Below are 141662 nucleotides of genomic sequence, written 5' to 3'. Positions count from 1 at the left end.
CCTCAGCTGAGCATCTACTCTGACCTGTTGGCACTGGGCCCTCTTGCCGGAAGGACAAGGAGAGCAGCTGTCAGTGACATGCCATATTCTAACTGGTGGCAGGGGTGCCCTCAACAGTTAAAGGATCACCTCTGGGTGGAGTACTTCTTGGGACTGTCCCACCAAACCCAAGAAGCTGGGGTGTGTACTCAACAGTCCTCTCCCCATTGATTGCAGGCTGCCCCGAGGGCGCTGGCTCTGCGGCCCTTTGACCTATCCTGTGCATGAGCAGCGAATGTCCTCAGACAGTCCGAGAATTGCAGGCGGCCATTGACGTGTGTGGGACTGTGTGTCTCTGACCTTCAGGTGTACTCCGCCTGTCTCGCCCAGCATGCCCACTGGAAAGGGGTTCAGCTGCCCACGGTGGTAAACCGCTCATGGATGAATCCTTTATTGCCTTTCCTGCTTCCCTGTCTCACTCCCAACAGATCACCTGCACAAGTCCATGGCTTATGCACCGCTTCAGAGAGGTCTAAACTAAGACAAGGCTGAACCCAGAGCCTTTAGGAGCAAAAGCTCTGCATCCTGCAGTCCAATCTGCATGCAACTTTCCTCTCAGATTTTAGAAACGTGACTTTGGGCTGTGAAATCGCTTAATCACATTTCTTCATTTGTAAAATGGTTACACTAATGGTACCTCTCTCCCAGTGTTGACCTCAGGATTGACTGAGCCTGAAAATAGAAAGGGCTTAGAGCATGTGTATCCAGGAACCGAGCAGCATGCACAGGGCAGCTACTATTTTTTGTGCACTTAGCCAGTCAAAGCCTCAGTTTGCACATTCGTTAAATAGAATAATTAGTGACAAGTGCCAACACAACACGCTGAGAACCCACACAGAGGAGGAGCTCAATAAATATAAGTTGTTGTTATAAGAATGCTAGCTGAGCCCTGGCCGGGTGGCTCAGTTGATTGGAGCATTGTCCCATACACCAAAAGACCTTGAGTTTGATTCCCAGTCAGGGCACATGCCTGGGTTGCGGGTTCAGTCCCTGGCTGAGCTGCGTACAAGAGGTGACCAATTGATGTTTGTTTCTCTCTCTCTCTCTCCCCACTTCCCTTCCCTTCTCTCTAAAAATCAGTATGTCCACAGTTGAAGATTTTTATAAAAATGCTTATTGATAGTAACATTAATCTTTGTATCATGCATGACTGACATCCAGAAATGGCCTGTAATGCTGCTGAAGAACAGCAAACCATGGAGCCGAGCAGCGGCGGCCCAGAGCCTGCACAGATTTCCTGCTTCCTCTGTTCCAAGGCAGTGAGTCTTTGCAGCGAGCCTCACTCCCAAGTGCCCCATTAGTGCAGGGGCTGTGGCCAAATTGCTCAGGGAACCTGGACGTGATGCTCTTCAAGTATTCCTCTGCTCTGGCCCTTTCTATATTTGCCCTCTTGCCTCCTGGGCATCAGCTCAGAGAGCTTTGGGCCAAGATGGAGTCATTTGCTGCTGCTTTGCAATGAACCCGAGGCAGCCGTGGGTCCGGAGTGGGTGAGACCCCTGGCAGAGGCCACACTGAGAAGGGGTGATGAGAGTTTCCCCACCTGGGGACACAGGCTATAAGGAAGAGGGCACACTCAACAATGAAACCCCCCCCTACAGGGGACACAGGCAGGGCCCATGATCCACGTCTTATTGCATCAGTCCTGCCAAAGAGACCCCCTTCTCTGTTGGGCCGCTGCCCCGGGAACCCACGGTCCTGGCATTGCCCACTTCACCAACCCAGAGCCCTCACTCCTCTCCTCTGTCAGGAAGACAAACCCACTTTAGGTACTTCCTACAGGGAGAGTTGAATGGTGGGGTTTGGTTGCAGAACTGATAAGAGCTGAGACACCACAGAGGGGCTATGAGCAGCCTAGACGTCAGGAGCAGGCAGCAGTGACCACCACTGGGGCAGGGGTTCCTCTGCCCAGAGCCAGGGCATCCAGTCAGAGCAAGGACCTTAATGTGTCAGCCAGCAGGAGCAGGAGTGTGGAGGAAGGGGCTGGAAGCGCAGCGGAGGCTCCCATGGGGGAAGTGAGATGGAGAGAGAGCCTCTTCCACTGCCCACCTGCCTCTCCAGTGCCGGCCGGGGAACCGTTGGGTAAAGGTATGGTAGCACCCAGGTGCAAGGACCCCCGGAGAGGTCTTCAGAGGGGAGCAGGGAGGAACCGGGGCTGGCTCTGAGGACAGCCACATCCTCTCCTCCCAGGTGTTGCCCAGCACCATGCCCTCCTGCCAAAAATGACTTCTCTTTTCTCCCAGCGTAGCTGGGGGTCTTTCTGGACACCTTCCCCTCACCGTCCCTTTCTGGGGAAGATTCCTCTGCCCCTCCTCACCCCGCAGCAAAGGTGGCAACTTCCTTCTCTAGAAGCTGAAGGGAAATTCCAGACCACGTGGTAAAACACCTGATTATTTCCTCCTGATTAGTCTTACTATTTCCTACTAAGCCACTCCCTCCTTCCATAATGTTCAGCCACTTACCAGAAGGATGAATAAGACTGCTTCAAGCCACAGGAAAACCTGTTCAGTAATCCCGCAGTCCCCCAGATCGTGCTGCAAAGACCACGCACCCAGAAGGCGCGGGTGAGCCATCAGCGACGGGACAAGGCCACCACGCAGCGCAGCACTCGCTCCGCCGGGCCCAAAACTCCATCTCTTCTTCCCCAGCCCGCTCCCCCCTCCTTGCATAGCTTGGGATCAGACTTCCCTGGATGGGGTTCAAACATCTATACATTTTTATCAGCTTTTTAAAAATGGAAGTCAAAAGTCTAATGGGATTGCTGAGTAGAGATTGAACGGTTCCAGGGGAGGAAGTAATATGGGATAAAAAGGGGGTGTTCAGTTTCAAAGGCTTCTAATGGAACGTTGGAGAAGGCTTGCATAGAAAGCACTTGTCTCAGAGTGCCAGATTTTATTATGGATATCTGGTCAGAAAAAGAAGTGAAAATGTCAAGTAGAACAAGAAATTAGGGTGACCGAGGACTTTCATGGTGGGAGGAAATGTTTAACTAAGTGCATTATTCATTTTTCATTGACTTAAATGCCAGGGGCTTTAGCTCATAGTGTGGGGCTGGCAATAAGGTCCAGGCCCGACAAAGCTATGCAGTTACACTGTTTTTCCCTTTTGTAATCTCAGTTAAAGAGTGCTGGTCTTGAGGGGTCTTTTGGCTGCGGGCAAATATCCTGTCTCCTCTAGAGAAACTCTGCCTTTTTGCTTGACAGAAAAATGGAAATGGTAACCTAATAGAACTTGCGTTTCTCTGGTTACCAGGATTTAGGGAGCCTTTAATCTCCATTGAATTACCCAGTCCCCTGGGATTGGGTGGGAGGTCTTTGAGTCAGTGAAAAGTTCACTGTGGTTTTGACGTGGGCCTGCTATTTCTTGTGTCTCCATTGGGGACTCGGTGAGTGAGCCATTCTTGAAATCAGACAGAAATGCCTTCCTTTTTCTTTCTGACCGTGACATACAACAGCGATTTCTCCTTCTTATCTGATAGGTTTCAAATGCTGTAGCTGCTGCAAACTATTTCCCTAATTGATCCGGAATGCAGACTAATTCCCATGCCCTGAATTGGTGGTTTATGTGTCCCAAATTTGAAAATTGTTTAATACATTTAAGGCTAGTCTTGTGAGGACTGCAATTAGAGTTGTTTTTAACAAACAGATCCCCTCCTTAAAAGAAAAAAGTAGAGGAAGACAATGAGCTCTGACTCAATTATAAATGTGTTTTTGAAATCCTACAAACATTGCAGTAATAATCATGACAATGACCAAAAAAAAAAGTAGAAGCAAACATTTATTGAGACAGTACCTGCCGGGGACCATACTGAGTATCTTACATACAGAAGGCATTGGATTTTCCTAATCATTTCTGTGAGAGGCGCAGATAAGTTCACAGAGGTGTACAGAAGGGACACAGCTTATTCAAGTGAACACAGACGATAAGAGGTAGACCCAGGACAAAGTTATTTTTGGCTGGAATTTCACCGTCCACTCTGGGTAGAGAAATTATGGGTATCCATCCAAAGGCCCCCTCTCATGCAATAACTGATGCTGCAGCTTTGTCATACCAAAACCTTCAGTGAAGAGTAAAGAATCAGCACCCAATTTCATCTTCCCACTTATGCATCCCAGAGAGCTGTTCCTTGACTTCCTTTAGACATTAGACACACCACTTTCATTCATATCCCATTGGCCAGAAGTTAGTCACATGACCATGTATGAGAAGCTGGGAAATGTAGTTCTTAGCTGGGCAACCATGTACCCTGCTTACAACACTAGGATTCTACTATTAAGGAAAAGGGGCAAGTGAATATGAGATGACACTTAGCTGTGTCTGCCACCATCTTCTTCATCAGTGTGTCCCCAGCATCTATCCCAATCTCTAGTACGTAAGTCCAGAATAAATAAACTCACCTCTCACAGGTTGCCAACCTCTGATAAGAACCCCAACCATTATTCCAAGGTTGTGGAAGTCCCAGCATTAAATGGAAAAATTCTTTTATTAGAATAAGGCAAATGTTGGTATCCCCATTTAGAGTTGAGGCTATAACATCCATGCTCCCCTACTTCCTTATCTATAAGACCCTAAGTTTGGCTATTATTCTTCCTTACAGAAGAATTCTAAGTAATGTATATAAGTGCTCTCCACTCTAGAAAGTGGAGCTTAATACTGCCTTGAGTATGAGCTGAGCTTAGTGCCTTCTAATGAACAGAGAATAATAGGAACCTCAGTGGCGAACCCCAGCAGACACTGTGTTAACCAGGTGCTCAAGTTCAACATCCCTGGTGATAAGTCATGTGGATATGAGCCTTCCTGCCCCAATACCATGTAAGGAAAAAGGCACTTCATCTCTGCTATTTTCCCCCAAACACATAACTCTAATCATGAGAAAAATCCAAGTTGACAGACAAACCCAAGTCAAGGGATATTCTACAAAACTTCTGACCAGTCCTCTTAGGAACCATCAAGATCACAAAAAAACAAGAAAGTTTGAGAAGTTGTCACAGTTCAGAAGAGGCTAAGGACATATAAAGACTAACTTCAATATGTGGCCCTGGGACAAAAAGGGACTTCTGTACCAGGGACAACTGGTGAAATCCAAATATTCTAGAGAAACAGTAATGTACTAATGCTGATTTCTTTTGAAAATGTGCCGTGGTTATAGATGATAGCAACATAAAGGGAGACTGGGTGAAGGGTATACAGGAACATTCTGTACTATCTCTGCAACTTTTCTGTAAATCTAAAATTATTCCAAAGTAAAACATCTATTAAAATTAAAACTACCCAGCATCCCTTGCAGTTAGGAGTGGCCAAATGACCCTTTACTGGCCGGGAAAATGGAACCAAGACCTCTCTCCACAGAGCTGGTTTCTGGGAAAGCTATGGCATGTGTGCATGGTGCTTTTATTTTTTAAAATAAAATCTCGACGCAGCCCTCTTTTCCTTTCTCCTATCACCTCCTCCATGTCTGAAATGCAGGCTTAACGCATGTGCTAAAGATGGGAGGGCAGCAAGCCAAAAGCAGACCCAGTTCTTAACAAGTTCCTTCAGCAACTACAAGGTGTCCACCTTCAGAATTCTCGCCACATAAGGAAATCAAGCCTCATGACTTGACCTCATTTGGTCCAGCACTGGGTCAAGTTCCTATGATATGCAGCCACATTCACCCCTGATTTATATTCAGGGGAACTATAGGGAGTTGCCAATATTTGATTGTTTTGGCCTACAAAATATGGCAATTTTGCAAAGTTCAACCTACCATGAGCAATTTTTCTGTGAAATGTCATTGAACCATCTTCATTGACCATAAATGTAAATAATTAGCAAACTGACCCCCTCCAACATTTTTTCTGGAGTGAGGATTTTGCTTCTTAAGAACCATGGTAATAGGTTTCAACTATTGTTTCATCTGGTGTTCTATCACTTCTTGATGCTTTAAGTGACTTAGTAAAAGAGATTCTCAGCTCCTCACTAGTGTATGCATTCAATGGCATTGAAAAACACAGTATTAGTGGTTGTAAAAATTCCTTATTTTCCCAGCAACATCACTCCTGGGTATATATCCAAAAGAATTAAAAACAGGGACTCAAACAAATACTTGTACATGAATATTCATGGCAGCTCTATTCATAATAGACAAAAAGTAGAAACAACTCAAATGTCCAGAAACTGATGATGGATATACCAAAGGGTATCTATCCTTACAATGGAACATTACTCAGCCATGAAAAGGAATGAAGTACTGGCACACGCTGCAATAGGGGTGAACCCTTAGAACATCGTGCTAAGTGAAAGAAGCCACACACAAAAGACCAGGTAAGTATGATTCCATTGTATGAAATGTTCAGGATAGGTGAACCAATCAGGAACAGCGCAGACTGATGGCTGCCGGGAGCTGGAGATGGGGGGAATGGGAAACAACTGCTAAATGAATACAGAGTTTTCTTTTGGAGTGATGAAAATATTTTGGAACTTGATAAAGGTAGTGATTACACAACATTGTGAAACTACTAAATTCCACTGAATTGTACACTCTAAAATGATTAATTTTATGTTTTGTGAATTTCACCCATGATTAAAAAAACTTTTCTTCAATATTGAAAAATACATGATAAAAGCAAAATAATTATCCTACAAAATAACTTATAACTGAGATAAAAGAGAATAAGATCAAGCTAGCCAAGGGGTAAAGCCCTGCATGCATAGCGTTTGCATCTCAGTGTCCCAGTTATGTCTTGTTACATAAGAAAGCACTCCAAAATGCAGTGACTGAAAATAATGATGACATTTATTTGCTGGCAAAGCTGTACCTTGTGCATGGTTCAGCATGTTTCATCTCTGCTCCATTCGGCATCATCAAGGGCTCCTCAAGGTGGAGTCTGGAAACATCTAAAGGTCCTCTGGCACCTGGCTAGTGGTCAGCATGGGTGGGGACCTCAGTAGAGGCTGTGGTCAGGACACCTACACATGGCCTTTCCACGCAGCCACTTGGCTTCCTCACAATATGGCACCTGGGTTCCAAAGGTGGGCATCCCCAGAGGTCCAGGTGGACACTGCATCACCTTCCACAACTTAGCCTCAGCTGTCACATAGCATGTCTGACTCCACAGCCACAGGCCTCAGCAGATGCAAGAGGTGGGAGGGGCATCAGCGTAAGAGGAGCGGGTGCAGCCATTCGGTAAGTGCTATCTGCCACATCCATCACGTTATAGGGCTTTATACTCTTGCACAAGAAGGACTGAAATGGGAAATACTAGGAAGAAGCCTAGTTAATGATGTGTAACTAGAAAGCTCACGGTAGTTTGGGGTTGGTGATGGAGGCGGTCTCTGGGTTTTCACCATAGGACTTAGCAGTCACTTCTCTGCACCCTTGCTGATGTTAGAGGATCGTGGGGAAACAGCCAGCAAATGTCGCATGCCACTGAACCCCATCGTTCGAATGCTAAACTCTCTCACCAGCAGCCTCTCATTTACAGCTGTAATGAACAACCTCCAGGCTCATTTTCGCCCAAAGATATTTAGTTCACTCCACATACACTGCAAACTGACTTAAAACATTAAGCACATCTGTGTTTATCCAATCAATAACTTTTCTCTTCCAAAAAAGAGAGAGGAAAAAGAAGAAAAAAAATCCAAACCAAAGTTGTTTGGGTTAAATGCCAGCGTTTTCATCTTAGGGATGAAAACCACTTCCTCCTAAGGCCAGACTTCCTTAAAACACGCCCTTAAAGTCAGCTGGTAAATGTTTAGGGAGCAGAGAAACCCCCACTGCTCAGTCGCACCCCATAATTCAACATCCTCCTGAGGCACCCCAATGCATAAGGTGGGCTTATTCTTCCCTCAGGATCCCCCCAGATTTCTGTAACCTCCTGAGTGAGACCCCACAAATCACAGGGAGCCTAGATGAGAGAGGAGGTGGAGGACTGTCAGCAATTCTCCTTGAGCTGCAAATGCAGAGTAGTTCCCATGATGCCCAGAGCCAGCGGCCCTCCCGTCCCATCTGCTCCTCTAGCCTCCTCTCTCTTTGAACTTAAGTGTGTGCATTTTTCACAGAAAGCAGTGGAAGGCTGATGTAGGTATGAGAAGAGAGAAGTCAAAGCCTATTGCTCTCAGTACCCATTAAGGACAACATGATCCACTTTGTACTATTTGGTGGAGAGGTGAGAGGTCAAACAGGGCTGTGACCCACAGTGAACCCTCTCCAGCCCACCCCCACCTTGTAGTGCAGAAAATACGAAGCAAAGATCTCTCAGATGTAAACCAAGCTCCTGACAAAATCAGAATTGTAAGTCCTATGTGTTGCGTGTTTCTAGTTACGACATAAAGACTTATGACTCTCATTCTGTTGGTGTTATCATCATGCTAGTCCCTAACCTTTATCGGACAGGCATTTTCAAATCTGTGAGAACAAACCTCTTGAAAGATTAAAGGGCTGACATAATGAAGCGGCCTGTGTCTGTGCGTAGCCTCACGCGGCCCCACCAAGCAGGGCTGGCTGCGGGTTGCGTGGAAGGCCTCGTAGGAGACAGGCAAGCTACTTGGCACGTAAAAGCATGTTGCTCGGTGCCTTCATCCCCTTCTCACTTCAGTGGGGTGACGTGTCCCCCAGCCCCACCTGGAATGACTGTACTTCCTGTGGGAGGTATGTGCCCGGAGTCTGGCGGCCGGCTCTGGGATGGGCCCCTACTGCAGAAGAGAAAGGGAACACAGGCTCCCGAGTCCACCGCGTGGTGCCTCCCACTGGAGGGGCCGCCCTTTAACCTGCCCCACACTGCGATCTGGGTTAATTCTCAATGTTTGCATCAGCCTTCCTCACTAGCTCCTGGGTTATTTCTCACCTGCACCTTTACTTCCCAGGTTGGAGGTTGGAGGGGCTGCAGCTAACTCAGGCCACTGGGTTCTGGGCCGCTGAGCCCCCAACTCTGTCATCTGCTCAGTCCCAAGTCTGTCCTGAACACTGACATGCCAATGCTGAGCTCAGCACGCAATGGAGAAAGGTGAGCGAGGCAGATGCTGTCCTGGACTCCAGAGTCCATGACCTAGCGAGTACCAGCCACGCAGAGATTCATTCAGGAGCGGATGACTGAGCAGGGGCCTGACCAGCCACGGCAAGGCCTGGGTGCTGCAGGCCGAGAAAACGGTCACGGAAACGTGGATCTCTTGAAGTCCTTGCGCTAGCTTCCTCACTTGGAAAACGGAGAATGTAGTCACCTGGTTGCACTCCTCCCACCTGAGCCCCGCATGCTCTGCTCGCCACACATGTGCTAGGCTGGTTCTTTTACACCTGAGTCAGATGTTCCTCTGCTCAAAAGCCTCCAGTGGCTTCCCACGTCTCTCTGAATTAATAGCCTTTGCAAGAGCCACAGACCCTGGCTCCTCTCACCCACCTCTCCAGCCCCCTCCCTCTTCTCCGCACCCCCACTCTGCCCTTGCTGCTGCAATCACACACAGCCATTGCTGTTCGCAAACAAAGACACCTGCCTCGGGGCACTTGTGCTGGCTGTTCCACTCCCTCCGCCAGGAAGTTTTCCCCACACACCCTCCTTTCACACACCCCTCAGACCTCTTTTAAGAGGCCGCAGCTGATCTGAGAGATACAAACTCTTTTCCAAAATATTGTTACATATATCGGGGTGCATAGGTTCAAGGTCATGACTAACTTCACATTTGTACATGACTAATGTTTAGCTGTAACGTTTAAGCCTTCTGTTTGGTTATAATACGTGTTTCATAAGGGTGTGTCTCTTTCAGATACACAGGGCCTACGTCATAATTTTTTTGACCACGACCTCCATAGAGGTAAACGACCTCTTCTGAGAGGCTGTCCCTATACCCCTGTGTGACATCACTCTCCCCTTTCCCCTGTCCTTCTGTATTCCTGGACGGGGCTTTATTTGCCTTGGAAGCACTTTCTGCCACTTGATAAAATGTATCTTTTTCTCTTCAGTGTTGGTCCTCCTTTAGTTTGTTCATGGCTGTATCCCCACACCTAGTCCAGTGCCTGGCGCATAGAAAGGGCTTCCAAGATGGCCCTGAGTGGCCTATGCCATGTCTGGCCCTCAGGGAAATGGGGCTGGTCCTAAGTGACCAATAGGCTACCAGGAGGTGATGCAGGTAACTTCTGAGACTAAGCCACAAAAGGGCCTCACGGCTTCCGCTGTGAGCGCTCAGCACATCTGACCTGGATCCCTGAGCTTCCCAGTACAAAATCCAGAGCGACCCAGTGCAGGGTCTACGTGAAGAGAGAGAGATGCCTGTTCCACCCCTCCAGGCATCCAGATAAGGCCTCTGACAACAGTGGGCGTAGACAATGGGTCCCTGTGAGCCCTGTCCAAATTGCAGAATCATATGCAAAAGAAAAGATTACTGTTGTTTTGGAGTCATTTGTTACAAAGCAACGGATAACCAGAATGTCTGCCAGATAAATCCTTATCACAGGGTCGGCTCCTGGGGGACCCCACCCCAACTAGCTGTGAGCGTCAACGGAACAAGCGTGCATAGCGTCTGCCCTCCTACACACCCGCCAGTGGCTCACCGTCTGTGCTGTATGTTAGCCGCCCTGGGAAGCTTTACAGACACGCGCACAACGCTTTAGTTCAGTGCTCCGCACGGCGTCTGTATGGGCCAGAGGAGTGGAGACGTTGGCAGCTCGGAGGGCGTGGGGTGAGTAGGGAGAGTGGCTTGAACCAGGCCTTTGCAAGATGCTTGGTATTTCTCTTGGACCAGAGTCAGTAATTAAAATGTAACCAGAGGTACATATTACTCACATGAAATGATGCTTTGTACAAGGTCACAGAAAATTGAAATCACCTGGCAGGAGGACCCTGGGGCTCGGGAAAGGTGCCTGTGCCGAGGGACTGCGGATGGCTCGGCCCCCCACCCTGGCAGCAGGGCCTCTATAGAAGTGAGCTGCAGGTGTGGGGGGTAGGGGGTCCAAACCTTTAAGAGAGGCCAAAAGTCAGGATTCCAACCCCGAATGGACAGACACACAGCAGGGGAGCTGCCAGGATGGAGAGTGATTAGGTTTTTTAACAGGAGGCTCTGGAGGAGACAGCGAGATCAAAAGAGGCCCCTCGGTCAGAGGCCTGGGATCGCCCTCCAGGCCGGGCTGCTGTCTCAGGCCTCCAGGGCAGCCCGGGAACTGGGATTTTCCTGCCCCGTCACTGACTCTTCTCAGACCCCTTGGGAGGTCGGGACAGCATTCCCCATCATGGAAAGGTTGCAGTCACAGGAGGCTTATGCTGTGCGCCCCGGACTCCACGCTCAGCATTTCCTATGAATCATCTCTTTTTTAAAAAAGATTTTATTTACTTCTTTTTAGAGAGAGGGGGAGGAAGGGAGAAACAGAAGAAGAGGAACATCGATGTGTGAGAGAAACATCGATTGGCCATCTCTGACGCTGCCTCTCTGCCAACTGGGGAGAGAACCCGCAACCCAGGCACGTGCCCTGACCAGGAATCAAACCAGCGACCCTTCGTTGTTCAGTACAGCACCCAACCAACTGAGCCACACAGGTCAGGGCTGAATCATCTCACTTAATCCCCACCACACCCTTAGCGTCCCCGTGCTCCAGAGGGGCAAACCGAGCCCGAGAGGGTCAGCCAATTGCTCAAGGTTCGTCACTAACAGAGGGAGCTCTGAACTCACACCCAGGTCTGTCTGCCACCAGAGCCCATTTCTTGAAATCAAATTTTTTGAGATGTTATTGACATATAACAAAAGGCACATGTTTGATGTGTACAGCTTGATAAATTTTGACATGGAGACCATCAGGTAACCACCGTCCCGACTGAGCTAGAGAACATTCCCATCATTCCAGTGAATCTTAGTGCCCTTTGCCATTCGCTCACACCCCTCCGCATTCCTGGCCCCAGGCGTTCATTGGTTACTCTCGCTTTTTCTAGAATCATAGCATAGTACGTACCCTTGTGTCTATACCACTCAGTGCAGTATTTTCATGGGACACCCTCTTTGTTATGTGCATTGACACTAACTGCTGTCCCCTCGTGTCGTGTGGATATATGTAATTCATTTATCCATTCAACCATGGTGGGCATTAGGGTTTTTTCCAAGGTGGGCTGTTGGGAACAAACCTGCCGTGAACATTTTAATTCGAGTCTTTGTGTGATTTTAAGTCTCCATTCCCCTTGGGTAAATATCAGGAGTAAAATGGCTGGATTAACTTCATGAGAGATTTTCATACTGTTTCCCAAAGGGGCTGAGCCATGTTACACTCTAAAGTCTATGTGTCTAATTACTGTGCCATCGGGCCATTCTCAGAGACCAGGACCTTCGCCCTTCCTCTGCCACGACCTTAGGCTAATGACTGATTTCTTGGGATGGGGTTTCCTTCCCCTGGGAACCCATGATTGAATCCATCTCAAACAAACTGAGTGTGGGTTCTGGGGCTCCAGAGGTGCCCCACATTTCCCTGATGCTCCGCAGTTGACCTGATGTGCCTGAGTCAAGGCTGAGAGCCACTCCTTCCATTGTACAAGCACATTCACAAACACCTGCCTGTCAATCCCAGCTCCAGCACCAGAGTCCCACAGCTGTGGAGCCTTGGATGAGTCCCTTCATCCTATGTGCCTCAGTTTTCCTATCTGTAAAGTGGGGATGGTGTGTGTGTGTGTCGTGGGGGCCTTCGCTGGGATTCAGACTTGGCCAAGTGGTCTCGTGGGCAAGTGGCCACCAGCGTCTAGTCCCCTGGGTTAAGATGCGAGGGGAGCAGCCCGAAAAGATGCAGTTCTTACAGCACTTGGAGTGCAGATTAGAGTGAGAGGGGGGACTCAGTGACACAGAGGTCCATTCCCAGCCCGGTCTTGTGCAGAGGGTCTTTTTCTCATAGCATGGGGAAGGGGGGCTGCCAGGATCTGCCCCCCAGCTCTGCACTTCCCCTACTCCTGGGTGCCCCAGGGCCTTGCCATCTAGGAAGAAAATGGGTCTGTTGAACAATTAGTTCTTTCAAAGCTTTGGAATCAAAAGACTTAAACTCAACCCCAGACCCGCTATGTAACTTAGGTCAAGTGACTTAACCTTTCTGGGCTCCCTTCTTCATCTGCGTAAAATAAGAATGATAAGGGACCCTCTAAGGATATTGTGAGGATAAAAAGAGGCATTAGATGCACCCAATAAATATCATTATCTTAAATTGCAGTGGTTTTAGGGAAATATATGTTAAGGAACAGGTAGAATTTTGACGGAAGGTTAGAAAATTTTAAAAAATCAAAAGGAAAAAGAGCTTCAGCTTTTCAGAAAACACCCAGATGCTCTCAGTGGAAATCTATTTTCCAGCTGCGACAGCACCACCCCCGGTCTTCCGGTCTCAGTGGGAAAGGGTTGCAATGAACCCTGAAAGCTGCATCCAGGGCTGTCAGTGCAGAGATGGGCTCCCAGCCTCCAGGGAGGCGGGTTCCATCCAGTCTGAGCAGACCTGCGGTGTTTTCCTGAGTGCTCAGGATTGTCTAGACGTGGCCTGGCCGTGTCCAAGCATGTGAAACTCTATCGTGGGGCCTGACAGCTCCGTTTGGCAACAGGCTGGGCTGAGTGATTGGCGCCAGGGCTGCGAGGATGACGAAGTGCTGAAATCTCCCTGAGACGGTGTCATATCAGATTGTGCGGCTGCCAGCTCCAGGCCCCATGCTCAGCAAGCGCATCCTCAGCAACCGATGGAGAGATAGGAGGGCCTATAATGACAGGAATCAGCCCGAGGAGCTGGCCAGGAGGGTCCTCGGGGCTGGGTGAGTTGCCCCTCCCCAGGGGAGCCAGCGTGGGTGGTAGGAAGGAGCCCTGGAATGGGAGGAAGGCTTTATGTGGCTGACAAGGGGATGGGAGAACCAGCTGAGCGATGAAGAGTGAAAGCCCTGGTGTCATATGTACTGTGTGGACCTTGCCTGTGTCCTGACTTGGATGGAGATAGATACGTAGATAGATAGATAAATAGATCACATGGACAGATAGATAAGAGAGAAAGAATGGAGATAGCGAGATACACGTGGATGTGTAGATAGATAACACATGGGGATGGGTAGATATAGATAATAGATGATATAAATATAAAGATATAGATATGGATAATATAGATGGATATATAGAAACTTTTAAATTTGAGCAATAACTGGATAGTTGACTATTTCGAAAAATTACTGCTTAATTTTTAGGTGTGAAAATGGTACTATATGGAAAATACGCCTGGCCAATCAAAATCTTCATGAATTTAATGAGCATTTGATGAGGAGAGGTTTCTACTTACCTCTTGGATCCCTTGGACCCCACAAGTAGCAGGAAAGTGAGAAATAAATAAGATCACCATTTAGTGTGGGTTTGTTGTCTGCTAGGCACTCACCTTGGCGTGGGGAAGCAGAGGCAAACGAGGCAGGGCTCAGGTCCCACTGTCCCAAACAGAGCCCATCAGCCACAGGCAGCTATTTAAATTTGTCATTAAAAGATGATGAAATTAAAAATTCAGTTTTTCAGTCACACCAGCCACCCTTTCAAGTGCTCTAATAGCCACATGTGGCAACCACCTGGGACAGCACAGTTCTAGAACATTCCATAGTTGCACAAAGTTCTCCTGGACAGTGCTGGTCTAAAGAGTCATTGTCTGAGAATAAACACAGCATTATCAGGGCAATGAGCCAACAGGTGTTGCAAGGCAAGATGGGAGTGAGGACGATGAGCACTGTGTGCGTGGCAGCGGTGGTGGAGACAAGACTCAGGCTTGCGTTTGGGGAGCCTCCCTATTCTATTCCCCTCAGAACTTATGTCTAATGTAGAAAGCAGGCATTAACCAGCTAACCTATGATACTCATTTACGCATGAAGGTAGCTTCTTGTTCACCAGCCACTAGCGGCTTACCATTTACTAACTTCCCAAGTTAGGGTCACCGTGTTATAGGGAGGCTCTGGGTCTGCATCTGCACTTCCTCTTCGATGCGTGTTTCTATGTGCGTCCCATTGCCTCTCCCCAAGTCTCCATTCCCAGATGCCCACTTAGTTATACCCAGCATGCAAAGCAGGCCAGCAATGCCACCAATGTCCCTCTGGTGGCTGACAACCACAAATAGCCTGAGCCTACAGCCCAATTACGGCTCACCACTAACAACGCCAGACCCTTCCACCCACAAGCCCAGACCCGAGCCCTGCCACCCCAACATCTGCCTTCTATCCATGACTCCATTCCCAAGTGACCTAGATCTAAACCATGGCCTTTCATCGTTTCAGTATTTGCTGGTGACAGGCAGAAACCAAGGATGGCCTTCTCTACAAAGAACCACGGTGACACTGTGTCTCCTTCTAGGAGGAAGGGAATTTTTGCTCAGCATGGACTGAATGCCCACATCCTGGGTTTTAGATCAACCTCAAATCCTTTGAGATTTAAAGCGGTTTTCCATTTTGGCTACACGTTTATTCTAGATTTGATGGAAATTGATGCTTAAAATGAATTTTAATGTGTCTAGGCTCCAAATGGCTGTTGGTAAAAATTTATTGGGAATGTGGTACAGTTTTGGATAACCCAGACTTTTGGTGACTCAGTTTCTCCACTCACCTGGTTGGCGTGGGTCTGAAAGAGGTGACGTACATGTTGACCCCAAACCTAACAAGGTGAAAGGAGAGAAGGATTGGGTTTGCTGGCTCTGGGAGCTGTTGGTGAAATAAATCAAATAGAGCTCCTAGGAAGGTCAGTTGGGGTGGGAGTTGAAGGGACAGAATGACCTCCAGTGGCTAGATGTTTGGTGGTGCAGGTGCAGCTGCGGAGCCTGAGGGCATGGTGCTGGGCAGCAGGTGGAGGTCGGGAACCAGGAGCTCCAGCCGGTGGGCAGCGTTCAGCCCAGGAATGAGGGCAGCCGCCAGAGGCACTGAGGTTTGGGTTTACTTCTCAGGGCCTTCCATGATGCCAGATTCAGGGACAGGAGTCCAGATCCTGGAAGGACTGAGAAAAATCAGACAGGGCGCCAAGCGTTGAAGAGATGGAGAAGCAGGCAAGGGCATGGGCCCACAGTGACAAGGCAGAAAGACACACGCTGAGACTGGAACCCTGGCGGACCTGTGGTCATGAGGAAAAAGCTAACAGCCCAATGCTGGAAATTATTTGCACCAGAAATGAATTTAATGTACATATTTGCCCCAGAAAAACTCTGAAATGACTGTGGATTCTACTTGAAGCTCCATGTGTGCCAGGCCCTTTACAAAGCAAGACCTGGCCTGTTCCACACCCCTGTGGGGCCGACACTTCCCCATAATAACACCGGGTGGACCATAATTGCTCTGCTCAATGACTCTTCCCACACTCAAAGCTCCATGGGTGAGGCCTGGCCGGTCTTGTTTTCTGAGGTGCATTCAGGCATTTGGGATCGGCAGCAGGTACCCAGTAAGGGTCTGTGGAGAGAGAGTGAAAAGGGAGGCATGAAAGGAGGGAGAGCTAGAAGGAGAGAGGGAGGGAAGCAGGAAGGAGAGATGGAGAGAGAGTGGGAGAAAGAGAAGGTATGAAGGGAAGGAAGAAAATGAGGAAGGAGGGAGGGAGGCGAAAGGAAAGGGAGGTTCTAATCCTGAAGACAATCTCAGCCATCTGTGCCACTGCGACCTATCTGATCCTTCTCTGGCCAGGGGGGCCGAGGGGGGCCGGGAGGGGCCAGGAATGTGCACATGCTGGCACATTCAGGAGCCGCTGGGAAAAGTACAGAGCATTTAAAAAGAGTAGATGCCCTGACTGGTGTGGCTCAGTTGCTTGGAGGGTAGTCCTGGCGCACTGAAAGTTTGCCTTGTTCGATTCCCAGTCAGGGCACGTACTTAGGCTGCAGGTTTGATCTCCAGGCAGGACGCAGGTGAGAAGCAACCAGTCGACGTCTCTCTCTCTCTCTCATGTTGGTAGGTTTTTTTTGTCCCCCCCCCCCAACTTTCTTTCTCTCCAAAAGGGATGAAAAAAGTGTCCTCAAGTGAGGATTAAAAAAAAAATTTTTTTTAAATAAAGCGAGTAGAGAAACGAGAGTCAGATAGGACTTTTACCCACATCACACCATCACGCCCACCCTTGGAAACGCTTCTTTCCCTCTGTGTTTCTCAGAGCTTCAGTTTTTTCTGATAATAGAGTTTGGACAATTCGGCAGTTCTAGAACACCAAGGAAGAAAATGAGGCACGCCCTTAAAGCCCACCACACTCTCTTCTCACAGTCCAGATAAAGAAAGTGCTTTTCTAGGGTCTTACTGTTTCATTATTTTAAAATGAGACCGTGTTTGTCCCCAGAGTTACATAGGAAAAGGGACTCCTGAGTTCCCAATAGCCGTGCAAACAGGAGAGGTCAAGGAGCCTTCTGCTTCTATTTGTAGCACGGGAAGCCCCGCGAGGCCGAGGCCCGTCGGCATCACGCTCTGGTTACAAGGTTGGGAGGAATGGTGCAATCCGGAGACACGCTACGCAGCGTGTGCTACGGCAAGCTCTGAATGAGGAGCGCGTATTAAAAGGGCTGTTGCTATATTTGTTTAATAATGACAACACCACCTAAAGTTAACTAGACACAGCCAAAAATTCTGTGTTAAAAACAATTAGAAAACTATGAGTCTTGACACCTGTAAAAGCATAGTAGGGTAGACAGGGAGAGGAATAAAGAAATCCATTTGGGGGCGCCAACCGGTTGAAACAACTTTTGTGAAGGGCGTCATGGTTACAGCCAGTAAAATATTTTTTAAGTACTTATCTTTTGACTTAAAGTAATTCTTTGAGAAACGTATCCTGAGAAACATGTTTATAAATGTGCCAGAATAACTGTATAAGGATTGTCACTGTAGCACCATTTGTCATAGCAAATCATTAGAAACAACCCAAACTTTCACCAATAAGGGATTGGTTAGATAAACTACTACCCAACAGACAACCACCCAGCCATTCAAGAGTAAAAGAGCCACATGTATAAGCAGGGAGAAAATGCCCAAAGTCTAGTGCAAAAGGAAAAAGAAGTAATAAAACAGAAAGTAAGGTTCAATGCCATTTTTACCAAAAATAAATAACAGTAATGTATGCTGGGTGGACATGTGACTGTGCTCCACAGTCTCTAAATGTGGTTCTCCTGAGAGCGAGAACTGACACTTTCTACATTATACCTTTAATGTTATTTGAATTTAAAAAATAACTATGTCACTTGATTGGTTAAGAACATGGTAAATAAAATACAAGTGGACAAAAATAATTACTCTAAAATTACAGTTTAAAATGCCAAAGAGTTGAATAAAATTTTTAAAATGTAAAATCTGCTATGCATCTGTGATGTTTGCATTTTTTTTTTCAATATATGTGAATTTTGCTGGGGAAGAGGGAGTTCTTTAAATAAAGTAAACTACCCAAATTTTTTTTAGAACTCAGCTGCTAGTCCTTTTGTAAACCTTTGAAAGTTTATTTTATTCTTATTCTCCTGGATGCAGTCTCTCTCTCTGCTAACAATAAGGCATGGTAAATATTTGCATTCTCTTCACTCTGGAGAGAGCAAAATGGACATTCCAGATGCCCTCTTTAAGTGCTTTGAGTCTCATGTAAGTAAAGAAGTGCACCACATATTATCAGAGTTGATAACCTATGTGCTACTTTGCGTTCTAATTATTTTTATGAAAAACGATTAAGCCAGTTCTGGTAGGACGCTCTTCCGGGCTCTTAACACGTGGGAAGATGGCCGCCTTCCCACTGTGTCCTCACAGGGTCAAAGGAGCCAGGGCTCGCTCTGGGCTCTTCCATAAGGGCACGTATCCCGTTCATGGGGGTTTTGTCCTCATGTTCCAATCACCTCCCACAGTCCCCCCCTTCTAATGTCATCACGTTGGGGGGTGGGATTTCAACATATGAATTTTGGGAGGACACAACATTCAGACCATAACACCATCATTTAACTCTGCTTTTCTCTCTGTTTGATCTACCCTCCGGCAGGAAATGCCCTGATGGAGGCAGGACGGCTGCCTGAGCACCAGCCTTGCATTCTATCTCTCTGAGCTCCCCAGCCTAACAGAGAAGTTCCTTTCCCAATAGCCCATGACTATTGTGTCTCTTGGATTTTTATGGGTCCCATATCTGTCCCTGACCCCAGCACTGTGGCAGGGGAGGATGTGGTCAGCCTGAATCCCCAGGCCATTCTGGACATAGAAGTAAAGTACTTCCACCAAAACCAGATGGACTGAGTGTGGAGGAGGGGTGGTGCCCATGGAAGTCATAGTGTTGTAGTCAGGAGGCGAAAACACATACTAAGTAGGCAAAACAACAGATTTCAGTCTTGCCCTTGAGGTAGGACCACACCACATTGTACTCCCAGATCTCCGAGTATATGGAGGTGGGCACTTGCTCACCCTTCTATGGTATTAGAAGCATTTGCTAGATATTTTATTTGGCAGCGTGGGGGGGGGGGGCATCAACATTTATTTCCACCTCTTGTATCACAGGACTAGAAGACAGAGAACTACATCTCCCCCAGACCCCTGGCCGTTCTCCATGCATTGATTACATGGAAGAGAAACTTTCATGCAATGTCTGGTGGGCAGAAACCACTCTTGTTTCTCTGGCATCCGTAGAGGATGTGTGGGCTTTGGCAAATGTAAGTTTTTGTAGCCGCTGCTGTGTTTCCTTGCCAGCCACCCAGCCCGAGACTGCAAGGCAGCCCTGTCAGCAGTGGTTTCCCGCAATTTTCTGCCCTATGGGCAATAGCACCAACTCACTGAGTCTTTGAATGACACTTAGAGTGACAAACATGAGAGCCGGAGATAGCCTGTCCTGGCTTTGCTCCCATAGGTCTTCTGAAGATTTTGTAAACAAGCTAATTCCCTACATCCAGCCCTTTTCCTTTGAAATACCTAGCGTGGTTTGTTTTCCTAACTGGACCCTGACTGTAATATTGTACTTTGGTGGAAAATTTTAAGAAGCTCTAATCCATCCAAACTTCTTTTCTGATGAGAAAACTGGGGCCCAGTGGTAAAAACAACCTGCCCTGTTCATCAGTCTGCAGAATTTCCCCTAAACCTCCGCTGGCTGATACCGTAGCCACCAGCCACATCGGGCTGCTGGAATTTAAATGAATTAAATCTAAATCAAATTTAAAGCTCATGATCTCAGTTGTCCTCGCCACAATTCAAGTACTCAGTCCCCCGCGTGGCCAGTGACCACGGTCTGGAAGAGCACGCACCTGCCACCTTATAGAAATTTTCCATTGTCACAGAGTGTTCTGTTCAATAGTGCTGTTCCAAGCAATCATAGTATCAATCTCTGCCCCTTCTGACACTGAGTTTCTCCTTAATAAATAATAGCACTAGAAGGATGACTTGTCCAAAACCTTTGTGTTACAAAGGGAGAAGCTGAGACCTAGCGTCAAACAGTGACTCAAGTTGACCCGGTAGCCCAGCAAGGCCGTATCTCCCCTAATATGAGTTGTCTAGTAGTTCAGGTCAACACTGTAGATATCTGTGTCAAGTACAACACTAATCTTTAAAAGAATAGTAAAAAATATATGTAAAAAGCAAACAAGTAGATTTTCTTGTAACTAACCCATTAATGTTGATTTTTCAATGGATTCAGCTGACTGCTTTTTAAACAATAGGGTGATTTTTTTTCATTCCCCAAATACACCACGCTTTGTGTCTGACTCTGATTCCAAGGTTCTAGGTAGAACCGTGAATGCAATCTGCAGTGACACGTTCTCCAAGAGCCAAGGGGCCGAGCCAGACAGAGCTCATCCTGCGAGCCACAGAGCGTGCCTGTTTTCTACGAGCTGGCCGCTGGGGGAGGAGCCCCCTTCCAATAAAAGGACTTCACTGAGAAGACTGCTCAAGCCACTGTGGGAATGTGTTTTCTTACAAGGAACCGTGAGTGTTTTAGAGGCAGAAATAATCATTTCTTAGAAGGCTTTTTCCTCTTTATGGCTTCTTGGAAAGAATGCCCCAGCTCTGAACACCTGGGCGTCCAGGACGCCGCACGTGGAGGCAGTGAAGAATCCCATGGGACACAGTGTCCGCAGTCTCCGAAATGAGAGGGCGAATAGAACGATGAAGGAAAGCAATGTGCTTTTCTTCAACATAAGGTTTCCTCCCCCCAAACAACATCAGGGACTGTCGGAAGCTGGGCGTCATTCCAAAGGGTAGAGGCAGGGCCAAAACATATCATTTTAGCCTTTTCAGATGGTCATTTCTGTCTCTGAAATGTTAAATACTGTCTCACCACAGCTGCAAAAGTCCATCCCTCAAAACAGAGCCTGGCGGCAGAACATGTGCCATCGACTTGGCACCCCAAGCTGTAATGTCCCCACTTCTTAACGGGCTTCCATGACCGGGTCCAGCCCTCCTCTCCAAGCTTGTATCAAACAAACTCTTCCTGCCTCAAAATGGCCAGCAACTCTAGCAGGTTGTTTGAAATTGCAAAGCTCATTCCTCCTAACAACCCTAGGGGGCAAGGTTTATGATTCCCAATTTTCAAATGAGAGGGAAAGGCTCCAGGAGGTTGGGTGACTTGCCCAGGGTCACACAGCTGGGAAGTGACAGACCAGCAGCACCAACCTGGGTCTCCTGGCTGCAGATCCAGCACTCCGCTACTCTGTCAAAACACCGCAGGGAGACCAGCCCTGAAATCTCGTGAGCCTTGTCACCGTGACCTACAACATATGGCAGTGACTGAGTCAGGAGACAAAGAATTTATCTATATTTGTCCTACAGTCAAGTCAGCTGCCTCATCCTAGGGCCGTGGCTATACCATCAGAGTAGACACAACAAACTTTTAATAACTCTGTGCAGCTCGAAACCAGTATATTTTTACTCTTGTGAGTCACCCATTTATTTGTCAATAGAGGCCAGTAAAGGGAAAGGCCCCATTTATAAACAGACGGTAGCCCTGGAGACATCCCCGGGGAAGCCAAACTATTTAGGAATGCTCTCATCCCGGAAAACAATGCCCAGAGAAGATGGGCTGCTGAGGGCTGTCTGGGAAATGGGCTGCCGGGGAGTGCCACAGGCAGAGAGAGGCCGCTCGGAGGTGGAAAGGGTAGGATGGAGCACAAGGGCTTTGGGCAGATCCGCAGCCCAGCTCCACCACGTGGGAACCTTGAGAGCAAAGTGACTCACTCCTCTGAGCCTCAGCCTCATCATCTGTGAAGTGGGCATGACGATGCCAGCCTTGTGGGGCTTTGCACAGATTAGAGGAGATTCGTTATGTGATGAACGGTGCTCAGATGCCATCTGTGCTGGTGAGGAGGATGCTGGCCGGACTGTGAGGACGGTGTGCTGGGAAGAGGGACTTGTTTGGTATTCAGTCTCCAAAAATGAACTGCATTAGCTGAACATGAACTATGTGCCAGGTGCTGACCAGGCGCTGAGAGAAGGGGGAGAAAATATGTGTAAATGTAGCCTCTCTGAAAAGAGTAAATGGAGGAACAGCAACTCTACCTCACCAGGAAACTATCTGGCAAGATCTACCAAAGCTTAAAATGCATCCACCCTTTCCACCCTATGACCAGAAAGCATGTGCAAGAATGCACATAGCAACTTGACTCTTCATATTCAAGAACTGCAAACAACCCAAGCTTCTGTCAACAGTAGAATGAATAGATTGTGGTCTATTCATAGAGGGGAATATTATACTGTGATGAAAAATGAATGAATCACTGCCACACACAGTCACATGGGTGAGTATCACACCATAATGCTGGGGAAAAGAAGACAGATACAGGAGAGCACATACTGCATGATTCCATTCATATGACTGCCCAGAGAAATGAACTAGCCTATGGCAATAGAAGTCAAGGTAGGGTGGGGAAGGGCACAAAGGAATTTCCTGGGGTGCTGAAAATGTCCCACATCATAATCTGAGAGGTGATCAAAAGAGTATACACACGTGTAAAATTTTACGTATGTTGTCCCTATGTATTTTTTTAAATAGGAAGAGACAGTCATAGAACTGTCAAGACTGGAAAGTATCTAAGAGCTGAGATTACTTTGTGACCCAGGGGTTGCAAAACTCCAAAGTCTGCAGGGACCAGGAAGATAGTCAGAGTGGCAGGCCTGGACCAGGTGTAAGGACGCTCAGATTGCTAGCAAGGGTAAGATCTCCAAGACACAATGTGCTTTCAAGTTTGTGTTGTTGAACCAGTGGAAACAGCCAAGGCTGCAAGTCTGTGCTCTCTGTACTGAATGTTCGTTTCCCAGTTGGGTGACACAAAGGGACCCGCCCAAGCTGGCACAGTGACAAGAAGCAAACTAAGAGGAGCATCCCGGAGTGCGCTCTGTTCAGACACTGCTGAAGAGGCAGCAGGCTGCGGTGGGACGCCCTGGGCTGGGCAGTTAAAAGAAATGGTGATGGAAGGGGACTTGGCTTAGGATGCTGAACACACAATACAATGAACAGATGATGTAGTAAAGATTGAATTCCTGAAACCTATATAATTTTATTAACCAATGTCACCCCAGTAAGTTCAATAAAGATTAAAATAAAAAATAAAAAGATACGGCCCCACAGTGATGAGAGCTCGGCCTCAGGCTGGCTTCCCGCAGCAACAGAGGTGATGCCCCTGGCCACCAAAGCAGCCACATGCCCGTCGGAGTTATCCTGACCTTTTCAATCAGTGGCACCAAATCAGCCACTTATGTTCTTTCAATTGTAGCATTCCTTCAAATAAAGAAATTTGGTACCCCCTCCTCCTCAAAAAAGATATTGTCTTACTCCTGCTTCCACCTGAAAGCCATACGACTCCAGGGTTAAGTCACTTAACCTCTTTTGGCGCCTCAGTTTCTTTATCAAATAGGTAATGATTCTGGAATATCGCCTACTTGCATATAGAAACTCCAACTTACTTACATCTTTGCCATCCCTCCAAGGTGCCCCACTCATGGAAGCTACTCAGCAAATGTCGCTTGGTCAAATGAGTTAATCAATTAATCATTCTTGATACTATCAAAAAGTTGCTCTGAGAAAGAAATGGTAAATGCGAAAGCACTTAGGAGGGTTATCCAAATGCTAGGTGCTAGATGGAACAGTTTGTCACAGGAAGCCAGAGTAGGGACGCAGCTTCTCTCTCCAGAGCACTGCAGGTCAACCATTTTGCAATTTAGCGAGGCCCTCCTAATATCTCCTTACAGCCCTGTCTGGTGTAGCTCAGTGGACTGAGTACCGGCCTGCAAATCAAAAGGTTGCTGGTTCGATTCTCAGCCAGCACACGTGCCTGGATTGCGGGCCAGGTCGCCAGCTGGTGGCGTGCGATAAGCAACCAATTGATATATCGCTCACACATCGATGTTTCTCTCGCTCTCTCCCTCCTTTCTCTTCTCTCTAAAAATAAATAAATAAAATTAAAAAATAATATCTGTTTGCAGACATCCTGTTTTCTAGAAAGCAAACTGTCCAAAATGTGCTTTTAAATGTGATTTTTAACAGGTGTCGTTCATCAGAACTCTTTTGGTTGAAGGTGACAAAATACAAAACATTCTGGCTTAAGTAAACTGGCTTAAGAATTTATTGGCTCCTTTAATCGAGTATCAGGAGCAGAGTGAGCCTCAGAGATTCAAATGCTCTCTCGATCTCTCTCCTGCTCTTTTTTCTTCCAAGAAAAAAGAAACCACCAACCTGCAACTCGAAAAAGGGAAAACCTTCTCACTGGGTGACTCTCAGGTCAGCAGCACGTCAACTCCAACCACCCCACCCACTGGCTGGGTCCACAGTCACAGGCTTTTCCATCCTTTGTCAGACAAAGAGTAGTTACCTACCGGCTCCAGTGAGAGAAATCCTGCCTGGGACTCTGGCCCCATAGGAATCACATGTCTGAAGCTGGGCTAATCACTCTGGCCCAGGGGTCGAGTCTGATACAGAGGTAACTACTGGAGGAATCTCTGGGCAGCCTGCTTAAACTGTTTTTGGTTCCTCAAACAAAGATTTGTGGTTTTCCTTTTGGTCTCTACTCAACTGCTTGCCTTATGTCCTTTTATAGTTCCAGAAAGTTGTTGAGTGAGCGGGACAATGAAGAAGAGAGTGTAAAGACTATTTGAAGGAGCAGGAAGAAACAAAAAATGGTGGCTGGAGGAGTGCAAAGGAGATGCTGCCTTTTGACCCAGTGATCCCACTTCTGGAAACACATCCAAAGGGACCCGAAACACTAATTTAAAAGAACACGAGCACCCCTGCGTTCAATGCAGCATCATTTATAATCACCAAGATATGGACGTGGCCGAAGTGTCCATCAGTAGATGAGTGGATAAAACAACTATGGGACATTTACACAATGGAATACCACTCAGCCATAAAATATAAGAAAACTTTGCCCTTTGCGACAGTACGGATGGACCCGGAGAACATCATGCTAAGTGAAATAAGCCAGTCAGAGAAAGACAAATGCCATTACGATTTCACTCATATGTGGACTCTGATGAACAAACTGAATTAACAAGCAAAATAGAGCCAGACTCATAGATGGAGAGCAGGACGACAGCTATGGAGCGGGGAGAGGATAAGGGGTGGAGGGATTGAGCAAAAAGGAAGAAGAATTCATGGACATGGACAACAGTATGGTGACCGCAGGTGGGGGGTCCAAGGGGATGAAAAAATACAATTAAAAACCTCATAAAAAAAGAAGAGAGCATAAAGTCCATTTGAAGGAGATGGAGAGAAGAAATGGTGGCTGGAGGAATACAGAGGAGATGATTAAATTGTGCACAATAATTACTGTTGACAGACCTTCTTACATGCCACGTCTTTTTGTTCTTCAACTGAACGCCTGGGAGGCGAGGTGGGGGTTCAGGGCAGGAGATACCTTCCAAACTCTCCAAGGGAGACACACATTGCAGGGTGGCGAAGTGACTCCGCCTGCATTTACTTGCTAGATTACGAAGAGGAAGAAAAAGGCCCAAAGATGCTCACTATCCTCCGAGCCCTCCTGCCTCCCCTGCAGTGCCTCCCAAACATCAGCCTGAATGTGGCATTTCCATAGTACGGACCCCTGTTCCACTATTTGGTGAATGTTTTCCTTTAAGTCGACTCCTACTTTTAATAAAAAGTAGAAGTTATAGGATTGTGTCAGTGTAAAATAAGTATCTGTCCACAAGTGGACTGTAATGGGAAATGAATGCAATAAAAGCAAAGCACCATCGTTCAACTCTAGCTGGACATTGTAACCTGTTCAAGCCTCCATGCGAGGCCCTGATTGGTCTTCCTTGAATGAGAAGATTAGCAGGTGTTAGAGAGAAGTTAATATCTATAGCTCCTTGATATAATCAGATGGTGTGGAAGAGAATGGAAAAGGGAAAAGCTATTCTCACTGGGTGACTCAATATGGAATGCGCATCTGAGTACCACCTAAGGACGAAACAGGAAAAAAACCTTTTTTATTTTAGCTGTATGTTCAGTTTCTGGAAATCTCTGATTTTTCCTGCCCCTCATTCTTGTCAGGTATTAGTACACGGTGGAACAGGGCACATTTGATGTCTTGTAATTGTGGGTCCAAATAAATAAATAAAAATGGGTATACGTGTGTTATGCCCAAAGAATGGAGTTATATGCAGGGCCAAACTGTATATTTCAAGGTAGAAGAAAGGAAATATTAAGCTACCAAAATGTGAAGTAAATTGTTCTGATAGGATTAACTGTATAAATTATTTTTACACATAAAACCTAAAATCCATATTTTCTAAGTGAACCCAATTTTTAAAAATATGAAAAATAGAGGATAATGAATCACTGACAGGATACTGTATGACATTTGGGAATTTATTGTCAATTTGTGATCAGGGTACTGTGAGGATTTTGAGTCCTTCCTTATATTTTAGAGAGACATGCTGAACTATTAAAGAATGAAATGCGGTGAAGTCCAGGATTCATGTCAAAATCAAGATTGGTACTGAGCTGATAATTGCTGAAGCTGAGTGAGTAGTACTCCTATAGGTCTTAAAATTTTCATCATAAAAAGCTTCAAATAATTCAGACTTTATAAAGAAATCAGAAGTCCCCTTTAAGTTTTGTTGCCCTAAAATGTGGCAAACCAGTCCTCATGCCTTCCAAGCTGTCCTTCGCTGGGCAGACCCCAGGTGGTAAACCTTCAGCAAATGGTTCCATTATTCTTGCTGCTCGCTGCGCCAGTGACAAGGCTCCTGGACACAAAGGCTGTGGGACACCGGTGCTGGATTTGGGGGAGGGGTCCTGACAGGCCTTCAAAACAGGCAGGTTTTGCCCTTTTCACAGCCCACTGAGAATTCACAGTTCTGTAACAGTGAACCAAACATGAACTTTTTTCGACTTGGGAGCTCATTTATGCTTGGCAAAAGGCAACATCTCATTTCAAAGCTGGGAAGGGAAGACTTTAAAAGACTTAAAATCCAACTCCAAAAGCTCCTCGCACATCAAATAGCTTTTCTGAAATAAGGTTTTGATGAGTTAAGAGCAAATGAATCAGAAACATATGGATTAAATTCTCCTTCAAATCCACAGGGGCTTAAAAATGAAGGGGAAGGGGGCTTGGCAAATATCTTTTCAGTTTTATCAAACCCCCAAGCATTTTACAGTGTGAGATGGTCGGCAAATCTAGATGCAGCTGAATTTGTCCAATGCTGATAGCAAAGTTAAGGAAAGGATCCCGCCAAACAAGTTGGAAATACAAGTATGAGCTTCCCCTCCATCCAAGAAGCACAGGTCCCCTCTTTCACGCCAGAAAAGCTGGGAGCTGAAAACTTCAGCCAACAGAGCTATAAAGTGGTTCTGGTCTGTGCAGTCCCTTTGTTCTTCTTGATAACTACATTAAAGGAAATTGCAAAAGTCAGCATTTCCATATTGTTCTGGCCCTGACGCTCCAAAATTCACCCTGCAGCCATCTACAGGGAATGAGAAAGGCTCCCATCGGAGGAAAGTAATGTGAGCACTGCTCTGTGTGCTCGATGGGCTCCTGCCTCGGGCTCTGAATGAAAACAAAGCACATGTTCTTTGAGAATCAGAGTCTAGAATCTAGAAGTAGATTCTGTGGTCAGGTATATATGACAGGGGCCCTTCTGAGTTTGAAATGAGAGAGATTGAACAGTCCTTAGCCATTGCTTGAGTCAAGCCCCTTTTAATATGGGTGAGTAAACTGAGTCCAGCCCTGACTGGGGTGGCCCAATGGGTTGGGTGTCATCCCACAAACCGAAAAGTCGCCGGTTTTATTGCCATTCAGGGTCAGAATACCTGCCTGGGTTGCCGGCCAGGTCCCCAGGTAAGGGCATGTAAGAGGAAACTGATGAGTGTCTCTCTCACACATCGATATTTCTCTCCTTCTTTTTCTCCCTCCCTTCCACTCTCTAAAAATAAATTTAAAAAGAAAAAGCAAAAAAGAAACTGAGTCCAGAGAGCCCAGAGCCCTGCTGGGGGTCACCTGTCAAAATACACAGCAGCAATGCCAGTGAGGGGATCCAAATTTCCTGATTCCCAGGCCACACATAGGCTGCATTGCAGTATCAGGTGCTGCACAACTTGAAAAAAACATTCTAGAGCCTAACTTTGAGAACCTTGTGAATGGTGTCACTGGAGTAGTACAAATAAAAATGCCCTGGTGGCCAACACATTTCCATAGGAAGTGCTGACTCTGTTTGCCATGTCAGTGCTAACTAAAGGGTAACGCCCATTCCATGGGTATTCACTGAGAACCAGTCAAGGTGATGGCTGAGTATGGCGGTAAGAGAATGAATTCTGGAGCAGAACTGCCTGGGTTTGCCTCCCGGCTCTACCCCTCAGAGCTGCTGTGTGATGTTGGGCAAGCTACGTAGCCTCTGTTTGCCCAGGTGCCTCATCTGTAAAGAGAGGGTAATAAAAGTTTCCATCTCGAAGCGTTGTTGGAAGAATTGCATGAGTTTCTGCGTGTGAGGCTGTTGGTGTCGGTCTGGCCCAGGGTAACTGCTCCATCAGTGCTCACCCTGGTGATTATTACGCCTGTGCCAGTCACTGCAGATAAATGACCTCATCCCATTTAATCCTCACCACCCTCTTGATGTTATTACCCATTTGTGGGATGAGAAATCTGAGGTTTCCAAGAGGCTGAACAACTCGCAAACAAGTAGCAAAGCCAGATCTCCAGTCCAGATAGGGCTGGTTTCTAGGCCACCTGGAACCCAGGAGGCGTCTCTTCTCCAAGATGCACAACTTGACAAGCAGAGGACAGGCTGAATTTCAGCCTCAGCTCAGCCTCTTGGCCAGTCCTGTGCAATGAAAAAGCTATGCAACCAATTACCGTGACCCTGCTCCACCTGAATCCAGGGTCTCCCCTCCCTGAGCAGGTAGAGAGATAAAGGAGGAGAGACGCTACTCCAGCGCAGTGTCTAAAGTCCTGTTCTGAGCACCAGTGCCAGCCATGCCACTTCCAGCAGGGCAACCTGGTTAATTCGGCAAGTTAATTCCCTGAGCCTTAATCCCCTCATCTGTAAAATGGGCCTGATATTAGCACTTACATCACAGAGCTGGGAAAAATAGATGACAGACACCTATAACGTGTTCACTTGGCAGGGGTCCCAGCATATGCTAATTGCCCGATAATTCTGAACCCACTCATGACTATGTTGTCATTGCCAACGAGACGCTCCACCCTCCGCCTCCAGAAATACGAATGTCTCCACCACAGTGTCCCTCAGATGCTGTTTCCTGTCTACAACTCACCTCCATGGCATACCTACGTGTGCCTAGCATCACGCCTACCAGAACCTGCCCAGGATAAAGGCACAGAAATGCAAAGAAGCACCAGGGCTCCCACTGTCTGCATGTCTCCACTGACATTCTGGGGGTCGTCTTCATGGGCGAGCCAGGTATTTGCTGATTGTTTTGTCCACAAACATGCAAATGACTACATCTAGTCACACTTCAAGATCAGTTACCAAATGAGAAATCTGGGGCTGAATAACTTGGAAACCAGTGGCAAAGCCAGATTTCCAGTCCAGATAAGGCTGGTTCCTTGGCCACCTGGAACCCAGAAGGTGCCTCTCTCTTCTCCAAGGTGTACACCTTGTCAAGCAGAGGGTGGGCTGATTTTCAGCCCCAGCTCAGCCTCTTTGCTACAATTCTAAGATGTTGCCAAAAATAGAGGTATGTAAATAGGTCATGTTTTCCATCCAGCATGGTGGATACAGACTGAACTTCCCTCAATTTTAGCTTTTTCATGTGCAAAACAGAACTGTCAATATCTGCTTCTAAAGGGTGGTACCAAGGACATAGTAAGTGCTCAATAAATGGTATTCCCACTGCTGGAGGCTTTACTCCCATCCCCAATCCAGCTTCACACTAAAAGCCAAGAAAACTATAGGTCAACCCATAAGCAACAAGCGAAGTGATGAGCCCATCCCTGGGGCTCACTGAAGATGAAAAGACTTGTTTTGCTATGTCAAGATCACAAACCTATTACACTTTTAAAACCCAAAGAGGAGGCCCAGGCCCTTTGAAGCCAACGTAAATACAACTGTTTAACAGCTTATGTTAACTATCCAATGGGAACTGACTTGCTTAGATGGATTCACGTTGCCAGCAATCTCTTTTAGAGACATGGTATTTGTTGGAAATCAGGATTTTACTAAATGTCCTGCGGTCGCCTCCGCTTTGTTTCTTAACAGGGCTGTCTTTATGTGAGTTTTCTTTGGCTTCCCAATAGAAGAGTACCAGATTCCTTTTGAAGTTTTTTATTGATGAATGAGCCGCTATAAATAACCCTTCATGGCAGCCACCCGATCTCTGAAGTTTATTCTGGAATAATAGTAGCAGTGGGAATGAAGGGCAATTTACGGCAGCGTGTCACGAAATAGTTTAATGGGCTTCATACTGTTTAACTTAATCTTTACAGATGTAAAAACAGAAATACAATTATTTTAACAACTATTATTACATATTGCTTTGCTAATGAAAACAAAGGCGTGGGCAGCCCTCTGAGACAATGCGGGGATCTCATGAAACTGAGAGGAGGGGCGAATGTTGGATGCTGGCTGGATCCCCCTCCATGCGGGGATAGATGAAGAGCCATTGATGGAGATTCTTGATCCCCTCAAAAAGCCTCTTTCTGCCTCTTAATGTTGCCACACGCACACAACCACACACACACACACGTACGTCATCATCATGTGTTCACACTGAGGGCAGCTTCTCTGCGGTATGAATTATGGGGCCCATGGAGAATTTCTGTTGCTGGGAAAGACAACCGCTTTCTCTTAATGGAGCTTGAAGGACTTTTCCTGTTTCTCACAGTCCCTGGCTGCCACCCCGCCTCCTTGTTCCTATCCCATCCCCCCATCTTCACAACTCCAGCTTCCAGGGAGCATCCTACTCGCCAGAGGGGACAGGGACATAGCTCACTCAAAACCCTATAAACCCAGAGGTTGAGTCCGCAGGTTGAACATTCTCCCTGCCCCTCCGGGAAGTCTCAGAGATTAAAAACGGAACCCCTGGGTCTTGTCCACAGTGATGTAAAGATTGCCCTCCTCTTTGATTCTGCAGGGAGATCCTTGCCTACGGAGGCGGTCCAGAGCCCAGGAACGCTATTCCGGTTAGCATTTTTCTCATAAGCTGCCGCCTAAACCCTCTGCACTCCAGACTGGGAGCTGGGAGCCCCCACGCGACCCTTGGCTATTTAATTTTGTGCCTTGGGGAGTTCACGTCTCTCTGCCCCTCAGTGGGGTTCTCACCAGTAAAACTAGGAGATTGCCTGAATGCTGCGCCCTTTGGAAAATGACAAGAGTGGGCAGGGAGAAGTCAAAACATTTATTTTAAAGGCTCATTTGGAGACTGTGGCTTATATTCGTGGTGAACAAAAGACTTGCTCACCAGTCAGTAGCAGCTCAAGACCACCACAGCCTCCTACCTCATAGGTGGGATAGAGAGTGGGCAGACCCTGAGAACAAAATAGCATACATACTTCTGGAGGCCCGCTCGCTCCCAGGGAATAAAGAGCCAGGCTGGGTCCCTGGATACCCAGTTACCTCCACCTATGTTTCCCCATCAGATAAGTCCCACTGCTTCCTCCCCACCCCCTGGATGAGTCTAGGGGTGGAGAACAACCCTACATGGAAGGAAACATGAGGAGTAGGGGACAGTGCTTTCATAAGATGGTGCATCCAGTCTACAAATACTCACCGTCTGTTATGTACCAGGCACTTGTTTATAATAAGCCTAGGGATGTTCACTCTAACAGGAGAATCAGGCATGAAGGAAAATGTAATCTTGTAACATTCTGTGGATGCCTGTGATGTGGCTTAGTCACTCCCCAAGGCCTGGGGAAGCCTGTGTAATCCCTCTTGGTGAGATGTTGACCCCAAAGAATGGAGCTAATGGCATAAGCTACATTTCTATCATCTTTTCATCTCCCTGAGATTTCAAGATAAAGTATCTCTTAATCACAGGTGCCTTATTTTGATCTTTAGACCTGTGAGCCAAAAAGAGTAATTTAACCATTTTTAGTAGCCACATTTTTAAAAATTCAAAAGAAACACTTATGGGACCCTGGAAAGTGACTAAGCTTGTGAAACCTGCCACCTCACCTATAAACAAATGAATGGAAGTTAGAGTCCTTCCCTCAGAGGGGGAAAATTAAATGAGTAATAGTACAGGTAAAGTACTTATAACAGTCCCCAGCAGAGACCGAGTACTCAGCAAATGTTAAAATGATTATTAGTCCCTCCTAGATCTTATCACTTTTATCAGCTTACGTTTTTACTGCAAACTCTCCTTCCTTTACACAGAAAGTGTTTGCACATGGCTCCCAGAATCTTTGTAGCATAGGCTGAAAAATGGATTCTAGGTTGAGCTTCCAGCAGTGACGGCCCTGCAGGATCCTGCAGAGCTGACCACCCATGTAACCACGCCACCTCTGGGGTCTGTCTCTAGGATCAGAAGCCTTCCAATCCAAGTCACAGTCAGGCTTCAGGCTGATGGTCTACAGCATCAAAGCCACACCACACCCTCCTCTATGCCCACCTGGCTTCAAGGTTCACACTTCTCCATCTGGGGGTGGACCCCTGACTAACACACAGAGACAAGTGGGGATTTCTTTATTTTTATGTTATATCAGGAATACCAGTTGAAAGTACAGGAATCTATCAGGAAGTGGAGAGCGTTTAAAAGATTTCTGAATAACCATAAATGTACAAAGTGTACTGTATTTGCTGGTGCATGTCTTTTTGCTTCTCTAGTTTTCTCTACCTGCATCTAAGCCCCTCAAGGGCGGGACCTGGGTCTGGTTTATCTATAAATTCCTAGGGCATGTCCCAGGCCTGGCAGTTAATGAACATTCACTATTTGTTAGATGAAGAATGACAAACTATTCTGATTACAAAGGCCACTTGGTACAAGTCACATTCTTGACTATGGAAAAATATAAACCCTCTTCCTCCTTTATGCCTATTCCTAAATGCATGGGCTTCCTTTATCCTGAGCTGAAACACGTGTTTACATTTATGAAACACTAGTGTGTGCAGCATTGGAGATGGTGTGAAAGAGAATGGGAGCTTTAGGAACAACGGGCCCTAATTTTTGACCCAGGTTCTTCCCAGTGATGCGCCATTAGTCAAGGCCCCTTACCCCAACCTTGATTTCTCTCTATCAAGTGGGAAGACTCTACGCAACCTCATAGGATTGTTGAAATGATTAAATGAGATGATGTGTGCCAAAGATTATGTGTTCGATACCTTCTCCCAAGAGCGCAAGGAGTGGTGAAGACACAATTCTTGCGTAATGTTAACAGCTGGTCTGCTTCATTCGGCCCCGAACCTACTTTCTTGTTTCTTCATGCCAAGTTGTTTTTCTGAATAATCCGGGCACTTGACCTCAAGTCTTCCCTTACTTATATGGAAACCACTGGTTCCTGGGCTCAGCTACACATGAGAATCATTTGAGAAGGTTTGTAAAATACCATCTGCGGTTGTGACACAGCCATCAGTGTTTCTTTAAGACCCCCTGGTGACCCCAGTGCTTATCCAGGTAGAGATCCCCCAGGATAAACACACAAGGAGAGTTGAGTTTCGAACCGGTAGCCATTTCTGCATCTTCCGGAAGAAAGGAAACCAACATAAAAATGGAACTTAGGGTCCTGCTTGGCTTAGATAGAGAAGCTGGCATGGCTTCCCTGAGACAATGAGGGAGGGGACAGTGAAGTTGCTGATTGGACATGTCAACCAGTGGTTACTTGGTGGGGTTCTGCCCTCATTTCCTGGTGCCAGACATCAGGGCAGAGGGTCAGAAAAAACCACAGTGCTGGGAGCATGCTCCAAGACTAATTCTTAAACTGACTGGCCATGTGCCTTAGGGACATGTATGTGTGTGTGTGAATGGAGATTATGGTAACACCTACCTCATATGAGGGTGGTTGAAATTAAATGAGAAAATGAATATGAAAATTTGCATAGTAAGTCTCTTTCGCCTTCCTATACAATTCTTTGCACCTTCTAACCTTGTAATAATTCCAAAATTTAAAAAGTTTGTCAATCCAGCAGTTGTTTCCACTCATCTCTCTATGTCGCCAGGCTGTGAGCCACTGAAGTAGAAGAATTGTACCTTACAGGGGACAGCACAGGGGACGTGGGGAAACTCTTTGGTGGTGGTGATGATGATGATGATGATGAAGGTAGTGGTGGTGGTAGCACTGATGAAGTAAAAAACTATATATATATTTAAAAAACTATATATAGTTATATATAAATTTACATATTTTAAAAACTATATATATTTAAAAAACTATATATCTCTCTCTCTATATATATATCAAAAAATATCAAAATGTATTGGAAATACCAGCCATAATGTCTTGGAAGTAGGATTATTACACACAATCACGGGATTAAGTTTTGTTCTCTTTTTAATACTTTTCTAAATACTCTGCATTTCTTTCGTGAACACGTATAACTTCCGTAGTGGAGGGCAAATCTACCCAGAGTAGAGGAGGGTGACAGAGGCCCTGGAGAGAAGCTGAGAGTCTATTGTATGCAAACATGGAGAGAGAAAAGAGAGGCTAAAAGATGAACAGACCACTTTACACCATTCCTTTGAGCCCAACAGATCCACCCGGGAGAGATGGGACCTCACTGGTACGGCTCTGGCTGCAGAACTGACTCCCCTGAGGAGCCTCTAGAAACACACCAGTTGGTCCCACCGCAGGCAGATTGAACGGGAGCCCCTGGGGATAGGACATGGGCACTGAGGGGAGAGGGGGCGAGAGCTCCAGGCCATCCTCTAGCAGAGGCTTGGGCACCAGGGCCTTCTGAGTGTGGTCTCATCTCATGTGTAAGTCCAGTAGATGCTAGAACAAACAGCAAAGACAAGAAATAAAGTGCACTGAAAATAGATTTATTTCTCTTTAACCCCCACTTCCTATGTCACTGAGTGGCCCTTATTCAGAACAGACACTGGACTGTCCCTAACCCGACAGTGCCTCCCACCCCCACCCCATCCCTGTCCTATAACCCCAAACCCAGTGATGCAAAGGAGCGGTCACTTCCAGTGCACTCAGGGCACCAGCGAGAGGCCAACATTAATTATTCATCACCCCCCCGCATCATGCTCTCAAGATGAAGCCCCCAGTGCCGGCTGAAAGTCCAAAAATGTGGGAAAGTTTATTTATTTCTCCAAAACATTCCTGATTTGTAATGTGCTTTCTAAAAATGCTCTAACTGACCAAGCCCCTGCTATATTTAGCCACAGCATTTAAAGAAATGTTCCTTACACTTTATAAGGAGGGCTTTGAAAAACTGCTCCCCAGTCTGGTCCTTGCCTCCCCAGGAGCAGGGTGGAGCTTCTCCCTGGCCTACAGGAATGGCCTTGGTGCTGGGGTCAGAAATAAGGAGTTTTATTCATTCCCAAAGCCCTTGCGTTCACAATGGCTGGACTGCCAGCCTCGGGGGCCCTTTCTACGCTCCCAGGCATAGCAAGGAAACACCAAAGGGACTTTGCACTCCACAGCCTGTGAAAATCGACTCTCCTGTGGTTTTCCTAGGCTCCCCTGCCATGCGGAGCTGCTTATTTTGCTTTTGGTTTCATGTTCAAATGGTTGGATCATCTCAAGAGATGTAACACTGCCATGAAGAGATGGAAATGGACCCCAGCCCACCTGGCTGGGAGAACCGGAGAAGTCAGCCCCAGGAGTCTCCCGTTACCTCCAGAATTGAACAAGGGTTGTTGGTTCATGATTTTGTTACCGAACTCAGAAGTCACAATGGGATTGTAAAACAAATGTATTTAGACTAGAGGCTACCTCTGTATACAGTGATAAGACCTCCCATTACTGAACGCTTTCTGTGTACCGGGTATTTCATACATATTAACTAATTTAATTCTGACAGTGATCCTATGCAGGAGGAGTTAGGATTATTCCCATTTTGCAGATGAGAACTGGGGCAGGTGTTGGCCTTGAAATTTATACCCCTCATTTAATTTACTCCTCCCGACAGCTTGATGAGGCAGTTACTAATAACTATCCTCGTTTGTACAGATGAGAAAGTTGAGGCCCAGAAGAGCATAGTTACTTTACCCTTAAGTTACTGAGGTCACACAGCAAGTAGAGGCAGAGCTGGGTCATTAGCCCCTGTCTGGTGGGCTCCAAGGCCACACACACAACAAGGTCATTGTAGCTCTCCCCAAGCCCACTTGAGTATCAAATTGCTGCGTGGTAACAAATCAATAAGACATTAATGAGAGGGATATGCCTACAGAGACCCAGAAAAGTATAGAGTAGGAGGTGGTAACCAGCTACCTGGGACAGAGGTGTGATGCCCAGATGCTGGACAGACATGTTTATATTTTACATTGCACATCATAAGGGTCTGAATCACACTTTAAAATTCCTGTTGTCCAAGGTGACATGATCTTGTGAACACCAGGATGTTTTCCCTCCACCCTTCCCAGAGGGCGTGACCTAGACATTGCCTGGGGTGGAGACACTTCATTTGCGCCCTGTTTCCTCTGGACTTGGGCAGGAAGACACCTTCGCCAGTGTGTGGCTCACGTGTTCTGGAAGGGTGAGATAGCATCAGGCCACCACCCAGTAAGGGATAACTTTGTTTTAGGTTCTCAACAAACTGATAACAAATCCACGTGCAATCATTCCCAGCCGCTAGCAACTCAACAAGACTTTTCCAGGCTCAGAGCAGTGAAGGCCAAGTCTGCAGGTTCTGGGGAGTGAAGTTCAGGCCCAGAAACTGCCCACTGAAGAGGGTCCCAGATTGGAGTCTGGAGCCACCTTTTCTTGGAAGCTTGACAGATGAGAGAATCCAATCTCCTAGAAGGCCAGATGCAGCCACCAGCATTATGGGGGACATCCTGGTCCTGGCTCTTGGCTATCAAAGTGTGGTCAGGGAAGCTGCAAGCACTGGCCCCAGAAGAAAGTCCTCTGCTGTGCTGGCCATCTCTGCTTGGCCCTCCCCCAGCTGGGCGCATTCTCAGCCTTTGCTCTGCCCCTGCAGGCTGAGCCCTATGGACTACAGCATCCTGGCTTCCGGTAGGCTGGACTTCGAGAGGGGCTCAGCCAATCAGAGAGAGCAGCATGAGGAGGGTGAGAGGGGAGAGAGGTGGAGTGTTTCTTCTGCCTCTTCTGTACAGGAGCGTCTCCTTCCTGTGCTGTGGCTGCATCCACGCTCCCCTGTGCTCACGGTGGGCCGGGCCAGTTTCTTCTCTTGTCCCCATCCCCTGTAATTAGTCTCCTCACCATCTTCTTTCCCAGTGGCCCATCTAAGTGAGTTTCTGTTTCCTACTGGAATCCTGATTCTTGTGTCTGATGGCAAAGGACACTGGGACTGAATCTTTGCCCCACCGCTTCCCCTTTGCCCTCCTTCCTCACAACCAGGGTCATTAAAGACATCTGACTTGACTATGTTCCCTCAAGGCTTATGACAGGTCCTCCTGCTCCCTTCCCCCAGCCACCTCCCAGGGGAGAACCAAATGTTATGCTCCATGTCATCTGCCCACCATGGTGTAGACCCTGGGCTTGAATCCACATCTGGCCAGTAAACCCAGTGCAACTGGCATTTGGATGCCATTGGCAGAGACAGGACCACCCTGCCCCACTTCAGCCCAGGCCCCACTGCACACATCTACGGTATCTGCCCGACTCTGAGAACCCTGCATTTGGGGCCTCTGGGTAAGGACATGTATAGTAGTAAAGAACTTGCCCTTTGGCTATTTAGACATTTTGTAAAAACTGCCTGAAATGGGGATCTAAACACTTAGCCTTCCAACAAACTGATGCTCTCTAATTTTAATAATAAACTGCTTATTATTGTATATTTTTGACTCTATAAAACAACCCCCACTTTGTGGATGCTGAATTCCAGCCACCACGCACATGAGAGGCCCACCAAGTCCTGACTCTCACTCCAGCTTTTTCCTGGAAATGCCACCCACTCTCGTGATGCCAACATTAGCCTCTCAGTGTCTGGGCAGACAGGCCCTGGCCTCCAGCTGTAACAATATCATCACGTGTGGCTAATTCTTTAACCCACACGTGGATATACACCGACCACTTTACATGAAGTGGTAGAGACCACATGTGGCCTCCCTTTCAGAGACACAATTATATGTGAAAATGGTTAATCACATCTTGTTCAGGTTCTAGGAAACCTTACGGGGCGTATGAGACCCAGGAGGCTAATAGCCTCTAAAAGAGTCAGCAAATATCTAAGTCCAGACAAAGCGAAGGTCTGTACAAAGTTCTCTTATCCTTGTCAAAGTCATGGAGGTGAAGTCTCAAGTGGGTACATCTTCCAAGAGCCTTTCCTAAAGTCTTTGTTAGTGTCACTATAATATAAAAACTAAGTTATTCCAGGCTTGGGCCATATAGAAAAACAAAATCTTTCTAAAATTATCAATATTTGGATTATTTTGAAAGGATTCAGCACTAGATTTGAGACTATCTGTCCCACCTATGTGCAAAAAAGATGAATTCCTCAGCATCTGTATGTAGCAAACATATATATACACAAATATACACATACATGCATGAGTGTATACTTACATGCATACATACATACGCATCATTTATCATTGTATATATACCTGCCATATCCCCCATATGATGATCAGTGTACGCACATGTGTACATGTGTGAGAGAGAGAGATGAGGGCTTGAACCAAAGATCATTTACAGAAAGCAAAACACGCACCCCTAATTTTGGAAAGATTTTGTTTAGATGCGTGCACAGAAGCATGCCTTCCGAGTGCCTAAGAGGATGGTTACTTCTGGCTTACCCTCAATATTTTAATTAAGGGTAGAATCCATTTCTTGGTCTCACTGGTCCATAATTTGCAGCCCATCATTAAATCTGGAACATTAGAAAAGATATGCAGACCACTAAGACATGAAGCTCCTCTTTCTCTTCAATAGGAAGATATATACATATGATTGGAGAGAATCCACAGACACTGACCCCCTGTCCATTTCTCTTGGCTTTCCTAAACCAGATGGATGTGGGGATGAAATAACAGAATTTCTCTTTATCTATGGATAAACCCCCTTACAAAGCAGACATACGCTTCTTCCTTTTTTTTTCTGTGACTTAAAAATAATGTTTATATTATAGTTTTGGAACTGTAACTCTAAAATATCATCCTTTTAAAATGACAGTATTAGGTTATTGGCTTCTCCAGAAAAGAGCCCTCATAAGTGAACAAAAGACACAAGATACCCAATGAAACACACACACACGCGCGCGCGCACACACACACACACACACACACACACACCCCCTGAAGCATATCCAACCTATACAGTGGAATTTTCACCTTACTTTTTGACGTTCGGGCAGTATCTACTGGTCCCGGAGTTTTCTGCTCAGGTCCTTGACATGTTGACTGGGTTCCCAAACAGAATCCCAGCCTCCTCTTCCCTAGCACACTGTTTGTTTATTCCCCCCAGTAATCCACTGAGCCAGTCATTGAGAGGTTAACGAACAAAACAGCTTTATTCACAGAGGCTGGGTCTTTGGGATAACAAGATAGCCGATGGCAGCCCTTCCACCACATTTTAGACTCATCACAGTGCGCCTAGATCTCAACAATGAAATCTCATCAAAGTTCTTCCAGTCAAGGACACCCTGCAGCTGGCTCACCGAGGCGCTTCTGCCAGCCTGGGTAGAATACCGTCGGTCAGGGAAACATGTAGGAGTTAGTAGGACATGGCTTTAAGGATGGATTCTCAGAAAGTCAACTCTGTGCCCACTAATTATGATATTATTATGATTGTCCTAAATGTCCTTTCCAGCATATTAGCCAACAGGCTCTATTGATGTAAAGTTCGTGATCAGTTTCATATAAGTCCTGGAAACTATTTAAAAGTTAGTTTGAAGCCCTATCTCAACCCGCCTCCAAAACTCACGACTTATTGTGCCTTTCCCACATCACATAAAATTAAAGTAACTGGGAGGTTCAGAAATCAAGTTTCAAAGCCCCTGAGACAACCCAAAGACAGATCATGAGACTTCAGATGCATTTTCTGAAAGTTCCAAGCTGAACTAAACTGTGAAAATTTCAATTTTCTTAACCAGACCTTTGCGGCAGACCCCTGCCTTGCGACCGGCCCCTCCCACCAGACTACTAGTCACCTCCATAATGGATTTATTTAGCTGCAGGCTCTGGGTCTGCTTGGTAGGGGCTGGAGGGAGGAGCAGGGGTCAGGTTGCAGACCGGGATGCTGTCGGCTGGGAATGTCTAAAAGAATCCTCCCACTGTGCCTTATGTTCCTTAGGGTCCAGAGAGCCCAGAGAGCAGCCTCCAGCAGATTCCCTAATTCCTCCTGCCCCTAACACATCTCTCCTTCTACATGCTTTTCATGTGTTTGTTTCACCCAGCTCTTTTGATGCCTAGTAGTCTTTCGCAACACAATTCTGGAAAATGTAAAAACAATCAAACCTAGATCTTGGGGAAAAAAAATAAAACATGGAAATCAGAAATCTTATGTTGTCTGAGACATCTTCCCTCCCCTTCACACACTTCCGGTCTCCCCTGAAATCTTTGATCCCTTCAAAACAAAAGCAAAGAGACAGGATGACTGCTATTGTTGGAAACATGCGTGGCAGAGCAAGTGCATTGGCTAATGACTAGTGCTATATTACATAGAGTGCGCTTTCTTAAAGGTTGTTAGCATAAATGTTTTCACAGGGCAATTGTTAGAGTAAAAATAATCAAGTACTTAGCCAAAGAATAGAGCTTTTTTTTTTTTAACTGTCTAGAAAGAAAAAAAAGAAAATTGATCTATTTAACGTAAAAATGTGGTTTCTCATCTTCCACCTGGACATGGGTTGTGAATCCCCACCAGGCCTTGGATCTGCCAAAGCACCCGGAAAGCAGGGTAACCCTCGGCATCCCCACAAATGCACTTCAGGGACAAACCCAGCTGTGAACACCCATCTTCCCGGGGCCTGAGTCTCGGCGACAGCAGAGCAGGGGGTTGGCAAGCCGGTAGTCCGGAGCTCTCAGACAGAAAGGACCACGCTTCTTCCCTCTGTCCTGCCTGCGGGTTGTTTGGGCCTGCACGTGCCACACACACACAGGACCTGCGGTGAGTGGGTGAAGATCACACCTTTAAACTGACCTGAGGTCAAGGAATTCTCCTGCTCACGCGGTGGGAGGTCTAAGATGCCCAACTCCCACGGGACAGGATCTTTTAAATATCCTAAGACGTCAGGGGTTCGGAAAGGTCCCCTCCAAGAATGTCCCCCCCACCTGCGCGCATAAATTGGAAACACTTTCCAAGGTCCACACCTCGGCCAAGGAAAAGATCTTAAAAAGAAAGGAAAAAAAAAGTGAATCCTTCCCCCTGCGGTGGAAGCCGTGGTGGCTCACAAGAAGCTCAGCCCCGGGCAGGGGAAAGAACGGATCCACTGTTCGCTTTACTGGAAATGAAGCACGGTGTCGGGGAGCTGCAGAGGGAAGTAGGAGAGGAAAGGGATCCCGAGCTGGTAAAAGCCACCCTGGACATGCGGGTCGAGCATTAAGGAAGCGTTGAAAGGCGGACGGAGGTTAGTGGGGGTGGCAAGAAGCGAGGTCCCCAGACAGCCGCCGGGTCCCTGCTTGGCAACTCCCAGGAGCTCGGCCCCTGCATTTGGCTTCTGGTCCTGCCGTCCCGCCAGGATACTGTCTATGCTGAAGCTCTTGGACTTGTCGGAGCTCTTCGGAGAGGCGGGGCGCGGAGGGGACCCCGGACCATCCATCGTGCGCTCTTGCTGGCCCACCGCCACTGCCGCTGCAACCTGGACGTCGTCGCCCGCATCCTGCCCTGGGGGCTCGGGCCCGGGGCAGAGGAGAGGCGCTGGCGTAGAGGAGCCCCTCCGGAGGGGCCAGGGACGCGCGGGCGCTCCCTCGTGGCTGGGGGTCGCGGGGCCAGGGCGTCTTTCCTGGCTCTCGGCGTCTGGCTGCGTCCCTACGCCGCGCTCGTGCGTCTGGGCATGAGACCGCTTGGCCTCCGGGGCCCCGGAGACCGGCTTGGGCTTCCTCTTCCGGCGACGGTAGTTGCCATTCTCGAACATATCCAGGCAGCGAGGGTCCAGTGTCCAGTAGCTGCCCTTGCCCGGTCGCCCTTTCTCGCGGGGCACCTTGACGAAGCAGTCGTTGAGCGAGAGGTTGTGGCGGATGCTGTTCTGCCAGCCCTGCCTGTTGTCGTGGTAGAAGGGAAAGCGGTCCATGATGAACTGGTAGATGCCGTTGAGCGTGACCCTCTGCTCGGGCGCGTCCTGGATTGCCATGGCTATGAGCGCGATGTAGCTGTAGGGTGGCTTCTGCGGGGGCTCCGCCCGTCCCGCGGCCGCCAGAGCGGCCGCGGGGGCGAAGGCCAGAGGCATCCCAGGTCTCTCGGGGCCGTACAGATAGAGCATGGGCGAGGCGGCCAGAGCAGGCAGCCGGGGACCGAAGAGGTGGCTCATGGCTAGAGTGAGCCGGTGATGCGCTCCCCGCGACGCAAGCGACCCGGGCGGGCTTAGGGACTGCGCCCCGCGCCGCTAGGGCCCTCCCGGGTAGCCCGCCGTGCGTCTGCCTCCCGCTCTGCCGCTCTCCCCGGCCGCTCCACGCTCTGTCCCTTCTTCATGGCTTCAAAAATGTTAAATAATTGTTGTAAGTTTGCTATTATATGTTGACTTAGCGCTGGAAAATAAATTGTCTATGATAAACAGTCGTTGTGTTCTCAGCCCACCCACATTAATTAAAATTTCATTGCTGAAAAACTCCAAGCTTTTCTCTCCACGTGTCTTTTTGATACCAGCCAATCGGTTTCAGGGCTATTCCTTCATTTGTTTATAGAATTAGTCTGTTGATAAGTCCGCCCACCCAAGTTGAATCAAGCTGTGTTTATTTGGAAAAATTTCCGGGCACCCAATATATAAACGCACTGATCTGATGTTTGAAATATCACGTCCACCCCTTGACGCTGTAAGCACACACAGTCAGTGAGGCAGGATGTGGACCGTGGCGGTTGGGAGCGGGGTCTGCCGGGCCAGGAAGGAGAGGTGGGGATGGGGGGCGGGGCGCAGAGGGGTAAGCTTCACCGCTGACCTAGGGGAGCCCTCGCAACACCCGGGCCTCCCACAAAAGGTCTTTTCTTCTCCGCGGCTTAATAGGAGACGTAGAGATGGCACGGTCTCACAAAATGCCTTCTTAGGTCTTTGAAAGCTGCTATATGTGTTGTGGGGAGAGGCATCTCTATCTGAGAGGTTTGGGCATCTGATGAGAAAGGACGCCGTCCCCCATGGAAAGATTCTGGGCATGCCCCGCAGCAGTCAGGACCTTCGATAGGTGGCTAGTATCCAAGAGGCGGCAAGCCTCGACCTCCAAGGGCTCCCTGGGGACCCGGGGAAGGGGATTTTGAGAGCCCAACTTTTCCTGAAGCCGATGCATATAGCGCTGAGGAGCTGGAGAAGGGGTGCGTTACCTGGTCCAAAGCTCGGCGGAGGGAAGGTTCAAAATAAACGCGATTGGAGAGTTCCAGGAGAGAAACTAAGGTTTTTCTGATGGGGCTGAGCTTGCAAGCAAGAAACACCATAAAAGGGGAATTTGGCAGCTGGAGCGGGGAGAACTGGTATTTGTGAATGCGGGTCTCTTGCTTTATATTCTGCGCTTTCCTGTTTATAACAAGGAGGGGGGTTATAACAACTTTACAAGTGCACGCAGCTGGCCCGTGATTACATTAAGCATTTGCAAAGCCTGCTTGGTCTCCCGCGACCCACCCACTCACTCTGGGGTGCAAGCACTCCCACCCCCATGCATTTTACACTTAGCCACGTCAGAGTTTGAATCAAAAACCCTGCGTGATGCTGATTCAGTTGGAGGTAATTCTGCCCTCACTCCGCCGCGTTGGGAGGAGGGGTGCACGTAGCGTGACTAGTTACTGTTTATGATCTCTGATGAATATTTTTTAAAGAAAAAAAGCAATCGGGATAACTGAATTAGCGTTTCATTGGATAAATCGGCCGCGATGCCAAAGAGAAGAGGGAGGGGTGGGGAGGCAGGTGGGTGTAGAAATTGCCCACGACTGTCTCCCACCGGGAATGGGGAGAGAGGTACTCAACGTGCATCAAGGGGTGGGGGGTGGCGTGGGGGGCTGCCTCTGCTGCTGTCACTGAGAGGCGACACTGTGCTGTCGACTGGTGTGAGAGTGCTCAGGAGAGTCTAACCCCAAAATGGGGAGTCCAGAAATTTGGGGGTTCCGGAGAGCCTGCGACGGAGCGGATACGTTTGAAATACCGAAAAAGATGTGGCAATCAGGGTCGAAAAACCGGTTTGGGTGCAGGCACTTATTGAGGGAGAACGGGTCCAGGCCCAGGGACACCTCCAAGCCTCTGTCCAGGGAGCTGCATTTCTGAGACCGGTCGTTCGGCCTAGCCTCCCGGGCCTAGGTCTTGAAGGTGGCCCTCAGGCCTGGAGGGGGCAGGGGCGCCGTCCTCCCCAGATCGCGGGCTCTGTTGCTCTTACCGGAGCACCCCTTTCGACTCTGTGGAGGAAAAAAAGAGCCTCAATGCCGCGCTTTTGCAACCCGCGGTCCCACAGTCCCCGGGGTTCCCCCAACTCTCCATATCGGCGCGCTCCCCACAAGTTCAAGTTTGGATCCAGCTAGGTTTCCAGCCTCTAACAGACACAAGAGGTAAACGAATGTTACTACGCACCACCACCCCCATCTCCGCACCCTGAGCCCTTCTTGGAACTTCCCGGGCAACCGGAGTCCGGCACGCACATCCCCGCCTCTCTTGAAAGGCGCGCCGCAGCGACGCTTCTTCTAAACTCGAAGGCAAATCCGAGCTTGAATTCATACAATAATAAACACCACCCAATTTGGGCATGGGCCGGACGCAGGAGGAGACTCGAGCGGCTGGTGGGCGGGGCACTGATAAAGGGGGAAAAAAAAGGGGAAAAAAAAACCCTACCCCGAGTTCTAGTCGCGGTCTGGAGAGACACATCCAGCCCCGCGTGTTTGCTGAAGTTTGCAACGTTTCCCAGAGGATGCAGCCATAGAACTCAAGCCTGGCGCCCCAACCCAGCCCCCGCGCGGAGACAATCCTGGGCTCCCAGGTGAAGAGTTTTTGTAATTGCAGTAGGAAGGACCGCGCTGGGGCATGTTTCCGGGGAGCGCAAGGCACAAGCCCTTACGCTGAGAGCGGATGCGCCCTCGTGCGGAAGCTCTGTCGGATGAGGACCCAGCAGAGGCCCGGGACAGGGCGGGGGTGGGGGGAGCGGAGATGAGCCTAGGAGGCAGCCAGGCAGAGTGCATGTCCCAGACAACCACGTGCAGACCCTAGAAGTTTGAAATTTCCCTGTAGGTTCATAAGTGTTCAGATCCCAGAAGAGCGCATTCATCTCTGAAGTCAGCACAAGCGCCTCTACAAGCCTGCAGGCGATCCCTGAGATTCCCGGATGCTCCAGGGAGGATCATAGCGCTTCCGACTTCTTCTGCTGGGGGACCCCAGCAGAAATCGGGCTCAGCGTGGGATGAAAACAGCAGACAATGCCATTCCCAGCCCCCACCTTTCAGGAGAAAGCCTTCTCCTTGGCAGGCAGGGCAGAGGCCAGGCCCCAACCAGGACCAAAGAGGCCTCAGAAAAAGACGCTGATGGAGAGAGAGACGAGCTCCAGTCACCGCCTGCTCACTGCCAGGGGCACCTACCCTTCCTCTGCTCCACCGGTAAATTAAAAAGCAGTCGAATTAATGGCGATCTGTGTCATCTTTCCAAATACGTGCATCAATTTCTAAGTGTGAAGACATTGAACGAACGTGATTCCACCATATGTGAGAAGACTGAGGGCATAAAGATGCAGGACTTACTCTGCCAGTACACCGTACTGACGCCCCGAAGACACCGGGAAGATGACGGTAACAAGGATGCTAGTGATAACCGAAGTGTACTGGAAGCTATGACATGCTGGCACTGTTCTAAATGCTTTCCTTGTGTTAGGTCATCCCACCCTCACAGCGACCCTAGGAAACAAACGTTTACCATTCCCATTCTGCAGTCAGAAACTAAAACCAGGAAGTTAGCTCACCCCAGGTCCTCCTTGAGAGAGTGTTGCAAAGCCAGGAAAACAATCGCATGATAATTGCCACTGTGTGTGGACGCTAGGGGCCCTGTGGGAGTTCTCCTGAGAACACTTGCAGCATCGATGAGAGACGAGGGGCTGGCCCACTTCACAGATGATGAAACTGAGGCTGGGCACGGAACGCCCTGAGATGTCGGAGGTGGCAAACAGCGGAACAGGAATCAGAAACCACACTTTTTCCTCCAAAAGTAGGTTCTCTGAGGTCTGGCAACCTCAGGTGTCCACTGGAGGCTCCCAGAGACGTGCCTGGAGTCAGCAAAGGAAGGGGGCCCTCCAGAGAAGGGAGGTTATCTGGCACCACCAGAGCTGGGAGGTTGGGGTATTACAAGTAGGAAACTGAGAGTCCTCACTCATGTCCCACTAAAACCCAGAAGACCCTCTCCTCTCCTCCCACTGTGAAAGGACTCGGGAGCCAGGTCTTCTGCTGCTTCTCTGCAGTGGGTGGGGGTGGGGTGGGGACTGAGCCATGAAGGTAGCCCTTTGCTGGTCAGCTGATGCTGAATGAAGCCCAGAGAGCAGGGTGAGATTTTCCTAATTACTGATTACTTTAGAACTCGTCTTGTTCCCAGAAGTGATTTGAAGGGTCTAAAAAGGGATAGTTAGGGCACACACACTGCGCTTCCCAAGCAGCTTAGCCTGATATATGCAGTTAATTGAGGCCAAAGATTCCTTTCTCTTCTGTTATTCAGGTAAATCCTAACATCTGACAGTGCATCTTTACTAGGGACTGGGACCTGCTGAAGCCCTTTCATGTTGTGTGTTGGGTTCATTAATCTTCACAATAGCTCTATTCTATGACCCTATCATTTTTCAGTTGAGAAATGAGCCCAGAGAGCTACAGGTAGCAAGCCCCAGGTCACATGAACCCTCAGCTGGCCTGTGTAGAGGGCCTGAGCTGGTGTGTGTGGATTCAGCTCAGAGAGAAAGACTCTGCTGGGGAACCAGCCTGCAAAAATAACACGAAGGCAGAGGGAGCCCAGAGGGGCTGCTGGGAAAGGGAAGGCCCAGGGCCACGGGCCACTAAGTCATGGGTCAGAGTGGTCTCTCTGGCCTCCAGGACCTCCCAGCCTGGGTGGGCATAAACCGAGCAAAAAGCTGGACCCCAGGCTCAGGAGACCAGGGACTGCCCTCTCAATGCTCCCCAACTCCGCTCCCTTAAAGCGACCTTGCAATGCCAGCAAGCTCGTCAATCTGTCAACCCACCCCCTTCCCTCCACTTCAGCTTTTCACACCCTCACAGCCGCAGGATAAAGCCCCCATAAGCCTAACACTGGAAAAACCACAGCGCCAGAGAGACACATTCAAAACGCAGGCTCTGCACAAGCCATGCCTCTCTGTCTTTGCAGCACAGAAGGCATATTGCATAAGCCAGAGAAAGGCTTGCATAAGTCCAGGCGGTGGCGTCTTCCCAGGCACAGTGGCTGTCCCTCGCTGTGGCAGCCCAGCCTTCCACGCTCCCTAAAACATTCCACCCCCTTCCTCACACGCCTATGTCAAAAAGCAAACATTTCAAACGACTTGGTGAGCTGAGGCCACTGAAGAAAGCGGCGGGCAGGGAGTGCTTCTCAAAGTTCGGGAAAGCATTCCAAATATGTGGTGCCAGAAAGCAGTCACTGGTGACTCCGACCCAGTGTGTCTAGCTCACCTGGAGTCGTCCCTTTCCGCCACACCGAGAGTCTGGAGTGGACTGTCCAGGGATGGCCCCGCACACGTGTTCCGCGCGAGGTGTCAGGCACAGGCTCCGAGGCCCCACACGTTCTCAAGAAACTTAGTTCTGTGCATTAATCGAAGGTGTCTTTTCCTGGTGCCACTCTCTCCACCCAGCTCAAGTTTATGGCTATTAATTAATTCCCATCGAGCCAGCTTGCCCAATGCCCTGTCTAGTTTTTTGGATTTGGGGTGGGGAGAGGAGCAAGGAGGCAAGCGCTCAACCATGGGGGCTTATTTTTTTTCTTTCAAAGGGGACCCGGGAACTCTGCTCTCTGTGCTTTGAGTGCAGCTCACAAGCCTCTCCCAGGCCCAGAGGTGGCCCCCAGGCAGCCTTTGGGTAGGGGGGGGATGGACCCCAAAAGATTTATGAGCCAAGTGCTGAAGTTCCCAGGACCCTGCTGTTTTCTGCCCTTCCACATTGGATCTTCACGTCTTGCCATCAGGGAGGGGAGAGGGGATAACTGAGGGCCCATGGCGGAGCCAGCTATGCTGGGAGGGAAAGTGCCGGGCTGCCCGAAATGCCCTTGCACTCACCTGGTCGTGCTACAGACGAGAAGACCCGGGCCAGGGAGGAGAAGCCGTTTGTCCACATAGCCAGCTGTGGTCTTCTAATTCCTAGCCCAGGGCTCCAGCAATTCCAGGATGCAAATCACCATGGGTTTTGGTGGTCCTAGGGACAGGCCACTTGAACCAGAGCAGGGAGGTCCAGCCAGCCACAGACCGAAGTCAGCCTTTGGAAGAGAGGTCGGGATGGGCAGCACACCAGCAGTCCTTTCTCCCTGAAAGCGCTGAGGTTGGAGCATCTATCCGAGTCTTTCAAGAAGCAGAGGCTACTCCAACTGCGGTCTCTCTGGAGCTGGGATGGTTCAGGATGCTCAGAGGCCACGGAGTCTCTCCAGGCAGCCTGTACCTGTCAGAACTGGACCCTGTTTATAGAGACACAGTCCACCCAGCTAAGGCCAGTCCGAGACACAGGGTTAACTTTGAGGGAAATCGTTTCTGCCGTGCTCTTCGGGTTGGTTCCAAGTTATTTGCAGTACCTTTGAGACCTGCAGAACTGTATCTTACTGGGTCAGGAAGGAACATGGTTATCAGACATGGCTTTTTGCAAACTGCATTCCAGTGGGCCACAGAGCTGCCCAGCCCTGAGGCTGGGAGCCTGCAATGGACTTTCAGGCCCTTCCATCCTGGACCTCCTTTCCCCTTTCTTGAAAGGCCCCGAGCCTCCCGAGAGCCCACTGGCTGAAGGAAGGGGCAGCAAGTGGATCAGAGAAGCAGAAGCCTGTGCCTGGCACGCAGTTTTTGCGCCCAGGCAGCAGAGGTGCAGGGTACTGAGAAGTCACAAAAAGCAGCCCAGCTGGTGCCTGGGCTCCCAGCGGCTCAAGGTGCTGTGCTTCAGGACCTTCCCCCTCCACGGGGAGCAACAGATGCCTGAGGCGGCCGCCAAGCCCTTAGGCCCAAGGCTGGGCTGAGCCAGCTCTGAGCTCAGCACTTCTGGCACTGACCCGCACCTACCTTGGCCCCTGGTGTTTCAGACTGAGGGGTCTGGAGGTGATCCTACACACCCCAGCCCTCCACGCTGCCACCTGGATAAAACCCCAAACACAATCCCCCAAGTTACCCACATTCCCAAAGGGACGGAAGGGCCCCTGGCCACGGTCTCCACCCATCTGGGGGGAACCCTCTCGAGCTACCCACTCTGGTGAGTGGCCCACACACAGCGGGGACTTCTTTAAGAAGCCTTCCAGAAGGCAGAGGGCCCAGGACGGTTTCAGAGCTGGTGTGGGTCTGCCGCCGCACTCCTTCCCACTTCTCTCTCCTTTATTCTCCATGTGTCTCCCAGACCTGGTCTGAGTGCCAAAATTTAAGATGAGGGCAATCTTTCTGGGAGGACCTCCTGAAACACCTGAGGAAGGAGAAAGGGGGCTAGAATACTCTCCTCTTCTCCTGTGGCAAACAGCGTAAGTGAAACAGGAACAAAATGAAACAGGCGTGCCAGAGCTGGACAAGGAGCTGGGCCGCCGCTTTCTGCCTCTCACAGAGGGAGTTTCTCTGTGTGTGTCTCTGTCTCTCTCTGTCGCTGGCTGGTCCAGTTCACTCAACCAAAGCACCGTGGCCTGGAGGCCTGCTGAAGTGAAACACCAAGCATGGGGGCTCCTCGATCCAGCACATTGTGAAAAGGAATACAACGCAGCTTTTTAACCACATGCCACCTCCGGGGCCACAGATTGAAAGAATCTGTGTCACACATATGGGGAAATTTAGTACGCTCAAATTGCCTCCAATGTTATCTCAGTATAACATAGAGACAAAACGCCATGTTTAAAACAACAATACAGCACCCAGGTTACGTTCCACACCACTACATCAAAGAAAATCACCTTTTGGGAAATCATTCTGGCCTGAAAGGTTAGGGTCCCAGGGAGTATGTCCCTCGGTGAGGCACAGCTCATCTGCTGGGGTGGGATACGTTCCCCAATTTGGAGCTCTGGTCCCAAAATTCAGACACAGAGATCAGCAGGAGAGTTGTAGATTGCGGCCAGTTAAATAGATGGCAGAGCCATTTTTCCTTGGCCACGTCTCACAAATGCTGTGTTGCTAGTAAAGCATAAAAGACGAGATATCAAAATTGAAAAGAAAAATAATCGCCCTATTATTTAAGGTCTGAAAAAGTTGATACATTTAATACTCAAAGGATTGGAAATTATTTTTGAAGGGCAATGAAGCTTTATGACTTTTCACTGCAATAGGGTAAAGATTTAGAAACCAAATCAAGAAGTAAAGAGATCTGAAATGCACCTCTGATCTGTCCACTGCCAGGATGGTCATTAAGTGCTGCAGACTCAGTCCCCTTTGGACCTTCACTGGCCCAGCTCAAATTCTTCTCTGTAAAACCATTAACAGGGTTAAGGAAGCCCGCATTTTAGGAAATTCACGGGAGGGAGGACTCTCCTGGTTTGTAGTTAACTAATGAAAAATGTTTTCCTTCCCCTCCTAAATAGGGGATGGCTGGGCATTCAGATGTAATGGCACTGTTTGTTTTGACAATTGGCATGTTTTTTCTGCATTTAGCAAAATGCGTTACAGCTAAGGACATTACAGCAGGCAGTCGTTCCGGCAGGCACATCCAACAAGGACAATTTCTGGAATGCCTCAGCCAGGGTGAAACTTTGAATTAATGGAAAGCCTTTTGTTATGAACAAGACAATAGGGAGGTGCCCCCATTACTCTGTGATCATCTTCATACATGTGTCTGTCTACACATTTACCCACCTGCATAAAAAAATGTAATCAAAACAGGTGGATTTGCAAACCCACCTTGTTTTTTTTAAATGCGAGTACACAAACACACTGTTTTTTGGGCAGAAAAACAACATGGGTTTATTTTAAGGTAAGTACAACAATTAAGGCCACATACGACAAACACAGGTGAAGTTAAAATTTTTGAAGTTTTTTTTTTCTTTTAGGAATGCTCAGGGAGAAACCTACTATACAAAACCATCACACTTTGTAAATAAAAAGTATCAGATACTTGACTTCTTTTGTCAGCCAACAACAACAAAAAATAAATTATTTTCTTGTTTTGTAAAAGACCTACAACTGGGAAAAGAATTATATCTCATAATTGTACAGGAGGAAAATCCCACATAGGTTTTCTGAAATTTCAATTTGACAGTTAGAAATGGTTGGGCAAGATGAAAACTATCCAGTGAACTCAACTTTAAATATTATATTAATGGCTCTGAACAACAACAAAAAATAGCCTGATTACAAATCCACACATTTGTACAGCACGGTTAGAGAAATTTAAAATTACACACAGCACGTACGGAATCTATAGAGATCCCCATAAACTTATGGAGGTCTCTACAGAGAGTCATTACTGGGTCGCTATGATATTTGGTCCATAACTTAATTTTGAAAACCCCGAGCGGAGCAGAGAGCACAGCCATCCTGGCAGGGGAGGGGGATTTTAAAATCAATATTCATTTCGTTGGGCCCTTCACGGGGGAGCCTCTTGAGAATCTCAGAAACGGGGCGGCGAATTAAAGTTACCTGCAGCTTCCCAGAGGGCTCAAGCTGGCGCGCGCGCGCTCTGCTCCCGGATCTGAGAAAAAGCTGGTGGACGTGTTTTGGTTCTTCTTTGCGTCTCTGCAAGCCTGAACTGTCCGAGAGGGTCGCGTCTGGGAGACAAAGCCAGAGCGGCGAGGACCGGTCAGTATTTCGTGCAGTCGTAGGAATAGGGGGAGGCATGGCGGTAGAGGGACGGCGTGGATCTGTAGGGCAGCTGACAGCTTGCGTTGCCGCTCACCTGGGGTTCCCCAAGGGTCGAGTTCTCAATCCCCAGCCGGTGGGAGTTGAACATCTCCCGTACGTTTGGAAAAGTCTGCTGCTGGGCCGCAAACGTGTGGCCGGGGAGGTGGTTCAGGTCCCCGCTGTGGTTGAGATACCAGGAGGCCGCCTGGGCCGCGGCGGCCCCGGGCTGCGGGGCCGGCTGGGGCTGGGGGGCCGGCGGAGGTGGCGGCGCCTGTGGGTGGTGGTGACCGTGATGTTGGTGGTGGTGTCCAGCGGCGGCGAGTGCGCCCTCCTGGCCCGCGGCGAGGTTCAGGGCGCTCAGGGGCGACGTGGGGCCGCTCTGGTGGTCCGAGAGGGCCTCGTCCAGCGCCGGCGCGACGCACATGTGCCCTGGTCGCTCGGCACCCGTGTACAGGCTCATGGCGCGCATGCTGCATTGGTAGCCCCCGGCCGCCCCGGCCTCCAGGCCCTGCGCGCAAGGCTGCCCATAGGCGGCGGGCGGCGCGGCGGCGTAGGGCAGCGCCAGCGGCGGCACCACCAGGCCCGCACGACCAGCCGCCGGGCTCAGCTCGCCGCCCGGCGGCGATGTTCGCAGCGTCATGATATTCTCCACGCTGAAGCCCGGCAGCCCGTTGGGCGCGCCTGCGTGGTGTTCAGGCAGCGAGCCGTCGGGGGAGCCGGCGGGCGTGGAGGCCGCGCTGCGCGGGCTGCCCTGCAGCGCGCTCTCGGGGCTCAGCGTCTCCACCTTGGTGATGACCGGCAGCGCCGGCGACGCCGCCTCGCTCTTGATCACCACCTTCTTCTCGGCCTCCTTGGGGGCGTCCGCTAGGGGGGGCCCAGACGGGGCGCCCTTGGACGCCGCCGGGGGCGGCTCCTTGAGGTGGGCCCGCTCCTCCTTCTCCTTGGGCACATCCTTCTTCTTGAAGCGCCGCCGGCGCCGCAGGAAGCTGCCGTTCTCGAACATGTTGTAGGAGTCCGGGTCCAGGGTCCAGTAGCTGCCCTTGCCAGGTTTCTTGTCGTCGCGGGGCACCTTGACGAAGCACTCGTTGAGCGAAAGGTTGTGGCGGATGCTGTTTTGCCAGCCCTGCTTGTTCTCCCGGTAGAAGGGGAAGCGGTCCATGATGAACTGGTAAATGCCGTTCAGAGTGATCTTCTTTTCGGGCGCGTTCTGAATCGCCATGGTTATGAGCGCAATGTAACTGTAGGGAGGCTTTACCAGGTCTTTGGGCGCCGCAGGCTGGTGGTGGTGGTAAGGCGCATAGGAGCGGCCCATGCCTGCGCCGTACTGCTCCGGGTGGCCCGAGTAGACACCCATAGGGCTGGCCATGCCGCCGTAGCTGCCTGCCGCCCTGTAGTAATTCTGCTCGCTCAAGTAGGGCACCACTCCCAGGGCATTGGGGTCGGACACGGAGTAGCGCGCCTGCATGCTGCGTCCGAGACGGCTCGTCACTTCTTGTTCGCACGGGCCGTGAGCAAGGCCCGGAGAGAGCAAGAGGGAGAGAGAGAAATGAGAAATGAGAGAGAGGGGAAGAGAGAGAGAAAGAGAGAGAGAGGAGAGGGGGGGGAGAGAGAGAGAGAGAGAGAGAGAGAGAGAGAGAGAGAGAGAGAGAGAGAGAGAAGGCGGCGAGGGAGCCCCGGGTGCCTGAAAGCCTTGGGGGCGAGGTGGAGGAGCACCGGCGCCCGGCGCCCGCCTTCGGAAGGAGAAGGGGCGCTCGTTTTCAGCGAACCGGGAGGATCAGCATCCTGGAGGGCGCGCCCCGCGCGAGCGCAGCGCCGGCCCCTGCTCACTCGCTCGCTCGCTCTCAGGACCCGGCGGGTGGCAGCCCGGGCGGCGGCTGGGGACGCAGCGGAGGCGCCACGAGCGCGGTGGACCACGGCTGGCCCCCCGGTCCGTTCCAGAAGGGGGAAGGGGGCTCTCCAAGCGCCCCAGCAAATCGGTCGCCCTGAGGGTCAGCGAGCCGGGGTCCAGACTGGTTGCCCTGCCGAGCCCGGAAAAAGAAGCAAAGTCCCTTTTAGGGATTGGGAAAAGTTTCAAAAGTCGTCTTGCTGAAAGCGAGTTTTTACTTTCCACCGGCCACGCCCCCTCCGGGAACTTTGGACCAATAACGCGGCAGCTGTGGGGAGTTAGCGCCCAATCAGGGCGAGGAGCGCCGAATCCGTCGGCTCTAAGACCCAGCCGCTGAGAGCCAGACTTTAACGCAGCTCAGTCTTCACTTGAAAAGATTTTTTCAAGAAAAGTTATATCTTATTAAATTTTATTTTATTATCACATTTTGTTTAGTGGTCCCGCGTGCCCAGAGCAAAAAAAAAAAGCCACTCTCCTTTGCAAAAAAAAAAAAGTTTGAAATATAAAAGCGAATTAATTAATGTAGTCAAATATCTCTCTCCCCAAAGACCTTGTAAGTAGCAAAGATCCTGGGACTATTTTTCTTATTAATGAGTGATGAGGCGAATAATTAGATTTCCTAATTGTCGGGGCCCAGGTGTAATGGATTCAAAGCAAACGTGCTGACTTGGCATAGAAGGGGCCTCCCCTGGATGTTGTTATTATTTAAGCAAATAATTAATAATCAACAAGGAATTTCCAGGTTCAGGGCCGTCAGGAATAACCTATGAAGGTTTTAGGGGTAAATTACGCAAATGGAATGCCCCTCACCCCTACCTGAGGAGTCTAGCCGCAATGTCTATAGGGGAAAGGCGGAGCAGCGGAAAGGAGCAATATCTTGAGAATATAATCCGCTAAATTCTCCGTGGATTCGGTAAATCACCCGCGTCATGGTGGACAGTTTTGTGGAATTTGGGAGAGAGAGTTAAATAACTTTGCTCAGTTCCCCCTTTCCCTTCCCGTGTAGACGCCTGCAGCCCACTGACTCCAGCCTCGCAGCGGCTCTTTTTTTCCCCCGGAGAGAAATTCCCTTTGACAAGCTGACTCCCGCGCTCCTGAAAGCTGGGAACAATGCCGCAAGCCCGGCCCGGGCAGAGCCGGGCTCCTCTGCCCGAGCGGAGAAACCCAGCGGCTTTCCGCGGGACTTGGCCCCACGACGCGCGCCCCTAGTGCGGGCTCTCGACCTTGGCGGGCGCCTGGAACACCGGTCCGGGTGCAGCTCTTCTTCACGCAACGGGCAAAGCCCCCTTGGGGTTCCCCAAACTGACTTTTTATATTTCAGTTGTGTTTGGGTGGTTAACGTTTCATAGGTGACTTGGGCACCGGGGCTCCGTGGTAGGACGCGGTAAGCGATTGCAAACGGTTAAGACACCCCCAGAGATGCTATTAATCTTGATACGGGCTTGGAGCAAATCGGGGTCCTCGCGCTTCTAAGCGTTCTTCTCTCTAGGAATCCCGGCAAGTTTGTTTATTTGTGGACTGAGTATTTATCTCTTCAACACCTCGAAAAATCGGACTCCCTTTTGCCCGCTTCCCCTGAAGGGGCGGGACCCCCATAAGAAGGACTAAATGCTGGTCAGAATTCTGGAAGTTGTCCATCCGGTTGGGTAAGAAAGAGACCAGATAAAACTTTTGTTTCAAGTTTCCTTTCCCCCTCCTAACTCTTGATAGGTTCCCAGGAAAAGGGTGAGAGAACCTACGGTCACTCAGCTTTTGGGAGGTGAACAGAAGGCATGGGAGACATCTTATTTATTTTCAATAAAAGAACAAAAGAAAAAAGATTTATATACATTATCTACGAATGATATTATCTCATGATAAATTCAGAATCAAAGAGAAAGTACAAAAACAGGTTCCTATTACCGCGAATATTCTACTGAAACACTCTATTTTTTATGGCTGTTCTGAGTTCTTTTTCTAACTTGATAATTTTTTTTTTTTTGCAACAAAGTAAAATAAAGCTACCTTAGCTCACAGGTGAATGGTTTGAGCATTCTCTCACCGCCCTCCCCCCCAACTCCCACTATGACTTTATTATTTTTTAATACCTCTAGTACATGCATTCCATCTTTAAAAAAAAAAAAAACCTCTGGCAAAAACTGCCCTTCTCCTGGAGTGCATGACAGGCACTCTGAGTTCTGCTCACGATTTTACTGGAAATGCAAACTATTGATCAAGAAACACTCCTCAGTCTGTAGGCTTCCTGAAGGAATATTATTTACTCGGCTTTTACGAGGTGCTTTAAAAAAAGAAAAAAAAAAGCTTTATCACAGAACAGCCTGAAACTCAAAGTAGCTAAGGACCAAAGAGAATAAATTTTAAAAGATCAGTTTTGCCTGAGTTGGCATTTACAAGGGTGCCCAGGTTTAAACTAATGTCATCTGAAAAGAACTAGGATAAGTTGCCAAAATTAGTACCCTCCCACAAAAGCGGGGGTTGAAAGAAAGAAATCTTATAATCAAGACAGAAAAGGTGAGAGAGACATTTTCCTTTGCCCCTGGAATTAGGTTTCTTCTCCACTCAGTAGAACTCCAGGAGAAATGTTTGTTCAGGTTATTAAAACAACACCTTCCACACACCTGGACTTTGCAAAAAACATATTTCCAACCTTTTCTTTAACCTGACAGGGTATTTTTGGATTGGGGCTGCTAATTTCTTTCTGATTCCTTCCTTTCCTGACCTTGTTGTCCGTGAGCCGAAAGCGGAATGGGGCCCCAGAGGGCCCTGTGTGTTTCTAGAATAATAAGCGAAGATAAAGGCAAAAGACATTCAAGTCACCTCCCATGCCCCCTTCCTCCTCCTCCATCACCACCACGGCATTGCATTCTCTCCTGGGCGCCACCAGCTCCTGCACCTGGGCGTGACTCCGGTGGACCTGGGGTGTTGGCACCACCTTAAGGCCAATGGAGAAACTACTCTTTAAAGAGAAAAATCCCATCATTCTGGTTACAATGAAGGTGCTGACACCTTATGGATGCGACTTAGCATTGCATGGCAGGAATAAAGCCTTCAAAATCTGTGAAAGTAAATAAACTGTGTAAGGTGGGGTGTGTCCTAAAAAAAAAAGAAAGAAAAAAAAAAGAAACATTTTCCATAGCTTTGCCATGTGTCAAGAACATGATCTGTTGGAAAACTAAATGTCTTTGAAACTTCTAGGGGAGCAAGAAATTCTCTTGAGAGAGATTCTCTTGGGTTTTAAGCAAATAAAATCTGTGCCTCTTAGGTAGCTAGAAGGCTAGGTATTTATCATCATCATAATCATCATGTTGTTGAACAAGTTGCTCCTCCATGTTTCCCCAGGGTATCTGTCTTCCTGCCATACGTGTGGCATGAGTTTTGGGGAATTCATCAGAAAAAATGTTCATACTAGGTGTGTATATGGCACTGGCTTTAACCAGAGGGAGATTTTTAAATGTATCTGCAGCTGTGTCTGCTTTTGAGGCAAAACAGAACTGAAAAGAGGGCCAAGTGAAAGGATATTTGTGTCTTCTTTCACTATTTCTAATACTTTTGCCCCAATATCCTTCCAACATTTCCTTTCTGGACTCGTGAGATGCCTTAGGTTTTAGGGAAAGGCACGGGAATAAGAGTGTTCCCAGACTCCCACCAGCTCCTTGAGGTCTGATGAACCCTTGGCTTAAACAGAGTCAATCTGCTTCTTAAAGATCCACTGCAATTCAGCTCCTAACGATGATCTTTTTCCAAGATAAAAAGCACATCCCTGGTGAAAACTATCTGAGCCCATTTTACTGAGCATGACCATCCCAGGGAGTTACCGTGATATGGCACCTTTCATAAAGGGTGGTGTCATCCACTAGAAAATAACAGGAGCTAGGACTATTCTTGGTTAAAAGATGAAAGGAATTTGACAATTAAATGCAGTACTTGATCCTATATGGAGAACATTGTATTTTATTTTTACTGTATTTTATTGCTTATGCTATTACAGCTGTCCTGCTTTTTCTCCCTTTGCCCAGCCCCACCCAGCTCCACCCCCCCGCCCCTGCCATCCGCACATCGTTGTCCCTGTCCGTGGGTTGTTCACCTGTGTTCTTTGGCTAATCCCTTCACCCTCCTTCATTCAGTTCCTGCCCCTCCCCACATAGAGAACATTTAAAAAGCTAATAAAGGACAGGTTTGAGAGTACCTGGGGACATTTGAAGATGGGATATATATTAGAGCATAATTTTGTACCACAGTTAAAATTCTTGAGTGTGATGATTACATGTGGTCAAGTAAGAACATGTTCTTGTTTTTAAAAAGTATATGTCAAAATATTTAGGACTGATAGACATCATCTCTGCCACTTTAAAAGGATTCAACCAAAAGTGGGGGAAAGGGGAACTGAGCAGAGGAGGAGAAAGGGATTGAAAATATAATAAAATGTGAATGATTGCTGAATATGCTATGTAGGTTTTTGCTGGGTACTGTTCTTGCAATTTTTCTGTAAGTTGAACATTTTGAAAATTTAAAAATATTGGAGAAAAACACCTTTGTTACTCAGAAAATTAAAAAAGGGATATGACACAAAGCAAACATCTTTCTATGGAAGGAACTGCAAACCCTAATGTGGGGACCCAACTTGGCCCCTGTGTCCCCCTCTCCTTGTGTTCTGGAAATTTCTGAAAAGCAGCATGGACTTGACTACATTAAGTTGTAGTTGTTACATAAAAATGAATCTGATTCTCTTAAAAGCTTATCTGCCTTATAATTCAAGCATTACCACAATTAATATAATCAAAGATGCAAGCAATCCAAGAGTACCGTAGATGTTTTTAAAACAGAATATTAATGATATCCATGTTTTTTCTTAAAGAGAGTTAATGACATGCCTCTCTGTGCTGCTCATTTCATGCAAGTCCTATGCAGTTGCCTTTAGCCATATTGCTATGTAATTGCTTTGTTTACATAATGTATCAGTCAGTCAAGGCTGGTATATGCACAGTAACAAATACTCAAAATCTCAGTGACTTCATCTTGAGCCAGCCCCAGCTCAGAGGGGACTCTGCTCATCAAAATCATTCAGGATTCTGAGAGTGTTCAAAGTTTGTCTCTCCTGTTATCTTGGCAGGGACAAAAGGGGGAGAGTCTGCCCTGGGAATTGTGTTCCAGCCTGCAAGTGACATGTGTCACTTCCATTCCCAACTTATTGGCCAGACATGGTCATATGGGCCCAACACACCCATATCGGGGACAGGAAGTTCACCCTCCCTGTGCCCAGACACACAGGGCTGGCTGGCATCTGTTTAGCAGCCTTTTGTCTGCCACACATGCCCTAGGCAGGTCGTGGCTCTGCCTTGGTTCCCTCTGCAGTCCCGGTGCCTTGCATGACACTGTGGCACAGAATAGGTATATGAGAAGTATGCAGTGAATGAATGTATGACTTCTCCAAGATTTTTTCCCTAGTATATGAGAAAATGTAATGTGTGCATACTGTGTGCCAAGCCCTGTGCTGGATGTTCTGTCTGTGACAGCTCATTTAACCTTCTTTTGGGGTATGTACCATGAATATCGCTGTTTAAAAAGTGAGGAAACTGAGGTTCAGAGATCTGGAATAACAAACTCAAGTCTTGCGGCTACCAAGTGATGAAATCAGGATCTTTTAATCCTTTACCTTGCTGTCTCTTTAAATTAGTTAGGGTTTGGGCCTTGGAAATTAGAGGGGACTTAAAAAGTTAAAATAGAAACTTCTACATAAATAAAACGTCTGTATGGAAATATACCTATATATAATTTTAGTTATATATACACAGTCAGTAGTGTATGCATGAAGGCATGACTCCTGAACACACATGACTCAATGCCTATGAAACCCCAACTTTAAACCCTGTAATTAACCCTGTAGGGTCCATGACTCATTATCAGAGCCTGTGAAGCAGGCTCCTTCCTGGGAGGTGCAGACAGACAGAGCTTAGACTGTTGGACAAGGGCAGGGAGAGAAAGAGGTCAAGAGATGACTTGTTTTCCACCAATGTAGCCTGTGGGGTGGGCGCTCTGAGCCCCAGGGAATACTGGCTTGGAATCGCAATTGAGGGGGCAGCTTTGGCTGGTGCCTCAAAGTGACTGCTGGGGCCCGAGGTGGCAATAACAGACGCAGGCTCCAGAGGGACCTATCAAGGACAGAATGAAGTCCGCAGCGCAGAATGGCCCCTGGGATCAGACCATTGCTGGCACTGGCTGCTCTTCACTTTTAGGAGCCCCAAGAAAGCCAGGAACATTCTCTGACTGCACGTGTGCAGCACACAGCCTGGACCCTCCGCAGGGCGTCCGCCCCTGCCGTGCCCTTTGCCTGGGTCCCTCAGTTCCTGCCTACATTGCCACCTCCTCTGAGGCCTCCCCAACCACCCAGGTACTTCCTCCCGCACCCTTACCCAACCCTCATCCTGATTAATTTTTGCCCTGTCTGATACGGTCCTGTCTGTTCCTCTGTTTTTCGTTTGCGCCCCATCCCCTCCTGACCAGGACTTAAGCGGCAGGAAGGCAGAGTAGGACCTAGTCTGCCTAGTGCACCCCTCTGCACCCAGCACCCAGTGCTCCGCTCAGCCTGGGCCCTATGCTCTGAAATTATAAACTGAACAAACGGATGTCACCCCGGGGACTTCAGAGACACCCCCTCCCCCCTGCCGTCACCACAGGCATAGTCTGCCATTTAACGGTACAAACCCAGAATTCAAGTCAAACAGGTACGGGCACTTATTTCAGGCAGAGACTGACTGGGGGCGTAGGGGGTGCGTTGCCCTATGCTCCCTGGTTCCCGCACCAAGGCAGGCGCAAGGCTGTCCTTGCAGGGACTCGCAAACTGAAACCTTCAAGTTCAGCAGACACACCGAGAGGCTTCACCACGTTGCAGGCACTGTCCCCGCCAGCCAGAGAGGCAGACGCTGGTGGGCTGTCACCGTGCTACGGATGAAGTAAACGGAGCACAGAGCCCTCCAGTCACTTACCCAGACTCTGCGCTGGCTGCGGCCCTGGGGGCTGGGCCTGCTGCCCTCCTGGAGCCCTGCTGCCCGAGGGGGTGGCAGGGCTGAGCAAACGAAGGTTGTTTTTTTTTTAAGGGATTTTTTAAAAAGAGTTTGTTTGTTTGTTTGTTTGTTTTTAGACAGAGGGGACGGGAGAGAGGAAGAGAGGGAGACATCAATGTGTGGTTGCCTCTCGAACGCCCCCTACTGGGCACCTGGGGGGCAACCCAGGCATGTGCCCTGCCCTGGGAGTGGAACCTGCACCGTTTGGTTCTCAGGCCGGCACTCAATCCACTGAGCCACACCAGCCAGGGCCAAACTAAGATTCCAAAAGGGGAAAAAGGATCAAGGAGAGCTCCTTAGAGAAGCGTGCAGTCAAGCTGGGCCTTGAGACCTGAGTGAGGAAAACTTCACACTCAGATGGACGGCTTTTTCCTTGACACTGGAAGGTGTCCGATTTAGCGAATAAAAATACAAATGCCCACATTGTGCATAGGACAAAAATACACTAAAAAAAAAAGTCTGTTCGTTGTTTATCTAAAATCCAAATTTAACAGGGATCCTGTGTTTAATCTGGCAAACCTGAATTTGAGTGAAAAGAAGTTCCTCAAACACCTTATTGGTTAGGAGCTTATGAGACATTCTACATTTATTAAGTATTAAATGCAGCTCCAAACAACTACATAGTATTAAAGTTCACAGGGGAGGGGCCTGCAGGAGGGAGTCTTCCCTCCACTCTGCCGTTGCGCAGTGCCAGATCCGGGAGATACCAATGATGGTTTGCAGCTTGAAACAGTGAAGAAATGATACTGATTTCATCTATTTATTTTTAAAGATTTTATTTATTTATTTTTAGAAGGAAGGACAGAAACACTGACATGTGAGAGAAACATCTATCGGCTGCCTATCGCCTGCCCCCAGGCGGGGACCTGGCCCACAATGCAGCCATGTGCCCTGACCGGGAACTGAACTGTCACCCTTGGGTCAGTGGGGCGCCGCCCAACCCACTGAGCCACACCAATCAAGGCTATACTGATTTTAAATGAGCATGAGCATCATGCATTAATTACATGGATAAAAATCCCATAGTACCAAAGAGTTAAAATGAAAAGAGCATCTTCTTGCTACCCCCTCCCCCGACTCAGAGACCATTAACATCTTACCCTGTTTCCTCTGGCAGTCACCAATGTTTCTGGAAAAAATAGACTTTGTTGCTATTTCTTTTCTTGGTGAAGATCTCTATGATTCTGTGCCTCCCCGCTCTGTGTTTAAAGATGGTAATAAGTTTACTTAGAAGAAATTGGCTGGTTCCTGTGTGCCGGGTGGGGTGGCAATTGAAAACATGACCCACATGGTTCCCAGTTATCCCTGCTGCAAAGTGTGTATATTTTAAATTAGCATTTGGGTTCACCTGAGGATGCCAGAACCCTCCCTCCGCCCCTGCACAGCTTCCCATGGAGATTTTTTTTTTTCAGTTCCTCTGCATGTTTCTTTTATGCCTTTAGTTAATGCCTCTTCGCTCTACTGCTCCCTCCATTAACTTTCACGTTTGTTGACTCCCTCCTTTGTTAGAGGAGTCTGTTGGTGTCCTATCCTCCCTCCTGATAGTCCCCAGGCCAATTTGGGGTGGGATTTTTGACCTGGGAAAATTGTGGGTGGGGGAGGGGCAGCATTTCTGGGACGGGAAAAACTAGAACAAAACCTGGCAGGAGGAGAAAGGCAGGGCTGAGTAAATAGGGATACATTGTAGTTCGGCTGAGAGATGAGGCCTGCATGCGAGTTGGCAGTCAAGCCAGGCTTGGGCTGTCCAGGTGAGAAGTTTGTGTTTTGCCAGCTGGAGGCAGCAGGGAGCCACACGGTCACAGCTGTGTGTACAGGTGGAATTCAGGTGGACAGGGGGCAAGAAAGGGAAAGGAGAAGAGGAAGAGGAGGCGGAGGAAGGAAGAGGAGAAAAACAGGAGGACACTGGGGAAAGGAAGAGAGAGGAGAGGAAGATGAAGATGAGGAGGAGAAGGAAGGGGAGGAGGAATGAGACTCAGGGAGGGGACAGAGTGGGGAGGCAGGAGGCTGTTGCAGTCTGGGCATGGTGAGTGACATCTTCAGCCTGGGTTGTGGCAGTGGGAATGGCAAAGCATCATTGTGTCACTTCAGGCACCCTTGTCTTGCCGAAGTTCAATCTCCTATCAAATGCCAGGATAGGAGAGTGCACATAGCTCAGAGTAGAGCCAGTTGACAGAGCAATGCCTGAAGGTGGGAAGGAAACTTCCAGCTTCTCAGGAGCCAGCCTTTGTCGTGACTAGAAGTATTCACTTCTTTTTCTTTTTAGCACTTGAGGATCTGTGTGTGTATGTGAATGTGATGCAGGGAGAGTCAGAGAGCTCAAAGCTGAATGTGACGTTTAATGTGTTAAGGCCATACCTGTGACACATAGGGGACCGGAAGGGTGGCATTTCAGAAGCATACCAGAGAGAGGTTTAGCTCTCAGTGCCCCAACGCTCCATCACCCCTCACCTTGCGTGAATCACTGGACCTCATCTCAACCCCTCCTTTCTCCTGTTGATCTAATAGGATTGTTATGGAACAATGGAAGCTAACACCTCTAGCGTGCTCACTGAGGGCTGGGCAGGCACCATGTCTGACTCCCAGTGTAGCAGCCTGCCCCATCCTCCACATTTTATAGAAGAGGGAGCTGAAGCTCAGAGAGGTAGCGTTAATTATCCAAAGTCACACAGCTCTCCATGGTCAAGCTTTTCACCCACTTATCGTTTTCACTGTATTTCTTCTAGCCAGGTTCTAAAGGACTTGTGAGAATTCACAAGGAAATGCCTATGACAAGCTCAAAATCCTCAAGTGAACTTGCACACAAATGTTTATAACAGCTTTATTCATAATTGCCAAGACTTGGAAGCAACCAAGATGTCCTGTAGTAGGTGAATAGGTAAATAAACTATGGCACGTCAAGACAATGGAACAGTATTCGGTGGTGAAAAAACATGAGCTATCAGCCCATGAAAACACATGGAGGAAACTTAAAGGCCCATTACAAAGTGAAAGAAGCCAATGCGAAAAGGCTGCATGCTGTGTGGTTCCAACTCTATGACATTCTGGAAAAGGCACCACTATGGAGACCAGATCAGTGTTTGCCAGGGGTTAGAGGGAGGGAGGGAGGGACAGATGGAACACAGGATTTTCAGGGCAGTGAAACTGCTCTGTATGGTACTACAATGATGGATATGTGCCATTATACATTTGTGCAAATCCATGCACTGTACACCGAGCACGAACCTTCAGGTAAACTGTGGACTTTGGATGTGTCTGAGCTGGGGCTGCCATAACAAAACTGCCATGGACTGGGAAACAAACATTTCTTTCTCATGGTTTTTAAGGCATGGAAGTTCAAGATCAACCTGAGGGCCCTCTTCCTAGATCACAGCCAGCCTTCTTTCTCACTGTGTCCTCAATGGCAATAGGGGCTAGGAAGCTCTGTGGGGTCCCTTTAGTAAAGGCTCTGTGTCATGACCTAATCACTTCCCACGGAGCCCACCACCTAATACCATCACACTGGGGATTAGGTTTCGGCATATACATTTGGAGGGAACATAAGCCTTCAGTCTGTGGCCATACCAACGTATCAATGTGGGTTCATTCATTTCAACAGTACCTACAGCTGTGCTGGGGGATGCTGGGTGTGGAGGAACAAGGGCGTGTGGGAACTCTGTACCCTCTTCTAAATTTTTCTGTGAACCTAAAACTGCTCTGAACAATAAAGTCTATTTTTAAAAATTCTCATGACCAAATGCAAGTTTACACGTATGATCAAGTTTGAAGCATTTGAGTTAAAGCTCTAGAATATCTCTTTACAAGAGAGCCAGCTCATTTCTTCTAAGGTGCCTCTTTTATAACTATTCTTTTATGTGCCAGACTTTGGGGGCACTTGTAACATGAAAACCTGGTATAAAAGAACTAAATGGAATGTCCTTTCCTCAGGCGCCTTGCTTTGTAAAATTGCCACTGGGGGAGATTGGTCTGTGTCTTGTTACCATCAGGGGAATGCACCAACCTGGCCACCTGAGGACTTGGGCGGTTGGCCATCAGCTCTGCTCTGAGCACAGCTGGCTAATGCTGAGTCTTGCACATTTCTGCTACTGGGGCCAGATCGCCTTGCATACAATACCTTCCAAAGATCTATAGTGTTTTTCTGAAAGTGGGAAAAGACACCAAACCCTTCTGAGAGATTTCATTTTGTAACCTTCCATTGTACTACTTTTGCAAGCCTGGTAGAAGACATGGCCACTTTCATGCAGCATTAAGGCCTGTTCATGCCTTTACGTATTAGTGCTATGGATATCACCTGGCCATACAGATTTGCGATCAGGAGCCAACGATTTGCAATAACCACAGCAGGGTTACATTGTGCTCTATCCCTTCCCATTCCGGCAACTTTGGGCAAGGTTCTTCAACATCTCAAGTCTCTGTTTCCTCCTTTCTAAAACGCCAGTCACATTTGTTGCCTAGGATTGTCCTAGGGATTATGCTGAGGGATGACCTCTGTGGCACTTAGCCCAGAGCCTGGCACATTAGTAGCATTGTTTATTACTGTTATGTTCTATCTGCTGAAAGTAAATGGCATGGGATCAGTTCTGTGAGACCTTGAATAAGTTACTGGAACACCCAGAAACTCATTTTACATATCTATAAAGTGAGTATTAAAATGCTTTGTCTATTTCACAAGTTCATTATGAGAATTGTATGAAGTACTGGACATATAATTTTGAGAAGTAGGTACCACTTCTTGTGTGCTTATGATGAGCTACGTATGTTGCTAAGGGTATGAAATCACTCATAGGGAGTGGGTACTGTGGCTTGGTTTCCCGCCCCTTTAGTTTGAGGAGAAAGGGTTATCTTCCTAATATGCGAATGCACAGCAAAACAGACCTTCCTCTTTATCTCTTCAATTAGATTGCAGGCAGTGAGGCCATGGACTTGGTTGTCCATTCAGCCCTGTCTGTTCCAACGGCCCTTACATCGACTCATTCTGTGTTGAATGAATGAGAGAGAACACCTGAGTGAATGTTGTAGACGAGCAAACGCAGGCTGCCACGTTTTTTCAGTCTCCAAGAGATCCAGAGGCCACGGTAAAATCTAAGGGGTGTGGGCCCAAAGCGCAGCAGGCCTCAGAGCCCACTTACGACTCACCCAGGGACCAGGGTGGATCTGACCCCAGGCCCAGTAAATTCCACCCCACCAGCCTGGAAACAATGGTCTGCAGGTCTCAGAGGAGAGGGATCTCATTCTGGAGGAGCAATCAAGGAGGCTTCCCGTAGGAGGCAGCCTCTGGAGATTAGAGGAAGCAGCCTGTGTTGGAATTGGCAATGGGCTCCGAGAAGCCACGGGCTTGTTCACTTCCGTAGCCCCAACGCCCAGCAAACGCACGTCGGAGCAGGTACTCAATGCGGGGGTCCTCCACAAGCAAAACAGGAACAGAGGCACACGAGGGCGCGAGCCTGCCTCGCGAACCTCCCTCCCGGCCCGCTCCCACCAGGCCCGGGCGACGACGCCACCTAGCCCCCTTCGCGGCCAGTGCGCAGGCGTGGGAAGGGCGCGCGCGGGTGACGTCATTCTGTGCCGACCCCGCCCGGGAACAAGTCGCGCACGGATAGCGTCGCTATGGAATCCAGGGCGGGTGAGGTCCTTCGGGAGCGATCAGTGGGTGTAGGGGCTCGGAGAGAGGGTCGGGGTTGCAGAAGAACCGCTGGGGGCCGACCGGGGACGTGGAGGGACCGCAGGGACCAGAGTAGAGGGACCACGGGAGAGAAAGGAGAGGGGCGCGGGGCTCGGGGGCGAACCCCTGGCGGGATACTGAGATAACGGGATCAGAGGAAGGAGGGCTACCTGCTGGGTAGGTGGTAGTGTCCCTTGGCTCCGTACCAGCAGTCATCACTACTCCCGTGAGCTCTGTCTTCCCGTATCATTTTCACTGCACAGCCTCTGGCAGGGGCAGGACTGGACACCAATGAACTAAAACGCTTGGGCACTTAATCACTGTCCTCTTAACAAAAGCTTTCTGAGGCCTCGGATGTACCAGGCACTGAGGAGGCTCGCCCCGGAGTCCCTGGGCTTTGGTGATGGATTGCAGAGTTGCCTGGCAAGGATCATACTAGAGCTCACAGCGCGCCAGGGTCTGCCACTCCTGCCCTTACTGAACGTGCATGTGAACTGCACAGTGAACAGTTGCTGATCATACAGTGAGATGAGAAAAAAAGACCTTTGGAGATGCCTGCCAAGTGCCAGGACTGAGCTCAGAGCTAGAGATAGAAGGAAGAGTGAAACCCAGGCTGACCTGACCGTCCTCTACAGAACAGGGTTCAGGCATTTCACACCTTAATATATGGTGCTTCTTATTATCCTAATCATTTCCTATGTTTTCATAACTTTCCAGGGGCAAGGGTATGCCCTTTTATTCTCTTTGCCTCCTCCCAATTAGTCCATTGCTTTCTAAATGGGAGTCACTCAAATGTTTGTGTTTAATTGACTCTGCCAAGGGTCCCGATTTCTACATTTCTTGTGTCCCACACAGTATCCTGCACAGTGCTAGGAATATTGTAGGACCTCTCTGTTGGTAGTGAAAGTGGTAATGTAAAGCCTTATGATAACAGTGTCAGTGTGATTGTTTCTGTTTGAAAAAATAACAAGCAAACTGTGGGGGGTGCTCTAGGTTCTTAAAGAAAGGACATCTGTCTGCGATTGAGTACTCAGAGAAGGCCTTCTGGGGGAGGTGGCAGCTCAGCTGGTTCTGAAGGGAGAGGAGGGGCTGGACCTGGGAGGAGAAGAGAGGCGAGGAGAGAATGTGTTAAGGCCTGAAAGAGAGAGAGAAAGGTGGCAGGTGTGTGGGGACAGTGGTTGAGCGACTTTTTAAATTTGAAGTGAGGAATGACAGGAGATGAAGCTGAAGTGGGCAGAGGGATTTTGCAGCTCATTCCACTCCCTCGAACAGAGGGCTCTGCAGACCTGTGGAGCAGAATGGAGGGGCGACTTCTGTAGGTGGTGCCAAAGCTGGGCCTCGAAGAGAGGATTTGCCAGAGGGACAGGGAGCTGAGCGGACTTTCCAGCAGAGGCCAGGAGGTGCAGAGAGTCCAGCAGGAGAGAACAGCTGAGTGCTGGAAGCTGCCCCTGTAGCCCTTCCCGGGCTGACGGCAGTATACTCCCCACCTGCATCTTTAGAAATGTGTGTGTTCCCTAAGCATACCTGAGTCTGCATGTTTGATTTCTGGAGTGGTTCAGAAGCACACCTAGAGATTAGAGTCACCAGCAAAGTTTGGAGTAGGCTCCAGGAGGCTCTGGGGTCTGGCTGGGAAGGGTCTTGTATGCATGTTGTGCCAAGGGGATCTACGTCTAGTCTGAAGGCATAAACAGTGGAAACCGTAAGGCCCTTACACCTTAGAACTACACATAAAGGGTTAACAGATTGGCATAAAAGAGCAGATGGATATAGACGCATATGTTAATAACAAAAGGTTGGAGACCACTTACTGCCCACCAGGGGACTGCCGGGGTAAATTGTCCTGTTCACATAGTGGAATACTATGCAACTGAAAAAAATGGGAGGGTGCATTTTATGTGCCATATGGACTAATCTGCAAGATATTAAGGAAAAACAACAAAGTGCAGAACAATGTGTGTAGCTATCTGGATATTTCACTCTCTGAGGAAAATAAAACGAGGGTGAAAACACGTGTCTCCTACGTAAAGCCTGAGATCCCTGGGGAAGGAGTCACTCAAAGAAACAGGTGCAGTTTTTGCCTTGGGGGAAGGACCTGGTACCTGGCATACGGTGAGGAAGGAGGCTTCTCCTTTTAGATCCTTTCTCATGTTTTTAAAATCCATTTCCAAAAAAAATTAAACTGTTAGAATGTAATTTATTCAAATGATTAAAAGCCACACAATTCAGAAATGTGTACGGTGGAAGCCCACTGCCAGCCCCATCTGCCTGCCCAGCCAGGTGACTCCCAGCTTTCTGTGGCTGTGGGGCTGCTCCCTTACGTTACTTCTCTGCAGCATCCACTCATTTAAGGGAGACTGAGGACCTAAGAGGTTAAACCTACCCCTCCTTCCTGCCTGAGTGATGAGCAGTAACCCAGCCACGCATGCTGTGTATGGAGCCTCAGGTTCACATTCGGTGTGTTTAGTTATGGTGAGCACCACCTACATTCTCTGCAAAGAAGAGGTCAACTTTTCGCTCCCAGTGTCAGAGATACACATCAAGTACAATGTTGATATATCCCTGCAGAGACTTTTGGGTGGTGTAGGGTAGAAGGGTGTAATTTCATTGTAAATTACATTTGGGCACTGAATCTACTTCTAGGTTGGTAGTAAGAGTATACAAGTGAGTGAGATTACCACATGATTCACAATGCTGGCTGTATAATAAATTGTTATGAAAATAAACCATGTAGTAGGTAGCAAAGTGATTTGAAACATTTCTATACAAAGTTATCCTTTTGGACCAACAAAAATACAAATTTTGAGAATATTTTAAAGTGTATGTATATGAAAGTGCTGGTTTTGTTTTTTCTACTTAACCGGAAACTGTTTTTCATATTTCTTCACTCCAGTAGGAACCCATAGTTAATACAAATTTTATTAGGACTGCCCCAGTCAAAGTATATTTGTTGCCTAAAATTGTACATCCAAAGTCGGATGTAGAAGAAAAGAATCCCACGCTAACAAAGGGGTTGTAGTAGGTAATCCCAAATAATAGCTGGTTTACAAATCACTTGGGGTTAAGGCAAGCTTACAGGATTTATAGCAAGAGTAAACTAATCATAGCTATTTCAAGACTAAATAGTGTTAAATGACCGTGCCTTGACTGAGCAGAACTGGCATCTCTGAGAATGCTGGGTCATGTGGTTTGGGTTGCATTTTTTTTTTTCTCCTACTGCTACAGGTTAGAAGGACTGGATTAAACATTTGGATTATATTGCGTTTACTCTATTTCTGGACTTGAGCAATTTGTCATGAGCGTAGACCTTAATCACGAACCCCGATTTGAAGATGTAGAGATCAGAACCCCTAGAGCCTGGTCTGGCCTGGCAGAGGGTGGAGCGGGCACTTGAGAGGACCCGGGATGCGCCCTCTCTGGAATCCCTTTCAGCCTTTTAATCATTTGTACCCTTGGTGTGATAGGTGTTTCCAAACAGGACATTCGTGAGCAGATCTGGGACTACATGGAATCACAAAATTTAGCTGACTTTCCCCGACCTGTTCATCACAGGATTCCCAACTTCAAGGTACTGAAACATGCCTGGAGCATTCAAAAGGAAAACAGGGTATTCCTCCATGTGTATCATTAGTAGTGCAGTTACCATCCTGTGTCATGGTCGATTCAGATTCGGTGAGAAGAGAGGTGGCTTGAAATGCGAACCAGCAGGCTGGGTGTTTTGTGTTTCAAGATGTCCTTTATGTTACTTAAGCTTCACTCACAGGGCCTCTTGCCTTTCTCTGCAGCGTGGGCCGTGGGTCGGTTGATTGTCCCTTGTCATGAGGTGGTGCTCAGTCTACTCTTTACTATTTGATGCAGAGTGAAATGTTTGTTTATCCTGGCTGGAAGCATGTTATTATGGTGCCTTTTCACAAAATTGGCACCCTAAGAACAGTAAGGGTGATGCGCCCCACTGCTAGCACCTTTGGAAAGAGGAAGGCCTCATCCACCAGTTCCCTGATGATACGAGGCCTCAGTTTCCCAACTGTTCCGATTAGAAGACAATCAAAGATACCTCTTTAAGATAGTATTAATAGGAACAAGTTTGCTTGCAAGAGGCAATATACATAGCTCATGATCTTTGGCATACATGTTTTCCAAGAGAAAAAGAAAGCACTTTTTGAAAATACACTGATTGCTCTGTCAGGCCCGAAGGATGTGGCCCGTTTGCTTGCCATCACCCCCATTTTGGCTGGACTGTCTCTCCCCAGCTTGGCTTCCAAGAAGCAAGCCAGTCCTTTTCCAGGCCTTCGCTGAGCCGGTTCCGAGGCCAACCTGTCCATCTGAAAAACTGTTCTTATGGATGGTTTTTTGTTACTCCTTTGCTTTAGTGCTTGTTATCCCTGGGAGAGAAATGTACATGAAGTACAGGGAAAGATGCACAGAATCAGTAATAATCTTTAACGAGGAAATCAACTAGGAGAAGGATGAAGGTTCCCAGTTAGTGCTGTAACCTTGATTTATATTCTTTGTCTTGATTTAGATGGTGGTTGCACAGGTGTGTTCGTTTTGTGACAATTCATTAAGCTCACACATGATTTGTACACTTTGGTTGGGGGGAGGTGTATGTTTTATTTCAGTAATAAATTAGGGCTAGGCTAGCATTCTCAGCCCCTTTCTACCCTGACTGCTTTCTTAGATGTTTCTTTGGTGACTCTTAAATCTCATTTCACAATTAGTGCTTCCGCCTGTCTGGGTGGGAGGCTGGAGCAAACTGCTCAAGCTGCCATTGTCCTCTCAGTAACATGCAATTGCATTTAAAAACAGGGTGCTTCTCGTGCTGCTGAGCATTTCCCACGCTTGCAGGCGTTCAAAATGGCCAGAACCATTAAGGTCAACCCTGATGCTCCCCAGAAAAATGCTCGCTTCTTCGTCCTCGACGTAAGTGCAACTCTGTCTGTTTGCCTAACCAGGGCTCTTATCTGGCTTGCCAAAACATCAAAGACCTAGAAGTTTTTGCCAGAACGCAGGAAGTTAAAGTGGACCCCGATAAACCTCTGGAAGGCGTTCGGCTGTTGGCGCTGCAGGTAATCCCACGTTGCTGCCCCTGACCGGAAGGCCGTCTCCAAGTGGCTGGTAAATGTACAGTCCTGTGTTTAGAAAGATAGTTCTTCTGACTCCCTCCCATGCAGAACGCACCCTGGAGTTGTTTTTTCCAGGAACAGTCCAAAAGTCTTTCCCTTGTTTCGCAGTCAGTCAGTGGGAAGTCCTGAGTTTTTCTAAATGCAGAAGTAAAGGACATTCAAAATGATGATATTGAGGCCTTCTCAATTCTGATGTGCTTCACCAGAAGGGAAAGATTACAGTGTTTATTTCCTCCTGCTACATTTGTAATACTATATTTCTTTGAGACTTGATAACCTGTGAGTAAGGAATCTGATGTGAGGCCCCAAAATATATAAATTAGAACAGTGTTTCTTACTGTATAGTTCCCTTTCACAGGGTTGCTTTAAATTAATTTCTTGTAATTCAATAAGTATAAACATAAACCTTGGTATAAATTTTAATGCTCATAGCTCTTTTGCAACGATAAAAGGAAAGAAAAATAAGCCTATAAATTAAGTGCAAACAAAACTATAAAAGCAGTAACACTCTAACCACTAATTTGATGTAACGGGTGATGCTCTTTTGCTGATACTGTGAGTATGGTGCTGAGCGCTGCAGAGCAGCATCTCTGGGGCTCTGTCTTTGTCACCGCTCCTCGTGGGGTCGCTCAGCTCTTCCGCAGCTCCCGAGAAGCCTTGGTTGTGCAGGGCACCTTCCGACCCATGTGGTGAAATGAATAGCAGGGAGTGATTTTTCAGGGGATGGGGAGGGGTATAGGCATGCTGCTCTGGTTCTGTCAACTGTTTCGTGTAGGAAATCATTGTCCTCTGTTTGCGGTATAGCCCCAGGAGGGGCCTCTGGTTTAGGCTCTTCTGGAAGCATTCTTTCTTGCCAGCCTTATTTTCCCCATCAATAAATCACTTTAATGAACTAGAGGTAATCGTAGTAGCAGCAGCAATGAAGGACCCACAGTGGGCAGTTATATGGGAGGCACATTTCCACCTAAACATTTTCCTGTATTCATTAATCCTACTGACAGCCCTGTAGGAGTGATCTCTGTTCCCATATGACATTGAAGAACCAGACACAGAGAGGTCAAGTGTCTTGGCTAAGCCCTGTGTCAGGAATCGTGGAGCCAGGATTATGACCCACCGTGTGACCAGAGCCAGCTCTTGGCATGTGTGAGGCTTAGGTTGTGCTTGCCTGTCAGTCCCTCAGCACAAAATCGCAGGCCTTGAATGTGATGGAGATTTTAGGCTTAGCCAAGGTGACCTGCGAGAGGAGTGCAGCCCGGAGACAGGGTGGCTCGGTGGAGTCCTCACTGTCACTCTATTTGCAGGAAATAAGAGGCCAAGCTGCATTTCAGGTTCTGTGCTGAGCACAGGGATATAGTAGTAAAAACACGACGACACCTGGGGTCCCTATGCGCTAGGGCTGCAGGCTCCTCTGGTAGAATTTTAGAAACTTGAGTGGGTTAAGAATCACCTGGGAAGCTCCCCAGTCCCCCCTGAGCGCAGGCAAGGATGGTGCTGCATATGGCCACAGGCTACACCTGGGGACACAGCAGCCTGTCTGGAGATGCACGGCTTCCCAGGCTCAGCCCCAGGCCTTGAACTGGAGTCTGTTTTTAATGAACCCCTGGCGGTGCTGTGGAGCTACTGGCGCTTGCCAACCCCAGCTGCAGGTTAGTGCCCTCTGGGGAGCCCTGCAGGTGCTCTGCTGCCGCTGTCAGGTCCGAATCAGAGGCTCTGAGTGGGTCTGGATCTCTGTAAGTCTTCAAGTTCCGCAGGCAATGGCAGTGTAGAGCTAGGGTTGAGATCCACTGAGCTATGGGGTGAGCAGCTTCCAGGAGAGAGGGAGCAACGAGAATCAGTCTGCAGTACACCAGAATCATCCAGAGACTGCAAATGAAATGAACCCAAATTATTTAACACTTACAGGGAAAGTAGGATATGGTCATTACTTGTGTTGAAAACACTCTTTTCTTTTGGTTAAAAATCTTTATTTAAGTAAGCCACACTCTGATTGTATAGGTCTTTTATTGGTCTCAGGCTCTCATCTGCACAAAAACTAAAATATACTATCTTTTATACAAAAAAGTTTTTATAAATTTTATGATTGTCTCATAACCTACCCCTGAGCAATCTACAGAGATCCCCTTGGGCAGTGCTTCTCTCAACTGACCTGGGCCGGGTGGCGTGTTAAAGCGGGTTGCTGGGCCTTCTCCCAGGGCTTCCGATCATTTCTAACAAGTGCCCAGGAGTTTCTGGGGCTGCTGCTCAGGGCCCCCACTTTGACATTCTGAGAACTAAATAGAAGAAAAGGCCTCTTGAAGAGATCAATGTAAAATATTGATTATATCAAGTGCTGACCTCTTAGACTGTACTCTTAGATTGAACAGCAAACTAGATATAACTGTTTGATGGAATAACATTATTAATGCAGCTGTAGCTTCCAGTTTCAAATTAAAACAGTAATTGTATGATACATAATGCTGAGAACAGGTGACATAGGAAAGTTATGGTTGAAAGTTTTATAAGAACAGAACTTTGTTTGGATTTGTGTTGTCTTTTTTTTTTTTTTTTTAACCTGGAACAGTTTTCATTGGCAAATAAAGTAGAATTAGCAAGTGTAACAAATGCCCTGCTTTTTATCCTAAGGTGGGGGATAGGGGTGACCCCATGCATAATTTACTTCTTTGCAAACCAGTGATTTCTGTGGCACACACCAAAAAATTCCAGATGATAGTAACTCGCTTCCATTCCTGAAATGTAAAAAACATACTCAGAAAGTTCCTATTTCATTTTGTAATTTATTGTTTGTCTTTCTTTTAAAAGAGCAAAAAAACATTGTTGGTTCCAACACCACGGCTGAGAACAGGGTTATTTAATAGGATCACACCACCTCCTGGGGCAACTAAAGATGTCCTGAGAAAATGCGCCACCTCTCAGGTAAGTGCAAGAAACAAGGCACTCACTAAGGAAAGAACTGTTCTCAGCTGCAACTTCTGGTGAGCTAGAATAGCATAAAATACGCCACAAAGTTTGCAATTTATTTTTAACAAAGTCAAGTGAACAGAGATGTTAAAGTATTCAGCAATCCTGTCATTAAGGGAGCCAAGTGGGGAAACTATGAATACATGGATTCCATTTTTGTAACTTGGTTTCTATTTTGCACCAAGCTGGCAAATTATAAATTCTGTTTAAAAAGAACAGGAAGAACATGTTACCTGGTACTCTAGCGCCTTCTAGTGTTAATCTGTGACATTGTTTAGCGCTCTGTAGCATTTTATCAAATGCCTCCAGAGCAACTGGGGCCCAGGTAGAATTACCAAACTGTGTTCAACTGGAAATTGCCTCATAGTTCTAAATTAATGACTGTGTGTGTGTGTGTGTGTGTGTGTGTGTACATATATATATATATATACACACACATAGAAATGAATCATATATAAGAATATATAATTATTTATATTAAGGTATAAATATAAATATATATCTTATATGTACATAAGATTTTCCTGAGTGTCTCACAATGTAGTAAAACCAAAGTGTGTAAGGATTACATTAGGGTGCATTATAATGGAATTTGTGTTGTAGTTTACAGATAAAGAAATAGAATTCAGTGGCTTTTCAGACTCCTGGAGTAGACCCAAGTCATTTGATTTCTTAATTTACTGGAATAAAAAATAGGGCGTCAAGATACTCCTTTTTTTTAAGGGACTTTCCACTTAAGTCTAATGTATAAAAATTGAATGCTTTATTGTTATTTATTGATAACCTGTTTTATTCCAAAAATAGAATTCGATGTGGCTTTAATGATACTTATAAAGTAAAATAAAAAAATATGTGTGGAAAAAGAGGCAAAGGGGAAATAAGAGTAGACCAAAAAAAGACAGCAGTGGTTCTGGTTGCTGCTCAGAAATGCAAACCCTTTGACTGTCTGCAATTGGCAGTGGGGGCCACAGACCTGAACCCGTGTTTCTTGGAGCCGACAGGGAACGTGATCAGCTGTAAGTCATAGGTTCATGACCGTAACAGCTGCCTTTTTCTGGGATCGAGGTCCAGGTGAGGTAGAGCGTCAGTGCTGGCGTAGCGGTCTATGTCAACGTGCCAGCATCCCTGTCCTCCCTGGAAGGTGACCGCCACTCTGACTGTTGCCAGAAGTGGCCCGTGAAGCGCTGGCACTGACGGGTGCCACACCCCTACTCCTGAAAGGAGAGCCGGGCCCCGGGGAAAGCCAGGCCAGTTCCCATGACCGAACTTTGTAAGGATTAAACAGCAGAGTTTGGTCTTTTTAATAACATGAGATACTGAATCGAAATCAGAGATCCAGAGTCTTGAACCTCAGGAGATTTTCACTTACTTTATGGCAGAGGGAAAGTGGTAAGGTGGAGACACACTCACACGGCCGCATCTACGTGCACGTGCAAATTTTAGTGCGATCATTATTTTGCTTGCCAAAGAAATACTGCCACAGTGCATGTCTACTCTAGGACACTCTGATAGAGCCTTATTTCTTGGCAGGTACGTTTCTGAATTTGTCCCTCGCCATCTCAGCTCCCTGCCACCGTCACACCCCAACTACCTGTGTCTATCTTCCTTGCCTTTGTGCTCACTCTGACGTAGGAGTGTTCTGGTAACCACCCCTGCGGGCAGGCTGAAAAGTGTGTTAATCGCATGATACGTCTACTCATCAGCGACTCTTTTTCTTGATTTGCACATGACCTTGGAGAATCAGGGGACTCCTGGTTGCCCACGCTCTGTCTGGCTAGACTTGCCAGGTGAGGCTGACCATACGAGGGAAGAGGAAGTGTGACAGATGGAGCTGTGACACAGAGAACCCCACGGAGCTGTCTGCTCACCGGGGCTGCCAGAGAGGGGGCCCCTTAAAACAGAGTCGGGGAAAAGGACCTCGGACCTGAGACGCCTGCCTCCATGGCCCCCGTGAGATTAAGAGAAGCCAGGCTTTCCCACAGCGGGAGCAGTGTACGCCATTGACCTATTTGACTGTTGGGAGCCCCCCAAACTAATCACATATACTGACCCTGGAAGTGGCTGGTCATGTACTGTAGACGGGCCAGCACCAAGCGCAGTGACTCGCGACTGCCAGGCACTGCTCCGTACACCGTCCCAGTCTGATTGCCTGGATTTACCTGTAACCCTTGTTATCAGCACCATGACCATATCAGCATCCCCGTTTGTTAAGTAGAGGCCTCCATTAGTTAGTGACGTGGGTGTCCTTTTGGTGCATTTTGGTTAAATAAAGAATATTTCAGAAGTGAGTGTGCTATCCATGGCCTCCAGCGTTTTGTACTGAATTAATATGGCACCCATGTTTACTGACTGTGTCTCATGCCAAGTTTTACCTCTGTGACATCCTTCATTCTAATACCAGTTTGATAAGCCCTGGGGTGGTGTCCCTGCCCTAAAGATGAAGACACTGGAGCTCAGAGCGCTTCCTCCTGCCGAGGTCACAGAGCAAAAAGCCATCTGGACCCGCTTCTGCGTGACTCCTGAGCCTGTGCTCTGATTACTGTGCTCTTCTGTGTCATCGGAAAAAATTACTTGTTAAATATTATGAAATTAATATCCTATCCATTTGTGCCATTAGTTCCTCCTGGCATCTTTCCTGGGGGAAGGGGCTGGGGGGGGATAATGTGGGAAATTATCCCAAAATGGGTTTCCTCAAGTGCCGTTTCGGCAATGCCACGTGTTTGTTGCGGGGCTGTGCATGTAATTGCTTCCCTGAAGGGGGTGACTCTGACTCGGACTGCGCCTCGCCTGCGGGTTATGGGGTGGGGCCGCCGCTCCCTGCGGGGAGGCTTTCAGGTCCGTGTCTCTGCCCACAGGGCGTGAAGAACTACAGTGTTCCCGTGGGCTTGGACTCCAGGGTCCTTGTGGACTTAGTTGTGGTGGGGTCTGTTGCCGTTTCTGAAAAAGGTAAGACGAAAAACAGAAAATCAGAGATGCGACCCCTTACCCTGCAGTTTGCTGTTCCCCCAGCGCTCTGGTCGTCTCCTAGACGTTGATGGTAAGTAATTTCAGCTTTCTGGACGCGTGCCTGGCTTCCAAACTGAGCACATCCACTCTTCATTTTGAAGAGTTAACTCCATCCCTCCCACTCCTGGCCCCACTCAACACCTTTACAGTATTTTCACTCTTCTCAACAGGAAAAATAAAGTGAGATAATCTCTCTTCAGGTGGTGAAAGATTTTCCCTCTGTTCTTAAGTTAACTGGAACTGAAGCTGAATTTATTTGCAGTATGTCAGTAAATAGTTGGTTTTGGAGAGCCTCCAGGAAATGGAAAAACATTAAGTACTAAACCTTGTTTTTGTTATGAAGCAGCAGCCTCTGGACAAGACAGGGTGCCCTGCGCCTGCCCAAGGCCTGGGGCTTGGTCACGCAGGCAGGCGAGCTGCACGGCCATGTCCACCCCTGGGACTCGGGCCCCCATGGGTCCCGACCTGCCTCTGCCCTGCTCTGCCCTGGGCCCAGCTTGAAGCTCTTTGAAAACAATCTGCTTATTCTTGGTGGGATCATTGGTTCCAGGTGGGATTCAGGACCCCCACTGGGAAAGCATTCTCTCTCCTCCTGCCCTTCTAAGAGATGAAAAGAGATACTGTCCTAAGACACTCATCCTGAAAGCTCTCTATTTGGAAATTAATCGGCCAAAGTCAAGTTCTTTCTTCAGCAGACGTTCCCAGTGAATAGTTGGTGAGAGATGCTCTACGTCAGTCATTGAGCCTGGTGATTTTAAATGCCGGCCTGCAATATCTTAACTTTAAATTTACTGGTTTTTGCCAGCTCTCTGAGCTAGTGAGTGTTCTTTATTCTTTGTAGTTCTTTATTCTTTGCTTTTCCTGTGCACAGTTACAGGTACTTCATCTGTGTCATCAGGGATGGGTACGCATGTGCGCCTACCAGGGGCCAGGAGCCAGGCCCGCAGGGTGGTCTCTGCCTTGGGCCCACAGTGAGCGGCAGGAGCGGACACTCGCTGAACTGCCATACAACATGCTAAGTGTGAGAAATGGAAGTTAGGATGGATGTCAGTGGGGTCAGAGGAGGGACCCGTGAGCCTCGAGCAGGGCATCATCTCAAAAGTGACATCAGGGCGAGCTCCACATGCCAGTGTTTTTCGAGGCAGGTGGAACAGGTGAGGGAGGAGGAGGCTCATGTCCCTTAGCAGGGCCCTTGCCAGTGGGGGCCAGCTTTCTCGCTGCCTTGAGGCCAGGGGACGGGGTTTCGGCTCTATTGTTCTGGCAACAGGAAATCAAAGATGTTTTCTTTGAAAGACCATCAGGAGTTTTCTTTTTTAGCTCAGGATATATGAAAAAGAAAACAATGTTTTGTAAATGTCAGCATCCGGATAACCACCTGATGAAAACACCACCACCAGCATTCCTAAAATCTGAACGGCACGGAACGTGTCACCTCTGCGCATCCCTTCTTCCTGCCTGCCAGCCCCCACTGTCGGGGGTTCCTTGTGTCAGTATATATGTGATACCCGTTCCATGGGGGTCGCATGTACTCTGGGTTGTGTGTTCATCCTGTGTCTGTTTTCACAGGAGGGACAGCAGCCTTTGCAGCACTCTGGGCCCTGCCGATGACGGATCTCCAAGGTCTTTGCCCGTCAGTGCCGAGGAGTGCCGTTAGCGCCTGCTGGACAGCCCTGGCCGAGGGATGTTTGGCGGCCTCCAGGGCTGGGTTTTGTTTTTTGCTCTCTTTGAGAGAGCATTAGAGTGAGGTGTTGTCTGGTCATACAGCCTAGTGGGTGGGCCTTTGGGGACTATCCTGGGGGAGGAACTGCCAAACCAAAGGGTGGATTTTAAATCCTGATGACTGTTGTCAGGTTACCCACCAGAAAGGTTGCCGGCCTCACATCCCCAACTGTGTGTGCCTTGCCTCTCCCCACTCCCTTGTTAATAACTAGAATCATCCAACGTTAATTTTTTACCCATCTCTTGGTGAACACGGGTATTTCATTTGTCTTTGACTTGCGTTTAGTTATGAGTGAAGTTGAACATTGTTGGGTGCTGTTCATCTGCCTGTTTCTTTCTGTGGACTGTTCATACCCTTTGTTATTTTTCTCTTGAGTTGTCTTTCTCTCATTTCTTGGCATGCATAGCTGATGGCTTTTAATTGTAAAAGGTAGCATGATTAGATCTGAATCTTAGAATGACTCGTGAACAACGATGCTTAAACTCTTGGTGGTGATGCGGATGCCGACATTAAATACAAGTCAAAATTTCTGCAGTGTCCTGGGCTTCCTCCCAAGAAGAACGTAGAGGCTCATTTTGGGAACCAGAAGGCATTTTCATGTTTACTGTCTTGCTGCATTCTTTCCTCCTGCTTAGCCTCAGATAACAATGTCTTCATTGTGCCAGCTATTTACAGATTTGCACAAGTAGTATTAGTACTGCTTAAACCATCCTCCTTCAAGAACTGTAGGCTTGAACTGAGTAGCTTATTCAGTGCTTCATGTAAGATGTGGCTATGCCACCTTAAATCACATACATTTTAGAGTTTTTATTTTTCCTTCAAGGGAAAGAGATAAAAAAGATAATTTTTGTTGTTGACACCATTGCAGATGTGCCCCCGGCCCCCTGCCCCTGCTTCCCTCTGGCCACCCCCACACTGTTGTCCGTGCCCATGGGTCATGCATATCTATTCCTTGGCTGATCCCTTTGCTGCCTTTCATCAAGTCCCTCCTCCCCTCTGTCAGCTGTCAGTCTGTTCCATGTATCCAAGCCTCTTTCTATTTTGTACATCAGTTAAAAAGTACTCTTTCATTATTTTTAAGTAATCCTGCTAACATAAAGCTCACATAAATGCAAGCTCAGTTTCCTTTTGTAGCGTGTGGCATGTGTAAAAGGTCTGAAGTTCACTTCATTGTGTGTTAACCACTGTACATATTCAACACTGTTACTCCTCTTTGAGTCCTGTAAGTCCATTTTGGGTGGGCTGCCCATAGAGTTACTATGGAAGCTTCTACGGAAGGGCCAAGGATATTGGATCCAAGTTTCTCCTTTCATTGTGCCATAATGAACAATTCACTCCCGGATGATTCCCCAGACCCTACAGAGAGACTGATGCTCTGCGCTGTTTCTTAGGCTGGAGGATCGGGAAGGGCGAAGGCTACGCTGATCTTGAGTATGCCATGATGGTGTCGATGGGAGCAGTGGACCAAGGCACGCCAGTGGTCACCATCGTCCACGACTGCCAGGTGCTTCCCGTGGCTAAGCAGAGCCACTGCCATGCTCTTCTGAGTGAGGGGGAGGGAAAGAGAGAGCAAAGGATGGGGAGAGAAAGGGAGAGGCTGGCCTCTGCCTCACTCCGTGCTGGCAGTGAGTGGTGCTGATCAGCTGGGGCTGGGTTAGTTCAGTGATGCGGCCACTAGGCCTCCCCATCCGCAGTGGGTCTAGGGCAGCATCGTGCTTCTGCTGAGCAGCGCGGTGAGCACGACTGTTTCCACAAGCTCCTTCATCCACTTCTGTTTGACCAGGTTGTCAACATACCTGAAGCGCTCCTTGAGGATCATGACCTCACAGTGGACTATATTCTCACTCCAACAAGAGTCATCACCACGGGGTGTACGCGCCCAAAGCCAACAGGAATTATGTGGTCTAAGGTGGGTCACCACAGGGCATCGCGGGCAGCCGCAGCATCCCGTGGCCGCCTCTGGGCCATAGCTTAGAGGCATCTCTTCTTTGACTGTGTTCTCCATCTGGCATGGCAGCTGTTCCCAGGCCTGCGGTGGCTGTACATTCGAGTTTCTGTGAGCTTTTGAGTAACTCAGCTTCTGAATCACTATCTTCAGGCATGGGCCTAAGAATCTGCTTTGCAAACCTGTGGGATTCTGATAAGCAGCCAGGTTCAAGGTCTTCTTCTACAAGACATGTAGCTGTAGATGGCAGAAATGACCAAATCCTCTAGGAGGGCTAATGACCGGAATTTATTTGCTGTCATTGGAAAGCTAGTGGACCCTTCAAGGCCTGAATGACCTCTGTGGAAGACAACACATTTTTTGGCTTCATACTCTTCTCAGTGTGGTTACTCGAAATTTTTCACTTGGGCATTTGGAGGGGCCTCAGAGCATTTTCATCCATGACTAAGCTTTAGCCTCATGCAAGAGAACTAATCATTTTGGTGAGTTGTGTTTCACATTAGGAACACTTCTGGTGTTTCTGTTTATCTTTGCCAGCAGCTGCTCAAACACGCCCCAGCATTTTAGAATGACAGGGATTTTGAGATCATCCATCCCCGTCTCCTTATCGCTGGTCAAGTAAAGTGAGGGCCGGAAAGCAACTCACAAAGTCATGAAACCAGTGCAGGGCTGAGGTTAGGCTAGAACCCACCCAAGTCTCTTCTTTCTGGGTCGGGAGCAGATACCTTGAGAGTCAGATTTCTGGCTTAAGTTGTACTTACCAGTATTTGTAGGGGACGGGTTCATTAATTTAATCATTAAAGAGAATATATAGGTGACTGCTAATCTGTATGCTTCAGTGAAGCGTGATTGTAGCATATAAAAGAAAATCAAATTTGTACTATTTTTTTAGCTACAGAAGGACGGATATTTTTTTTTATGTTTGATTAACAAGCAAAATCTTTCATTTCACATGGCAAGTTGACAAAATGTAACAAATGTTCCTAATTGCCAGCCAGGAAAAACAGTAGCACCGCCGTGGACCTGTCCCGAGTATGACGTCTAGCCTGTGCGTTTGGCTCACAGGGGCCTTTCTGTCAGCTGTGGGACAGCAGTCAGTGTACGCCGTTCTGCAGAGGGATGGCCAACACTCGCAAGAGCCACCTTGTAGCCGGGAGATTTTCCATGTGGAGCGGGTGGGGGAGCGCGGAGTGGGGCAGTGTCGGGGAGCGCACCGACGTTAGCTCTGTCGTTCCTCTTACCCAGTACACATACTGCTCTTGAGACAAACTTTTACGGAAAAGCCATGCACTTGTGCCTTTCAGTTTCTCAAGACCCCTTTGCATATGCCAGTGTGGCAGTGCTGTAGACTTTCAGTTAATTTATAATGTGTGGCTAAAACATTTTCATTATTCGTCAGCTGATTACATCTGGTACATGTGCCAGCCCTGTGATTTGTGCAGAAGGTCATCTTTTTTGCTTCACACGACATGTTTTAAAATGAATTTCTGCCCTGGCCAGTGTAGCTCTGTGGGTTGAGCATCATCCTGCAAAGTGAAAGGTCTCACGTTCCTGGGCAGGGCACGTGCCTGGGATGCAGATTTGGTTCGTGGTCGGGGTTCATGGCCGAGGCAACTGATTGATGTTTCTCTTTGTTTCACATTGATGTTTCTCTCCCTCTCTTCCTCCCGCCCTCCCCTTCTCTCTAAAAAAAAAACAACAAAAAACTCTAAAAGAAAGAAATAAAAAATAAAATGAATTTCTGCTGCCTGAGTGTAGAGCCTTGCCCCATGGGTCAGGTTTCCTGAGAACACTTACTTCTGCCTGGGGAGCTTTGTGGTTCCACTAGGCAAAAACACACGGGGTGGTCACCTGGCCAGGACAGCCCTGGAGCGGGCACCAGCGGAAGCACAGTATTTACCAGGAGGTGGGGCCTGCTGGTGCCCGCCGCTGCTGCTTAGAGTGGAATAACATTGAGTTCTCCCGTGTACATGTAGTCAAACCTTTTCTCTGATTATAATTGCAGTTTTTAACTTGATCATCCTTTTTAAATACTAGATCTAGTAACTTAAGACTCCTACTATGACCAGTTTAAGTCATTTTTTAAATATTCTGAAAGAACACAAGAATCTGAACTCCTTAAGAAGGTAGAACAGACAGGAAGGAGTTGGGTGCGCTGGACTTAGATCCTCTTTGGGATTTTTTGGGACCCAGAACCTCTAGGGTACTGGTTTGTGAGTTTAATCACCTTTCCAAAGAAGTGCAGAAGGGCAGACAAGTGGGTGAAAAATATTTTGGGGTTAGAAAAGAGTAATCACAGCTTGTGGATACCCATGGCATAGACAGGAAGTGTGTATGTGAGTGAACCATGGGCAGCATGAGAAGGAGACAGCCCTCACGTGCGGAATCTTTCCCTGGGAGCTGAGGATCTGTGTGCCGTTGGAAAGCCCCGAGTGGACGAGTACCACCCGCAGGGGCCTTGGACACAGTGTGCCAGGGAGTAAGGGCAGCGTGTGGTTGGCGAGGGCTCTGACCCACAGAAAAGGCTTTGCTGAGGTGGGGAGCATAGTGTCCTGAGCACCTGAGCACTGGGAGAGAGAACCAGGTACTCAATTCAGTTTGCAAGAGACACTTGACTATTCTTAGGTGTTTGTGTTTCTTTAAATCTTACTCTAATTCATTGACTTTTAACCTGGGGCCTGTGCACTTCTTGTGGTTTGGAAGTCGAACAGACATTGGGAAATTGTACACAGAATTGTGGGGGAGTCCTAGGGAGGGAACCGCAGCTTCTTTCAAAGGTTCTGACACCCTGCCAAAAATAAGAACCATTGCTCTAAGTTACATATGCTTCTGAATATAACGAGAACATTGATGCTAGTCAGACTATTTATTTTTGTAGAAAAATTGCACCTGTCTCCTCGTGGGCTGATCTGTGCTCTAACATGCCCACGTCTGGGGGAAGCCTGTGTCTGGGCCATTGCTTGCCTCTTTGTAACTGATCATTTACAAGCTCCGTGTCCAAAATAAAGACAGAAAACGTCATTAAAGATGAAGCTTGTCAAAAGGGACAAAAGAGTGGTTTTCTGTTCCTTTTTTGCCTCCTGAATCCTCTGATAATGCGAGACCGGTCCTGCCCTGAGCTCAGTTGTCCAGGCTCAGCCTGACCCGACGGGCAGGCCTGGTGTCGCTGCCACACCAGGACGGAGCCGGCAGGCCCCACACTGCAGGCCGGAGAGAGGCAGCTCCTGCCTGCTCAGGCGGCCTCCACGGGGGAGCCTCATTTACTGGTATCCTTTGTTGTAGTTTTCAGAAAATATTTGTTAATTTATTAGGCCAAAAAGCCAAAGATGTCCTTAGTATAAGAGTCCAGTTCATTGAGACTTAACATTTTGCGTAGGATGTGTTATTTTAGACTCATTGCTGGAACTGTTTTAAAAAGTAGTTTTCTATTTCAGATTTGCCTTGATTCCATGTTCTCAGCAACATATTTCTCTGAGGAACGTTCTTTCAATGGAGGGGTGGGGAGGAGGAGGAGATCCTTGTGGCCTGTTAAAGGCCTTGTCCTGCGTGATGGCAGAGGTGGGGTGGAGGGGAGGGGACAGATATGAGGCAAAAAGAACACAACACATTATCCCGGGGAGCCGCTGGGGAGTTGCCATTTGTGGCCCTGTAACCGTCACACTAGCGGGCTCAGCTGCTCCCGCCCTGGGAAGGGGGCCTTCAGTTTTCTATTTCCTGGGCTTCTAGGAGAATAGCGGAAGCTGCCCATTCTTGCCAGCTGCCATGCCGTATCTTAAGCCAGGGACGGGGGATTCAAAGCTACCGATGAAGCCAGTGAATGGTGCCGCCTGGCCACGTCTCAGAGGCCAGGCGACACCATTCACATGTAGTCCATCGGTGCACAGGGCTTAGCATGTACAGACAGAGGCTGCTGCTGAGAGCATGGGTGGCAGTGGGCGCCATGGGGTTTCCCCTTCCTCAGGACCAAGTGGTGGTTCCTTTCAGACACCCTGAGAATAGCTGGAACTGCTTTGCTTCTTCAGATCAGCAGTGCGATGATGGGGAGAATCCCGATACTCAGAAGCCTCTGCTCCCGAGAGAAGCAGGCCGGGAAAGATGTCACCCTTCAGGATGAGCACCCGCACTTCCTGGAAACCCGCAGCCCGCACACAGCTCCCCCAAGCGCTGTCAGAAGACCCTGCGATCCACGCCAGCCGGAGGCAGGCTCCGTGCACAGGGACGATGTGCCTTCCGACACTGTTTACGTTGGGAACCTCCCCGGGGACACCCGAGTGAGTGAGCTGAAGAGAGCCCTCAGAGAGCGGGGCGCGTGCCCGCTGCGGCTCACCTGGCAGGGGCCGCAGCGCGGGGCCTTCCTCCATTACCAGGACTCGGCCGCGGCCCAGCGGGCTGTCGCCTGCCTGCAGGGCTTTCACCTGGGTGCCAACACCCTGAGGGTGGCGCTGGCCAGGCAGCAGAGGGGCCATGACCTGACAGGTGGCCTTGCGGGAGAGCCACACCCTGCCCATTCCCCGGCCATCTGACTGTGACGCGTGGAACTTCAGAGGCCTGCAGAGTAGGGTGTGGCGGAGCTGTCGCTGCATGAGCTGCCCTGACAACGGTCAGTCCTTTCTAGGAAGCCACGCCTTCCATGCCTACCTGGTGGTCCCCTGTTGAGATGGGGAAATGAACCAGGAATACACTTCCTATGTTTAGGAGGCTGAAAACTCAGTGTATTCAGTTCTGGTTTATCATGGTCCTTTAGCCTGTTGGATGTCACAGCCATGCTGGCTTCTCTGTAGAGACAGCAGCTGAGAGCGTTTAGGGGACCGAGTGAGCAATAAACATGGGGAAGTAAGTGGTGACAGTGATTTAAGAGTCTGTCTGGGTTAGAGGGCACTGGGGGATGAAAAAGGGAGGGACAGGACCGTGCCAGGAGAAACCCTGGCAGGGACCAAATGCGGGACCCCAGTGGGGCAAATCTGAGACCACGCTCATGCCCCGGGACCCGGGGCCCAGCGCCACCGGAGGGGGGCAGCCGTATTCAAATCGCAGAAGCCAAGCACTTCAGCCTCCTGGGTACAAACCACCTGTCTCAGCTCAGCCCTGGTGTCAGAAATGGAGAGCTGACCCAACGTGGGCCTGTGGTGGAGTGGTCTCACGCCTGTCCCCTCCTTACCTTTCTAGCCTCTCTTCTCCCTCTGGCCTTCGCCATGCACTCTCCGCCAGCCGCTCCTGAGGCCCTGTCCCGTGGGAGGTGCTGGCTATGGGGAGGGAGTCATCCCGGCCTGTACCGCAGGCAGAGTCCCGCCAGTGCTCACGCACTCAATTTGCCCAGTGCCTTATGTTTTCTGAGTTTTTTTCCTCCAGTTTCTTGTTCCTAAAAAACAAGCTGGATTTTGGCTGAACTGTGCTTTCTAAACAGAAGCACTTTTGCAGTTGATCCTGGGCAAAAAGTCAAAATAAGCATTTAAGTAGAGATTTTATTTTTCAAATGTACATGCATAGGAAATTTTATTTTTTTTTTTACCAGAGGGTCTTACGGAGTGTATTTTAAGTACATTATTATGCCTCAAGAGGCCAGGCCTTGCACGAACTTTCAAGAAAACCTTAAGGTACGCATTCTCCCTTCAAAAAAGCATTTTCTTACTGATTTTACAGTGAAAATACTGTGGAGACTCCAGAAAGAAAATCTATCCTGTTGACCTTAAACAAATAGACATTGCTCCGGCAAAATGGGTTTATTCAGGAACAACAAAGAATTGCAATCTGGGACATGCAGTTTAATGGCAAACCACGTAGAAGTCTTGAGAAACAGAGAAGAAGAATGTTCTTTTATGGGCTTTGGGGGGCTGTTGTAAAAGAAGAGTCCATTGGAGGAAACTGAAATTTGAAAGTGTAGCAACTTTTTTTCTTTGCTTCTTTCCCTTCCCTTCCTTTTCATTTTCCTTTTCCTTTTCTTTACTCACCCAAGGGTACATTTTTATTGATTTTAAAGAGGAAGGGTGGGGAGATGTAAACATAGATTGGTTACCTCCCATATGTGCCCCAGCTGGGGACCCAACCCACAACCTAGGTATGTGCCCTGACTACCTGAACCCACAACCTTTTTGCTGTACTGAACGATGCTTCAAGCTACTGAGCCACCCAACCAGGTTTGTAGTGACTTTTCATTGGCTGGGTTATGGCAGCCTCTCATTGGCTGAGCTGTTACTGGGCCAGGAGAAATCTTCCTCCTGCTGAGGCAGTAAAGCAGAATCCTGTCCTGTCAGAGATGCAAGGCAGGTCACTTCCTGTTGGGGTCAGTAGTGTGCATCAAGTGACTCATGTATTAGAGATCTCTCTTCTAGTCTCTGGGCTCCACTTTCAAAAGAGGTTTCTGTTTATTCATTTTCACTGTACTTAGATTTGCTCATTAAATGAAGACCCCTTTTCCAAGTTGTCATGAATAAATGAGGGTGAAGAAACATCCTGAAGTGGACCAGAACCACCCTTGCCTTGAGGCCTCTGGGCTCCCTCCCCCTTGGTCTGACCCGCCCACCCTCCCCTGCACGGCCGGCGGGTTCAGAGGCCGACTGCAACCACCCAATCCAGAGCAGCAACCCGATCATCTTAACTCCTCAGTCTGTTCTCTCTTGATTTAGTTTTTCTTCTTGTCCAGAATACGTCCTCTATTTGGCATGTTCTTATTTAGTTTTTGTTGACGTTTTTATTGCTGAGTTGCCACCGTTAGAACAGCATTCCAGGGGAACAGGAAATGTTTCTCTGCCTGGCCTCCTCACTCCCCGCTGTACCCCAGCTGCGGGAACGGCTCCTGGCAGGTACAAGGCAGCTCAGGAAAAGTGTAACACGTGAATGGAGCCAATGCAGGCAAGAGCGGGGAGATGGGCTCCTGATCATACCGCCCGTGGCCCTGTGTCCAGTCGGGCCTGACACCAACCGCCTCAGGCTGCTGAGTTACACACGTCAGGAATGATCCCTCTTGGTTAAGCTGGGCTGCTTGGGTGTTTTGGTTTTTTTTTTGTCACTGGCAGCCAGAATAATCGAGATTTGTTGATATATTGACTATCATTTTTATATTTGTGGAAAATGAGTATAAGGAAAACTAAAGTTCCCGTGCCTGAAATTGAAGCACCCCAAATGTAGCAGCCTGCACCCACCTTCAGTCCTCCGCCCGCCGTCAGGCGGGCTGGGGCAGCCTCTCTCAGAGCTGCCAGGAAGAGCACTCCAATTACAGGACAGGGGCTTAGAGACCCGGCTTTTTGTTCCCAAGACTCTTGAGTACTTGTCAGGATCATAATTTATAATTTACATAATGATAATAAGGTAAAATAGTGGAGAACGACCACTGGACAGGGTGCTGAGGAATAGAGACACCTTTGAAGTGGCACTGTCTTGATTTGTGGGTCCTATCCTGTATTTTCCGAAGTGGCGGTGAGCTTTGCCAGGGGGTTTGACTCGTGCCAAACCTGCAACTACGTTGTGAGGTTTTTTTCAAAGAACAATGGACGCTGGGCTCTGGGAGCCCAGAAGCACAGGTTCCACTGAGGTCTTTGCTCGCGGTTCCCATGCTGTGGGCAAGTCCTGAGCGTATCCAGGTTTTAGCTTCTTCATCTCTAAAACAAAAGGGTCAAGTGCGTTGATTTCTAAGGCCTGACCCGTTATGACATTGTGTTTCTTTGAGCTTTGCCGGTCACCATCACTTAGATTTTTTTTTTCTGTGTGTACAAGTAAACAGCCATTGTGGAAATTGTGCAATATCAGGGGTATTAAAGGGTATCACTCATTGCCCCATCATTTAAGCAGCCTTGATTAACATTGCCCTTTTATTTTCAGTCTTCTGCGCGGTTTTAAAACAACATTAGCAACGTGAGCTTTAGAAACAGACAGATTTGCTAGGGACATTAGTTCTGCCAGTATTCGGTACAGTGTGCCCCGCAGTTACTTATCTCCAAACTCAAATGGTCATAGGAACAGTAACTCTCAAGACCTGTGAAGGTTAGATGACGTAATTAATCAAAAATGTGCAGCCTGCATGTCGCAATGCCCGTGAATGGAGTGTTCTCTGCGGAGGGCTGTGCGGCCCAGCCGCCCGGAGGCCCTGCTGATCGCCTCCTGGGGAAGAGCAGCTCCGGGTGGGGCGGAGCCCAGGACGGACCCAGAGGCCCTGTCTAAAGCCCTTGCATCGACAGCAAGGGTCTGAGGCGGCATCAGAAGCCGGTCTGGGCCTCATGACTGTCAGTGATCATGGTGATGGCTGTTTCCTCGGTGACAGAAGTTGTCACGGTTGCTGATCCTGGGCAGGACTGACTGCAGCACTGAGCTTGCTGGACAGCATGTTGAGGAAGATACGAAGCAGCCATGTCTGCTCCAGGGGGAGTTTACCCAAGGCAGAAGAAGGCATACGTCACCCACGTTTCTTTGCCTGCTAAGACATGGCCAGCTCCTTCCAGCCCTCAGGTGACAGATGATTGGACTGAAAGCAGTCCCTCCAGTGGAGGCCTGAGAGGAAGTCTGGGACGGCACCCAAGCGAAAGTGCTGCGCCCAAGGAGAGCCCACTTGGCCAGTGTGTAGGAAACACAATCCGAATACAGTTGCGTGAAGAGAAAACAGAGCAACATGGGGCCTTTTAAAGAGCACCTCAAAGTAAAAGGATCTGATACACAAGATGAGAAGAAAGAGTGTTTATGAAAAAGATTTACCTAGCAAACAGGTAAATTTCAGGCAACATCTGCTCTGTACTTCTGAAAAATTTGAGAAAACACTTTCCATTTTTCTATGAAAAAACTTTGTGCCAGCATTTTACCTTTTCTGCTCTGACCTCAAAGTACGCAGGAAACCCTGAGCTCTAAAATTAAAAGCCCTGTGGGCCAGATCACTGTACTCAAAAGAGCTTGCTGCAAGTAGGCATAAATGAAAAGAGGTGCACAGAATAGGTAAAGATATTTTTTAAAAAAATAACGATGTGTGATTTTCACATTGACATTTATATTGGAAGGTGCGGTGTGGAGGAGAGAAGAAAGCCAGCAGGGAGGGGAGAGAGCTGGGGAAGAGCCAGCAAACCGCAGCTGGTGCGTGGAAGGCAGGGCGCCACCAACTTCTGAACATAGAGGGGCTCCCCTCGGCTGCAGCAGGCGGGGTAGGGCACGGGCTGCTATTCCGGTGTGTGTGTGACAGTCCCATAGCAGGGTTCCTGCCTGCAGACAGGAACTACACCAGCACCGTATGCTGGGCCCTCATCTGCAGATACGGGTGGACAATAAGGTGTCTCCAGTCACTGAGGGAAACCGGCATCTCGAAACAGCATCGAACCCTTGTGGAAATGTCAATACAGGAGTCGGGAGGTGATTAGAAAGCCATGATATCCATTAAAAACAGAAGAACCTGGTGAGGAAAAAGCAATTCTTAGAAATTAAAAACACCATGAAATAAACTGACATAGTCACTCTGAAGGCAGAATAGACACAGATGCAATTATTTGGAAGATTAAGCCACGTGATCGTTCCTGGAACCAGTGCGGAGGAGATAGAGATGAAAAATATGAAACATCGGGGAAAGTAAACCAAGCTTTCTTCAGCTAAAGACGATTTGACTTCATATTGAAAAGTCCTCAAAATCCAAAACAAGGGGGGCATTCAGACCAGTGACCCTCCAGTTCAGTATCAGTAACTCATTGAAAACTTTGTTTTTAATGCAATAGCAACAAAAACTTAATAAGTTGGGAATACACCTGACAGCCCAGAGCTCATGTGCTAAAATTAAAAAGTTCCCCCCAAAAGATGAACAATCTGAATGAGAAGACATCCTGTGGTGCTAGATGAAAAGGTTCAATATTATATTTCTCCCTATATTAAGATATTCTATACATGACAATCAAAATCCCAAAGGATGTTTTCATGGAACTTGATGACATGGATGATAAATGCTCAGGAGGAGTCAAGAGCAAGGAGGAGGGATTTGCCTTCCGGATGTCCAAGCCCACTCCGAAGTGCAGGCCTTAAAGCAGTGTGGTGCTGGCCAATCAGCACGTCGAGGGAACATAATAGAAGGCTTTGCAGCACGTGGGATTCCAGAATATAAGAGTAATCTCAAAGGGGCGGGGAGGATTTTCTCCTTAAGAAATGGAAAGACAGCTACTGGCTGTTGTTTTGAAGGATGATTAGAGCAATTTGGTTTTCGTATCACTCATAAAAATAAATACCAGGCTAGTTCAATAGACATAAAAAGAAATACAAAAGAAGTTGAGTTTATACAAGGAAATGTTTTATAACATTGGGGTAGGGAAGGGCTACATAAGCAAGACCCTGAATTTAAGAAGGACTTTATTCCTCTGTTCCCCCTCAAAATGTCAGATTTTGATGGGTGTAGAATCCAAATGACCCCAAGATGAACTATCTGAAGAATATTCGCCAAGTAGGAAAATTGACCAGTGCATTTCATGTACTTATTTAGTATCCTCTTCAATGCTGCCTAAGATAACAAACCTTAGCTATATTTAAAAATATGGCCAGCAAATCCAGCTGCCCCCTAACTGGGGTTGATAAAGCCATCAGCGTGGAAGCTTCTTTGCCTCTCTGTGGAGTTTGGGAGCAGGCAGCCAATTCATGTCCTACTTCTATGAAGGGGAAGGGAGGTTGATAGGACCACTCAGCTTTAACATCTGGAAAAGAATTGTCATCCTCAGGAGGAAATGTAAACTCCATGGTGTCCAGTCTCTCCCACTGTCCTGTCCTTCCACAGCTTTCCCGTAAATGCCATCGCCCCGCCCAAGAACATGGGTGGGACGCACAACACAGGCATCTTTTTGCCGTTGCTTCAGCACCGCCTGGCAGAGCAGCAGGGCTGGGTCACAGGCACTCAAGTGCCAGGGCTCTGTGTTGGCATCTGCAAGGTGTTTTCCTAGATGGTTCCTGTTCTGTACATGGAGTCACCTGAATGACGTAAGTGGTTCATAACTGTCTTCTCAGTAAGGCCGAGAGCAGTGGTCGGTTAGAAAAAGCACCTCTAAACCTCTCATTCTTCTATCAAAGTATTGGATTGACCTAGTTCTGCCCTTTGTGGAAAAGAATACTTGCATAGGAGTCCCTCCTTGCTGCAAAGTGATTAAAATAGGTGCAAAGGAACTCTTAAAAATAAGTATTGTAGAATGTTTAGAAAATATCAGGAAAAAAAGTAAACTCACCACCTTAAAGAAGCATTGTGACTTCTGTGTCCTTGTCTGTTTGTCACTACACGTTGATGATTTTATCTAGCATTACTGAAATCATTTCTGGAATGTTAGCTGGGATAAATATTCTCTAAAAAAATTTTTTTGTTTTTTGTGTTTTTTTTTAAGAGTGGGCTAAGGGAGGGAGAAAGAGGGAGAGAAACAACAGCATGAGAAGGAAACGGCGATCAGTTGTGCTTCACACGCACCCCAACCAGGGACCAAACCCACAACCCAGAGACGTGCCCCAACTGGGAATTGAACCAGTGACCTCTCACTTTGCAGAACGAGGCGCAGCCCATGGAGCCCCGCCAGCCAGGGCTGTCTCCCACTTCTCACACCCATCTCTGGAGTGCAGGGCAGTGCTTGCGATTGCACTGATGCACACAGGTTAGTGTGTCCGCCCTGGTTCTTGGAGCCTGGCTCCCAGTGTGGACAAGCACGCGCATCACATGCCCTTGTGGGCCAGGCCCAGCACCCACTGCCTCTGCCCTGTGAAGCAGGAAACAACGCTCCCCACTTTGGCAGAGGAGAAGACTGAGGCCAAGCAGGAAGAAGTGATTCCCCCGACCTCGTCCCACCGCCAGTTCTGGCAGAGCGGAGCTGAGCCCAAGAGAGGATTGCTGCAAAGCCAGTCCTGCTTCTGTGCCCGTCTTCTCCCCCACCCTGGCCCCACCCCCAGGCTGAAGGCTCCCTGAGGCCAGGGCTGCGTGATCCAGTGGGTCCCAGCTCAGCCTTGTAAGAATTCCTTACCTGTGTGAACTGCTACAAGCAAAGCTGTCCTCAAAGGCTTAAGGGACTTGTTCAAGGTTCCAAACGCAGTCAGGCGGAAAGCTGGCATTGGGACCCTGGTCCCTGCCCCCAGGAGCCATGTTGCTTCCCTTCCACACTTTCTCCGCCCACAGCCGGGCAAGGAGAGCGCTGTTTACCCCCAACCTCCCCAACCCAGGCAGCAGCCCCTAAGCCACTGAGCAGAGTCTGTCCTCCCAGCACACCTTTCCAGGGCAGAGGGACTGCCTGCCACTCTGCGGATCTGCCCCCCTTGCCCTTTGGGTATCATTTGCCCTCCCTCGTCCTCATCCAGCGACCTGCATGTACCGCCCCTAGACACCACGTAAGTGAGAGAAGCTGGTGCTGACACAAGATGGCAATTGAGAGGCTGGGAACAAAGCTACCCAGGAAAAGGGCCAGTGCAGTTAAAGTCACAAAAGAGCTTACATTTGGCAAAGAGGTTGGAGAGAGGAATAAAGTGTCAGAAAGGGACATTCAAGAAGAGGAACAGCCAGGTGTGGGGATGGTAAGCAGTGTGAGCGCGCCTCCCGGTCCGCACCCGCAGCAGAGCTCAGCGGGCGTCCCTGCGACGCTGCCGCTTGCCCCACGGACCCTTGGCCTTCCAGTGTGCCGGCGCCTTATTCACCATGACATATGGTCTTATTCACCATGAGATAATGAAGCTTTTTTGTCAAAGGAGCAAAATGACGATTCCTTCCCTTCACCTCTTCTAATCTCACTGGGATCATTACCACACCTTGTCACCTGCCCTCCCCATAGGCCCCCAGGAAACACCTGGTTTATGGATAACTCTTCAAAATTTCTTACATGTTTTTTTAATCCTCACCCAAGGATATATTGATTGATTTTTTGAGACAGAGGGGGAGAGTGAGGGAGAGAGAGAGAGAAAGAGAGAAAAAGAGAGAGAGAGAAAGAGAGAGAGAGAGAGAGAGAGAGAGAGAAACATGGATGTGAAAGAGAAATATCAATCAGTTGCCTTCCATAGGCTCCCTGATTGGGGGTTGAACCCGCAGATGTTTTGGTCTACAGGACGATGCTCCAGTCAACTGAGCCACACTGTCAGGGCTCAAGATTTTTATTTTGATTTGCGCGCCTGCTTCTCCCAGCACAAATAACAAAATGGGAGTTGCTGAACTCACTTCCCCTTTGTCTGGATCTAATCTGACCAACATTCCAAATAGAACAGATACCACTAACACTTAAGGACCATGGACTCCACTCATTTTTAAAATATTTTTTCTTTGGGGGCTGGAGTTCCTGGGTCACCTTTCTTCAAAATAAGTCTCACACGAACCCCGTGCATACAAGCTGGAGGAAGAGATTGGTGGGTCGGTGAACGTGTGATCGCTTCCGGACAGCATCCTTTCCCGGGCGCTGCCTGCATGAATGCCCTGCCCCATTTCCCCTGCAGCTGGGGGAGGGGATGGCATCCTCAGCTGGACTGGCTTCTGCCACCTGCTGATACTTCCCTCCCTATAACCATAGCTCAAATGTATTGAGCTGTTCTAAATGCTGTAGGAGTAGTCAATGCTGGCCCCTGTGTTCTTTTGCATTCTTTTCCTCTAGAGAAGGGGCCAATGCCCCCTCTCCTTGAATCTGAGCTCTGGGACAGCCTGGCTAACAGGCTGCAGCAGAAGTGACACTGTGACCTTGCATGAGGAGCCTAAAAAGGGGTCAGCTTCTATTTTGTCTTCAAGAGACACTCTTGAACTACAGCCACCATGCTGCGAGGAAGCCCAAGCTGCTGTGGCGAGACCCACATGGAGGGGAACTGCCGGCCAGCAGCACCTCGCCGGCCGTGTGGGTGCACGCTGGCCATGCAGGTGCGCATTGGGGAAGAGGATCCTGCAGCCCAGCTGAGCTGTCTCAGCGCTGGGGCAGAGGCCGGCTGCTGCCGCTGAGCCCCGCCCACACTGCAGTCAGGATGACATGAACTATCTTTGCTGCTTTAAGATTGGAAGACGATCTGTTCCTCATTAATAATAAGTTGCATACTTTCATTTATATTATAGACAAAGAAATACATATGTAGATCATATGATGCATTGATATATAAATGTACTTTATTGAAGATATCATAATATATAAATATAAGTTATATATACAGAAACACCAGCACGTAACTTCAGTTAGTCCTTACAATCACTTTTGAGGGACCTCCCTACTTCATGGACATAACTTAGGTACAGAGAGAGAAAGCGACTTGCCCACAGTGCCCCCTGCTAGTCAGTAGTGAAGCCAAGATTCACATTGTAGCAGATCATAGACTAAGCCAGAGTTATCCGTGTGTCTTCCTCCACAGCGGATTGTCTTCACTTCGCCACCCAGGGAAGAAGGAGGCAGATAAGCCAGGGGCACCTTCTCAAAGAGGAACGCAGCAGTGGGGTGGTTCCCCAGGGCCCACGGCATGCACAATGCAGGGGTTCCTTTGAAGGCCAGGTCTGCTCAGTGCAGAAGCCTGCGGGAGAGTCTCCTGGAGTGGGCGGCAGGTTTTGTCCACTCTGGGTTTCGTCTGTCCAGCTCCCTTCAGTTCTGATTTGTGCATCTCTACGTAGCTACCCCTGTGGGAATCCCACTGTGTGAAGGGCATTGGGCCAGCCTTGCCTCATCAGTATCTGAGGAAACTGAGGCACTGAGTTGTGGCTGCCTGCTCCCGGGGCTGTGGCAGGGCCCCGCTGGTCCTGCATCCCACACTCTGCTCCCCCCAACCCCAACGAGTCCCCATCGCTTTGCTAGTGCTTGTCTTCATCCTGGGTTTTCACCTGAGACCGCCTGGGCAAGTTTTCAAACCAGCAGAGACTTCTAAATAGTGGACCCCGCACCCCGGTTCCTGTAACGGGGCAGGAATTCTCCCTGTGAATGGACCCCTTTATTTTCAAAGTCCATAAATCACAAAGGTTAAAATGGGAGCTGACATGTGACCATGTAATGTGGACATTTTGCACTTTGGATGGTTTGGAAGCAATAAACTCAGGCCCTGAAGTGCTGAGTTGTGAGCAAACTAAACATCCTTTCTTGCCTCAAAGGGAGGGTGGATTAACTCACATAACCCTTGGAATAGCCCCATGAAGCAGGTACTATTACATTTTTCTGGTGAGAAAGATGTGGCCCAGAGAGGTTAAATGACTTGCTAAGGTGACACAGCAGAGTTGGTCTTAGCGCCAGGGTCTCTCCCTGCCAGCAAGCGAGAAGCCTGTCCTCTGGATATCTCTTGACCACCAACAGGGCCTTGGGGGTAATTGGAAGCCACAGTAGCTTGTGGGGAACACCAGGGAGATGACTTACGATTGAGGAATGTGGTGTTGAAGCAGCGCATACCAGGGTTTGCAGTAAGTTCAGCTCTGATGTGTACAAGCTGTGTGTCTTTGGGCAAAGTGCTTCCTTAGCCTCTCTGTGCTTCAGTTGCTCCTGTAAGCCCTTCATAGGCTTTAATTCATTTGAGCCTCACCACGATGCTTAAACTACCATTATTCCCACTTTACAGATGGGGAAGCTGAGGCAGGGGGAGGAGAAGCACCTGCCCAAGCTCATAAAGTTAGGAAGAAGTGGAGTCAGGACTCGAACTCAGGCCCTCTGACTCCACACTTTCAACCACTGCGTTTGTTATCTGCTTCTTCTGGGACTCGTACAGGTGTCTTGAGGTGGGGGAAGATGTTTGCTTTCTTTTAGCTTTTCTAAGGTTTATTTATTTTATTTTAAATAAGCCCTATCATTTGTGTAATTAGGAAAAGATTAATTTAGTTTGAACTTCTCCCCGAAAAAGGCAGCTACCCCTTAACAAAGGTCAAAGGGCCCGAAACACCAAAATCAGGTTCATCTGTGCGCATGGTTTGCTCTCCAAGCTCCGGTGAAATCCATTTTCCTTCCAGGGTTTATTTTTATTAAGTTTCTGTTGTTGTCTCAACGCAAACGGCGAGGCAGACAGCAGGTGGCGCTGCTGCCTCATAGAGAAACAGCGGGAGAACTGCCTGGGGAGGGTCAGGTGCCTCTCTTCTCACTAGGAGTCTCCCTGACCCTGAGCTCTCTCCTTCCGGAGGGCAAACAGGAAAGCCCCCTGGAGAGTTAACTGAGACCCACTGCCCTCGTGTCCTCACTGGCCACATCTGACACCATCTCAGCAAGCCTCTGACCTTTTGGACAGAGATGGCTCAGCCTGCCCTGCTTTACAAGCTGTGACCGGGCAAACACGGCGCGCTGATCTGTGCCTTGCTTTAGGGGGAAATCTCCAAACACAAACGTTTTTATCATTTCCTGGGGACATCTGAGAACTCAGCCTGCTGCCTGTGGCCGTAAACCCTGGACACACACACAGTAGGCTGTGTGGTCCATGCCTCCTTGCTGGTGTGATGTCACTAGCTTAATACGGTGCTCAGAGAGGCTTGTCTACACTGTTTCTCCCCAGGCCGCTGCCCACCAGCAGCATTTCTCCCTGCACTGCCATCCTGCTGACGCAAAGCCTTGTAGAAAATAAGCCGTGGGTGTGGCCTACACCCGGCCCCATCGACTTTGCCCACTCTGGAGGGGCTCGCTCTTGTCCACGTCCCCAGCCTACACTGTAAGAGTTGGAGGGGGCACCTTGGTGACCATGCTCACCCCGGGGTCTTTCTGCTTTGGCTCTGGCTGCTTTGACCTTGGTGACATCATCTCTTCAGGACGCGGACATGAACCCCACCCTCAGCCCAGTATCCTGGTGCTGGAAAGTACAGGACACAGGACACTGCTCTGTCCACCCATGATGACAAGGTGTGTCAGCCACCATATGTAGTCTAACTCAATGGCAGACACATTGTAGGTGCTCATTGCCTCTTGAATGTGTGAATCTGAGGTGGTTTTTTCTGTTTTTCTGTTCTTTCATGCCAGTAATATTTTATACGTACAAACATCAGTTGTTCTTTTTTCCCCGCCCATCACCAAAGCATATAATCGTTAAAGGCTCATAATTTGTCTCAGTCCTACAGTAAGTCAGTGTCCCAATGTGAATGGACATGGCCTCTTCCCTGACTGTCCAGGCTCTTGGCCACACTGTGCGTCCAGCAGAGCTCTGCCCCAGGGTGTGCCTGTAGGAAATGCCGAACAAACGCCGTTTTCCTTAAAACAGCCCAGAGCCCTGAGGTGTTGATGTCCAGGAGGTCCCAGAAGCAGAGCAGGGAAGCATGGACGCACATGCAACCCCAGCCCGCCTCTCTCACTAACAGCTTCAACTTTTGAGGGGTTTTGTTTGTTTGGTTGGTTGGTTGGTTTTGTTTCACTAAGAGGGCCCGAGGAAGTCAAGAGTGCTCTCACAAGGGGCCATGGTGGAAATCCGCGAAAGCTAAGTCCATTGTCCTAGAGAGAAGGTGAATGGCAGGCGTCTGAGCTGGGGCTGCTGTGCCAGTCTCCTCACCCCATCTGCAGGGATCTTCCCCACAACACACAGCTTGACGGCAGCAAGGAGGGGGGTGAGAGGCACTGTGTTTAGAGACCCCAGACCCTGTGTGGTCCCTGTCCCCTGCCATACCCCCAGTGGAAGCTGGCAACCAGCAGGGGCCGGTTTGTGGACCGCACTTCAACTTCCCTCTTGCTCAATAGACCGCGCAGCTAGAGGATAAGGGGTGTCCGGGATCCCTGTAACACAAATGGTCAGGACCATGGGCTTTGGAGTCAGAAAGGGCTGGGTCTGAGTTTAAATTTTGCCTCTTACCAGCAGTGTCTAGAGCAAGTACCCGCGCCTGTCCAAGCCTCCTGTCTGCACTGGGCCAGCGAGAGCAGTGCTAAGACCTATCTGAGGACTGCTGAGACAACTGGGCACGCGTGTGTGAAAAGGGCCCACCAAGGACTCCCGGCCCTACACCCTGCCCAGGCAAACATTAGCTGCATGTGTGTCTGCTTGCTGGGCTCCACCTTCCCTCAATCAGCTCCTTTTCAGACTCGCAAGCTGCCCTGGGCTGCTGGGCGGGAGGGGGCAGCAGAGGCCACGCTGAGCACTGAGCTGCCTTCCCTGGTGATGGAGGAGAGGCTTTAAGCTTTAGCACTCACCAGGACCGCTTGGGAGTCTGTAAAGACTGCGGATTCTGGGGTTCCCCCTCCAGAGATGCTAATCCAGTGGCTCTCCGTGCCCTGTCCCACTCCCCCAAAGTCTGCAGTTTGAGCAGACCACCCAGGCCTTTCTGATGAGGGTGGTTTCAGGGCTGCACTCAGAGAACCGCCATCAGAAGTGAAGCCCCAAGGGGCCCAGGGAGCTTCTGACCTGGAGGTCAGGAGATCCTGGGGGTGAGTCCATGCTGGAGCCCCAAACCCAACCCCACTGTCAAAATTCCATCTCTTGAGCCTTACAGATGTCACCCCCCTCCCTGGGAAAGGAGGGAGCATCCCAGTGGGTCTTACCAGAAGATGGGGAGTTCAGTGGTTCCCCATCTGGGTGCTGTTCCAAAGTCCCTGAGCAGAAGGCCTTGTAAAATGTGGATTCTGGCACCCGGTAAGCCGCGCACCCTACCTCCTCACACCTACACACCACCAGACCTCTGGGGGAGGAGGGTGAGACATATGTGGGTCACATGGCCACTTCTGTTGGTGCCACCACCCCTGAAGGTCCTCGAGGACAATATCATTAGAGATGAGAAAACAGGCTCAGAGGTGACTTTGCTGATGGTGAGTAGGGGGTGGCAAAGCCGAGAGGAGACTCTAGCTCCATATTTTCACTGTCTTGGGAGAGCTGCCTGCTAATGGGGGGCTCGCATGCCGGGAGCCAGGCGCTGGTGCGACAGCCCTGCCTTCCCATCCCAGCCCTCCCCCCCCTCGGGGAAAAGAAAACAGTGGGACTCAGCAGATCTCTGTGGACCAGGCGCTTTCCCATCAAAAGGGCTCACCCTCAGCGCCTTCCAGCCGCCCAAGCTTCCGCCCGACGTGGGCCCTGGGAGCGAGCTGCCGGCGGTGGCAGGCCGCCCGGGCTGCAGTTCCTGCCCGCCTAGGGCTGGGGAGCCGGGAGGCCGCACCTTGGCGCTTCTGCTGCCAGGGGGTGCAATGGGAGAGCTGCTAAGGCTCAGGTGTGCCCACGGCAACAGCTCCACACGGAGAACCACGGCATCTGCGGGATTTGTGTTCCATGAACAGAATGCTGTCGCATGCATCCTTGCCACTTCCCCGCCTCTGGGGCCTTTTATTATTGGGAAGGGGAAATACATACACTTAGCCCATGTAATGGACTGCATTGTCCCAAGACGAACCTCCTAGAAGGTAGCGCAGAGATTTTAAATATATATGTTGAAGATGTCCCTATGCTAGAATGATTCCCGTTTATGCACGCAAGGCCAGTGATTTTGCACCAGACTCAAAAGGGCCTTTACATGTTAAGCTTGCAACTTTTGTCGGGCATGCTTTTATCGCCGCGCACTGCTGTGGAAACTTCGCCCTGAGGCCTCTGGCGTAAGCCCGGGCCAAAACAGGCCTTAGGGAAGACACAACCTCAGCGAGTTCGGTCTCCGTGCAACAGGGGCAGCAGTGGCGGTGTGAAATCTCGGACGTGGGTGTGGAGGCAATTTTGCCTACGGAACGTGGCCCTTTCAGGTTTGCCTGGAGCCGAGCTCTTCTCTCGGGAAGGGCTGGAGCTTTCTGTTATGCCCAGGTCCCAGGTCAAGCTCAGAGACAGCAGCCAGGCCCATCCCAGGGCTCCCCGGGCCTGTTTCCCTGCACCCTGGACTTGGGCGCCCTGGGAGATCCGCTGAAAGGCAGGCGCCACCAGATGAACAGGAAGCCACGGTTCGCTGCCGCCCTAGTCTCCGACACAGAAGCGGCGCCAAAGCCACGCACAACCGGGACGCACCTAGGCCTCTGGCGCGCCAAGGGTCCAAGCGAGTGGGCGAGGGGGCTGGAGACGCTGCAGGAGACCGGGGAGCGCGCCGGCTGGGCTGGCATTGGATTTCTCCTAATCAGCCCCACTTCCCCGGGCCTCCGACCTAATTGGGGCTCAGTCTCCGATGGAGGGAGGAGGAGGCTCGCTGCTGCCTGCAGAGGTTGCCTGGGTGAAAGCGCGCTGTTCCCGCGCTGGAGGCCTGGGGGGCTTTTCTCTGGCCCTGTTTTCCTGGGCACCGGTGGGAAGGCAGGAATGTGGAGAGGTGGTCTCGCCTGAGACAGTGCTTTCTCTATCCGCTGCGAACCTACTCTTGGAGCGCAAAGCCAGACGCGTGCAGGCGGCAGCGGGCTTCGCCCAGGAGACCCCGGCCCGACGCTTTGGCCCGCCTGAGACCCCGAGGGACATGGAGTCACCGGTCTTTTCCTGTCCCCTTTATCTCGGTTTTATAGACAGCTGTTAGGTTGGGACATTAATTGCCCGGGAGAGTTTATTGATAATTTTGATGTAACAGAGCACCGGAGAAATTACCCTCACGTCCAAAATGTCAAATTTGAAAAGAACCAGGTTCAGAGAAACTGTGGTGGGTCTTGAACGGCCGCACCAACAATGCGACTTTATTGTGTTTGTTTTCCCAAATAGCGGGAATGGGAATAGAAAGAGGGTGATCAGCAGGAGACAAGAGCTTTTAAAAATGTCTTTTTGCCCCTAAGGATTTAGGGGGAAATGTTCCAGGATTGAAAACATGTCTATCACCTTGCTCTCCCGCCAAAGACACTTATTTTTTTTTGCACAAATTTTACTTGTTCCTTGATTTTGGAAAAACAAGTATAGGGCACACACACAGACACAAACACAAACACACACACGGAAACTCTACCAAAAACAACCTTATAGAGTTATTTTGTCATTATAACCGCTGAAATATTGGAACGGTCAAGTCTGAAACTCAAAGTAAAACTCTCCGTGATCTTAGAGTGCAGTAAAAAGTAAAAATATAATTTATATATATTTCTATATTTTTTTTTTACAAATATATGGTCTTCCCTGGGAGGAGGAGGACTATTGCTTTTCTTTAAATGTTTGATTATTTCTTTAAAAAGAACAATGACATTTAGAGGAGCAGAAGGCTCTTCTTTAAAACAGAAGCCAAGAAAAATAGTTACTCATGTCCAGATTTCACTCCAATGTAAAATGAAGAGTGAAAAAAAAGAAAGAAAATGGAAAAGAAAAAAGTATTCAGACTCACCCTTATTTTAAATACAAAAAAAAAAGTCTAGCTATCTCAAGTCGATTTTTGTCTATATTTTTGGAGTTTGTAAGATATTCTACAATCCCAATAAAATACTCATGCGATTTTATTTCTAGTTGATACAATGTTAAAGGCCATGTACAAATGTTATACATTTTTATTTTTGTTCTTTTTTTAGGAAAAAAATACACAAAAGGCAAAACATCCTCAAATTGTCATTTTATACAGTGCAGAAGGAAATTTAAAATACGTGTCACAAACGCTGCACCCCAGCAGCCAAAATACTAGAAAAAAGGGGGTAGTCCTTCATTTTATATATATATTTATATAAAACATATGGGAATTTGTTTTTACACAAATCGGACTTTGTTTCAAATTTACAATGGATATCTAAAAAAATTCTACGCGGCAAATATTGCCAACAAAGTTACACCATTAATACTGATAAACGGAGGAGCCTATGCGGTGTTTCGATTACTAGGGAAAGAAAGAATAAATAACAGGATGAGCCTTGCTATAGTTTTAAAAAGTGCCTTAACCTTTCCGCGTCGCCGCAATCCTGAATTGGCGCGCTAGCCGGGCCATCCCCGTCCGCTCGCGCTGTGTTCGCCTCGCTCTCGCACCAGAAAGTTTACAGTAGAGGTCGGGAGACAGCCGGGTCTCGTGAGAGAAACACCCACCAAAAAAGTCCAAGTATAATTCAAAACAAAACCAAAAAGACTGAAGAGAAGGAAGAGGAAGGCGGAGGGGGATGGCAGAGGCCCGGAGCGCCTCCCGCTTCTGGACTCCATTTGTTTCTTTTTAAAGACGAACAGTGGCTTCAGAAATGCAAGTTGTCCGCACAAAGATCCACCTGTGGTTGATGCAGGACTTCTGAGGTGGGGAGGGAGAACATGAGTTTTTGCCCTCCTTCCCTGCAAAAGACGGCTCTAAAAAGAGACTTGCGCATTCCAAGACATTCTTTCCAAAAAAAAAAGTTAAAAATAAAAAGATAAATACTCAACCAAAAAATAAAAGTATTTGATAATGATGGTCTCACATGTTTGCCTTTCTTCTAAAATATCTCCCCCCTCCACTTTTTTCCACTGGAGGGGATGGGTGGGGAGAGACCTCAGCAGAATTTTTGTTTAGATGTTGAGGGTTTTCCCGCAACACAGCACCTTCTCAGCCGGTTTCAATCGGATCAAAAATAGATGTTTATTATTTACCAACAGCTGCAGTCAGATCAGGCCCTACCGCCACCATTTTTTAAAAATTTTGAGGGAAGAGGGGAGGAGGTGCCGACCACTGCGTCAGTGTCTTTGCCCTGGGAATTCCTTTTCAAATAATCCGATTGGGGAGGGGTCAAACCCTTTTCTTCTGCCGACGGTTATACCTCGAGAATAAAGCAGTTTCTGGCGATGGGTTCCCAGGTCCCTGTGCGGGCGGCCCGTGCCCAGAGGGCCCGCGGGCTTCCGGCTCAGCTCACATCACACAGGGCTTGATGTCTTGGTAGGTGACCTGCTGGTGGTAGTAGGAGCCACCGCCGGCGGAGTGCATGGAGGAGGACGCCATGGTGTTGAAAGAGAAGACAAACTCCTTTCGGTCACACATACTGGGCGACTGGGAGTGATACCGAGGGATGCCTGCGAGGGAGTGACAGGGACTAGATAGAGTTCAAGGTGGAGAAGCAGTGATGCCCACTGCCCTGGGGCACAGGGCCCTATCTTCCCCATTCTCTGCGCCAGCGCCCAGGCCCCCAAGTTCCCGGCTCTCCTCTCAGTCACACCCTGGGCTGTGCGCCCTGGGGGAGGTAGATCCCTGATATCGGCCACCGTCCTGCTCCCCGGAACCACCACCACCTGGGCCTCTGCCCCCTTGGACACCGAGCCCAAGCCAGGGGCTTCCGGGGGCCGAAGAGGAAGGGGTGGGGGCGGGGACCAAGATGTGTCTTCAGACACCCAGGAGGGCCCTGGCAGCCTCCACCTCCTGGGCAGCCCGAGGCCTGGCCTGGGGGCAGCCACATCCCAACCCCAAAGGCTGCGAAGGCCTCCGTGCAGGGAGAGGCAGGCCTGGGAGCAGAGAAGTGCCCCTTGGAGAACTGGGCCCCCCCAGGACAGTGAGAGCCCAAGAGTTTGGAGCTGACCAAGCAGGGCAACCCCAGACCCCCGCCGAGAAGCGGCCTTTCAAGCCAGCCGGCCCAGCTCCTGTCTCCCGCAGGCGGCTGACAGCTGACCCCTGAGAGGCCCCTGCTAAGCTCGCTCCTTGCTCTTTCCAGAACTAAACCCATGAGGCTGCTGGTGGGTGCTGAGATGCGAGAGCTCAGGAGGGAAGACTGTTCTGCATCTCCTTTCCGAGGGTTGGGGAGAGGATAACCGGGGACCTGAAAACTTGGATCCTGAGAAACAAAGCGTCTGTGGGGCCTCCGACTCTGTTCCTTGCTCTGGGCCTGGCCACAGACCCTCTCTGCCTGTGTCACCACCTAACGCTTCCGACTCCATGTTCCTAAGGCCAGGCCTGGTTCGCTGAAAGGCCAGGGCCCTGAGCCTCTGCGCACCAGGCCCACGCGGCTTCAGGCCTAACTCTTCCGTTCTGCCCAGGCAAGGAGCAGAGGCAACTCTCCCCGAAGTTTTCTGAGTGACCACCCAGGGAGGGTGAGCCAGCTGGGAACTTGAGATGTGAAGCCTAAGGGACAAGAAGTGACTTAGAATATTTGGGTCTGAGTCTTTTCGGTGGGACCTAGCCATGCTCCGGAAGGCTAGCAGCCTGCTGTTGTAAAAGAAAAAAAAGAAACGACATGTTGTCCCAAATCGGGGACCCAAGCTGCAGACACCCCCTCAAACGGAGAGAGGCGGGGCTGAAAGACACCAAGTATTGGGGTTGGCACCCCACAGAAGTGGCTGCAGGCTCTCACCCAATGGCAGCCAGCAAACTGGGGTGCCTGGTCCGCAGCGCACTCACAGACGTCCGACTGCCCCGGGAGAAGGACCGCCCAGACTCCCCACTCACCTTGCAGCTCAGCTGGGGCGTTGTGGCTGTTCTGGTGCAGATAGGGCTGGTCCAGGGAGTGCGTGGAGAGACTGCCGGACAGGGGGTTAGCCGCGGGGTTGCAGGGGGACAGGGGCTGCTGCTTGATGTAGGAGGCGCCGCTGTTGAGTGCTGCGGAGGCCGAGGGTGGCCAAGCGGCCGCGGAGCCCGAGTAGACAGCGTGAGGCTCCATGACCCCACCGGCGGCGGGGAGCAGCGGGGAGGCGGGCACCGAGCTGTCGTGGTGAGGGTACTCGCCCGCCGCTGCGCCACCGCAGCTGCCCATGTACGAGTGGCCGCCATTGGCGGGCAGGTGGGGCACCGAGTGGCTGGGCAAAGCCATGCCGTCCACGTTTCCCGGCAAGTGGCCATTCATCATGCCCAGGCCTCCCTCCAGCGCCAAGCTGTTGGGCGGACACGAGAGGCCGCCGGCCGAGCTCTGGAAGCCGTAGGTGTCCGGGAGGTGGTTGAATCCCAGCCCGTTCATCATGCTGTACATGGGCTTGAGTGCCTGGCATTTCCTTCGGAAGCCGCGGGGCCGGCGGCGGAACGAACCCTCCTCGAACATGAACTCGCTGGCCGGGTCGATGGTCCAGTAGTGGCCCTTGCCCGGCCGCCCGAGGCCCTTGGGCAGTTTGATGAAGCACTCGTTGAGCGAGAGGTTGTGGCGCACCGAGTTCTTCCAGCCCTGGTAGGAGCCGCGGAAGAAGGGGAAGCGGCTCTGCAGGAACTGGTAGATCTCGCTGAGCGTCAGGCGCTTGGTGGGCGAGCTCTGGATGGCCATGACGATGAGCGCGATGTACGAGTAGGGCGGCTTCTCCGGGCGCCGGATGCCGGCGTTCGTCTTCTTGGCCTTGGACGGGCCGGACGACGCGGGGTCCATGGCCGCGCCGCCTCCCCCGCCGCCGCCAACGCCGCCGCCGTGCGGTGGCTGCTGCTTCTCGGGCGCCGAAGACATCGGGTGGCTGCTGCCGCCGCTGCTGCCGCCGCTGCTCTGCGCGGCGGACGAGCCGGGAGGAGGAGGAGGAGGAGGAGGAAGAGGAGGAGGAGGGGGAAGAGGGCGAGGGGGAGGGGGCTGCGCGCGCGGGGCTGGCTGCGCCTCTGCCGTCATCGGCAGCCACTTCTCGGGAGCGAGCCTCGGCGCGCCCTCCCCCGCCCTCCCGTCCGTCCTCCCGGAGGAGCTGCTGGAGCGGCCGGCGGTTGGCGTGGAGCCCCCCTCTTTCTCCAGCTCCCTCCTCCCCCACCTCTATCTCCTCCCTCTTTCCTTCTCGCCCTCCCACAAGGGAAGGAACAGAGCGGAGGCCGAGGGCAGCTCTTGGCAGCAAGGGCGGAGGCCGCGAGAAAGCCCCCCCACCTTTTGGAGGGGGGGTACCAACTCCAGGGCCTACAGCGGTGCGCTCCCGCAGGGAGCCGCGCTTGGTCCCCGCCACCCGCAGCGCTCGGCTCTACGGCTCCAGCAGAGGCTGCTCTCACTGCACCTTCTCTCAGCCGCGTCTCCCCGGCCGGCGTTAGACCCTCCAGGAGTTTCCTCCTCACCCTGCCCCCCTCCGGCCCCCACGTTGGTGGGCGCTTAAAGGGCCGCCACACTCACCGCGCAGAGTCTGCCCGCAGAACCCGCCCCGCCTCCATCAACCTGGCCAGCAAGTGTTAATGCGCCCTCCGCCCGCGGTTCAGCCCCGCTGTGCCCAGTCCCCCTCCTTCCTTGACCGGGCTGCGCGACGGGACACGCACCCCGGATCTCGGACTTTCCCCCGACGCGTACAGACCAGTGGCAAATCGCAATTGCGGCGGCGGCAGCGGCCTCCAGGTCGTGGCCATCACGAGTACAGCCGGCTCGGCTACGATCCTCGCGGCAAGCGGGCGTACTTTCCCGCGAGGGACCGCCTCCCTACTCTCCCCGCCCCGGGAAGGACAGCGCCGCGCCCGGGACTTTTCGGACTCGCCCAGCAGCTCGCGAGCGAGCGGGCAGCCGCCGGAGCCGAGCGCAGGCAGAAAACGAAAGCGCAGGGCGGATCGCTGACACTGTGTCTGTGGAGCTGCGGGGCCCAGCGGGAGCGAGTGAGGACGGCTGGTCTTCGCGGACCAAAATCGCTCAGGCTCCCAGATCAAGCGGCCCCGCTCGTTCACGGACTCCTGCACTCAGTCACTCATGCACACGTATGCATGCATTGATGAACATGCAAACCGGGTCAATGACTAGATCCAGATGTGTAAACTCAATCCCATTTGTGCGTTTCCACTCAGGCACACGGCGCTTCCCTAGTGCGCGCCACTAATGCGATCATTCACGCACACACAATAGGCCCATAGGAGCTTAAATTTGCACCAATTCCCACTCACGTGTACATTAGCCACGCTCGGATCTGAACGCACACGTAGCCCGGTGGACTCCCCCCCTCCACACACACACACACTGAAAACCCGCCTATTATTTGGCCCCACAGTCCTGATGTCCCCACTTTCCAAGAGCAGGTTCCGATTTCTCATGGATGGTAAAGGCCCTGGCAGGAAGTTTATGCGGTTCAATGTAAACATGTTCTGAGGGATTCTTTAATAATAATAATAATAGAGAATTCCGCGTGCGCGGGGGGAGTTGGCCTAATGCCCCTGTGGGCTGGCCTGCCGCCGCAGCGGGGCCTCTGACACTGCGCGCCAGGCCAGGTTCCGGAAAGCTGTGTGCGCGGGCGGGGAGCGCCGGCTCAGACGGCCCTCAACCGCCTGGCTGCCCTCAGCAGGGGGCTCGCACGCACTCATACCCCAGCCAACTTTGTAGCATTGGGGTGAGAGCTAGGACGGGGTGGAGGGACAGTGGCACCGAATGCCGGACGGTGCAGGAGCCGGGCGCAACGCGGCACACAAGGACCCAGGTGAGTGCTATTTGAGCGCAGACTGAGGGGCACCAGGCCCGGCCTCTCCCGCCTGGGCCTTGGGTCGGGTGGAGGGAGGTGAGGGGTGTTTTCGCGGGTCGACGCGAGGAGCCAAGACGCTGTGTCCTGGCTCGAACTGGGGTGAGAGGCTAGTGCCGGGCTCGGAGAGCAGCCCGCGGCGCTTTTCAAAGCCCACCGGTCTCTCGCGTTTCTCTGGCCTCCTTGTCGCCTGCTGATGCCCCCTCCTCATTCGCTGGGCGGTAGACGCCTCGTCGCCGTTGGGGCGCCTGGCACGTTCTTGCAAGGAACTGAGGGACTCGCTGGCGTAGTCTGGCCAACGATCGTCGCATGATCCGGCGGAGCCACTCTCGGGAGACGCAAGAGTCACCTTTCTTGGTCTGCGCTTCCGCCTGGCTCTCCCGCCTAGGGCTCTGCGCGCAGTCAGCCCAGCCGGCCTGGGGAAATGGGGGAGGGGGTGGTGCAGAACGTGACTGCGTTGTGTGTCGTTGTGTCTTCGCGCAGGTAGACGCGCAGTGACAGACCCACCTCCACTTCCCACAGCCCAGCCAGCCACAGCCTCAGCACCTCGCCCGCCTCCAATACACTCCCTTCCCAAGCGCACACCTCGCACACAGCTCATGTGCCCCCACCCTTTCACAGACGCACAGAACTGCCCACCGCTGTGGACACACTTTCGGTTAAATGCACACACTTCTGCACTGCCCGTTCCCCCACACACAGCCAGCCGCACGTGCACACGCAGTCGCACGCACAGCCACTCCACGCGCGCGCGCACGTCCACGGACAACCGCACTCTCACATTCTATCCCTCCCTCACTTTTTTCCCCCTCCGCCAAACGGCAGCTGCAGGCAAGGAGGCCCAGGCGGGAGGGAGGTTCCCGAGAAGGGGTCGCTACCACCAGCTGCTGGGAGCACATCTGGCCTTTAGAGGAAAAGCGAGCGGGGGAGGCTGCTGCTCGAAAGCCAGCGAGGGGTGCAGCACTCCCCACGGCTCCCAGAAAGTGATAGGAACGCCTCCCTTTCTCTCGCTCCTCCTCCACTGACCGGGTGCCTCCAAAGTGAGGGCGATCTGTACAGCATGAAGTTGGGGGGCTCCTTTCCGGGAGCCCCTTACCTCTGAGCCTTTCTGCGCTTGGAAGGGGCTGCAGATTTTCTTGTGGCTAAACGGAGCAGGCTTCCTCCCTCCTGCACATCCTTGTCTCTCATTGGCTTGCCTTGGGGCACCTATATGTTTTGGGGTGGGGAGCTTATGCCTACCTGGGCCCGAGGTGTGGAGTCGGGGCCCCACCTGGCCTCCACTTACCCCTCAGGCTCTGACAGCTGCTTTGCAAAGGAAGGACAATAGTTAGCATACCACGGAGGGCATGGTGGCCTTGGAGCCTCAGGAATGTGGCAGACGGAGGCTCTCCCCAACCCCTAATCTCCACCAGGCGGGAGGTAAAGGGGGGCATGAGAAGAATGGGAAGGGGAAATGAGCTCCCAGATCTGTAATTTGGGGGGGAAACCCCTCTGTTCTGGGGGGCGGGGGGAATCCACAGCCATAGCAAGGGGGGCTTTTCCACGTGCCCAGGAACTAAGCTCTTGGCTCTCAAGATGCTCCTGAGAAGTCCTGCCTGACCTTGCATTTTTAAGGTGGGGAAACTGAGGCCCAGGGAGGTCCAGACATGGGTATGCCAGTGCTGATAGGTAAACCTCTTCATCTTCCTTCTCCATCCCCAAGAACAGACTGTCATTACATTTTACCCTCCTAGGTGCCTCGTTGCGGGCCAGACTAGAGAGTAGGATTCAGAAAGGCTTTACCTCCAGCCTCTGGCTTCTCAGGGGCACCAAGAGAGCTGTTGGAGAATTCATGATATAATAATAGTACCAACAACCACAAACATAATGTTAATAGGACTTATCAATTCCTGATCATGCCCAAGTACTGATCATCACCTTATTAACACCCCCTGGGATGTTCTCTGGGCTGTGAATCCCTTTGACAAGCTGTTGAAAACTACATCCTCCCTGCCCTCTCGACCCCTGCCCCCACACACACACAGAAGGCGAATACCTGCTACGTTCGTTCGTAGAATAATTTTCAAGGTTTTACCAAACACCTTGAACCCACCATGAACCTAAGACCCTGGTTAAATGCCCCAAAAGATACTTGTTTGATCTTCAGAGAAGCCCCTACCAGGTTAATATTATCTCTCCTTTTACAGATGGGGCTCAGCGAAGTCACCCTGGGCCCTAGTCACCTTGCAGAGCCAGGAGACAAACGCAAGCCTGACTGCAGGATCAGGGGTTAAGCCACTGCCATGGGGAGAGGGTCGGCAGTGCACAGGGCAGAGACCCTCTGCCTGCAGATGCGGAGTCGTTGTTATCGGGACCTGAATCTGCCTCCACCATGTAGGGATGTGGCATGAGCTGTTTGCGCCTTCGTTTCATTTGAGGGGAGGGAATTGTTGTTGGTTTATTTTTTTCCCCAGTCGTATTGATATAGAATTGAAACATAGCATTGTTGAAGTTCAAGGTATATGATGTGTTGATTTAATACTTTATATGTTGCAAAATGATGACAGCAGTAAAGTTCGCCACCACCTCCATTCTTCCAGAGTTAACGTGTGTGGTGAGAGCATTTAACGTCTACTTTGTTAGCAACATTCAAGGGTATGATACATTATTATTGGATACAATCATCGTGCTGTAACTTAGTTTCCTCATCTAAAAAATGGGATGGATAATTGCGCCTTTTTCTTAGGACTGTTGGGAGCATGGGACAAGACTGCACAGAGAAAGACTCAGGCTGTCCAAACAGGCAAACAAACAAAATCAGCTTGAGGGGCAGCTGGAGAAAGTGCAGACTGGGAGGTGGTGGCTTTGCTCTTAGCTTCAAGATACATAAAGAACCCCCCCCCCTTGCATCCCAAATTAAGTATGTGCCCCAGTGCCAGCCCCAGGAATCCCAAAATGGGGGTTGGGGGTGTAAAAACAGACACGCCTGCCTTGTCTCCCACTCCCCAAGCCCAAGGTATTTTTACTGGCTAATTGCTTAAGTGAAGCCGCCCGGGCAGAGAGCTCGCAGTAACCCGAGCAGGGAACCAGATCCAGCTCGGATTGTGCCCGGGCTGGCCTGGGGGCGGGGGCAGAGGCAGCCGCCGACCACCCACCGTGAGGGCAGCCGCCTCGCCTACAGCCACCGCTGCTCTGCATTAGCGCCGGGCCAGCGCCTCCCTTGCCTTCCTCCCTCCAGCCCCTTCCAGAGGACGTCCAAAGGCGACCCAAGGTAGTGTGGGCTTTTTCCCAGACCCGAGGCAGGCACTGGGCAGCAAGGGAAGCCTCCTGGCCTGGGGGCTGGAGGGAGGCTGGAAGGGCTGGGATGGGGCATTTGTAGATGAAAACGCAGCTTAGGGACAGTGGGTTGTGGGGAGAAATGTCAAGGTCAGGAGGAGAGAGGGCATTCCTCCTCCCCGTCATAAAATGAGCGGTGCACAAAAAAAGGGGTATTTCTCTGCATACTCTGAATATGCACATATGTCACGCATGCCAATTTGCAGAGGGGAAGAGCTGTGGAACTAGAGGGGCACCAAGTAGCATCCAGCAAGCACGGTAGTGTCAGGTGGGTGTTCAATACAAGGGCTGTGCACAGAAAAGCACGAGGTATGCAAGTGTGACGTGTTTCCTGCAGTGAACATTAGAGAATGTGGGTGCAGTGTGGTGTCTTCATGTGCAATTAATATTTCAAGGTGTGAACACTATAACCCTTGATGTGTGCAGAATATTTGAGTGCAACGTAAGGTGTTCCGCCCAGAGATCTTTATAAAATGTGTTTAGTATAGCAAGCTACACACATGAAATTGTCTGAGGGTATGTACAATGTAATGTATTCCAGACACAGAATATTGTAGGCTCTGAGGAGAATATAATACAGAGTTATATAGATGGTTGTAGGGTGTCTGTATGATACCATGGGTTATGTCCTACGTGAGATATTGGATTTACACAAACGGTTTCAAATATGTACAATTTGATGCCCATGGGCACAGAACATCATGGGAAATGTGTTGACAATATAGCAGGTCGCAAGGAGAGGGGTCTACACCGGGAAGCTCTCTCCGCAGCGTGTTTACAGCAGAGCATGGCTACGTAAACAGAAGGCTGTCAGGAGGTTTGCATGCAATCTAACATGCGATAGTAGCAATGCAAAGGCCACACGGCGAACGGGCATCGAGGCCTTGACTGTGTGCTCTTCCGGGGCCCCTCAAGGTAACCACTAGTTCATGCAACCCTGACCATAACCCTGTACGGCAGGTTCCGATGTGATCTCAGGTCCCGTTTTGATCTCAGGTCCCAGAGAGGCCAAGGGACTCTCCTACTTGACTTTTGTAGCACTGCAGCATTTTGTCTTGCTGGGAAGGGTGGGCAGCTCTCGAGGTGCTATGGAGGCACAGGAACGATGTGCCTCTATGTGGGCCCTCGAGAGGTTTGTGAGCCTGGGCCCCCCTAATCCTCTATCTGCAGCTGGCACAGAGAAGATGCAGAGGCAAGCGGTGTGTGTGCTGAGGGGCCCAGTGCCTGGGTGTGCTGGGGCCACGGGAAAGCTCCTGATCTAATCCGCACACCCACGTTCTGGGCTGCCGTGCCCATTTGTGCCCATTCAATTACTGTCCAACTCAACTCCAAACCACGGCAGGAAGCTGGACTCTAAGTGCCCCTGAGACTCTTCATGGGGGCACCCAATGTGAGAAGGAGAGAGGGACCACCCGCTGGCCTGCAGAGCCCTGCCACACCCTGTGGACCCTCGGGGGGCCCAGAAACCCCACCTGTTTGGACCACCGGGGCCACATTTGGGGAGCAGCAGGGGAGGGCGTTATCCCTGCACCAGACCCTGGCAGTTCATCTCCCTGTCAATTGTACATTAAGGAGAGGTTCATATTTTGGTCAAGAAAAAAAAAAAAAGCTCTTGCTTGCACTGCTGCAGCCCTGAGCTTGCCCCCTCATTTGGCCCTTTTACCCCAAAGCACGAATTTTCCATGACGTTCTTCAATGAAATATTTGACAACATTGCAGCCCAGGAATTTACAGCCTTCTTCCCCCGTGAGATTTTTGGGAGTTTTCTGGCATTAGCTGCGCACGCTGCTCTAAGAAACAGAGACGCTCGGGATGTGGAGCGCCCTGGCGCTCCCATTCCATTCCGGATGCCTGGCCGGTGCGGCCGCCCTCCTTCTTCCCACAGAGATGAGCTCTCAGGCGTCCGATATTTTTATCCCTGCTGCCTGGACGGCTGTGCTCAGAAAGGTGGCGAGGAGACATTCCTTGCAGCAAGGGTGTGTGTGTGAGGGTGTGTGAGGTGCCAGGTTTTGTTTCTGAGAAGGTGGTGCCCAAAAGCTGTAGCAGAAGGAACGAGGCTGTTGCTCAAGTCTTCCCCGGGGGTGGGGCTCCCAGTTGAAGTGAGTTCTTCTGGGGGGTGGGGAGAACAGTGTAGAGAGAGATTAAAAGTGAATTCTGTCTGAGTTTAAAAAAAAAAGAAGAGAATATGAATGAGACTTCAGGGGCCAGGCATTTTCTATTTCTCTGATTTGAGGGAGAGATAAAATAAAGACGGACTAGCACACCCCCCCCCCCCCGACTGTGGGGAGAGGGAGCTCGAACTGCGTGGGATCGGGAGAGGAGGACCAGGCGAAGCAGGGAGGTGAAGGGAGGCTCACTCAGATTTGTTTCTTAATCAAAAGCAGCAATTTGCCCCCAGAAACCTGCCAGTGTGTGCACACAAAGAGTGCATGTCGGTCTTCCTTTAGCGCTGGTAATGCCCTGTCGATTCCCATTTATAGGGCGTTGGAAATGATGAAAACAAGTGATATTTTTATCGAGAAAACAAAGTCCACTCAGCCCCTGAGGGACTCAGGAAGGAGGGAGGGAGGAAGGGGCTTTGCCCGCCCAAGGGTGCACCCCCCAACCTAGGGCTTGCTGAGAAAATGGAGGTGACCTCCTCTCTCCTATGCCTCCCCCAGCTCTGGTTTGGGTGCTTTGTCCCAGCCGGGTGGCCCAGGCACTCCTGGAAGAGTCTGCACGTGGACGTGCTGGACTACCACGGCTCTGCTGGACCTGTTTTCTACACGGTTCGTTGGAGAGCCAGTTGTCGTGTGTATGTGACGTGGGCGAAGGTGAGACAGCTCCTGGGAAGTCAGAGCTGAGAGCGGTGCTGGGCAGCCTGCCCTGTGCAGAGAACAGAGAGGTACTGATGGCCCGGAGACACGGACACCCTCCCCCTCGCCAGGGGCAGACCCAATATTTGGTCATCAGAGCCCTAAGACACCTTGAGTCGAAGACACAAAAAGTGAGGCCTTGAGAGAGGCAGGCACACACAGATGGTGAGGGAGTCAGAAGTGTACAGTGAGGTGACAGAGACACGAATGGAGGGAGAGCGAAGTAGGGTGGGGGATAGAGAGAGGTGTCACATGGATGGACAGTTGCGGTCTGCTGTTTGGGGGTGGGGACAACACCTAGAAAGCGTCGGGCTGTTGATGGGAGCCTCAGACTGGAGTGAGGAGTGTGGGCGGGAGGGAGGGAGAGACTCAGAAAGGGGGAGAGGGAGAGACACAGAGGGCAAGAGAAAGAGAGGGAGACAGAGAGGAAGGAAGGGAAGAGACAGACTTCTCTTTGGGGCTCCGGGCACCAGGCCGTCCCTGGCTGCGCTGACACTGAAGCTCCTCAGCGTCCCGTTGTCCTGAGTGTGGGTCCCAGGCCTGCGCCCGTGGAGCCCTGGTGCGGGGCGGTCCCCAGAGAGTCGGGGGCTTTGGTGGCAGCCCTTCTCCAGCCCTCCCGGTATTTGGGAGTAAAGCGAGCGCGAGCCAGCCGGCAGTGGGCACGGTGGACCAAGGAGAGCCTCAGCGAGTGATTAACCTCCAGATGCCTTAGTGTCCTTATCCTGAAATGTGAATGGATAAATTCAGCACCCATCCGGAGGACAAATGTCGGGGGTGCTCTGTGCAGGGTCTGGTGTGGGGATGAGGTGAGGGGGGGCCATCGATGTGGACCATGGCAGAACTGTTAAACAACAAACCAACCCACCCACCCACCCACCCACCCACCCACCAGGGGGTGGTGAGGGGGCTGGGACCTGCCTGCCTGAGGCTTGGCCCCACTGCTGTGTGAGCCTGGGCTGGTGGCCCTGCCTCTCTCTGTGCCTTGGTTTCCTCATTGGCAGAACAAGAACAGTGACAGTACCTCCCTTGGGTAGGTGGGAGGATTACATAAGTGGGTACTTGTTGGCCTGGCTGTTGTTGTTGGGGGCGCTGCCTCACCGGAGCTTGGGATGCTGGGGGATGAGGTTTCTCATACCTTTTAAGCAGTTCCCGAAAGCCTGTGGGGACCCAGGCTGCAGACTTGGACAAGTCCCTTCCCCTGTAGATTCTGTTTTTGCCACCAGTGAATTCGGGTCCCCCCACCCCCGCCCCCACAGTGTGGCCAGGGAAAGTAGCTCAAAACCCAGGCGCCGACGTCAGACAGCAGAGTTGGGTTGGTGGGGAGCCTCCCTGGGCCGTTTAATGACTCACGGAGGACTTCCTGACACAGGGAAGGATGATGAAGTCTCGGGTGTGCTCCGCCTGCCCCTACCAGCCAGGCTCGGTCCCTGCGTCAACAGAGCTCCTTGCAGGGGTAACTGCCTGGACCAGGGCCCAACCTGCCAGAGACCTGGGCTAGAATCCCTCCTCCCTGTCCTATCTGCTCTGTGACCTCTGTGCAGCTTCTTAACCTCTCTGAGCCCCCGTTCTCCTTGGTGTGATGGAGAAAATATAGGCCCCCCTGCTCGAGGGCTGCTGAGGACTACCCACGAACGGCACTGTTGTTAGAGAACCACGGAACTCTGGCTGCAAGCCAGCGCCGCACTAAGGAGCCGCCCTTACTGAACCCATTTCACAGAGGAGACAAGGCACAGCGGGGGCACACGGCGAAGGCTCCTAAACGTGGGACCCTTTGTGGGACACTTGCCTCCCTCCTCCCAAGGGCACATGCCTGGTCTCAACTCTGGGCTTCCATGGACAAATCCAGGAAGAAGAGGGGAGACTGCCACCCCCAAACCTAGAGGCTCTGCTTAGTGCACCCCCCAGCTTTCCGCCACCAATAGTAACAAAATAAAGGCCTCCAACCTGCCGGGAGTCCTGCCCTATAACCTCGCCGGGAGGAAGCGGACAGAATCCCAGGCCTCTGGGGAGGCCCCACGAACTTGTACCTCTGCCTTCTGACTCGGCTCCCCAACTGTCCAGTTTCTGAGAAATGCGGGGGAGGGTGGGTGGCAGCCTGAACTCTCAAAACCAGTTTCTACTTGCGGGAGGTGGGGAGCTCATGTAGCCCCTAGATTGTCCCCACCCAGGGTGTTCAGGGAGAATCTTCACTGCTGCTCCTTTTGCGGCTTGAAATTTGGGCAGGAGGACTAGTCACAATGCAGACATTGGAGCAGGTCCCTGCCACCCCGCCCCCCCCCCAACGGCAGCGGGCCTCTGGGGCGATTCCTCGGAGTGGGGGCCCCCGCCTGCCCAGCCACTACGTCTCTCGCGGGGCAGTTGCAGAGTGCCCTGCCAGCGGCCGCGCCTCGCACCTTGTGCTTGGTAAGCCCGTGCAGTCCAAAACGTGGCTCTGTCCCTGTTTACTTTTATTATTTTTGCCTCTTATTCAACGTTCACCTTGTTATCAACAAACAGTTTTCCACCCGGTGGAATTTTAAAAATCAAATAGAGGTAAAAACATAAAGCTGCCGCTTAAACGTTCTAGTCCTTTTATTTCGAAAACTATTTTCTCAGTGCTGGAGATACACCAAACCTTTGGGCAAATTGATTACACACAGATCCTAGTGTGTGTTCGTTTTCAAAAGTAATTTCCTTGGGGCACTTCGTTTTCACGGATGCCCTTCACTTTCTCTACCTCAGCCAGCACCGATTCATTCTCATCCTGGGTATTTTTCTTAATAATTAGCAATTCATTACCTGCAAAATTCTATCCCTGACATGGGAAGATGTATAAGACCTGCTATTTTAGGAAGCATAAACCTCAAAATATTTCAAACATTTGGTTATATTCCCAAGGTCAAAATCGACCCTTTTATCTTGTTTCTCCTCCCACCTCCCTCTTCGCTGTTCAAGTCTGAGAATGAGTTAGGTCCGCAGGGCAGCTGTGAAAGCTTCCTCGGGGTCACCCTCTCTCCCAATTAAGGCTAAGACCCATTTAATTCGCCATGAAAACTAACTCAATTAGGAATCAAATTCGCTTTTTAAAGAGACCAGTAATAAGTGTCCCAACACTCCCTTCGCTGCCGCCCCCACGTTTTGCTCCGCAATTTTGCAAAGCAGCGTTTTCCGAAGGGCTTGGCTTCAAGGTAGCTGCCCCCCACCACCCCTACCTGCCCCTCACTTCTCTCTTCTCTCTCTCCAAAGCAGCCGAGGCTCACTCCAGTTTTTCGAGTCTGACTCGAGCATTCTTATGTCGCCTCCCAGAAAAGAACTGGCGAGGGGCAGGCGTTCGGCCGAGGCGGTGCATCTGACTCTCGCAGGACGCACGGGACGGGTTTCTCCCCCAGAGGCCAGGCCCCCGCGGGGCTCGGGGTGCCCCGGCTCCACCCTGGCTGTGGTGTGGCTCGGAGTCCGCCGAGGAGGCCCCAGCGGCGGCGGCAGCTTCAGTGTTCCGGGCAAACCCGGCCGCTTACTGCAGTTCTCATAATTGCGACGAAGCAAGCAATTATTTAAACCGCGGTTTGGGCTAATGAAGGGTTCTGCTTGCGTGAACGCGGCGTTTATTTTACCTCGTCCATCCCCGGCGGGGCGGTGCACTTTTGGCCGCCCGGCGAGGGGCGCTGGAGCTGCTAATTCCAAAACCCTTCGGCTGGGGAAGGGTCTTGGGAGGAGGGGTCGGTGAGTGCCCTTTTCTTACTCGTTGGGCCATACTTCGGTGGGAGCAGATTCAGCCTTCTCCCGCGCGTGTTTGGGCAGGGAGGCTGGGGTCGTCGGGGCACCCGGGTGCACCGGGGCCTCGCGCCCGGGGAGAGGCACTTTGTGGAAGCCAGGTCCGCGCGCATCGCGGGCCCCGACGCCCCCCTTGGACTGTGGTGGGAATGCCCAGTCTGGGATACCGCTGCTGGGCGGGCGCTCCCGGGGAGAGGGGAGTATACGAAGGATCTGGGCTCTGGATGCAACCTAGGTTGCCGCTAGAGGGTGACGCCTAGATCCGAATCTAAGGTCCATGAAACTGGGGAGTCTTGAACAGGTTTTTTTTCCCCCTTGCAAAACCGGGAAATTTAAATCGCAAGATTGCTTGGGACGCGTCTGTAGGGACAACAGGACAGAGCTGATACCAAAGATGATGCAATAACGCAAATGGGGCGGGGGGGGGGCGGGAAGCGCATCAACGCCTGCTGCTTGTATTATTCCAGCTCCGTAGTTTGGGTCCTGAATTACACGGGAAAACTACCTCAGTTCTCCACCTGCCTCTGCCCGTTTAAGACAAAGCCTGGAGCCGGGTTACTGGATGAGTCGTGCTTATAGCCATTGTAGTCTCCAAACAGCCGACTTTTAAGGCGGGCAGGCGGGGGAGGATGAATTGGGGGGACGGAAGAGGGAGAAACTCAGGCTCAGGACTCCTGGATGACTCTGCTGAGCTCTGATCCCCGGCGGACCCGAAGAACACGTGCACGCGGACACAGGCTGGGTGTGTGGGAGGTGAGAACCAGGGACCAGAACTGCGTGAAAGCGGACTCCGAAGGCCCGCGCACCAAGGAGAGCGCCAGGCAGTTACTGCGTCGACTTTGGTGGACGGCAGAGACCCCTCCACCCCCTCCATGACTGCTCTTCTCTACCAAAAGCCCACCCCAGCAAGCCTGGGCCTCCAACTCCAGGCCGGAAGTTTCAGGCGGCGTGTACCCCCGCCCCCAGCTCCTTCCTTAAACCCCGACCAGCGTCCAGCTGAAAGACCTTGCGGGTTCCAACTCAATTAGCTCTCCGCCGAGGCCGCCGCGGGCTACAAGATCCAGCTACAATTAGGGCCGCGCCGGTAGGGGCGGCGGGGCGGGGTGGGGGTGGGGCGCAGGTAAAGAGGAACCAATTTGCCCGGAGGCTTTATCAACAAGTGGCTTAACTAGGAATTTACATTGACAACTCAGCACCTCTGTCGGGGCCCCGGCGGCGGCCAGCTGGGATGACAAGCCGATCTGTCGGGGAGTGTCCTGAGAGCAGGGAGGATCGAAACTTCAAAGTCACCCAAAGGCGGCCTCGGCCTGGGTTCCGCGCACCGTGTGGGCCCGGGCGTAGCGGAGCGCGCCGCGAGGGCAGGGCCCCGGCCGGCGGCCGAGCGCGGGCTGGTGGCGCTGGGCCGCCTTTCCTGGCGAAGTAGGTGGCCGTGTATATTTTTGTTCAAGTGGTGTTTATGTTAATGAAAAAAGGATGGAATTACAAACAGCCCGCCGATCGCGCTGCGGCCACCGGGGACTCGCGTCCCAGGCCCAATCAAAGGGCGCGCGCGCTGGGCCCGCTTGGGACCTTTAGCAGAACCCCCACTTCGTCTAACTAGGTGAAATTATGTCTCCTTCCTCCACCCCCCTACAAACCTGGAACTCTCTGCAGTCATCCCTCCTCCCTACCCCGTCAACCGGCAGTAGCGCAATCAGATTTCTGGATAAGAAAAACCCTAACTTAAGTCCTGCAGCGCCTATTTTGTAAAAGAGAACATTCGTGCGGGGATAAAATCGGTCTCCCTCCTCCCCTTCACTGCCCGCCTTTCACGTGCCTCTTTTCTTTCCTTTTTAAAACAATACAATTCGCCCCGGCTTTGACATTTGCTTCTTTGCCCGGATGACTCCCCACCCCTACCCTCCACCCCCGAGGAAAAGCAGTTGGTTTTCCAGAGGCCGCCCTAATTTCCTCACCCCAAGATAATACTTTTCTTCCTCAACACCCACATCCCTCTCTCCCGCCGTTGATTGGAAAGGACCGTGTCGGTGCGTGTCGGCTGCTGCCTCCTTTTCGTTAGTTAAATGAGAACCTCGGGAAGGAAAAGCGGGCCACCGCTGGAGAGGACGCCCGGCCGCAGCCCGCGGGAGAAATTTTGACCGCGCGCAGGACAGGGGCCATGGCCGTGGCCGTGGCCGCGCTGGAGGAGCGTTGCCTGGGCCAGGGCGGCGGGGCCGGTGCGGGCTCTACGCCCCACGGGGATGACGCCGCGCGCTTCCCGTTGGAAACGCACTCGGCCTCTTTCCAAACACTGTGCGGTCGTGTCTCCGCCGATAACGTGAGACGGAGACCGGAGAGTGGCTAGGCTAGCCCAGTGGAAAATTCAGGGCCTTTTCTCGACAAGACATTGCCGCCGGTCTTTACCACGCTCTGCTTGTGTAGACGCGGGTCCTGCCCTCTTGGATCAACTCACCTCCCGTTTTAGGCGCACAGGGTGCTGGGCTGTTGCTGCCCATTCGAGGAAGCGGCCTGGAGAACACCCCCGCCTGCGGCTTCCAACCTGGCCCGCTGGATCTGCTAGCAATGTTGGGGCTGCACCTTCCCGGATTCGGAATCTGTTTCCCTCCTCACTACAAAGCGGACTCATTCCACAAAAGGGGTTTAAAGGCCAGGCTCACCCTGACCTGGTAACCTGCCTAGCATCTCAACAGGGAACCGAAGACACAAAAACCTCTCAAGGAAGAGGGAAAATAGGGGGTAGCTACCTGGCTGCATGAGAATTCTGCACATAGACTTTTTTCTCAAGGAAAGAGAGTTCTTAGGATGATTCATTCTAACCCCTGAGTTCAGGTGGAGTTCGGGCTTGTGTGGGGACGAGTTACAAGGAGAGAAGACTGCGCCCTCCTCTGCTGTGTTGGGGCTCCGTGCCAACTCCTGGAAACCGAGGAGCGCCCCTTTGTTAGGTTTGGGAGCTTGGATTGTATGCTTTCTGGGCCTTAGGTGCTGGAGTCAGTGGAGCACCTGGGGATATTAACTCAAGATCAGAGGATCTGGAGGTGGGAGGTGCAAAACCAGGTGTGTGGGAACATTTTGGGGAAGAGCAGTGCAAGAGATGCTCCAAGTCCCTAACACCTTCCCTCCCAAATAAGAACCACCACCAAGATCCAACAACTTGGGCCTAAGTCCTGGTTTTTGGCACCCCCTTCTTTCAAAGAGCTGCCATTTGTCAAACTGGTGTGCTGAGCTGACACTCCCCTGATGGATATTTGTAGCCTTGACATTGACCAGCAGAGAGAAAAATACAAGAAGAAAGAAGGGCTGTGGGTGCACCCATTGCCTCAGGCCAGAATCCAGCCCCCTCTCTTGTAGGCCACTGGGGTTAGGGCGGGGGAGGGTGTCACAAGATCCAGCTGGGATGTATTTTTTATGCAGATGTGCTGGGGGTCGCAGGCCCAGGGACAGGAGACTTGGAGCAGATGCTTCGCATAGTCCCTCCCTCCCCACTTGCCACCCTGCTCCGCTCCACGTTGCCAATTTGTCTGCCAGCGCGCTGTTCTCTCTCAATAGCCTTCAGCAGGTGCCTGGCCATCCTCCTCCCCGTCCCCTTTCCTGCGCCCTCGCCAGTCAGACTGATAGGAGGTTTGTGTTGGAAACACTTCAAGCTGGTGTTTAGTCTGTCACGATTGGTGGTGAGGCGCCTCCTGAGCGAGAGCCGAATGCCCAGCTATTGGGCCTTGCATTCTGCCCATCGGGGTAGGGGTGGCTTTCGGTGGGGGGTTTGGAAAGCAGGGGACCAGGCAAAAAGATGGAGCGAGGCACATGAGGGCCACTCTCCAGGGTTAGCAGTCGCCCTTATCCGTTCACAGGGAAGGTTTCCAGGGCAGCCCCTGGCTACGGACTGCATCAGCCACACTTGGCTCTTGAGTATTCGCTGGTCCTGGTGGCTTGGGCGCTGCGGGAGCCACTTTCTTCACTGGCACCACTTTCTCTGGGTCTGGTGGATGCCAGAGCCGAGCCCAGAACCGCCTTTGAGCTGGCAGAGTCCCTCTGCGCGTCCCAGCCGTTTATTCCATCCTGCAATTAAACCCAAGGTCAAATATCTCCTTAACGATGCTATCAGGCCAGTGGTTCATTATGGCGTATATTTAGCCATAAAGTATGGGTTGTAGCGAGGAGGAGATGAAAATTATTGTGTTCTGGGAATGAATCCTTTTAGCAGAAACCAGAGCTGTTATTTACCAGGGAGAACTAAGTACAGGCTCTGGCTTCCAGGCGACCCCAGGCAGGGCCTTCCAGGTCCTTTCCTGTTCTGCCTGTGCCCCCACCCCAGGCCTGGCCCAGGGCACAGCCTTCTGCCTGGGTCCCGATGTCCAAAAGGTGCTGCCTTGGGGTGCATGGAGCCCTCAAGGAAAAACATCACTAAGCAGCAAGAGGGGGCTCATATCCACCAGCTGGGTCAGCTTCCAAATTTGGAGTTCCCCCTAGAACCGCACTTGCCTGGTTTGGAGCGAGGAAGCCTTTGGTGGGGTTGTAAGAAGGCAGCATGGCAGCCGTGCATGGGAGTGGTCTGGAGCGTGGGGGGTCAGCGCATCTGGCTTCCAGCGTGGTTTTATTTCTGCTGTGCAGCCTCTCTGCATCTCAGTAGCCCCGTGTATAAAAGAAGGGAGAAGTCGTACCTCCTCCCCGAAAGCTCAGGAGGTTAAATCAGATATTAATGTGAAGGCTGCTGACCCAGGGTGGGAATTCAATAAATGGTAGCCAGAGGAAAAACCATGAGGATGCTGATTTAAAAAAAAAAAGAAAATAGAAAAAAGAAAAAACTTATGGGCTGGTGGAGTGAATAAATGAATGAAACCATTTGTGTAAGAGGCTGTGGGAGACTTGGGGTCCAGCGTTGGGCATGACCAAGTTTGAGTGGAGCCTAGGCCCTCACCAGCTGTGCCCACCCATCAGGGTAACTTGCTTCCTTTGCCCCAGGGTCCTGATCCTTGAACACTGCTGACCCAGTATCGCCAGGAGTGGCCAGGAATGAGATGCTGCTCTGTGGTGCCCTGCGCAGAGCCCCACAGAAGAAAAGAAACTCAAACATTATCTCACTCCCTACCTGCCTCTGACATTCATGGGGTGATCCCTGTTCTTGCTTTGATCACTTTGTCTCTTGATGACACATCACCCCCATGACCACCCCGGTCCCATCAGGAAGCCCACACCAGGTGCTTCACAAGCATTTAAATCCTGAGGTGACTCTGGGATCCAGTCTTCTCTGATGGCTCAGTGGCTGGGGGTGGGGGACCCAGGGAGAAATTCAACAGATTCCGTCATATGGAGTTCCTATTAAATGATGTTGCAAGATGTCATTTTTGTTGGTTGGTTAATATAAATATGCATGTGTTTATTGTTCTAAGACAATGTGCATTAAGGGCTTGAGTTTCTTTGGGCTGCACATGTGTTACCCAGGAACTCCAAGGAGTGAAGACGGGAAAGAATGATGCAGGCGGCAAAGGCAAATGCATCACTGGATGATTCCACTCGGATTCATTGGCCTCAGGTGGGTCCAAAAGCACCGCCTTAGACAAACTGTGGATTGGATCAGGCACTGGATTCACTGCGCAGGGCTGGTGTCCTTGCTACTGCTGCTGGGAGGGTCTCCCATCAAGATGACAAATGCATGTAGCCTGACATTCTCTTGGACGCACATTACCTGTTACTCACAGCGAGAGAATCTGCGGCCCAAAACTTGGGTTTCATTGGAAGAGTATTTGCTGTCCAGCGAGCCGGCTGCTCCAACGAGGAGCCCCAAGTACAACACTCTGATTGTGTCCTCGGGGCCTCGAAATTTCAGTTCGGGCACAGACTAAGTTCTTCCTGTTCAAAGATGTTTTTTCTACGCTTTCTTCCCCTGTGAAAATGAGATTGAATGCCTTCCTTGTATCAGGCATGCTCAAGCGGTGGAGGAAATCGCAGAAAATCCAGAAGGATTAGGCTAACTGAGACAATTTTTTTTTTCTTTTGGGATCATATTTGGGCCCATTCTCTGGGTTTAGCGGGTTTCTCCAGCTGGCCTGTAGGGAGACTGACGCTCAGTCCAGCCAGCGTCTGGCCACAGGGAGCCCTCGTCTGAGCTTGGAAAACAGGACGCTGATCCAGGACAACAGTGTTTATGGAGCACTTCCGATGTGTCAGGCACCAAGCTGAGTGTTCTCTTATCTCGTTTAATCACCCAAGCAGGGCTATGAGGGGGACTTTGAGATTATTGTTCCCCTTGTGCAGATGAGGTCATGGAGGCACAGAGCAGTCATGGCGTGTCCACGGACACACATTTCTGAGCGGTAGAGACAGGGTCTGACGTGGCGTCTGGTCCCAGAGCCTCTGTCCTTAGGAGACCTGGTTGTCTACTCATCCTCACCACTGACATTGAACATAGAAGCAGTGTAGGAATTCTGTGCGTGCAAGATGAAGCGTTGTAGTCAATTGTGCTGGGGTGTGGGGCCTGGCTTGGGTAGATGTTAAAATAAGTTGCCTAATTTCCATTTCTGAGTTCATAGCTTTCTGAAAATGGTTGACTTCAGACCACTCTAGAATCACTCCTGAAGTTCTAAAAATTGCTTTCTAATAAGTGTGTTGGGGGATGCTCTTATTTGTGTTTCAGTGTTTGTGAGACACCTGGAGCATCTATTCTTGATAAGGGCACTTTTCCAAACAGGATTTGTGAAGAGGGTACTCAAATCTGAAGACAACTTGGGGATGGAAAGTGTTTCATTTGACCAGCAGTCGCATCACCATCACCACCAGCTCCATCCTTGTCTTTTTTTAAAGTATATTTTATTGATTGTTATACAGTTGTCCAATTTTTCTCCCTTTGCCTCCCTCTGCCCGGTACCCCTCTTCCCTCCAGCAACCTCCCCGCTTAGTTCATGTCCATGGGTTAGGCCTATAGGTTCTTTGGCTTCTCCATTTCCTATATCGTTCTTAACCTTCCCCTGTCTATTTTGTTCCTACCAATTATGCTTTTTAACCCCTGCACCTTTCCCCCCATTCTCCTCCTTCCCCCGCAGATGATAACCCTCCAAATGATCTCCACACCTATGATTCTGTTCCTGTGCTTGTTGTTTGCTTAGGGTTTTTTTTTGTTTGTGTGTTTTGTTTTGTTTTGTTTTAAATTCAGTTGTTGATGGTTGTAAATTTGTTGCCTTTTTAATGTTCATGGTTTTGATCTTCTTCTTTTTATTAAGTAAGTCCTTTTAACTTTTCATGTAATAATGGCTTGGTGAAGATGAACTCCTTTAGCTTCACCTTGTCTGGGAAAGACTTTTTCTGCGCTTCCATTCTAAATGATAGCTTTGCTGGGTAGAGCAATCTGGGTTATAGGTCTTTGCTTTTCATCACTTTGAATATTTCTTGCCAGTGCCTTCTTGCCTGTAAAGTTTCTTTTGAGAAATCAGCTGATAGTCTTATGGGAACGCCTTTGTAGGTAACTCTCTGCTTTTCTCTTGCTGCTTTTAAGATTATCTCTTTATCTTTAATCTTTGGCATTTTAATTATGATATGTCCTGGTGTGGTCCTTTTTGGGTCCAACTTGTTTGGGACTCTCTGTGCTTCCTGGACTTGTATGTCTATTTCCTTTGCCAAATTAGGGAAGTTTTCTTTCATTATTTTTTTAAATAAGTTTTCAATTTCTTGCTCTTCCTCTTCTCCTCTTGGCATCCCTATGATTCAGATGTTGGCACGTTTGGAGATGTCCAAGAGTCTTCTTATACTATCCTCATTTTTTTTTTGAATTCTTGTTTCTTCTTTCTGTTCTGATTGAATGTTTATTTCTTCCTTATATTCCAAATTGTAAATTTGAATCCCAGCTTCCTTTCCTTCACTCCTGGTTCCCTGTGGGTTTTTCTTTATTTCACTTAGTGTAAACTTCATTTCTTCCTTTATGTTGTTGCTGTACTCAATGAGTTCTTTGAGCATCTTGGTCACCAGTGTTTTGAACTCTGCATATGATAGGTTGGCTATTTCCATTTCATTTAGTTCTTTTCCTGGGGTTTTGTTCTGTTATTTTTATTTGGGCCGTATTTCTTGTCTCCTTAGTTTGGCAGCATCCCTGTGTTTATTTCTGTGTATTAGGTAGAGCTGGTTTGACTCCTTGTAAAAGACACCTGTAAATTGTGTGGAGTGGAGCCTTAGGTAATCGCCAGAGTGGGGCAACCATCTTCACACTGCTTTGTTGCTCTGTGTGAGGGGAGGGTTTGGAGAGGAGACTGTGCCACAGCCTGGTTTCTGGGGGTTTGCCCAGCACTCGCCCTGTTTCCAGTCACTTCACTGATTCCCCATGGGTGACTGGTGCCCTTCTAACTGTTGCTCTGGTGTTGAATCCCAGAGTGGGTGGGTTTGCATATGTTTTAAGACCCTGCGGGCCCTTTAAGTGAAGTTTCCTGGAAATCTGGCAGTTTCTTCTGCTGCCCCAACCCCCACTGGTTTTTACAGCCAGAAGCTATGGGGATTTATCTTCCTGGTGCTGGAACCCTGGGCTATGTGGTCTGGCCTGGGGCTGGGATCACTCACTCCCAAGGTATCCCTCCCAATCTTTATCCTCCACACCTGAATATGGGACTTCCCATGCCCATTCCACCACTGCCGCTGCCTCTCTGTGCCATACCACATCTCCTTGCCTCTCTGCCCTGTCTCCGAGTCTCCACCCCTCCTACCTGTCTGATGATTGTGGCTTCTTTAAAGCCTTGGTTGTCAGACTTCCATGCAGCTTGATTTTCTGACAGTTCTGGGTGATATTTGTTTGAGATTTAGTTGTAATTCTTGTTGTGGCTGTGTGAGGAGGTAAAGCGTGTCTACCTACATTTCTAGTCTTTTAAAGAAAATAAATGAAATAGGTACAGATGGGTTTCCTTCACAACGATCCAGGGGTAAAGGGGTAAAAGGGTATAGAAGAAATGAGATTGAATGTGAGTTGGTAAATTGTTGATGCTGGCAATGGACAGATGGGAATTGGTTATAGCAATTTCTTTCCTTTTGTATGCTTGATTTTTTTCCTATGATAAAGTATTTTTTCCAAAAAAATTAAAATCACTTTTCTCAAGCTCCTAGGAACCAACATAACAGGAGGGTGGGTGGGAGAGAAAGTATGCAGAATTCATGGATCTTAAGGATGTTCACACACACACACGCACACACAGAAGAACGCGGGTTTAAAGGAATCCAGGAATCCAGGCATTTGACGCTAGGAGGAAAGTTGAGATAGTTGTGTTTCCTTCTCTCATTTTACAGTGAGAACTATGAAGACCAGCTAAGTGGCTTAACCAATTTGGCACAGCAGTGGTAGTTATTTTGCCAGGACGAGGCTGCAGAATGACATAGACTCCTGGTCCTTTTTTTTTTTTTTAAAAAAAAACCATGTCATGTAACAGAAGAAAAGAATTTAGTATTTGCTGTTCTGAAAAGCATTGAAGGAGGCAGTCGACCAAGCCTTATACTCACCACTTGGGTAAAAAAATGAGCAATGCAGTGAGTCACGATATTGGGATGCTTTGCGGTCTTGCGGCTGGGACTTCTAGGCAGTGGGCTGGAGTCTTCTGTTTTCTCAGGATGTTTTGGGATCTGCTGAAATATTTGTGAATGCTGTGATTGGACACTGCACAATTCCACCCTCTTTATCTTTTCAGACATTCCCATCCTGGCAGGTGACATGATACCCTTGAAGCATTTTCCATGGAATGGGACATAATAAGAGGGGTCAGAGGCTTCCCAAATCAGCAGACAGGCTGAAGGTGAGTGTTCTAGTTGGGCCTCCAGAACTGACTCTGAAACAAGAAGGAATGGACCCGCCAAGGGAGCTACACGTTTATCTCAAACAGGAGGCAAGAGGTTGCCACTGGATCTACTGAATTCAAGAACAGCTATGCCTGAAATCCCATGTCAGGAAGTCACCACCTACCTGCTTCTTGAGTTCCCAGTGCAGGTGATTGATACTGGAAAGCTACTGCAGAAAACCTGGAGTCTCCATGGCAGTTCAACTGTGTGCACCTGCTGAGCCCACCTGGGCTCTGCTCCAGGCTGCCTCCCTTCTGCCTCTGGGTCGCGGGCAACTAGGTTTCACTGGCTGAATCTCATTCACATCCAACACTTGTGTTACAAGGGAGTCTGGGAAAAGTAGCTTTTTACTTTCCGGATCAGGAAGATGCATGAGAAAAGGGGAGTGGATGCTGGGAGCCAATCATATACAACACCACAAAACATAGGTCCCTTTCTCTGCACAGAGAGGGCTCTGTTCATTGCACTGGCCGAGCACTTGTCCAGCTGCCTGTGACTAGCAGGAGGCATCAGCCTCTGTTTCCCTGCACCTTATCCATCTTCGGTCCCCAGCATCTAACAGGGTAACAAGTGCCTATTCAAAAAGGACATGTTAGTTTAAAAAAAAAACCTCATCTGATTCATTTATAAATTTTTTTGAGAGAGAGAGAGAGAGAGAGAGAGAGAGAGAAACATCAATCAATTATCTCCTTTATGTGCCATGACTGGGAATTGAAACTGCAACCTTTTTGGTATACAGGATCATGCTCTGACCAACTGAGCCACCTGGCCAAGGTAAAGGACATATTAATTTTGTTTTTAGTGTCATTAATTCTTCCACTATTTACCCATCTCTTCATTCAACAAATATTTACTAACACCAGGCATTGTCCTAGTGGTTAACAAGGAGCTTCCATCCCAGTTGGAAAAAGCAGACAATTAGCAACAAGAAAGCAAATCAAAAGGAAAGCTAGTTTCAAGTAGAGTGAAGGGCAATGAAGAAAGTAAAACCAGGCAGTGATATAGAGTGTGATACAAAGGAAGGCACATCTGAAGTGGTGCCATTTGAACCAAGGCTTCGATGACAAGGAGTGGGACAGGCAAGAGGGAACAGCACATGCAAAGGCCCTGAGGTGGTCTTCCAGGATCCAGAGGAGGCCAGTGTGGCTGGAATGGGGAAAGCAGAGAGCAGAGGATGCGGAAAAAGTAGAAAAGGAGGTGGAACATGTGGGCAGGGCCCAGGATGATCCTACTGGCCTGGCGGGCCATGGAAAGTGGATTTTATTCTAAATGTGATGGTCAACCATGGGCAGTTTTTGATGAGGAGAATGACATGTTCTGTTGGTTGTTTTAAAACATGTCTGCAAATTCTCTGATACTCTTTCTCTCAGAAGGGCAGTAAGGTCTATGTGTCCCTTCCTTGAACATGGACAGGCCCTTGAGACCATCTCAACAAATAGAACGTAGCAGTAGTGACACTATGTAGCTTCCAGGGCCAGGAGAGAAAAGGGGACTGCTTCTGCTTGCTTCTTTCAGGACACATGCCTTAGACACATCAAATGGCTTTGTAAAGAGCCTGGCTACACAGAGGCCCCGCGCTGGAGACACTATCTGGTGAGGCCACACAAAGATGAGAGAGGGGCCCGGGGGTCCCAGCCACTCCAGCCCCACTGTTCAAGTCTTCCCAGCCAGGTGCCTGCAGATGACCCCAGCCCAGCGCCCATGAGACTGCGACAACATGAGAGACCTTAAGCCAGGGCCACCCCAGCCCAGCCCCACTCAAATTCCTGACTCGCAGAGACAGAAATAATAAAGCCATGACATTCTGCCACAAGGTTATGCAGCAATAAATAACCAGAAACCACCTGATTTACATTTTTAAAGTAAACTTTGTGTTGAAATAGGACTTAGATACAGCTGGACAAAGGCAATGCACTCTATCCACAGCATGAAGATCAAGACAGAGTGTCCTTGTCCCCTAGAAGTCCTTCATCCCTCCTTCCAGTCAAACCCACCCTGCAAAGGACTGAATGTCTGTGATCCCTCAAAATTCACATGTTGAAATCCTAACCCCCAATGGGATGGTATTTGGAGGTGGGGCCTTTGGGAGGTGACTGGGTCCGAAGGGTGGGGTCTCTGTGAATGAAATGGGTGTCATTATGGGAGAGACCTGAAAGAGCTCCCTGTCCTGCCCGCCAAATGAGGGACACAGAGTGCAGACACCATCTGTGAACCAGGAAGCCGGCTCTCATCACACACTGAATCTGTTGGCACCTTGAGTTTGGGCTTTCAACCTCTAGATCTGTGAGAAATAAATATTTGTTGTTTAAGCCTGTGGTCTGTGGCATTTTTACAATTTTTATTTTATTTTTTATTTTAGAGAGAGGGGAAGGGAGGGAGAAAGAAAAGGAAACATTGATGTGAGAGAGAAACATTGATTGGCAGCCTTCTGCATGCACTTCGACCTGGGACTGAAACTGCAACTCAGGCGTGCGTCCCCTCTGGGAACCGAACCAGTGACCTGGTTTGCCAACTGAGCCACACTGGCCAGGGCTATGGCATTTTTGTGCAGTAGCCTGAGCTGACTGAGACACACCTAAAGGTGACCACTCTCCTCACGGATCACAACAGAGTCTTGCCTCACTTTGAACATGGAATAAATGGCATCATACAGAATGTGCACCTTCCCTCTGTGCTATGTGCGACTCACCCAGGGAGCCATGGTTCATTCATCTCCATGACTGCGTGGCATTCCATCACGTGAAATAGTGTGAGCTCCTCATTCATTCCTCTCCTGAGGGGCATGGGCTTGTTTCTGGTTTGAGACTATCGTTGATAGTGCTGCTATGTCTTTTGGTGAATACATGTGTGCATTTCTGTTGCATATTGTTTCTGAATCTCTTAGTGTGTAAGAGACTATTATAAAATTTAGTGGCTTAAAACAGCAACCTTTTTCTTCTTTCTCAGGATCCTGTGGATGGCCTGGGCTCTGATGGGCAGTGCGTCTGCTCCACGCGATGCTCAACGTGCATCCACTGGACTGGACGTCCGAGCAGCTCACTCACTGGGCTGACGGCTGGCACTGGCCATTGCTGGGAGCGCAGCTGAGACTTTTGACCAGAGCACCTCAGTTCCCTCTCCTGGGGCCTTGCCGTGTGGTTCCAGCTTCTAAAATTAGGGTACCTGAATTCCTTGAGAAAGAAATAGAAGCTTCCAACCTTCTTAAGACCCGGTTCAGAAGTCCCAGCTGTCATCCTATTGGCCAGAGTGGGGAAAGGGCCTGACTGGACTTGAGCTTGGGAAACAAGCTCCGTCTCTGGATGGGAGGGAGGACTGGCAGGTGCCTCAGGGAGGGCATCGTTGCTGGGGACCATCTTTGGAGCTTAGGAGGTTGGTGTCCACTTGAGGAAGACGGCTCTGGTTGCTGTGAAGAGGAGGCTGTGCAGTCAGAGTCCACCAGCCCTTCTCACGCTGACTTCAGCCTCTGCATCAAAGGCCTGCCCACTCAGGGCTTCTGGGTGTGAGCACTGAGTGAGCAGGATTCAAGACCTCCCTGTGGCCAGCATCTTCATAAACAGGCCACAGAAGTTTGCTTCATTTTGATCCTTGGCTTCTGCCCCCAGCTCCTCCACAAACCAGAATGTGGCTGCTCCATAGAAGCGGCCCACGCTTGACCCCCCAGCTCGGATCCTGCAGTTCAGCGCCAACGCGAGCAATTTAGCGCCAACTGTCACATTTGTCCAGCATGGTGCTGTGAGGATATTCATCAGCATGGGGCTTGGAAAGTCTAGAACAGGTCCCCTAGTGAGTCTCTCTGAGGGAATAGATAGGAACACTGTGGTGTGTGCACAAGGTGGAGTACTATGCAGCAGTGAAAACTGAATGAAAATGCAGCAACATGAACAGATTCTAGACATTTGACATTTAGAGCCAAGGTGGGGGCAGCGTAGTGCTGATGGTGCAAGCAGAGGCTCTGGAGCTGCTGAGGGTTCCAATCCCTCCTCCCCCAGTGGCCATGACCTTGGGCAAGTCACTTACCGTCTCTGAGATACTTACATCCTCAGAAATATGCAGGCAGGAAGGTAGGCTCACTCTATGGATGGTTGGTTGCTACTCACCTTTTCCACGTACAAATGGGAGGGGCAGAGAAGGGCACGAAGAGAATGTGGAGTGCTGGCCCTGAGTATGACAAGCCACTACTTAATGATAACTAACTGGACCTCAGGGGAGACAGCCACAGCTAGGTGACCATACGTCCCGGGACAGAACAGATCCATGCCTAGTGTCCCAGCTTCTTATCCCGCTTAGACAAAGATGGGCAAAGAAAGTGGCTTTACAGAAGGGAGAGACAGACACAGAGAGGACAACGCCACCTCAGGACACTGAGAGACACAGAAAGAAGGCATGTGACAGCAGAGGCAGAGATCAGAGCGATGGCGCTATCTGCCAAGGAAAGCCAAGCGGCAGAAAGAGGAACCTGGAAAAAAAGCTCAAGACGGATGCTCCCCCAAGTCTCCAGAAGGACCAGCCTGCCGACACCTAGATGCCGGCTTCTGGCCTGCAGAGCTGTGAGGGAATCAACCTCTGTTGTTTGAACCCCTCTAGTTAGTGGTGCTTGTGAATGGCAGTCCTAGGAAACCAATAGAGATTTAGGCCATCTCAATGTATGTACTTGTTAAAGATGTGACATTATAAGTCGGTGGGTTGTGATAAAATGCAGTAAGTTGTGTTTTTAAAACAAGATAGGTAAAATATCTATACCTTGTATGTCCTCATAAAGATAAAAATCTAAGCCTACACAGGGTTTTTCTTGTTTTATTTCATTCCTTTAAACAACAAATAATGTGGCTAAAACAAACTGAGATTTTTTTTCATGAAACAAACAGAAAGGGTTCAGTGACTTAAATGAATAAACCATCCCACCAGCGTGGAAACAGGGTTTGGGCTCTAGACAGTGGGGAGTGTGTGTGTGTGTGTGTGTTATATGGTGTGCATGCGCATGTGTGGCAGTGTCTGTGGAGTTTGGGGTTTTGCTCATTTTGAGAGAAGGGTGTGGAAGCCTTTTCCAAGAAATGCTCACCAGTGTGCTCCGTCAGGGCTGCAACATCAGCTGCCCCCAGACTGGCTCAGGGTTCGAGCTCCATGTGACAGTAGCTTTGCCTCCTGACATCTCTTGGAGTTCAGCTACGGAAGGAGCCTCCACCATTGAGGGCAGGATTCCATCCTTGTGACCCAATCTGTCCCTGAGTCTCAGGACATGCCAGTTGGAACCTCAAGCAGCTGACCCTCCTGTGGGAGCCAACAGCACCCATGTCTTTGAAAACTTGCCAGTGCTCCTGGGATTCCTACAATACTAGGGATCCTGATCTCAGCATTTTCCATGTACTGATTCATTTAATTCCCTTAGAAATTCTAGGAGGCTAGACCATTATTATCTTCACCATCCTTATTCTACAGATGGGAAACTGAGGCATAGAGAGGTTGAGTCACTTCCCCACAGTGGCGCTTGCAGGACCGGAGCTCAGAGCTCCCACTGCACCCATGATACACTCTGCGCTGCGGCCTCTTGAAGGCTGGCACAGGTGAGGAGGCGAAGGGGGGTCCGAGCTGCTGAGAGGGAGCAGCCCTGTGATCCATCCATCCTTGGCTCTGTCCCACACGTCCTCAGGCCCAGCTCCTTTCCCCCTGGGGTTTAGCTGAAATGCTGCCTGAGAAGAGGGGCCACCCCATGTCCAAGGCACCCTCCCCAGCCCTCACCATTTTGGTCTACAGTTTTGTATAGTGTTGATGTCCCTTCTGGGAAGGCCATGTCCTGAGGGCTGGGAACGTTCTGTCTTGTTCCCCTTGGAGGCCACTTCCCTGGCAGCTTGGCAGTGCCTGGCTCCGATGTCCTGGTCCTGCTCCCCATGGAAGGAATACCCACCACCAGCCACAGGGCACGGGGGTAAATCAGGTCCTGCCCTCAGGAACCTGCAGAGGACGTGTGCAGAAGTAGCTTCAACAATGACTGACACTCGTCTGGCAACTACTAAGTGCTGGGCTCTTTGCATGTTGAATTGAACCCTCAATGTGAATACAATAGTTTGGGTGTGGAGAAGCCAAGTGATCTCGCTTGTGCCCTCTCTTTGACTCTGGGCAGGCTCTGCGATTTCCTCTACCAGAAAGGGACAACAGAAGTGATGGGATGTGATTTCTGAGGTATTGGGACATTCATTCTTGGAACCCAGCCACCATGCTGGGAGGAAGCCCAAGCAGCCTGTGGGGGGGCCACGTGGAGAGGCCCTAAGGCCCCAGCCCACAGCCCTGGCTGTGCTCTCAGCCAGCCTGCCAGCCACGTGAGTGCACCATTGTGCCAGCCTGTCCTCCAGCCCCAGGTCACCTTCCCAGCAGAGAAGTGAGCGGAGTCCTCCTGCTGAGCCCTGCCCAAATGGCCCATTTGTGAATGAAAGACATCACTGTTGTTTCAAGCACTACATTTCAGAATGAGTTGTTATTACAGAGCCCACACAGTCTTTCCACAGCCTCTCACCGAGTCCCATAGCGCTCTGCTCTGCAGTGCGCACCCACAGCGGGTACCAAAGCCAAGGACAGAGATTCTGAAGAGTTCTTGTCTGGAAGGGTGAGACCCACAAAATATCTTGTATTTAAATCCTTACTCGAGGGCATTTTTTTTTTATTGCTTTTAGAGAGAGGAAGGAAGAGAGAGAGAGAAACATCGATGGGTTGCCTTCTTGTACATGTCCCGACCGGAAATTGAACCAGCAACCTGGGTAGGTACCCTGACCGGGAACAGAACCTGAGACCTTTCAGTCTATGGGACAACGTTCCAACCAACTGAGCCACCTGGCCAGGGCCACAAAAATATCTTAATGTCAGCAGGTAAAGAGCACTTCACTTCTGTTCTCAGCAGACAGTGAGTGAGGAAGACAAGGGCTGCCTGCCTGGGACGGCGGGGGCTCCACCCGGAAGCACGTCTGTAGTTCAGCGGGGTTTTCCTCTTTCTGAGCCTGCCGGACCCCACATTAAGAGGCATGTTGTAAAAATTAGTTCCATATCATGGTAAATTTGATTTGCGATCATTCCATTCAGATTAAGGTATCAGATTTATTTTTACATTAAGACATTAGCTCCCAAAATGGATATATATGTATGTGAAAGGGAAGGGTTAGACATACATATATTCCATCAGAGCGGTGTTTTGGTTGGGCTTTGGCAACATTGTTGAAAAATTAGGCATTGTAATCAGGTAGCTATGAAAACAACTTCTATCTCTTCTCTGCCCACAGCCTGCACCAGGTGGTCCCAGAGCCGCGGTCCCTGGAAAGACATAAAATGCAATGTGGTTTTCATAATCTTTTGATGGCAGCCAACTTACCCATCCTGGGACTCCACCCCCACTCTCCTGACAGGGAATCTTTATCCCCCAATCTTTCGAACGGCCAGTCAGGGCAACCTGTTCGGCACAGCCGGGCCCGTGGAGCCCCAAACAAACATTCAGAAGCAGCCACTAATTTTTATCGAACTGTCGCTGTGTAGCAAGCCCTGTGTTAAGAGTTTTGCCATGCCAGAAGGTGTGTCATTCCTCCTCATTTTCTTCAAAAGGAAACTGAGGCTCAGAGAGACGAGGAGCTTGCCCAAGGTCACACAGCTCTAAAGCAGCAAGGCAAGAATCCTCCACCACCTCCTCCCTCCCGCATTCCAAGCAAGAAAGGAGGGGGCAAGGCGTGGAGACACTTTTCTTTTATTGGGGAAGAGAAGCTTTCTAAGAAGCCCTGCCAAGACACACAGGAGGGTTCACATGGCTTTGCGTCGTTGTGGTGAGCTCTGGTGCTGGAGACAGATTGGGTTCAAACCTCTCTCCACCACATACTATTTGTGTGACTGTGGGCAAGTTCTACCACCCACCATGTCTGTTTTCTCCTCTGTAAGACGGGGTCAACTCTGGAGGGTTACGAAGATTCAATGGGCCAGGATGAGTGAATTGCCTGGCACAGGGTAAGCTGTCGCTGCTATTCTCAGCTTCATCAGCCGTCTCGTGACGTAAAGCCTGGTGTGCAAAGGGGAGCGGAGCAGAGGGGTAAGGGGCCCAGGCGCGAGAGCCCTCAGGTGCTTCCACTCTGTCCTGGAGCCATCTCACCCGGGCTTGTTTTCCGAGCGTGTGAGCATGAAACAATAAAGCTCCCACTGCGCTCATGTCTCCCTCGTAGCAGCTTTATGTGACGTGCCACTGGATGTGTGTGGTGTCTGGCCTCTTCTGCATTTCCTTGAGAGGTAGCAGATCAGCAGGGGAGGGATTAGGATGCTATGGGAGGAATGCAAGAGAAAGCGTTAGAGTTCCAGAATAGGCTCGCTGAGTCCGTGGCATCCGGTGGTCTGGAGGCTTTGAGGGGACCAACTTCTTCCTCCATTCTGACCAACCACCCTCACATACCGAGAGGCAAGGCCCCTGAGGGAGGCATGGAGGGGCTTCTAATTCCCAGGCTGAAGGGCTCACTACCCACATCCATGACCTGGACATTGAGAAGGGATACCTGAAAGGAGTGAGGAGGCCGCCTGGGATGCAGGCCAGGTCCTCAGGGCGATCCCGCTGGGTGGGCCGTGGTGGGTGCATTCCCTGAAACAGGGGGATCGGGGGACTTTGGGGGTGGTAGCAGCTACCCCGGGTCACTCGTCCATGCTTGTCACATGGAACCACACTCCTCAGCAGATAGGAGACAAGGGTCTCTGAGGTGGCTGAGAAAAACAGAAACCCTAGTGTAGGAGAGTCCTGTGGCTGCCCAAACAAATGAAGGGTGACTTCAAACAACATAGATTTATTCCCAGAGGCCAGAAGTGCAAAATCAAGGACTCTGCAGAGCTGAGTCCCTTCTCCCTCTTTCAGCTCCTGATGGCTCCAGGTGTCCCTGGGCTTGTGGCCACAACACTCCGGTCTGCTCTGTCTTCACGTGGCCTTCTCCTCTTTTCTCCCTGTGTCTTCTCCTCATCTGCCTCTTAGAAGGAACTGTCACGGGATTTAGGGTCCACTTTCACCCAGGATGACCTCATTTCAAGATTCTTAAGACCCGGAAAAGATCCTTTTTCCAAGTAAGATCACATTCCCAGGTTTCAGGATGAGGACATAGGCATATCCTTTTTTGGGGTGGGGGGTGCACCATTTAACCAGCAAGAACTGTTCAAAGGCCCTCCTCGCCTGCATTGAGATGGTAGAAACTATAGCTGAAAACTGTCCCATCTTATATGCCTGGAAAACAAAACTAGAGTGTGAAGGGGAAGGAGAGAGAGGATGGGAGATGTGTCAGCAGGGTATGGGCTTGGCTCCTGCAGTAAAGATCCAGAGTGGCATTCATCGAAACAAGAGAGAAACTATATATACACACACACACACACTGCGGATGGGCAGATAGATAGATAGATATAGACAGAGAGATAGACATATAGATAGTAATAGAGATTTACTTCGAGGAATTGGCTCATGCCATTGTGGGGGCCTGCAAGTCTGAAATCTATACAGCAGGAGACAGGCAGGAGCTGATGGTACTGTCTTGAGGCAGGATTTCTTCTCCAGGGAATGTGTTTTGCCCTGAAGGCCTTCCCCTGATTGGATGAGGCTCACCTGTACTATGGAAGGTCACTTCCTTTATCTAAAGCCAACTGACAGTGGACGCTAACCATCTCCACCAGATACCTTCAGAGCAACACTACAGCCTGGCCAGCTCCACATGTAAACCTGATCATTGCAGGGCCGATCCCACTGTCCCTGGCTGTGTCCCTCTTCCCTGCAGGGATCTGGGGGCCCGGCAGGGCTGTGAACTGCTCTGCTGGTGTCTTTCTTCAGGCCTGTCCACTCGGCCCATCCACTAAGAATTATTCACTGAGACTGGCTGACACATAAAGGTTGTAACCAGTCATTCTCCATGTCTCAGTTTGTCAGTTCGACACACACACACACACACACACACACACAATAGAGCTGTGACAATTTGTTGGCCTTTCTGCCACCAGGAAAATCAACACACGGACTGACTTCTCTCATAGCTGGACCCTGGCTGTGGGCTGGAGGTGGGGCCATCACACACACACGCACACCCAGAAAGAGAGGATAACTGCAGCGATGCTTCCTGAGCACGTAGCATGCACCAGGAGCCTTTAACCACTTTGTAAGTATTAACACTTTTAATCACACAGCTAGGCACTATTATTGCACCCATTTCACAGATGAGGAAACTGAGGCATCAACAGGTTCAGTGCCTTGCTCAGAGTCAGGTGGCTAGCACATGGGGGAGCTAAGATTCTAACCCAGGCCCCCTGGCTCCAGAATCCATTTTCTTGAGCCTGTAGGACATACCATCATAGGATATCACTCTCTGTGCCTATGTCAGACTCAGGGGTAACAGCAGGGGGCAGGACACACACCTGGGAGCCTCAGCCCCAACCCAAAATTTCTCTTCTGACAAATTCAACTCTTTATCACCCTCAGGAGGCATCTCCTTCTCCAAACAGACAAATCCCTCCTCTCTCTTCTCTGGAATATTCTGAGAATTTGTATCTGTCAAGTGCTTTAAGGAAACATGGAAAGAATTTTTTAAATAGAGGGCCTCTTTTTTTCCTTTTACTCAATTATGGATTTGCCTTTGGGTAGCCCTAAGACAAAGTTAAACCCCAAACTTTCATCCCAGTGGAGTGAACAAAAATAATCACTTTGTTAGCTTTCCAGTGATCATGCCATTACTTTGAATTTCACATCTAAATGCCATCAAGGAGGGAACTTAGACCATGGGAGGAATTTTAAAGAAATGCATGTTGCATGTTTTCCACGCGGAACTCTACAGCCGGGGAGCCAGCTAAAACGTTTGCAAGTGGCATTTGCACAGTCAAAGCAATTTTGACAGGTCCTCTTGAAGGGTCTGGTAACTAGACGCTCCACAAACTGCAAGAAATTAGCCCCAACCACAGACCATCCAGCAGACCCGTATTTAATAATACTTCCCAAATGTGTGAAGCACTTAGTTTTAGAATAACAGGAAGAAGGGACTCGCCTGTTAACTGCACATTTGAGTTTCGTCCTCACGGACAGCCTTGCTTTCTCTGGCCAGACCCATCCAGCCTCCCCAGCTCCCCCGACCTTGGGGCTGGCGTGTCCCAGGGAGGGCGAGGTCCCTGTGACTTGCACTCCTGGCCATGTCTATTGAGAAGGAGCCCAGGCTCCGGCTCAAGCCTGGAAACGTGAGAGCCTCCACCAGGTCCACTGGGCCACGGAAACCACCACAAAATTGCTCCCTTCCTTCTACACTGCCCGCCGGGCTGCCTGCCTTGCTGCCTGCCTCATGGCAGCTCCAGGAGGCCCTTCTGACAAGAGAGCATTGTGACTTGTGTCTGATCCCTCCCCTGTCACAAAGGAGGCCTTTCACTGCTCCTGATCTGAGAGGGTGGGGACCACAGCGCCTGCTCATTAGGCAGCTCTGGGCACAGCGGCCACAGTCTGCCATGCTGTACCTGGAACCGCCCTCGTTGGGACAAGTCCTTTATTTGATTTCCAACAGGGAGCTCTTCTGACGGCGGCAAACGTATTTGGGAGGAAAGTGCTGGCTATTTATTCCAACAGAGATGATAGAGAGAGCTACATACATCCCTGTGTCAGCAAACCTATTTCCTGCTGGGAGAAAGAGGACATGTGGATGTTGGATTTATGATGTCAGTGGTCTCAGAAGACAACGAAAGAGATGGGCAGCCCTTGTTGGGGAGCGCAGTGGCTTGGAGAAAGGATGGGAGGGAATGCAATTTCATGCTCTGTCCTTCTAGACCCTTGGAACATGGGGCCACCTGAACAAATAGCTGATTCAAAAATATCTTCATCCTGCAAAAGGCATGTCAGAGAGGGCGGAGGCCGTGGAGAAGTCTTGCCGGCTGCTCCCGGAGAGCAGGGTGTGTGCTTTGGGCAGGGTGTGTGCGTGCGTCTGCAGCGGGGGAAGAGCTGAAGCGTAATTGCTCTCAGCAGAACACGGCCCCACTGTGTAATTAAGTCGAGGGGCCTGCTGGCTCCCAGAGCTTTAATTTCGTGTGCATTTGGTGATTGCACGACTCTCCTCAGGTAAAAGTGCTGCTTCCCTTTATGCTGCGCAAGATGGGTCCCAGCGCAGGACCAGGGGAGCACGTTCCCTGCCACCTCTCTGGGGCTGGCAGCCCCGGCAGTGCTAAGGAGGGGGGTCAAGGATGAGAAGAAACCTGGGAACTCCTGCCACCATCTCGGCCACGGTGACAAGGCCAGCCCTGAGGTGATCTGAGCTGACTGGGCCAGCATATTTGTTGCCGTTTGATGACACACACTAGTCAAAGTCACTATTTTTTTTGCTGGAGATGGGAGGGTCCCTGCTGTTGGATCCACCTAACCCCTTTAAAAATGGTCAAAATGACCCAAAATGTAAGTAAAGGTTGCTGGACACGAGGGAGACTTCCAGATGCAATAGGGCCGCAACGCTGATGCAGACAGAGGGACTTCTGAGAAAGGCCAGCCCTCCAGCGCGTGTCGGGAATTAGAGTGATTTCCCGGTGAAAACCCCCAAAGGGCGAGCAGCCTGTTCTCCTCTCAGCTGAAGCCGCTCATCCACCGTCAAGACAGGGCGAGGTCTGAGTCCGTTGCAGGTGTCCTGGGTGAGATGCGCCCACTCCCCTGAGTCTGTGGGCTGGGATTTCTGGTGCCGCATGCTCAGGTGTCTACGTCTGGGCCTCCAGGAAGCAGAGCCCGAGAAGGACCTGGGTTTGGAAGGTCTACTTGGGAGGAGATTCCAGCAAGCAGGAATGAGGGAGCAAGGACAGCCAGACAGGGAAGGAGGAACAGAAAGTAAAGGATGCCTTATGTAAGATGAGCACAATCCCGCTGGAGACCCTCTAAGACACCTGGTACAGTTGCCCCAAGGAAGAGGGGTACTGGGCAGTCATCCATGACTCTCGTCCTCCGCTGGATCCCTTACCCCCAGGTGGGGAGGATAAGGCACAGGTGCTTGAGGTGGGATGCTGTCAGTGAGCTGCGAAGTGTATCTGCAGCTGCAGGTAAACTCAGGAGGTCCAAGGGGATCTGGGCAGATGCATCAACCACTCCTCTCCATATATTCATACATAAAAGATGCTGGCTCTTTGCAAACCTCTTACTCCTATTGCCTCAATCTTCAAGAAATAG

General features: G+C 49.9%; 4 protein-coding genes and 1 long non-coding RNA gene across 6 annotated transcripts; 2 read left to right on the top strand and 3 right to left on the bottom strand.

Moving 5' to 3' along the window:
- Nucleotides 1-41819: 41819 nt before the first annotated feature.
- Nucleotides 41820-42848, bottom strand: FOXL1 (forkhead box L1). The gene has a single exon (XM_054588820.1). The coding sequence runs from the start codon at nucleotides 42846-42848 to the stop codon at nucleotides 41820-41822; it is 1029 nt and encodes a 342-aa protein (XP_054444795.1).
- Nucleotides 42849-52432: 9584 nt separating this feature from the next.
- On the bottom strand, nucleotides 52433-54061 carry FOXC2 (forkhead box C2). Its single transcript, XM_054588819.1, has one exon. The coding sequence runs from the start codon at nucleotides 53936-53938 to the stop codon at nucleotides 52433-52435; it is 1506 nt and encodes a 501-aa protein (XP_054444794.1). The 5' UTR covers nucleotides 53939-54061.
- Nucleotides 54062-66989: 12928 nt separating this feature from the next.
- Nucleotides 66990-86658, top strand: MTHFSD (methenyltetrahydrofolate synthetase domain containing). Of its 2 annotated transcripts, none has more exons than XM_054588930.1 (8): nucleotides 66990-67039; nucleotides 70540-70643; nucleotides 72028-72141; nucleotides 74998-75111; nucleotides 78012-78102; nucleotides 81274-81386; nucleotides 81666-81791; nucleotides 85850-86658. In XM_054588930.1, the coding sequence occupies exons 1-8, from the start codon at nucleotides 67024-67026 to the stop codon at nucleotides 86348-86350; spliced, it is 1179 nt and encodes a 392-aa protein (XP_054444905.1). In that variant the 5' UTR covers nucleotides 66990-67023; the 3' UTR covers nucleotides 86351-86658. The 2 variants fall into 2 exon arrangements, with proteins under 2 accessions (XP_054444905.1, XP_054444906.1); XM_054588931.1 differs by lacking the exon at nucleotides 72028-72141 and adding an exon at nucleotides 71882-71995.
- Nucleotides 86659-103232: 16574 nt separating this feature from the next.
- On the bottom strand, nucleotides 103233-106861 carry FOXF1 (forkhead box F1). The gene is made up of 2 exons (XM_054588818.1): nucleotides 105871-106861; nucleotides 103233-104507 (listed from the first exon to the last, which is right to left on the bottom strand). Exons 1-2 carry the CDS (start codon nucleotides 106844-106846, stop codon nucleotides 104347-104349), a joined length of 1137 nt encoding a protein of 378 aa, XP_054444793.1. The 5' UTR covers nucleotides 106847-106861; the 3' UTR covers nucleotides 103233-104346.
- Nucleotides 106862-108602: 1741 nt separating this feature from the next.
- Nucleotides 108603-133186, top strand: LOC129083050 (uncharacterized). Its single transcript, XR_008530462.1, has 3 exons — nucleotides 108603-108755; nucleotides 128362-128466; nucleotides 131456-133186. It is a non-coding gene; the product is annotated as an uncharacterized LOC129083050 (long non-coding RNA).
- Nucleotides 133187-141662: the final 8476 nt, after the last annotated feature.

This window comes from Pteronotus mesoamericanus, unplaced genomic scaffold (assembly GCF_021234165.1).
Source record: "Pteronotus mesoamericanus isolate MK-2021 breed Mesoamerican mustached bat unplaced genomic scaffold, CSHL_Meso_final scaffold_165, whole genome shotgun sequence".
NCBI lineage: Eukaryota > Metazoa > Chordata > Mammalia > Chiroptera > Mormoopidae > Pteronotus > Pteronotus mesoamericanus.
This window is presented reverse-complemented; position numbering and strand designations above follow the sequence as displayed.

What these genes read in the sequence shown, in the direction of transcription:
- FOXL1 (XM_054588820.1), bottom strand. Translation starts at nt 42,848, where the DNA reads ATGAGCCACCTCTTCGGTCCCCGGCTGCCTGCTCTGGCCGCCTCGCCC.
- FOXC2 (XM_054588819.1), bottom strand. Translation starts at nt 53,938, where the DNA reads ATGCAGGCGCGCTACTCCGTGTCCGACCCCAATGCCCTGGGAGTGGTG.
- FOXF1 (XM_054588818.1), bottom strand. Translation starts at nt 106,846, where the DNA reads ATGTCTTCGGCGCCCGAGAAGCAGCAGCCACCGCACGGCGGCGGCGTT. An exon ending in CGCCCCAGCTGAGCTGCAAG is followed by an intron (nt 104,508 to 105,870) that starts GTGAGTGGGGAG and finishes ACTCCCTCGCAG; the next exon opens with GCATCCCTCGGTATCACTCC.
- MTHFSD (XM_054588930.1), top strand. An exon ending in GAAAATGCGCCACCTCTCAG is followed by an intron (nt 75,112 to 78,011) that starts GTAAGTGCAAGA and finishes CTCTGCCCACAG; the next exon opens with GGCGTGAAGAACTACAGTGT. An exon ending in TGTTGCCGTTTCTGAAAAAG is followed by an intron (nt 78,103 to 81,273) that starts GTAAGACGAAAA and finishes GCTGTTTCTTAG; the next exon opens with GCTGGAGGATCGGGAAGGGC.